The sequence below is a fragment of the Loxodonta africana genome, chromosome 21 (genome assembly GCF_030014295.1).
Source record: "Loxodonta africana isolate mLoxAfr1 chromosome 21, mLoxAfr1.hap2, whole genome shotgun sequence".
Classification (NCBI taxonomy): Eukaryota; Metazoa; Chordata; class Mammalia; order Proboscidea; family Elephantidae; genus Loxodonta; species Loxodonta africana.
In genome coordinates this window covers 66,729,620-66,861,700 of record NC_087362.1, presented here as the reverse complement: position 1 = coordinate 66,861,700, position 132,081 = coordinate 66,729,620, and the positions used below count along the sequence as shown (strand labels likewise).

The window sequence follows — 132,081 nt, the reverse complement described above, 5'->3', positions numbered from 1 at the left end:
TTCAGCAAGCAAGGTTGTGTCATCTGCATAACACAGGTTGTTAATGAGTCTTCCTCCAATCCTGATGCCCCATCCTTCTTCATATAGTCCAGCTTCTTGGATTATTTGCTCAGCATACCCATTGAATAGGTATGGTGAAAGAATACAACCCTGACGCACACCAGTCAGTATCCCCTTCTGTCCAAACAACTGCTTCTTGATCTATGTAAAGGTTCCTCATGAGCACAATTAAGTGTTCTGGAATTCCCATTCTTCGAAATGTTATCCATAGTTTGTTATGATCCACACAGTCAAATAGCTATGTGTAGTCAGTAAAACACAGGTAAACATCCTTCTGGTATTCTCTGCTTTCAGCCAGGATCCATCTGACATCAGCAATGACATCCCTGGTTCCACGTCTTCTTCTAAAACTGGCCTGAATTTCTGGCAGTTCGCTGTGGATATACTGCTGCAGCCACTTTTGAATGATCTTCAGCAAAATTTTGCTTGCGTGTGATATTAATGATATTGTTCTATAATTTCTGTATTCGGTTGGATCACCTTTCTTGGGAATAGGCATAAATATGGATGTCTTACAGTCAGTTGGCCAGGAAGCTGTCTTCCATATTTCTTGGCATAGACGAGTGAGCACCTACAGTGCTGCATCCGTTTGTTGAAACATCATTTCAACAAAATGATTCCTCATTTAAATTGTATTAATTTTTGAAATATTTCAAACGGGAAGTTTAAAACAGAAAGTTGGGTAACAGAAACTGGACTCACCACCCAGATTGTACAAATGCTGACATTTTGCAATATTTATTTCAGATCTATTTTTAAGAAAGAAAACTCTGCAGTTCCTGCTTAATCCCCTTCCCTCCCTGCCCTTTTATTTTTACAGGAGGAGTAGCGTAGCCTACATACCCGCACCCTCTTTCTCTCCGACCTCATGTGTTTGAAGAGCTTCCCCTCTAGGTCTTGCAGTTCTGCACCTTCCTGGCAGCTGCTCAGCCCTCTACGGCAAGGAGGCCCTGCCCTCTACTTGTCCCATCTGCTCTGCTGGGCATGTAGAGCCTCATCCTGGGCTGATACAGACCTGCTGCATTGAGGGTCCTACTTGGCTTGCCTTGGTGCCCACTGGTGGGAACACTGGTGACAGAGTCCTGGACGTGGACTTAGTGAGTCAGAGGACATGTGTGATTTCAATTTTGTTGCCATCGTAAATGGCCTCTAAAAGGAGGCCTACCAAATGGTTACAAATGGAAGAAGAGAAAGAGGGAGGGGAGAGGGAAGAAGGAAGGAAAAAAGGAAGGGAGGGAGAGAGGGAGGAAGGAAGGAAGTTAGAAAGGGCTGACCCACTTCCTTGGTGAGGCATTGGGCACGTTTCCCTGCAGGCTGGCATGGGCGAGAGGTTTTGTCTTGTTTGCACACCTTCCAGCGCCCATCCCGGAAGAGCTGTTGTTGCCTCCCCAGCGCCCTGAGCTTTTGAGCACCGAGCCCTTGAGCACCAGATGCTGTGAGTCAGCTTCAATTCTTGGCGACCCCGTGAGTGTCAGAGTAGAACTGTACTCAACAGGGTTTTCAGTGGCTGATTTTGGGGCAGTGGGTTGCCAGGGCTTTCTTCTGAGGCACCTCTAGGCAGACTCAACCACCAACCTTTGGGTAAACTGCACTAACCAGGGACTCTGGGGCCCCTTTCAAGCCCGGAAAAGTTGTAGAGGAGACTGAAGACATGCGCGCGCGTGCGCGCATACACACACACACACACAGAGGCAATCCAGTCTGTGAGGGCATGCCCCATTTCTCCAGGGCCCAGGAGCCTGCGGATGTGTCGCTGGGCACTGAGGACATCTGGCATCTCCCGGAAGTGCTGCAGGTGGGGAGCCTGGGGGGCTTGTTCACTTCCAGCCCAGCCATGCCAATTACACCTTTTGGCAAAGGAGATAGCCCGGAGCAGTTTCTTTTGCATTTCCTTTTTTTTCTCGGCATTTAGATCTCAAATCATTACTGGGCCAGAGGGAAGGCAGGCTCGGAGGTGGCGGGAGGAGGGAAGGCTGCTGGCACCTCAAGCTGCGGTTCTGTCAGACGCCAGCACTAATGACCTGGCTTCTGGGAGGCCTGTCAGCATCTGAGCGAATAAAAGGAGACCCCCAAAATGTGCTCAGTGTGACATGGCCATGAACACCCCCCACCCACCGCCCTCACCTCCTTATTGTAGGCTGGGCTTCCTGCCACAGGCAGCCACCTGGGGCACAGCATGCCCCCTAGAGAGTCCCAGCAGCCAGCAACTGCTCTCCAGCCCCTTTTGCTTTCCAAGGCCAGCTGGGCCCCTTGCCCTGCGTGAGCATGGCTGTATTGTGCAGAGCAAATGCCCACGGCTTGGCCAAACACTTCGTGAGTCCTGAAGCTGTGCCAGGGAGCCAACCTTTTGGTTTTCGGCTGTTCACCAAAAAAGTTGGCTGTTTGAACCCACCCAGCGGCCATGCAGGAGAAACCTGGTGATCTGCTTCAAGGATTACAGCCAAGAAACCCCTATAGGGCAGTTCTACTCTATCACACAGGGTCACCTTGAGTCAGAATCGACTGGACAGCATCTTACAACAATGACAAAGCTGTGCCAAGGGCACCCTTCTGCCATCACTTCCCTTGGTCGTGCCCCTTGTTTAGGACTCTGATCTGGCTTTTTGTCTCATCACCTTTCCCAAACCAGCAGACCTCTGGACCTGACCCCTTTTCTCAGGTGTTCACACTCTTGAATGGTTTTACTAATTAATGTACTTCCCTGCAAAGGGCTTTCTACGTCTTCCTTTAGCATAAGAAGAAATCCTGGTGGCGTAGTGGTTAAGTGCTACAGCTGCTAACCAAGAGGTTGGCAACTTGAATCCTCCAGGCGCTCCTTGGAAACTCTATGGGGCAGTTCTACTCTGTCCTGTAGGGTCACTATGAGTCGGAATCAACTCAATGGCAATGGGTTTGGTTTTATTTTTCTAGCATAAGAAGGGGAATGGGTGGGAGAACCATATTCCATTAGCAGGTGATCCTCAGGAGAACATGGCAGAGCCTGGCCTACATGCCCCATCACCGCTTACTTTCTCCCCACAGGTGGAAGGACCTGGTACCTTTTAGTCTATGAGCTAGACAAGAGGGTCCCTACCTAGACATGGGCCATGGAAGCGGCAGTCAAGATATCAAACAGTGTATTGCATTGGGCAAAACTGCTGCAAAAGACCTTTTTAAAGTGTTAAAAAGCAAAAATGTCACCTTTAGGACTAAGGTGCACCTGACTGAAGCCATGGTGTTTACAATTGCTTCATACGCGTTTGAAAGCTGGACAATGAATAAGGAAGACCAAAGAATTGATGCCTTTGAATTGTGGTGTTGATCAAAAATATTGAATATACCACGGACTGCCAAAGAACGAACAAAGCTCCTTGGAAGAAGTATAGCCAGAATGCTCATTAGAAATGAGGATGGCAAGACTTTGTCTCATGTACTTTGGACATGCTATCAGGAAGGACCAGTCCCTGGAGAAGGATATCATGCTTGGTAAAGTAGGAAGTCAGTGTAAAAGAAGACCCTCAATGAGATGGATTGACTCAGTGACTGCAACCATGGGCTCAAGCATAACGACCATGGTGAGGATGGCGCAGGACTGGGCAGTGTTTCATTGTGTTGTACACAGGGTTGCTATGAGTCGGCACCTAACAACAACAAACCTAGACGTGACCTTAGCATAGACCGGTGGAGGCCCACTGTCCTGGTGGGAAGGGGCAGAGAGGGGTGCTCACAAGGAGTAATTCTCATTCTTTGAGTACTTTGAAATCACCTTGGGGAAAATTTTAAAAATACCAGTGCCTGGGCCCCACCTCTGATGATGCTGACTCGCTGGTCTGGGTGGGGCCCAGGCATCAAGGTGTTCTGAGCTCCCTAGGTAAGTCTCCTGTGCAGCCAGGCTTGAGAACCCGGAGCTCACATTTCCCCCAGGTGACCTCAGAGGGCCCCTTCACTGGAAATACCTGTCTTCAGGGGGCATAAGAATCTGCCTTGCACCTCACACGCAGTCACCACCCGTCTGTCAGTGGAGGTTTGCCTGTTGCTGTGATGCTGAACAGGTTTCAGCAGTTTTTTTCCAGACTAAGGAGAACTAGGAAGAAAGGCCTGGGGATCTACTTCCTAAAATCAGCCAAAGAAAACCCTAAGGGTCACAACAGTCTGATCCGCATCTGATCATGGGGATGGTGTAGGACCAGGCAGCATTTCCTTCCTTTGTGCTTGGGGTCGCCATGAGTCGGGAGCTGACTTGGTGGCGGCTACCAACATTTTTTTTTAACAACAAGAGCTCCCAGGGAGCACACTAAATGCTGATACCCAGGCCCCCCTCCAGAGAGTGGAATTAGGTGGATCTGGGGGCAGGCACAGGGGCAGTGTTTTTAACAAGCTCTCCACCCTAGGGAATGGCGTTTCAGCAGGTTGGTAGAACACAGTTTGCGTAGGCCAGCGGCCTGTGCCTCGGCACAAGTAAGATAGATTCCCAGTGGCTCTACTCTTAAGGAGTGTGTGTATCGAGGTGACAGCGAAGGCAGAGAACCCTCCCCCCACCATGGACCTCCAAAAAGCTTCACAGATGTCGGAGCTAGTAGCCGTGACCAAGCCAGAGGACAGGACTAGAGGATCCAGCTGCAGTCCCAGGCACGGGCTGAGTTCTTTTCCTAGCTGCCTTATGGTTCTGGCCCCAAATGACTCACCCTCCCCTCCTTCTTGTAAAACTGTTGTGAATTGGTGACGGGTAGATTCTGACTCATAGCGACCCTATAGGACAGAGTGGAACTGTCCCTACAGGGTTTCCTAGGCTGTACTCTTTATGGGACCAGATCACCAGGTCTTTTCTCCCATAGAGCTGCTGGGTGGGTTTGAACGACCACCATTTCAGTTAGTAGCTGAGCACTTAACTGTTGTGCCACCAGGGCTTCTTTATCGTACAACTACAGGCACCGAAGAGAGCCAAATTTAGTGAGACTCTAGCAGTGTCGTCAGCCCAGGCGGGCCCATGACCCTGGTAGGTGGGCCACGATCCCTTCCTTCTCTTGGGACTGTTGTGCACCATCGAGTCAATTCTGACTCACAGCGACCCCATGACACAGAGTAGAACTGCCCCATAGACGTTTCTAGGCTGTAAGGGGAGCCCTGGTGGCACAGTGGTTAAGAGCTCAGCTGCTAACCAAAAGGTCAGCAGTTCGAATCCGCCAGCCACTCCTTGGAAACCCTATGGGGCAGTTCTACTCTGTCCTTTAGGGTCGCTATGAGTCGGAATTGACTCCAAGGCAATGGGTTTTAATCTTTGAAGCGGATCTGACAGCTCTTCTGAGGGGCCACCGGGTGGGTTCAAACCACCAACCTTTTGGTTAGCAGCCAAAGATTAACCGTTGCACCACCAGAGCTCATGTGGCTCAGGACTGGGATCTGGAATTAGGGAGATGTAAGCAGCCTCTTGAAAACGTCCCTTCCCACTTTTCCCACTTGGCTGCTCCTCTGATTTGGGCCCCTGACCCCTGGAGGAGGCAATGGTGTCCTTGGGCAAGACCAGCCTTGGAGAATAGGGATTTCAAACCCATGCGAAATTGGTCACTACCGATTAGTAACCAAGCACAAATAAGACCATGCTTACCTTGCTCACTGGGTGTTCTGCCCCTGTCAAGGGTTGTAAATGGAAAACAGACTCTGATCCTGTAGGAAGGTGCTGTGGGGTTGGGAGAGAGATAGATACCCCTGTACTTAGAAGCAGAATCTTTGATGTGGTGAAAAAATGTGAAATTGTTCACTACAGATGATCTGGTAAGCAAGGTAAGCACCGTGCTTACCTTGCCTATTGGATAACTCACCCCTACCTGTCACAGCCAGTCCATGGGTGGCCCTGACCTTCGTCCTGCTGTGTGGGATGGAGGGCGCCGTGGTGAATGTGGGGGCCACTTGCTCAGAGCCCCAGTCCCTGGGAAGTGTGGGGTCTGGAATTTGGACCCTCCTCCCACTTTCTGCTCTCTGCCCACTCAGGCTCCAGCAGTCCACCATCTGACCCCTGGACCACACACTGCATGGTCCACCAACGTGGTATCTCTGACCCATCCAGGGTTTCAGCAAGTTTGACTTAATTTCCAAAATCTGAAGGTTTCACCTAAACATTTTGGATTTTTGGCTTTTCTTGTACAAATCAGAAAATCTGACCATAGGGGGCCCACACTCCCACATGGCTACTATCAGCCAGTGCTGAGGGGCATCCACCCCCTTCAGACAGGGTGTGTTCTTTCCAGTTCCCTGGCACCCCTCTCGACTGGGCTCTCTCTGGTACCTTCCCGGGCCTGTCTCTGAAGGCATTTCAGCCCCTGAGCTGTGTGTATTCTCAAGTAGCTAGCCTTTGAGGGACGACTTAAGCTGACTAAAAACTGAGCCTGTTCATGGCAGAGTCTTATATAGATGAATGTCTAATGGGACATTTCAGGCGTGGGAGGACTTTCATGAGGTCTCTGGGGGGTGTCCTGGAAACCCTCACTCACGGCCTGGCCCCATTCCTTTTTTAGCAGGGTGGGGTTGGCTGGAGGCCCTGGCAAAGGGTCCTAGCCTCTGTGAGACCCTGTCAAATGCTACTTAAAGAGGCAAAGCAGGTGGAAAGGACCTCCAGTTCAAAAGACTAGGCTGGATTCCACCTGGCTGTGCTACTTGTTAGCTGTTGACTGTGGGCCAGTAACTTCATCTCTGAGACTCGGTTTGCTTTTCTGTAAAGTGGGTCTAATGAGACCTACCGTGCTTCAGCTCCAGGGTCTTTGGAGATTTAAACGAGAAGAGACACATGGAGCTCCTTGAACAAGTGCCCCCCACAGGTGCCTTGTGGTGGGGGTGCTGCAGATATGGAGGGGTTTATCAGGGTAGGTCCGTGGGGAATCCCAGCAGCTGCCCTGACTGGGCCTGGCACTGGCTGTGACTCCTTCCTCTCTGGGCTGTGTCTTGCTGCTCAGGGGAGAGTTTGGCCCTTTTCCATCTGCAGACGTGGGAGGACGTGGCTCTGATTCTCTGGCCCTGACATCCGGAATCCTGAAAATCCGGCATGGTAGATGGAGCCTAAGAAGGTGACAGCATCCAGTAGCAGGACCACAAAATGTAGGCATATGGGGGGCGCTTGGCAAAGATGGGCAGAACAGCCCATGGTTGAATGGACTTTAGAGTCAGGGAGAGCCCAGTTGAGTCATGGCTCTGCTACTTCCCAGCTGTGTGGCCTTGAACAAGTGGCCCAACCTCTCTGTGCCTCAGTTCCGTTCTCTGTAACACAGGGCTAATCACTGGGCTGTTGTGAGGATCAGGGTAAATGATCTGATGGGCATGAAGCACAGAGCCTGGCACATGGGCCAGCAAAAAAAAAAACAGCTGCCACTGAGTCAATTCTAACTCATGGCGACCCCATGTGTGTCAGAGTAGAACTGCGCTCTACAGGGTTTTCAATGGCTGATTTTTGGGAAGCAGATGAACAGATATTTCTTCCAAGGCGCCTCTGGGTGGACTTGAACATCCAACCTTTCAGTTAGCAGCTGAGCCATGCAAATGGTTAATGCACTTGACTGTTAACTGAAAGGTTGGCAGGTTGAGTCCACCCAGAGATGCCTTGTAGAAAGGCCTGGCGATCTGCTTCTGAAAAATCATCCATCGAAAATCCTGTGGAGCCCAGTTCTACTCTGACACACGTGGAGTCACCATGAGTTGGAGTCGACTCAGTGGTAACTGGCGTGGCACGTGGTAGACCCTCCACAGATGGCAGTAGCTGTTATGAGAATCTGACCTCACAGGGTTTAGGAGGAAGTAGGTGCAGTCCTGACCGATGAAGGGTGCCCTGCCCCGACCTGGGTGTGGAGTGCCAGTTCACCTGCCTCTAGCTCTGACAAGCTAGGCCTTGAGTGGCAGCTCTGCACCCCAAAAGGATGGCATAGAGGTGGGACTGGTAGCCTGGAACCATTCCCAAAAGTGCCTTCCTCAGGCGGGGGCCTCTGGAACAGCTCATGGCTGCCTTGCACCTGGTCTATCCTTGCCCAGCTCTAGGACCAGGCCCTGAGCCCCAGGGTGGCCAAGGAGTCCAAATTGCCATATCTGCCATTTTTTGAGCATCTACTGTATGCTCCACCTACATTCACTGACATGCTTAGAACGACCCTGTGTAGAAGCCATTACTGTTCAATTTAGTGACTAACCTAGGTCATGGTGAATGCAGAGTGGGGCCAAACGCGAGTGTGCCACCTGTCTGTGGAGACAAGTTGTGGCCTTGACCACCCTTCCCAGGATCCTGTGGGCACTGACAAACTCTGGTCCTACCCTGTCTCTGCTGTCACCCCAGGCACATCCAGGAAATGTGAGCAATGAGAGGCTATGGGAGATGTGGCTGTGGCCTGGCCAAGGTCCCAGCCACAGCAAGATGGTGCCCCACGACTTCACGGGGCCCTGCCAGTCTTCCTCATTCAGAATGCTGACCAAATTTGTAACTATATACTTGTTTATGCCTCTGATGATTTGATTAACATCTGTTTCTGCTAAAGCACTGTCTTGTTCACTGGAGATTATCTTGTCATCCGAAAGGCCCAGCAAAGCTACCTGGTAGGTGCTGCTACATTGCTGAAGGACTGAGTGATGGCGCATTCCTGGCCTCCCACTGCCTGCCCCCAGCTAGACCAAGCATGTGGCCTGCTGTCGGCTCTCAGTTCTTCTTTGTTGATTGGCTTCATAAACACAAATGGGCAGTGGGACCTCTCCTCCCCCAGGATCCCCATCCTCAGGCTCAATAGCGTGTCAATTCTGCTGCCAGAGAGGGGTAGCTGCCCTCATACAGACTGAAAACTGGGAATCTACTGGGGATATTCTGGGTCACACGGAGGAAAGGGGCAGTGCCACTGGACTCGGCTTATGGCACCCAGCAGGGGACCCGGTGGCGTTCAGGGCTCAGGTCCCCTGTCCAGATCCTCTCCAGATGGAAGATGTGCCCCTGGCCTTATGAGCCGAGGTCGCCTGATTCCATTTCCTCTGACTCTGTCCTCAAAAACAGCATCTGATTGTGATTTGGCTTAGAAATTCCTGGCCAGAATATTCCAGCCATGTGGAATATTCCATGTGACCTTCCTTCCCTTCATTTTTTCCCTCTCTTCCTTTCTTCCATCGCTGGAGAGAGAGAATTTGGCATGCGAGTAACTCACTCAGTCTTGCTGTACAGTTTAGTTCCTGCAAGCTGAGCTCTGAGGTCTGACCGCCTGCCAGTGGCAAGGGATACCAGCATGGAGTTGGAGTGGTGGGGAGTGCCTCTTTAGGAAGCCACACACAGGCTGAGACCTCAAGGATGAGGAGGAGTTAGCCAGGTGAAAAGCTAGAGGGAACAGCCTGTGCAAAGGCCCTGAGGTGGGAGAGTGGGGGAAGGCACTGAATAAACTGATGGCAGCCAGGGTGACTGAGTAGAGACGGCAAGGCCAGTGCACAGGACCCAGCCTGGCAGGGCCTGGTGGGCACGGTGGTTGATTTCTCTTCCCCCTGAGAGACACACTGAGCAGTTCGAAGAAGGGATTGAAAACAGTAGCCCAGAGGGGGCCTATCCTGGTAGGACCCAGGGGTGGCCCGCAGCAGGTCACAGTAGACATGGATAGAAGTTGTATATGACTTTCTCAGAGTCCCTGGGTGGTGCAAATGGTTAGCATGCTTAGCTGCTAAGTGAAGGGCTGGAGGTTTAGGTCTACCTAGAGGTGCCTTGTTAGAAAGCCCTGGCGATCTGCTTCCAAATGATCAGCCATTGGAAACCCTACAGAGCACAGTTCTGCTCTGCACACATGGGGTCACCATGAGTGGGACTCAAACGTTCCTCCTCGTAAAAGGGCCAAGGATCCGCTTGTTTGTATTCACCTGGGATCAGCAAGAGCTTCCCTGCTGCCGGACAACGTCTTCTTAAGCTGGAGAGAGAACAAAAAGTAAAGTTGGAAAGAAAGAAAGGGAAAAGACAGAGAGAGAAAGAGGTCTTGCCCTCCTCTCTGTAATTGCTGAATTGACGCTAGCAGAGGCAGAAAAGCAATGGCTGACTTCTGTCCCTCTGCGGGGAGAGGGGAAGGAAGGGAAGGAGGATATTGACTTAAACGTGGGGGATTTAAAAGGCCCCTATGTTCCCACTTTGTGCTTTGCTGCTAAGAGACAGCCTGGGACCTTTGAAGTCGGCCTGGCCCAGTGGGGAGTGGGCTGCTGGGGAGACAAGATGCCAACGGGGGCGGGGGACGGGGGACGGGGGCCAGGGGGCGGCCGAAACTCTATCAGGGACGCTGTAGCAGAGAGGAAGGCAAATCCAATGATAATGTACATCTGTTTCAGGGAATTTATAAGCTTTGAACATTTTTTATGGGCAGATAAGTGGGTCCTTTTCTTACCATAACTTAGAACTTCAAAGCTGAGTGTGTGGATAATGCAAATTGCTGAAATATGAGATTTTCCCTACAAAGAGGTTTCCGAAAAACATGAGGAAGAAAAAGAGCGAGAGGGAGAGAGAGAATGGAGGCTAATTGATGCCACAGACTTTTATGTACGCAGCAAAAACAGGACAGAAATTGATTTTTATGAAATAAGAAATTGATGGGAGAGGCCTGAGGAGAAGGAGGCAGTGAGGTGGGTTTTGGGCTGGGGCTGGGGCTGGCGGGTCACCCAGGCTGGGGGACAGGCCCTGGGGACACAGGCCTCTCACCCTCTAGAAGGCATCACCCTTCATGGGGAAGACAAGGCAAATGGGCAGGAGGACATTTCAGTGCCAGCCAGGGCAGGGTCTTGTCCACTCAAGGGGCACAGAGCCAGGAGGGAGCTGGAGGCCTGGGGAAACCAGGAGAGGCTTCCTGCAGGAGGCTAGCTCTGTGGGGCAGGCGTGATCCAGGCAGCCAAGGCGAGAAGGGTGGGGCATTCTAGATGGTGAAACAGTTGGACCGGAGGATCCTTGGACTGTGCCCCTTCCACCTTATCCTCCCAGACACTCAACCCCTGTGCTTCTCTTGTCTCCCCATCCCTACCCCAAGCAACTAGCCTGTGAGCTCCTGGAGGGCAGGGCCATAGTAAACTCTGATATGTGCTTGTTGAATGAATGAATGAATGAGTGAATGTGAGATAGGAAAAAGACAGAGCTGGTTGGCATGGAGAGTCCATAGATGGTAGACGGAAGTTTCAGATTGGACGAGATGATAGGGGTGTGTTTTGATGGTCATGGTTGACTCTCAGCATCTTTTCTACCTCTAGGTGACTAGTCTAGGTCAGTTGTGGCAAAACCAAAATAACTGACCAGTCGCCATTGAGTTGATGCTGATTCATGGCAACCCAATGTATTAGAGAGTAGAACTGCTTGATAGGGTTCTTGGCTGTAATCTTTATGGAAGCAAATCACCAAACCTTTCATCCTTGGTGCAGCTAGGTGGGTTCAAACCACCAACCTTTAGGTTAATAGTGAGCACAACACACACATACAAAAACCAGACTTACTGGTCTGACAGAGACTGGAGAAACCCCAAGAGCATGGCTCCTGGACACCCTTTTAACTCAGTGTAAAGTCACTCCTAAGGTTCACCCTTCAGCCAAAGGTTAGGCAGGCCTAGAAAACAAACAATAATACATGTAGCTCAACCATGTATATGAGACTAAGTGGGCACACCAGCCCAGGGACAAGGACCAGAAGGCAGGAGGGGACAGGAAAGCGGGATGAATGGAAATGAGGAGCTCAAGGTCAAGAAAGGGAGAGAGTTGACACTTCGTGGGATTGGCAACCAATGTCACAAAACAATTTGTGTTTTAATCGTTTGATGAAAAACTAATTTGCTCTGTAAGCCTTCATCTAAAGCACAATTAAAAAAAAAAAGTTAAGTGCAAACCTTTTGCGCCACCCAGACACATGTAATTGTGGCAAAGCCATCACCTTTGCCAGTGGTTAGTTCAGGAAAGGGCATGTGACCCTATTCTGGCCAATGAGACCTGAAGGGAAGCCTGTTGGGGAGCTTCTTGGAAAAATTCCTTTGCAAGATGCTGTCATGATTCAGTGTGATGCCTGGCATGGTGGCAGCCATCTTGCTACCAACCTGAGGTCGAAGCCAACACTGAGGATCACAAAGAACAGGCACAGAGAAAAACTGGGTTCTGGAAGATGTCATCAAACTACTGCTCGTATAGCTCCTAACGATTGCCCCGTGTTTGTGCTTTTCTCAGGAGAAGGTCCTGAAATGATGATTTGGGTACAAGTTATTTATTTTGAGTGATTCTGGAACACTGGTAGATGAGTGAGGGAGTGAGACAGAGAAGGAAAGCAACTGTGGGCAACTCCAGCATATTCCTGTTGAGGAAATCTAGAGCCAATGTGGAACAGTCTCTCAGAGTTAGCCCACCCATAGGGAGAGGGAGCTGGGGTATTTATCCTCCCATTCCCGCCAGTCATTGGCAAAGGGCTGCTCCCACACAGAGGCGGAGTGCTCTCTGGTGGCTGAAGAGAGCCTGCAGTGAAGAATCACAGGTGCTGGCAGACACAGAAATGATTCGACGGGGAAACAGGGCGGGACACTGGCAGCATCGACTACTTGGGGTTTCTGTTGCTTGCACCTGAAACCATCCTAATTCATGCCAGGTGGTCAGGGGGACTCTGAAGGAAAAGGTGAGGGGTTTGGATGTTTTCTTGGGAACCAACAGGAAACCATTCAAAGTTTTGAACAGGTATCCTAATGCACAGGTATTCTAATGAACACGAGAACATTAAAGAGGCACTTTGGGCAACAGGGGAAGGGGCCTTGAGGGCACCTGGGAGAACGCTAAGGAGGTTGAGGGTCTGCCTCTACCTGACTTCCTGCCAGCGTCCTGGGGGGTTTCAGCACCCAGCTGGACCCCAGCCTTTCAATTTTGTGATACCCCTTCCAAGGACCTCCTTTTTCTCTCTTCTATAGACACTCACTCCTGGGCCCCGCTGTGGACCCAGACATGACCTACCTCAGACATCACAAACACTGTCATCACCCTCTGCCCTCACTGCTGTCCTCCTCACAGCCCCTTTCAGGTCTTCCCTACAGGCCAGCTCTCTGGCTTCATCTGGCGTCCTCTCTCTCCCTTCCTCACCCCCACTTCCTGCTTGCTCCTGTGGTCTGCTTCCCCAACACTCACTACCGGATACCTCATCTCCATCACTCTGTCTTTCTGCTCCACCCACCTGACAAAAGCCAACTCTGAAAAAAGTAGAGAGCTAGGGATCCAGGGCTTTGGGGTCAGACAGGTAATTGACACTGTCCCCAGAAAGTCACCGTTGACTTTCGTGTCCCTAGATCCAGTGGGCAGTCTGATAACCACCTTTCTAGACTTCTAGGCTCTTTTTCCTGCTGCTGACCACATCCTCCCTTTCAGAAATGCTCCACCCTTGGATTCTGTGCACAGGCTGCCAATTGCTCCCCTATATCCATTCTGCTTTTCTTCCTTGGAAATAGAATCTCTGGTTTTTGAGTTCAAGAATAAAGACTATAGTTCCCAGCTTCCTTTGCAACTAGGAACGATCATGTGATTCAATTCTGGTCAAAGGAAGTACCATTTGACAACATCTGGAAATCTTTAAATATATAAACAAAATACCCATGGTCTCTTTATCCCTTCTTCCATTCTGCTGCCTGGAAAGCAGATGTGATGGCTGGAATTCTAGTGACGATTTTGGACCATGAGGTCAGGACAACGCCCTAGAGATGGCTGGGACCAGCCTGTGTCCCTGAGGACTTAGAGGAATGGGGCTTCTATTCCAGGCCTGGGCACCTACCTTTGGACTATTTTATGAGGAAGAAGTCAACTCCACACTTGTTTAAATCAGTCTCACTGCAGCCAAACCTAATCCTACATGAAATAGTTTTCCTGACATCAGAACCTGTTGGATTTTCTCCAGCCTCCCGGGACCATTTTTAGCAATCTGCTTTGCCTAATCCACCTTTAAAAATGCTGGCGTTGAAACTGGGTACATGGGAAGTCTCTGTACTATTTTTGCAACGTCCTGTGAATCTATAATTATCTCAAAATGAAAAGTTTTTAAGATGGTGGCATTGCTTTGATTTTAGTCTGGCCCTCTTGTCTTCTTCATGGACTTACTTCCTGGGGTCTCATCTACTCCTACAGCCTCGGTGGCCATCTGTAGGCTGCTGACAAGGAGTTCCAACTTTCTACTAGACATCTCCAGTTGGATGTCCCTTCAAAGGTAACAAGCCTCTAAATAAACTTGTTGTCTTACCCTAGAACTTGTTACCAGCTCAGTAAATGGCAAGGCAACCCACCAAATGGACCAAGCCAGGGGTCTGGGTGTCATCCTTCACTTCTTTTTCTCCCTCATCCCTAATCCAATCACCAGACCTTTTGGTTCTACAAGATCCCCAAGCCAAAGCCTGTTGCTGTTGAGTCAATTCCAACTCATAGTGACCCTATGGGACAGAGTAGAACTGCCCCGTAGAGTTTCCAAGGAGGGCCTGGTGGATTCGAACTGCCGAACTTTTGGTTAGCAGCTACAGGACTTAACCACTACACCACCAGGGTTTCCACAAGGTCCCTGGGTGGTGTAAACAGTTTGTACTTGGCTACTAACCTAAAGGCTGGTGGATCAAGCCCACCCAACAGCACCGTGGAAGAAAGGCCTGGTGATCTGCTTCCGTAAAGATTACAGCCAAGAAAACCCTACAGAACACAGTTCTACTCTGTAACACATGGGGTTGCCATGAGTCGGAATCAACTTGACAGCACCTGGGTTAGTGAGCTGGGAGGTGATCTCCAAGGCCTTTGGCTGTCCACAATGAGGACGAGCAAGGGCTGGACATGATCAAAAGTGATGTGGAAGGTGATGATCTCATTGTCTCCGCAAATCATGCCCACCCCACCCCCCACCCCACCATGATCTAAATCTAGTTTTATCTGATCTAGAGTCCAGTTTGACCAGGCACAATGGATGGCAGCTCCCCAGTCCCACTTCCACCCTCGTCCCCGGAACCCACACCTAGGTCCACAGTGGTCTCCTGTCTGACTGTGGAGGTGGAACGTGGCGGGGGGAGTGTGTAGGGGATGGCGGAAGGACAGGCAGGCCTTCCCATCCACAGGCTGCCAAGCACCACATGCCACCCGCCAACAGGCGGCTTCTGACGCAGGGATTATGAAAAGAGAGAATGCAACTTCCGGTAAAACAGAAGAGGATATTAAGCTAATGAACGATCATTTTGCTGCTTTGAAAACTATAATTAATAGGCATTAATTGTATATTTAGAAGTTTAGCAAGTCGTGGGCTCAGGAGCCATCGTCAAAGCTCTGCATAATAAAGACAGGGCCCAGATGTTCCTCAAAGCCCCTAACGAGGGCTTCAGGAGGGGCTGAGCAGAGCGGCTGTAATGATAAAAGTTGCCACTTGCTGTTCTGCTCTTCCTTTAACGACATCCTTTCTGAGATGATGCTTATCATTTGTACTTTCATCTCCAGTTAAATGGCACATGGCCCTGGCTGATTAAAACCCCTCCTGGTTTTAATCAGCGATTCGGAATCTGGTTTCTAACGGTGGTGGTTGTGGTGGCCTTGCTGCTTCCATGGTAAGCTTTTCAACCACATCTAAGTCTGGAGAAAGGACAGTGAGGGGGAGGGGGCATGGAGCTTGGAGCTGGCCTTGTCTGGGTTCCAGGTGGCAGGACAGCTGCTGTGGTCCTGGGGCAACCTGGGCCAGGAGCCAGGTCCAGAGATGCACTGGATGTCAGGCTGGGCTGGCTTAAATGGCCTTCAAGGGACCAGGTTGCTCCAGGCCAGGTCCAGCTATCCTTGGCTGTGGTGGGAGGCTGGGCTCTCTGATCTCTTCCTTCTTATAGAAAGTTTCTGCAGGTCTCACTCACTCTGGGAGGAGGGGGGCCACTGAAGAGACTTGAGCAATGGAATCAGACCAGCAGAGTGTGAACCCTGGCTCCACTGCCCATTGGCTATGTGGCTTGTCCCCATCCCCAATCTGAGACTCACTTTGATGCCTGCTATCAGATGACTTTTGTTAGTCTATTATTATCCCCATTGTACAGATGAGAAAACCGAGGTTCAGAAACAAGTCTACATGAGTCAGAACTTCATCTATCCTGAGACCAAAAGAACTAGATAGTGCCAGGCTACCACCACTAACAGTTTTGACCAGTCACAATAGATGGTCCCAGATACAATGGGAGAAAAATGTGGAGCAGAACTTAAATTCTTATTTAAAAAAACAAAAGCCAGACAAACTGGAACATAAGAGAACAGAGGACTCCCTGAGACTATCGCCCTGAGACACTCTAAACCTAGAGCCGAGCCTGTCGCAAGATCACGTTTTAGTGAAATAGCAGAGTGGCACACAAAATAAAGGATATTACCCATAACATTGGTGCTCTACTTAAAACCATGAGTATGAGACCAAAAGGTCAACAATTACCCCAAAGCAAACATGAGGAGATAAGGGGACAGGGAAGTTAGAGTACTGCAAATAGAACAAACAATGCAATTAGAGACAATGTTGATACATTGTGATAAATATAGCTAATGTCACTGGACAATTTGTGCGAAAATTGTGAAATGGGAACCTAACTTGCTATGTAAATTTTCACCAAAAACTCATAAAAAAAAAAAAAAAAACCAGAACAATTGAGGCTCACCCAAAGGCTGAGAGCTGACTAAACTCAGCCTATAAAACAGGAAGGATGGTTCGTGGTGTCGTTAACAAAAGGGGGCACAGAAGTGGAGGCCTGGGGGCTTTGGTGAGGGTCTGCTGGATCTACACCTCTCTCTTTCTAACCTGTGAGCTCCTTAAGGGCTGGGACCATGACTGTCCTGTTCATGCTGGTGGATCCAATGCCAGGCACAATGCTCAGCTCTCGGTCCTCAGCAGCCTTTTGATGAGAGAATGAGTGATCCATGGGAGGTGGCAGAGTGGACTGCAGCCGGGTGCCCGACAGGTAAATAGCAGAGATTCCTACTGTTACCAACTGCTCCTCACATGTTCTAGCCCCGCCACAGCTACATGGGGCCGCGCTGCTAGTTCTGGCCAATGGGCAGCAAGTAGAAGTGACACAGGTGAAGCAGCGGTGGATGTCCCCGCAGGTCCCTGGGTGGCACAAGGGGTCTGTGCTCCAGTACTAACCTAAGGGTTGTCAGTTTGAACCCAGCTATCGGCACCACGGAAGAAAGGCCAGGTGATCTTCTTCTGTAAAGATTACAGCCAAGAAAGCCCTGTGGAGCACTTCTACACTGTAACACATAGGGTTGCCATGAGAGGGAATCAACTCCATGGCAAGGAGTTTGGTTTTTTGTTTCTTTGTTTGCACATTCTTCAAGTTCTTTCTGCACCTGAGATGGCAGAGCTGCAAGAGAGAAGCAGCCTGGTTTGCTGAGGCTTGGAAGACAAATGTGATGGGCAGCTGCCCAACTTGCTTTGGACTTTTCAAGAGCAAGAAGGTAATTTGGGTTGTGTTAAACTGCTGAGATTTTAGCTTAGTGTGTTACGGCCTCATAACCAAGCCTATGGGAATATAAAGTGGAGTTGCTACTGAACTGGAGTTAGGGAGAACAGGTGGGGCTGGGATCAGGGATTTATCTGGCTGCCGTATAATCCTAGCTTGTGAGGCTAAAGGTCACCTGTCAATACTTGCCCAGTGCTCACATCCTCTGGGCCATCCCCTCCTCTTTGTATGCCAGGCCTGGCTGGCTGCCACATGGGGTCTCCTCAGCGCAGAGGACAGGAGGAGGAGGCTGAGGCAAAAGGGCTTAGCAGGACTTGGAGGTGGTGGCCATCGTGTGCTTTGCCACCTTGCCTGGTGTGGGTCCATTGGGAGACACGTGGGGGCCACTCTATCAGCCTCTGTAGCCTCTGAGGGACGTGGGACCCCTGTGAGCAGAAAATCTCAATAGTTGTGCTCTGGGTTTTCCAAATCTGTTCTCCTGTAACCTGTTGCTGTTGAGTCGATTCCGACTCATAGCGACCCTGTAGGACAGAGTAGGAATACGCCATAGAGTTTCCAAGGAGCACCTGGTGGATTCGAACTGCCGACTTTTGGTTAGTAGCCGTAGTGCTTAACCACTATGCCACCAGGGTTTCCAATCTGTTCTCAGTAGTAAATAATTTGCTGTCTTCCCTGAGAATATTTAATTTATTTAAATGTCTAAATCCGCGGTGCTCAAGCTTTACCCAGCATCAGACCCAGTTGCTGTCGAGTCGACCCCAATTCATGGCAATCCCATATGTGTCAGAGTAGAACTGTGCTCCACAGGGTTTTCAATGGCTGATTTGTTGGGAGTAGGTCTCGAGGCCTTTCTTCCCGGGAGCCTCTGGGTAGACTGGAACCTCTGACCTTTCAGTTAGCAGCCAAACAGATTCACAGTTTGCACCACCCAGGGACTCTAGAATCACCAGGAGGGTTTGTTAAAACACACACGGCTGGCTCCACACCCAGAGTTTCTGATTCAGCAGGTCTAAGGCAGGGCCTGAGAATTTGCATTTCTAACAAGTTCCCAGGTGATGCTGATGCTGCTGGTCTGGAGAGCCACACTCTGAGGAACACTGGTCTGAGGCATCTATGGCTCCAGTTCTGGAAGACCAGCCCCTCTCACAGGGACACCTTGCCCTCCTCTCCACTGTGTCCCCACACTGTCTGCCTTCACTCCCACTGCTCCCAGGGGCCTAACCCACCTGGATAACTGGGGATGTCATGAAATGCCTGAGCTCCTGGCCTCTGGGGCAGCCTGGACATAGCTGTTCTCTTTGTCCCATGGCATGCAGCCCCTTAGAGATTTGAAGGCAGCTACATAATCAGGACTCTTTTGATTGCAAGTGACAGAATCTCAACTCAATCTAGCTTAACAGAGGATTTACTGGTTCTTGAAAAATCCAAGCGATAGATCTAGGGCCTTCAGGCACGGTTGGATCTAGGAGCACAATCAATGCCATCAGCAATCAGCCTCCCCACTCTCCTAAGCTGCAAGGTAGACACTTAAGTGCTGAGTGCATGTCAAGATAAGGGGATGGCAGTAGGAGTGTCAGATGTCCCTTGTCCCTGCTTCCTCATCCCAGGGCTTGAGTATAAAATGGGACTGGCACATTCATGGACAGCAACATGGGTTACAGGAGTCACAGGGCTTTGAAGGCTTTTGATCTAGCCCACTGCCTTAAAGCTGGGCTGTTTCACGGGTGGGAGGACTGACCCACCCCAGGAACTCTCCATGGGCGAGATGGAGGAAGTTGTATTCCGTCGGTCCTTGGGAGGGGCAGGAAGGGGAGACACTGTAGGGGGTGAGTTTCCTGAAAACACTTTCGCAAGTAATCAAAGACGGTTGTGAAATGACCTTCTTTTGTCAAAAATGAGAGAAAAACCTCAACTCAAACAGGTTAAGCCAATAAATAAATAAATAAACAAAAACCCCAGTTTCTGTGGAGTCGGTTCTGACTCACGGAGACCTCGTGTGTGTCAGAGTAGAACTGTGCTCCATAGGGTTTACGATGGCCGATTTTTTTTCAGAAGTAGATTGCCAGGTCTTTCTTCTGAGATGCCTCTGGCTGGGCTCAAGCCTCCAGCTTTTGGGTTAGCAGCCTAGCACATTAACCTTTTGCGAGTTTCTTATGTCCATGTTCAGGTACAGCTTGATCTAGGAGCTAAAGATCACCAGTACCCATTTTCCATCCATTTTTCTCTCAATTTTTTGACTCTATTTTTTTCAATCCTTCCTGGACAACTGTCTTAGGCTGGGTTCTTTAGAGAGGCAAAACCAGTACAGAGTATAAATATATATAGACAGAGCTATATAAAGGAAATGGCTAGAAAGTTCCAAGTTTGTGGGTCAGCACGGAGGCTTCCCCTGACTCCTGCAGCCACACACGCTGACGAATCCAAGATCAGAAGATCAGGTAGCAGGTAAGCTGGTAGCTCAAGTCCCAAGAACCGGAGGTCAGATGAACAGGAGCCAGCTGCAGGAGCCAGAGTGAGCAAAAGACAGCATGGTTTGCCAGCAAGACCACCTATATTGGATGCAAACCACACCCCCCAGGAAACTCCCTTTCACCCGATTGGCTGCTCACAACAGATCTCATCATGGAGGTGATTACATCGTTAAAAAGCTGCCAGACTACATCATAACTGCCAAACCACTGAGGGTCATGGCCCAGCCAGGTTGTCACACAACCTTAATCTCACAGTAACTAACTCCCTGGCAGCTCCAGGCTCGCATCTCCCAAACACCAAGGCCAGCTGGAAGAGGTGTCCTCCCTCTCAGCAATGGGTCCAGTCAGAGTCCCAGGATTGTTTCTCATTTTCTCTGATTGGCTGACATGCCCATCTCTGCACCAGTTGCTATGGCCAGGAGTGTACAAGATTCCCAGTGGCCTGCTCTGAGTCTTACACACACAGCTCCATAGCTGGGAATGAACTGTAGGGACACATGAAGGTAAAGGAAAATTGGGAAGCTCTGCCCAGGAGAAGAGGAAATGCATGCTGGGAGGCCCACCCAACCAATGTCAACTGCTGGCGCCTGGGGTCCCCTCCTCCGCTCCTGCCTGTAGCCTTCAGCACCCAACCTCCCAAATCCTAAAGGCTACCCAGCCCAACAGGCCCTGGACGAAAGGAAGAGGGCGGTGAACACATTCTCTCCTTAGTCTCTCTGGGTCTTCCATCACTTATCAGGCCAACAAGCAATTCCTTTGATCACAGCAAAAGGAGAAAAAGTATTTAAATCACGGCCTGTAAAGATTTGCTAAGCAGAAGGCGGGGAAGGCTGTGGGTGGCAGTTTTCAAAGCAGAAACCTGATTTCAGTCTCCAGACTTTCTTGTCTGTCTGAGCATGGTGAAGGAGGATACACTTTTACACACTGGCCTGCGGCTTGGGCTTTCAGCCCTGAGGCTGGTGGGGGCGGCTCCCCATAAGACTTGGTGGGAGGGACATTCTGCAAGGAAAACCTGTTGCCGTCAAGTCAATTCTGACTCATAGCAACCCTACAGGACAGAGTAGAACTGCCTCATAGGGTTTCCAAGGAGTACCTGGTGGATTCAAACTGCTGACTTCTTGGTTAGCAGCCTTGCTCTTAACCATTACGCCACCAGGGTTTCCTCTGCAAGGAGAGCAGCAGCCAAGCCTTTGATTATCGTGAATCGCACACCGTTGAGGCAGAACGGTCGGCCAGAAGAGAGCACTGAGCTAGGTGTCCAGATGACTGTGTTACCACTGACCCTCTGTGTGACTTCAGACTTCCCCCTCCCCTCTCTGAGCCTCAAGATCCCTTCCGTATAAGGGCCTGGGCTAAAATTCAGAATCCCGCACCTTCCTCCATCAGGACTACTTCGTTTACACGAGCACCTGACTGTCATGTACAGGGATTCCCTTTTCCTAACTTTAATGCACTGAATTTAATAGGCAACATTTATGTCAGCACCAGAAACGGACAAAGAAACCCCACAGTATCACAGCCATAATAAAAAATTTTTAAAAAGCTATAAAAATAAATAGCAACAGGTCATTAAATTCTAAATAGATTCTGTTGCCCGTCGAAAGCAGCAAGACCAACCAGCTCTCTCTTTGTTAAAAACCAGAGCTGAGTGATCGTGAGGGAGGTCAAGGGAAACTTTCTTCTTGTCTTAATCAGAAGAACGAAAAAGAAGGAAATCAGGGATTGAGGTCTTCCGCTGAGTTCAGAGTCTAAGGACAGCGGTCACTGGCCGGGCCGCGCCCCCATTCTGGGACAGACTACACCAGATGAGCTGGAGGCCCCTCCCTGGGCTGGCCATCCAGGTGTTCACCTGGCTGTCCAGGTATGCCCTGCACAGTAAGTGAGCTCACCATGTCTGTTGTGAGAGCAGGTGTGGAGTGGGGAGGGCAGCTAAGTGTGGGGACCTGTGCACTGAAGAGATCACACGCCCACGGAGCCGGCCCTGCTGGACACTTTCCTGGGCACCAAGGACAAGTGCGCGGTGAGCCATGCTTCAAAGGTGTCGCACTGGAGGGGGAGTCACTGAACAGACCCCGAGGCGATTTCTCACGGTGATGGGTGATGTTGTTAGTTGACATCTAGTAGGTGCTGACTCACTTCGAAAGCCACCTACAACAGAAGGAAACGTTGCCCAGCTTTATTCTGTCTTCATGGTTGTTGGTGTGCTGCAGTCCGTTGTTGTGGCTGCTGCTGGTACTTTGAATGCCTTCCAGCCTAGGGGGTTCATCTTCTAGTACTACATCAGATAATACTCTGTTATGACCCTTAGAGTATTCTTTTCTTTCTTTTTTTAAACATTTTATTGTGGTTTGGCTGAAAGCTTACAGAGCTAATTAGTTTCCTATTCAACAGTTGGTCCACAGGGTTGTCACTGACTAATTTTTGGAAGTAGATCTCCAGGCCTCTCTTCCTAGTCTGTCTTGGTCTGGAAGCTCTGCCGAAACCTGTCCACCATGGGTGACCCTACTGGTATTTGAAATACCACTGTCGTAGCTTCCAGCATCACAGCAACACACAAGCCACCACAGCACAGCATATCTCCTGGTGATAAAAGCCAAAAAAAAAAAAAGCAAAACCCACTGCAGTCGAGTTGATTCCGACTCATAGCGACCCTATACGATAGAGCAGAACTGCCCCATAGAGTTTCCAAGGAGCACCTGGTAGATTCAAACTGCTGACTTTTTGGTTAGCAGCCATAGCACTTAATCACTACCTACGGCTATTAAAGAAACAGAGGGAGGAGAAAGATGGGCAGCTCTCTGTAGATAAAGAGGTGTCACCGGGAGCAGCTTTGAGTCCAGAAGAGCCACCGTCACGGGAAGAACGCTCTAAGGAGACAGATCAGCACAAGGACTTGCCTGTCCCCCTCCTGGAAACAGCACCTCATTACTCTCTCTCCTTTGGGAAACCAGCCCTCCCTTTCTCTCAGTCCTTGCAGTACGAGTGGGGCTGGAGCACTAGCTGCTCTTGGGCCAGCGCTTCCACTTACTGGGCCTCAGTTTCTCCGCTTGTAAATGAAAGGGTTCCACTAGGTAGTGTGCAGAGGTGCTTGCCAACCTGACACTTTGGGATTTGTGAGACAACTGTTGTTTCGAGGGCTCAACCAAATAATCCCTTATCCAGCTTCCTCTGCAGTGGTTGAGTTTCTGCCCTATCTCAATGGGCCTTACAACACCTGTCTGAGCTACCCTTAAAGTGCAAGCCCCTTTCTACTTTCTCTTCCCTATTAGGTGGTCAGGAAGGGTCTGTTTCCTCCTATCTTGCCCTTGGCACCTGGATCTCACCTAGGCAATCAGTGAGTGGGCTCCACGGCTTGAATTCTTTTGTGAATCTTTAGTTCCACCCTGGTCCAAATCAACTCCTCTCCCCTTGCCGGCTGTAACATCTTCCTCACTGGTCTTCTTGCTTCCAGACTTGTCTCCTCCAGTTCATTCTCCACACGGCAGCCAGGGAGACCTTTCAAAATGACAAATCAGACCATATCAGCCCCCAACTCAAAGCTCTCACAGATTTTCCACTCACTCTTAGCATAAAATCCAAACTCCTCACCCCAGCCTACCTGGCCCAGCTTGATCTGGCCTCAGCCCACCTCCCGCCTCATTTCATCCTCCCTCCCTTCCTGCCATCCAGCCCCTCCGATCCTCAGACACATGGAGATCTTTCCTGCATCTTTCCTCCCAGCCCAGTGCTCATTCCCTGGCACCGCTTTGCCTCTGGCTCTGCAGTACCTTATCAGCTGCACACTGAGATGACCCCAGGGGAAAGAGTCTAGGGTCCCAGTGGACCCCTGGCTGAACATGATAAGGCAATAAATGGGACCCAGAAATTTGATGACTGGGCAATTCTATCCTAGGGGGTAGGTAAGAAGCCAAATGCACCATTTTGAAAAATGGATATTAAAAAACAGAACAGATTTATGCCTTCTTTTTTTGGAATGAGTTTTTTTTTTTTTTGCTCCTGAACACGGAGAATGGAAGAAAGAGCCTGGAAATGGGAGGCAAGAGATCTCAGTTCAGTTCTTGGCTGTTCCACTCATATACTCTTTCTCCATCAACAAAATAACAGAGCTGGACCACAGTGGTGGTTCTCAGAAAGTGTTCCATGGAGCCCCAGGGGGTACCCCAGAGAGGCCTCAGGTAGAGCTCCCTGGCCTCCCAGCCAGAATGGCTTGACTGTGGTCTCTCTTATGTGTTGGATTTCTGTATCAAATTTCATGTGAAGAAAAGACTCTGTGGCTTAAAAAAAAAAAAAAGAGCCTGAAACTTTGACTGGATTAGCACTGTCGTCCTCTCCAGCCCAACTATTCCAAGACGCCCCATTAGAATGATGAACTCTGTTTCAACACATTTCATCCCATTTAGAAGCTCTGCAAAGCATTCTCTGCACTGATTGTTTCCTGCAAACTGGCCTATTAACCCAGAGGAGCCACCCGTACCCTGGGACATGACTGCTGCTGAACGTGACCTTCACGCTGGGGGACTGGGCTGTCTCTGATTGTTGAGATGTCTTGAGAGCCCATAGACGTGGTGCCCTGAGGTTGAGGAAGGTACTCTGAAAGGAGCTGACCAGGGTGGGCAGGCAGGATGGTGGAGTGGGTAGAGCACAGCCTTTGAAGTCAGACCCCAGCTCCACCCTTCTTTTAAGCCATGTGACCTTGGGCCGGTGGTCTGGTCATCTAACCTCTTGTCCTCAGTCTCCTCATCTGTAAAATGGGAATGGTAATAGTGCTTACCTCATAGGGCTTTGTAAAGGCTAAGGAGGATAGGTTTGAAAATGGCTGAGTCCAGTGCCTGGTGTGAATGCTCTCTCCCATGCCAGGTGTCAGTAGCCTTGGTATTAATGTTGAAGCTGCTTGGGGCCTCAAAGAGAATCCAGAGTGGACCATCACTGATCCCATTTCTCAGCCTGGGCAGCTCCTTTCAGGCACCCCTTCCGACAAGCCTTCAAACCCCACAGCTGTCTATGGACAATGTATCAGTAAGCCATTCTACATAACAGCCCCCAAAATTCAGCACCTTAAAACAACGTTAATTTTAGGGTTCACATGATTGAGAGTTGGCTGATTTCAGCCAAGCTTGTCCACATGTCTGGGGGTCACCTGGCTATCCACTGATCTTAATTACCCTTGGCTCTATTCCAGGTGCCTCTCATCCTCCAACAGGGTAGCTCAGGCAGGGTCTTCTTCTGACAGCGGCAGAAGCTCAAGAGTGCTAGTGACAACGGGCAAGGTCACTTGAGGCCTGGGCTTGGGACTGGCACGCCATCCTTTCTGCCGTCGCATCATGCTCCCTAAAACAAACGTCGAGGACAGCTCGGACTCATGGCCACCCCGTGTGTTACAGAGGACAGCTGAGTTCCACAGGGCTTTCTTGACTGTAATCTTTATACAAGCAGATCACCAGGCCGTTCTTCTGTGGCACTGTTGGGTGGGTTTGAACCACCAACCTGTTAGTTAGTAGACGAGCACAAGCCGTTTGCACCAATTAGGGACCTTTCTCAGACTCAAGGGGTGGGGAAGCTGACTGCGCCTCTTTAGGAAGAGGGACTGCAAAGTCACATGGCAACCAGGAGGGAAGGATAACTGGGGCCATTCTCGAAATTTACCACAGAAGGTTATTTTAAGGAGACGCCTGTAGGAAACTCCCTCGCAGAGCTGCTCCTGAGCGTTCACCTTTTATGGTCTGTTCCTGCAGGTTAGGGGAAGTGTGGGCGTTGGGTCAGACACCACACTAGCTGCGTAGGTGTGAAATGACTTGGTCTGGATTGTGAGCTAGTCCGAGGCCCCACGTTAACCTAATCACACATGCCCTCCCAGCCCCTCCCACTGGGTCAGCACCAGGAGGCAGTGCAGGCCAGGGCAGAGTCTCAGGTTCAAGTTGCAGCTCTGAGTAGCCTCCATATTTAGTGCATAATGAGTCTTGAATTCCTATTTGCTGCATCCACTCATTCTTTTATTAAAAGGCTTTGTTGTGAAATATAACACACCAAGAGAAGTACCTTAAGTAGAAATGTACAGCTTACCAAAGCAAATATCTTTGTAACCATCACTCAAGATTGAGGAGTAGAAACCATCTGTATCCTGAGACGCCTTACTGTGCGCCTCCATCTGAAGTCCCCCACCCCCAGAAGAATAACCACAGTCTGAACTTTTTATATTACCTCTTTCTCCTTTTTTTTTTTTTTTTTTTAAGGAGTTTTACCACTGTCTTAGTCATCTAGTGCTGCCATAACAGAAATACTACAAGTGGGTGGCTTTAACAAAGAGAAATTTACTTTCTTACGGTCTAGTAGGTTACAAGTCCAAATTTAGGGTGTGAGCTCCAGGGGAAGGCTTTCTCTCTCTATCACCTCGGGAGGAAGGTCCTTGTCCTCAATCTTCCCCTGGTTGAGGAGCTTCTCAGGCGCAGGGACTCCATGTCCAAAGGACGTGCTCTGCTCCTGGTACTGCTTTCCTGGTGGTATGAGGTCCCCCACTCTCTGCTTGCTTCCCTTTCCTTTTATCTCTTGAGAGATAAAAGGTGGTACAGGCCACACCCCAAAGAAACTCCCTTTACCTCAAATCAGGGAGGTGACCTGACTAAGGGTGGTGTTATAATCCCACCCTAATCCTCTCAACATAAAATTACAATCACAAAATGGAGGGCAACCACACAATACTGGGAATCATGGCCTAACCAAGTTGATACACACATTTTTGGGGGGACATAATTCAATCCATGATAACCATCTATGTGTTGATATTGTTAGCCGTTGTCCAGTCAGCCTCTAATGAAGGGCAACCCCATGACAAGATGATAAGACCAAAGTCGATTGATAGGACTTCCTTCCCAGTCCGTCGTGGGCTAGAAGGGCTGCTGAACCTGTTCACCATCGTAGTTGACACACAAGCCTCCACTCACAGACGCATGGTGGCTACGCATGAGATCCATTAGTTGGGAATCGAACCCTGGTCTCCCACATGGAAGGTGAGAATTCTATCACTGAACCACCACTGCCGCCACCATCTAAGTAAGCATCCTTAAAGTCTATGGTGTAGCTTCATCTCTTCTTGGGCTTCATTCATTGGAGTCATACAGGACGTACTCTTGCGTGTCTGGCTTCTTTCACTCAAGGTTCTTTCAGCTTGTGAGATTCATCCACTGCATTGTAGTTTGTATATCCCAATTTACCCACCCATTTTACTGTTGATGGACATTTGGGCTGTTTCCAGTTGGAGGATCTGATAGGAATCAACCTGCCCCAAAATCCTACTGCATGTCTTTTGGTGAACATGCTTAAATATCTGTCTAGAGGGTATATTCCTAGGAGGAGTCCCTGGGTAGTACAAGTGGTAAATGTGCTCAGTTACCAACCAGAAGGTTGGTGGTTTGCATCTACCCAGAGGTGCCTCAGAAGAAAGGCCTGGCAATCTATGTCTGAAAATCAGCCATTGAAGACTCTATGGAGCATAGTTCTACTATGACACACATGGGACTGCCATGAGTCAGAATTGACTGGATGGCAACTGGTTTTTGGATATTCCTACAAGACGAATTGTCGAGAATTGTATGGCTTTAGGAGATGGTGCCGAATAATTTTCCTAAGTGGTTGTACCAATTTACACTCTAATCAGCAAGCTTTGTTGTTATTGTGTGCCATCAAGTTGTTTCTGACTCATAGTGATCCTATATGACAGGGCAGAACTGCCCTATAGGGTTTCCTAGGCTATAATCTTGAAAGGAGCAGATCACCAGGTCTTTAATTCCATGGAATGGCTGGAGGGTTCAAATCACCAACCCTTCAGTTAGCAGCCAAGCGCCTACCCATTGAGCCACTAGGGCTCCTTTAGCAGGGTTATGGTATTTCTCTTTTCTTTTTTCCTACCACCGCCCCTCCCCCTTTTCCTCCTTCCATTTTATTTTTTCTTTCAACCCATGTTTACTGATGAAGTTGACGGGCTGGGCTCTAGGTGTCTAATAGGGAATTAAAAAGAAGTCAAGATGTGTGTCCCTGGGCGTCCTCTTCTGCCTCCTCTGGTGGGCAGATGGGTGGGAAGCCCCAGCACCACCTGGGTTCTCAAAAGGTCGGAGGTTCCAAAAAATAAATCAAGAGAACTATACCATTTACACTAGCCCCCAAGCTGATAAAATACCTAGGAATTAACCTAACCAGGGACATAAAAGACTATAGGGTTGCTATGAGTTGGAATCGACTCGATAGCACCTAACACAACAACAATGAAAATTATAAAACGCTACTGCAAGAGACTAAAAGAGACCTACAAAAATGGAAGGACATTCAGTGCTCATGGATTGGAAGATTTAATATAGAGAAAATATCAATTCTGCCTAAAGCAATCTACAGATACAATGTAAAAAAAAAAAACCCCATACAAATCCCAACAACTTTCTTTACTGAAATAGAAAAACTAATGACCAACTTTATATGGAAAGGAAAGAAGCCTTGAATAGCCAAAGGAATACTGAAGAAAAACAACAAAGCAGAAGGCCTCACACTCCCTGATATCAAAACATACTATACAGTTGCCGTAGGGTCAAAACAGCCTGGTATTGGTTCAATGATAGACACATAGGCCAATGGAATAGACTTGAGAACCCAGAATTAAACCTAGCCATCTGTGGCCAACTGATTTTCAACAAGGGTAAAAGTTCATTCAGTGGGGGCAGAAACAGTCTCTTCAATACATAGTGCTGGCAAAACTGGATATCCACCTGCAGAAAGACGAAACAGGACCCATACCTCACACCATACACAAAAAACAACTCAAAATGGATCAAAGACCTAAATGTTAAACCTAAAATTATAAAATTCCTCGGAGAAAACTATGGGACCTAATCTTTTGTAAAACTAGAATAACAAACATAACAACATATAACAACAACATAACATAACAACAAACGTATGAATAGAAGAAGATAATATAGATAAAATTAAAAATTTATGCTCATTGGAAGACTTTATTAAAAGGGTAAATAGACAACCTATAGACTGGGGGAAAAAATTCAGAACTGACTTACTGATAAGGGTCTGAAATCTATAGAAAACTGCAGCAACTCAATAACAAAAAGACAAACAACCCAATCACAAAACGGGCAAATGACATGAACAGAACCGTCACCAAAGGGGACACCCAAGCAGCCAGCAAACATAGAGAGATGCAAATCAAAACTACGATGAGATGTCATCTCACCCAACGTAAAATGGCGTTGATTAAAAAAGATAACAGCAAATGTTGGCCAGGATGTGGGAAGACTGGAACCCTTACCCACTGCTGGTAGAACTGACTGTGAAGTGGTACAACCACTCTGGAAAACAGGTATGGTGCTTTCTCAAACAAGTAGAAATAGAGCTACCCTATGACCCAGAAAGCCCACTCCTATGTATATAACCTGTTGTTGTTGTTGTTAGGTGCCATTGAGTCAGTACTGACTCATAGTGACCCGCTGGAGACCTAAAAATAATGATAAGAACAGACATATGCACACCTATGTTCATCGCTGGTTTATTCACAATAGCACATAAATGAAAACAACTGAAGTGTGCATCAATGGATGAATGGATAAGCAAATTGTGGTACATACAACAGAATACTACGCAACCATAAAGAACAACAATGAGTCCATGAAACATAACATGGATGGACTTGGAGGGCATACTGCTAAGTGGAAAATAAATCAAGCATACAGCAGTGGTTTATAAGGACAAATATTTCATGATCCTTCTTTTATAAGAAGACAAGAGCAGATAAACATAGAGACCAATGTTCATAAGTGGTTACCAGGGAGGGGAGGGGGGAAGGAAAAGTACACTGCAGATCGTAGAGACTTGTTATTTTTGGTGATGGGAAAAGTGACACCGAATTTGGATGTAGTGAGCACAGCTCAACCAAAGTAAAACTGAGTGTGTGAGCACATATAGATGGGTATAGGCATATTGGTATACAGATAGGCACAAATGTATACACGGGTGAGAACAGACAGAAGTATCTGTTATTGTTGCTATTAGGTGCCGTTGAGTTGATTCCGACTCATAGTGACGCTATAAAAGTATTTATAAAACCAAAAAAATCTGTTGCTGTCAAGTTGATTCTGACTTATAGTGACCCCATAGGACAGAGTAGAACTGCCCCGTAGGGTTTCCAAGAGGCACTTGGTGGATTCGAACTGCTCACCTTTTGATTAGCAGCCATAACTCTTAACCACTGCGCCACTAGGGTTTCCAGAAAAAAAAAAAAGGTATGTGTAAATACAAATATGTGAGGGCGGACACATACATTCATTGCACACACAAATACGGAAACTCCTTAGATATAACCAAACACTTTCCAAGATTGGTTTTCTGGGTTTGAAAATTTAGGGCCGTATTTTCACGGGACAGCTCAATCAATTGGCATAACAGTTCACTAAAATCATGATCTGCCTCCTAGTGAAGTGAGTAGCGTCTGGAGTCTTAAAACTTGTGAGTGGTCATCTGAGGTAAAACTACTGGTCTCTACTTACCAGGTGCAAAAACAGAAAGTAACCAAAAGCTTAGAAAGAAGTCTGTACAAGCCACAACCTCATCTACCCTGAGACCAGGAAGAACTAGATGGCATTGACCGTTCTGACCGAGGTCACAGTAGGCAGTCTCAAACAGAATGGGAGAAAAATGTGGACAAGGCTCAAATTCTTTAAAAAAAAAAAAAAAAGCCAGACAAACTGGAACAGCAGAGAACAGAGGACTCCCTGAGACTATCACCCTGAGACACTCCTTAAACCTAGAACCGAGCCTACCCCTAAGATCACACTTTAGCGAAACAGCAGCTTGGCACACAAAATGAAGGATATTACCTGTGAGATCAGTGCCCTACTTAAAAACCACCTGTATGAGACCAAAAGGTCAACAATTACTCAAAAGCAAAAATGAGAAGATGAGGGGGCAGGGAAACTAGAGCACTGGGAAGGGAGCAAACAGAACACAAGAGAATGTGACACCTTGTGATAAATTTAACTAATGTCACTGAACAGTTGGTGAGGAAATTGTCAAATGGGAACCTAACTTGCCGCGTAAACTTTCACCAAATACTCAATAAAATATTATTAAAAAAATTTTTTTTAAAGGTCGGCGGTGGGTCTGGAGAGGAGCCTGGCGCCCACACCGTCCCTCCTGGAAAGCTAAGTGGCAGGGCCTCTGAGGGTGCCCAAGCCCGGTATTAGGGCTACGGCCTCTGCCCCACAGGGAGGGAGCCCATATCAAGTCCCCTCCCCCAGCAGGCAGCCCGTTAAACCTCTGGCCACTACGGGGGCGGGGGCGGGGGCGGCTCCTGGGCCCCTCTGTTCCTGGAGTCTCAGGGCGCCGTTTATTTTTAGGCTCCCTTTTTTCTTTTTTTTTTTTTAAGAGTCGTGTCACACTGGCCTCCTTCTGATCAGCCAAGAAGGTGCAGGCGGTGACTGGCAGGGGGCGCGGCGGAGAGACAGGGAGGCCTCCCTCCGCCTTCTTGAAGCTTCTGGGCTTCGGGAAGTGGATGCCAGAGCAGGAAGCCAGAGAGCAGGGTCCTGAACCCCAAGAACTAGGGGTCGCGCGGGGACCCCCAACCATTGGGGACGGGACGGTTAAAAAATTAGCTAAGCATCAACGCTTTCCCAGCAAAGCTCTTTCCCACCAGAATGATTTCTAGCCTTTTCCAACAGTTTTTGAAAGCCTTCCCCCCCCCCACCTTCTTTTTAGAGAAATGCTCAATTTCCCTTGTTTCCTTCCTGTTCTGCGGCAAAGCCAGCCGAGCTTCCAGAGCCGCCAATACGGCGGCGCCACCTGGTGGCCGCTTTTTAAATTGAGGGGTTGGAGGCTCTCTAGGTCCCTCTTCCCTCCCGACGTCCCGGCGAAAGGGGCAAAAAGAAACGTTTTTATGACATTAAGTACAACAAAAATGGCCAGTAAGCCTATGAAAAGAATGTTCATCCTCAATAATAATAAATAAGTGCACATTAAGCCAGGGGTCACACTTTTTTGCCTATCCCATTGGAGAATGGTTTTAAAATGGAAATAGAAGTGTTGTGGAGGATTTAAGGAAATTAGCTTCTCTCCTACTAGCTGGTGGGAGAAACGGTTAAGGGCTCATCTACTAACCGAAAGGTTAGCGGTTCGAACCCACCCAGCCACTTCACGCGAGGAGGACTGGGCGATCTGTCTCCGTAAATATTACCACCAAGAAACCCCTACGGTACAATTCTACTCTGTCACGTGGACTCTCTCTGAGTGGGAATCGACTTGATGGGACTCAACGACAACGTATTAGCTGGAGAGAGAGAAGTTACGTAACATATTAATTAAAGTGTTCCTACCTTTTCATTCGGGAGCCCTGGTGGTTAGTGGTTAAGAGCTCGGCTGCTAGCCAAAAGCAGTTCGAATCCACCAACTGCTCCTTGGAAACCCTGTGGGGCAGCTCTACCTTGTCCTACAGGGTCGCGATGAATCAGAATCAACTGACGGCAACAGGTTTGGTTTTTTTTCGTACCCTTTAATTCAGAAATGACACTGTTAGATATTGTCTTAAGAGCACAAATACACAAAAAGACATAGATCAAGATGTCTGCTGCAGTGTTGCCCTATAATAAGAAAACTTGGAACATTTTAGGACTATTAAAATAACTATGGTATGTACATTAAAATTCAATGAAACCCTTAAAAGTAATGTGGTAGAAGGATGTCTTGTAGGGAAATGCAGATTACCAAACAGTGTGTTAAAGAACTACTTCTGTCCAAGGCTGCCCAGATGACAAGGTTTAAGTCTTTGGGTCCAACTCTGCTTGAAGCTACTCTATTCCTGGACCTTTAGATAATAAATTCCTCCCTTGCCGGGTTAACTTTGGGTTTCTGTCACTTGTAACCTAAAGGTCTCCAAGCCTTAAATGCAAGCTTCCGGCTCCTTCACTTCAAACAAGCCGGTCACTGGATATAGCAACAATGTAGACACAGTTTGCAAGGTGTCTTCTCAAAAGGCAGAGCTGGAGGGCACATCAGGGAGGGGGCACCTGGGGTTGGGTCCCTTCTGGGCCCAGACCTGGACCGAGGGTCCCCTGGGGCCGAGGACCAGGAATTCCTGAGGAGGGAGCTGCTGCTCTAGGACAAAGGTGCCTCAGGATTGCTCTCCGCTTTCCCTCTGTGGAAATGCTCCCGTGACTGGCTCCTTCACAACCTCTGTGACCCCCTCAAACGGCTCCTCCTCTGAGAAGCCCTCCTAACCGACTGGCTGAGGGAGAGCCTTTGTCCCAGCTTCCATTTACTCTGTGAGTGGCTCCCGTCTCTACAAGGGCAGGGACTGAGCTGGTTCTGTCTCTGTGTGTCCCCAGCTGTTGGGTCTGGGACATGGTAGGAATGCCATCTACTCTTTGTTTACTGAGAAAGTGAGTGTGTGCTCAGAGAGAGGGGTAAGGCTATTCTGGGTGCTGACCGGGAGGGTGGGGCTGGTCCAAGGCCCCTTTGGGGGAAGGACATTTTTGTGCTGTTATCAGGAGGACAGAGCTGATGGGCCATGACGCCCCCCAGGTGACATGCTGCAGGTTCCGGCCTGATCAATCCAGAACACTCCCTCCGTTTGGAGATCTTAACCTGGTATCAGGGTATGAAGTCAGGAGCTGGAGCCTGGGTACCACCTCACGAATGGTGTGCTGAAAGTCAAAGACGGTCAAACAAAGCCGAACCAGGCCAAGAACTAAGGAGCTAGAGAGCGAGCGGGCTGAGGTGCAGGTCTGGGAGTCCGGGAGCCCTGGGCCATGGGGACAAGCATCAAAGGGCAGAATTTTCAGTGTGCTTGGGCGAGACACCAGGTGGCTGGAGCAGTGCAAAGACAGCATTGGATGACCCAAGCCACATGACCAGACAATTCCTTTTACAAACTTTCCAGTACTTCTGAGCCCTGGTAGCCCAATGGTTAAGAGCTCAGCTGCTAAGCAAAAGGTTGGCAGTTCGAATCCACCAGGTGCTCCTTGGAAACCCCATGGAGCAGTTCTACTGGGTCCTATAGGGTCGCCATGAGTCAGAAAGGACTTGGTGGCAACGGGTCCTGCATAAATCCAAGTGAGGCCTCAGCTTGGTGATAACGAGTCTCTAATTCTTCTCTCTGTCTCTCTCCCCTCTCTCTTAGCAAAGGATGAGCAGGTCTCAGACTCAGACCCTCACTCAGGCAATGGTCTAGCTGGGGTGTAATTACAGCAATATTTTCTGGTTGTGTTTATAACTACCTTCTAATTACAGCTAGTGATTCTGATTTTCCCCTTTGGGTAGCAATATGAAGTTTCTTTTTCAATAAATTTGCAGAAATAAAAGGAGACTACTTGAAAGAAGATGGTGAGTAGCTGGGAAGACAAGTGGTGGCATTGTTGGGCCCCAAAAGGGCTGGGGTGTGTGAGCAAGTGAGAGGATTGTGAGGTGGCAGCTTATGTGTGGCTGCTGCCTGCCAGCATGGCTCAGCACGTCCTGGTTCCTGAGGCCAGGAGAGGCCTGCTTGGGGATGTGTTGAGTCCGCCCCCTTCCACTAGCAGGTGGAGTTGGAACTGGTTTTGTTGCTCCAAGGCAGGGTCACAGCTAGGTAAAGTCAGCTTGTGAGCAGAGCTAAGGGCATGCTAGGCCTTGGGGTCTGGAGCCCACCCTGAACTAAGCCTCTCACCCTGGAGCTGGGAAGCCCTGCCAGGCTGGCTGGCCCCTTCCCTGGCCTTGATGCTGATCCAGCACCCCCAGGTCCAGCTGGATGACCCTGAGGGCCTCCTAGAATTGGAAACCGGGATTGTTCTGTCTGGCCTGCCTGCCAGAGCATATCACTTTGATGTGGACACTCCAGGTCCCTGTCTTACTGTGTGGCCTTGAGGGAATCACCTCCCCAGGTATCAGTTTCCCCACTCTCTCTTTTAGCAAAGGATGAGCAGGTCTCAGACTTAGGCCCTGACTCAGGGAATGGTCTAGCTGGGGTGTAATTACAGCGAGAGTTTCCACTGTATTTATACTTTATAGCTACCTTCTAATTATAGCAGGGATGAGAGAGATGACCTTTAAAGGCCCTGTGGGTGAGAGGACCAGGGACATATGCCCTCCCCTCTCTGCCTGCCCCAATGTGGGACTAAGTGAAATGTATAAGTTTGGAGTCAAACAGGCCTGGGCTTAATTTCCTGTTCTACCACTTGTTAACTGTGACCTTGGGCAAGTCACTTAAACTGTCAGGGTCTCTGTGTGCTTGTCTGTAAAATGGGATAGTAGCATCTCAAGTAGAGCTGGGCTAGGGGTAATAGGAGTACAGCCCCAGACATACAGTAAGGCTCTGAAAGTCCTGGGCTCCTTCTTGAAGTATCCTTCTCCTTGAGTAAACAGAGAGGCTTGAGGGCTTTCTCTGTCCAAAGGTGTCCCTCCTACTTCTAAATTTCGGGGTGGAGCCTGAGTGAGCCGCTACAATTGTTGCCACATGGTGTCGCTGTTGAACACATCCTGGTGCAGTTTAGTGAACGCTTGTTCACTGCTATGGCGATCTCTTTGCTGGGTCAGATCCTTGCTCAGTCAAACTGGTGCCCCATATTAAGCTTCCCAAGTTACAACCTGTCATTTCACACTTATAAGCTCAGACAGATGGCTTGGTCTGCAGGGGCTTCCAGCCTCAGACACATATTGGGCCCAAACCAGCCTAAACCACCAGCTCCAGGCCCTGTGTTGAATTAAGGTCATTGGTCCAGACTCCCCTTCACACTGGGACCCTTGATATCCTTTCCTGACAGCAGACTTCAGATCCTAACCCACGAGAGAGCTTCCTAAGAACACTGCCATTCAAAAGAGAAAGTGTTGAGGATTCCACCTCTCCTCTCTCTAGAGGCTCCGCTGAGTATCCCGCTCCACCTCCCTCCAGGGCTGTGTCTCCGTGACCTAGGGCTGTGTCTCCGTGACCTAGGGCTGTGTCTCCGTGACCTAGGGCTGTGTCTCCGTGACCTAGCGCTGTGTCTCCGTGACCTAGCGCTGCGTCTCCGTGACCTAGGGCTGCGTCTCCGTGACCTAGCGCTGCGTCTCCGTGACCTAGGGCTGTGTCTCCGTGACCTAGGGCTGTGTCTCCGTGACCTAGCGCTGCGTCTCCGTGACCTAGCGCTGTGTCTCCGTGACCTAGGGCTGCGTCTCCGTGACCTAGCGCTGCGTCTCCGTGACCTAGGGCTGCGTCTCCGTGACCTAGGGCTGCGTCTCCGTGACCTAGGGCTGTGTCTCCGTGACCTAGGGCTGTGTCTCCGTGACCTAGGGCTGTGTCTCCGTGACCTAGGGCTGTGTCTCCGTGACCTAGGGCTGTGTCTCCGTGACCTAGGGAGGCCATCTAAGGGACTAGTTAAAAACCAGTTGCTGTTGAGTCACTGTTGACTCATGGCAACCCCATGTGTGTCAGAGTAGGCTTATGCTTAATAGGGTTTTCAACAGCTGATTTTTCGGAAAGATAGTGCCAGGCCTTTCTTCTGAGGTGTCTCTGAGTGGACTTAAACCCCTAACCTTTCAGTTAGCAGCCAAGCATGTTAACCATTTGCATCACCCAATGACTCCATTTCAGGGACTATTTCCGTTATAAATGAAAATCCACTCCTAGGCAGCATATTAATTTGTCTTAACTAGAGAAATCGTTGATAGCTTCTCTTGTTGACAACCTTGTATTATACAAACTCATGACACCATTGCTTTCCAGCCCAATATTGCCCCACCCTTCCAAGGCTGGCATACAACCCCCATCTCAGGGGATGCTGTCCTGGGGAGCAATAGGTGAGCTTTAGTTTTACTGAGTTGGGTGTACACGATAGGAGGGAAGAGCTAGAATGCTTCCGGTAATGGGTGTGGATATTTGCAAGCAGTGCTGACAGGGAGGCGTAGATGGAAGACACTCAGGACAGCGGTGGAGAGCTGGCTGAGAGGAAATTAAGTTTTGTCAACCATGTGCAATGTAAACCTGACCCCTAGCACCCATGAAAGCCTCCATAAGATCAATATTACTCTCCAATGCTTCGGGAGCCTGGTTTGTGGTTTTGAGATGAAGCCATGGATCTGGTCTCAAGGGGACACAGGACGCAAACAGAGACTTCCAAGAAGGTTCAACCTTTGTCGGGATGAGGAAACAGAGGACCAGAGAGGGGTAGGGGCTTGCCCAAAGTCGACCCTTAAGTTAGAACCAAAAATGACTCTTCCCACTAAAAATGAAGCCCAAAGAGCCCACCAAACAGGTGACCCCCAAGTCTCCCGCTCCTCCGGGCTGGCTAGCTCAGTACAGATACTCTCGGACTGTGAGTTCCTTCAGGGTGAGCCCCCGGGTGGTGGGCTTCCGGAGCTGGCGCTCCTCCAGTTTCTCTTGCAGGGACACAAAGTCCTTGCCCAGCACGTAGGCCAGGCGGGCCATGGCGTCCAGCAGGGGCGCGTAGTACCGGTGGCTCTCCCGGGCCTCCAGGTACTGCAGGGCCCTCTCGCCCACGGCGAAGGCCTCCAGGGGGTGCTCGAGGTCACGGTGACACAGCAGCATGGCGCAGAGGGCCGGGACCACCAGGACGGGGCAGTGGCGGGTCAGCTTCTCCTGCAGGGGCACCACGTGCACCAGTATGTCCAGGGCCTTGGTGTACTGGCCGGCGCGCAGGCATCCGAAGGCCTCGCGCAGCTCGGGCCGCGTCAGGAAGTCGATGAACTCGCGGGAGCGGCGCACGCAGCGGATAGTGTAGAGCAGGCTCAGGTACTCTTTGAAGGCCAGCTTGCGCTCACAGATCATCTCCTCCGTGAAGTTCCCCATGAGGTGCTTCTTGGGGAAGGCGACATCTTCGATCTCTTCCCTGAAAATCTTCAGGAGGTTTTTCTGGAGCTTCTCAAAGTCTGAGTAGCGCCGTTCCAGGATGGCTTTGTTGCTGTCAAAACTCCCTGTCTGGATGACAACGATTTGGTACATCTACAAGACAAAGAGAGAAAGGCTCTGACGACAGCCTGGCGGAGGTTGGAACTGACAGAGAGAGCCCAGACAAGTGAAAATAATGACGCTGACGAGTTAAAACATACCCTGAAAGTGGGTGGCCCTTATCTGCAATTCCGCTTTAAATTGCCTTTGGAATCAGCCAAACTACAAACACTAATCATGACAGGAGGCAACCCAAGAATAACAGACACAGCACCGTGGGGGTGTGCCTAGAGAGAAAGCTCGGGAACATGAGGTGCAGGGGGCCTGGGGACTGTCTTAGCTTTGTGTTATCAAAACTGGGCCTCAGTTTTCTGAAATGGGAAGCTTGAATTTGATCTGTGTTCTCCCAGTTTGAACACTTGGGAGATGGTTTTAGGTCGTATACTGGTAATGATGCAATATAGTAAGAAAGTGATTCCTTTTCGATTCTCTTCCCATGGGCATAGAGAATATCGACTGAGGCCACAGATTCTGGAACTGTATGCCAGGGTTATGATCTCAGGTCCAGCGTGGACTAGCTAGTCTCTGGTCATAGGTAATTTAACCTCTCTGAACCTGTAAAATGAGAATAGTAATAGTATCCTCACTGGGTGAGGGCTAAATGAGTTAATACACAGTAACTGCTTTGGAACCATGCCAGACACACAGTAAGCCTTCCGCGTTAGCTATTGTTATTATTCTGGTCCCCGTTAAGGGAGGGAGAAAGGTTGAGTGTGGCCCATATATAGTCTTGTGTTGTTAATCACTGTCAAGTGGGTTCCAACTCATGGCAACCCTGTGTATAAGAGAAGGAAACGTTGCCTGGTCCTCTGCCATCTTCACCATCATTGGTATGCTTAGTCCATTACTGCAACCACTGTATATTTTGAGTTCTTTCCAACCTAAGGAGCTCATCTTCTAGCACTATAATGGACAATATTCTGTTGGGATACATAGGGTTTTCATTGGCAAGATTTCAGAAGTAGATTTCCAGGCCTTTCTTCCTAGTCTGTCTTAGTCTGGAAGCTCCACTGAAACCTGCCTACCATGGGTGACCCCTCTGCTATTTGAAATACTGGTGGCATAGCTTCCAGCATCACAGTGACATACAAACCACCACAGTACAACAAACTGACAGACGAGTGGTAGATATAGTCTTTCACATTCCGTAATACAAGCTAGGAGCCCTGGTGGTTAGTGGTTAAAGTACTCAGCTACTAACTGAAAGGTCAGCGGTTTGAAACCACCAGCGGCTCTGTGGGAGAAAGATGTGGAAGTCTGCTTCTGTAAAAGTTTACAGCCTTGGAAATCCTATGAGCCAGTTCAACTCGTCTTATATTGTCATTATGAGTCAGAATTGAGTTGACGGTAATGGGTTTGGTTTTTTGGAGAGAACAGTCCCCAAGCACAGGGCTTTCTACCAGGCAGAGTAACCAGCTAGAATCTATTTTATTTATATTTATTTTTGTGGTTACCTTTTTTATGCCATAGGATACTGGTTTTTCATTTAAGTGATTTCTTTTTGAAATACATGTATTTAGTGTTTTTTTTGTTTGTTTGGTTTAGTGTTTTTTTTTTAAAGTGATTTAAAGAAAAAGTAATAATAATGTAAATGCTACAGGGAGGTGGCAAAACCTATGAAGAAGGGACACAGATAACAGACATCATACGATTAAATTGTATGTTGTTTCTTGGAGGTAGACTTTGTTGTCCCAGCTGGGCTATCTCCTCCTCAGGATCAGGGGCTGTGACTTAGGTTCTCTAATCCCCATAGTATCTAGCTCAGTGCTGAGCATATAGTAGGTGCTCATGAAATCTTGATTTATGACTATCTTCTCCAGAAGAAATCTGTGAGTTAGAGTGTGCCAACCCATTTCATGTCTGGGAACACTGAGACCCCACAGGAATTGCCCAGGGTCAAAAAGGAGGTGGCATAAGGGCGTGAAAGATCGTTTTTTTTTTACTTGGCGTACCACGAACTTGGAGGCCTTTCTCTCCTCAATGCGGGCCGACGCGATCTCAAAGAGCAGTTTGACATGCTTCCAGTGGCATTTCTCGTTCCTCCAATACTCCTGCAGCTCTCGCGTGGTCATGCTGGAGTTGGGGCTCAGGCTGCTGGGCATATCTGGAAGGGTGGCACGCTTTAAGATTTGTACCAGCCAGTGCACTTCAGAGGCTAAGGCTTGGGGAGAGGGCTGGGTCTGCCTGGCATGGGACCTCAGAGTTCCTGAAAAAGGGTGAATGTTCCCTCCCCCCAACCCTTCTATGTATAGGCCATCAAGCAGACATCTGTTCCCAACCTGGCTGAGTCCACCCACCACCGACAAGCCCAAATGGCCCATCATCCCAAGGTGCTTTCTTGGCTCTGAGAGGCCGCATTGTGGTTGCGCTGCACTGCCTGCTTCTGGCCTGTGGGTTGACATTGTGAAAACCTGTGCTTCTGTGGAGGGGACTGTGGCTTGCTCATCTCTGCATTCCCTACAACGCTGGCCCCATGGCTGGCACCAGGCCTCTTTGAGCATATCCCAGCAAATGGTGGAGGGATGCTGGGTTCCAGGCTCAGCCTGGCCAGCCCCGACCTCACTCATTTCCCACCTGCCATGCTTCCTGACCGTCTCGTGCTCATACCACTCCTGCCTTGAAAGCAGCCTACCTCTTTCCCTGCCTGGACAACTTATCACGGTGTTTCTTAAAACTTTTGTGAGACCTGAGCCCGTCTAAGAATCTTGGGAACACTGGATCCCTCACCAGCAAAATGCACATGCGAGTTCGCATTTTATTTTATGGGATCATGGGTCCCAGAAGCCTTTCTCCAATATGTCCTTCAAGGGCCAGCCGACATTTGACTTCTACTGTCCCTTGGCATTTGAGTGAGAGCCTCTCAGCTTATTCTTTTGGCCTTTTTCATGACATTTCAAATGTCTTTTTACGATCAGTTTCTTCATTAAATTTGAGAGCCAGCCTAATGTTTGACCTGTGCCTATTTTCCAGTGCCCTGCAGAGGGCCTGGAACACAGCACGTTTTCAATTGGCATGTCTCGAATGATTGCATGAATGAATGAATGGGTGGCAGTTTGTTCCAAGAGATGGCACTGTAGCAGATGCCGTCAGTGCCTGGCTATGCCAGTCAGCATTTCCTCCTGGAAGCACCTGCCACTCTTGGCCTGAGGGCTTTCTTGGGACATAAGAGCTTGCTCAAAAGCATCCTTCAGCTGGTGAAGATGGGATTTAGTGAGTAAATAGCCTGCCTGCCTCATCCCCCAGGTGCACCATCTCTGAGATATTATCCAAACAGCCTCCCAAAGATCCTCACCAGGCTTGGGTCCAGTTGCCCACAGCAGTAATCTGCTCATTGACACTATACTGGCTTCTTGCCCTTCCCTTCCTCACCTTCCCACCCTCCTACCATGCCTTCTACAATCATCTCCCAGATAAACAACTTGTACCCAAATCCTTGTCTCAGTCTCTACATTGGGGTAACCCAAGTTAAGAGAGCTGCCCAGCTAGAAGACACCATTGCATACATTGAGGGGACCCACGTGCTTACTTCAAATGTCTTCAGACCTCTACACCCTGACCAAGCCCCAAGCTTCAAGCCCACCTAAGTGTCCTTCAGGTCCTGGATGTGGGAGGTCTGGACCAGTGGCTGATGCTTCTTGCTTGGTCCTTGCCACACACTGGGCTGCAGGGTACCCTGTCCAACCAGGACCCCCAGGGTGCTCAGGACTTGCCATGCTCCAAGGCTGCCAAGGACACAAGAGAGATCAGTGAGTGCCCACTCATGTTGGGGTTCCTGGTAGTTTCTGGGGAGCCTATGATCTGTGTCATATTCCCTGCTGGCAGGCAGAAGGGAATGACAACATCCTTGCTGCTGAGTCCTCTGCCATCCACCCAGCTGCCCATCCAGTTGCCAGATGCTAAACGTGGGGCTTCCCCTTTGCACCCAGCGCAGTGTGGAGAGCGGCACAGGTCACTCCCAGGGTGAGCAGGTCCTTATTGTATTGTTAGGATCCTTGTATTATTGAGTCGAGTTTTAAATGAGGTGATCCCAAGTGTGGTACAATGGATCGCTTTTGTGAGGCCTTTCTTGCCATGTTCTTATAACTCCCACCCAGGTGATTGGCCGGGACTGTGCAGATAGGGTAAATGTAGCCCACCAAAGGGGTTTGTCAATATTGCCAACCCACTGGAATTGAAATAAGCTACCCCAGAGGCAGGAAAGAGGAGAATCCCACCACCACTAAGGAAGAATACCCAGAAGCGGAAAGCACATCATTTGGACCCAGGATGCCTGCACTGAGAAGCTCCTGGAACCAGGAGACTGAGAGAGAGAGAAAGACAGAGAGAGAGAGAGAGCGCTGTAGACCCGAAGACAGCGAGAAGCAGTGGCAGGAGAGACTGGCAGGAGACCAAGCAGCAGGCTTCCTGGTCCACAGAGTGACAAAGCTGAGTGCCTAGGTTGCCTCTGGGGATTTATTGCCAGGGGCTGAAAAAGCTTTGTAACACTTGCCTGAGCAGGGCAGACCAGGGCAGAGGCCTAGGACCAGAGAGAGGTATACCTGCGAGCACAGCTGAAAATAGGCTGTCCTGATGGAAGAACTGTATCTTGAGCATTCCTGATCCTGAATTGTAACCTGTTACTTCCCTAATAAACCCCATAATCGTAAGTATTATCTGTGAGTTCTGTGTGGCCACTGAAATGAATTATTGAACTCAGCAGGGTGTAGAGAGTGCCATGGAAGGGAGAGTTGGTGTCAGAATTGGCAAAGATGGCAGAGAGAGGAGGCATATCTGACCTCTGTCTCATAAGAATCAGCCTTGGGCGATCGATCTTGATTCTCCTTTCCCCTTATGAAGAGAGGAAGTTTGACGCCATCTCCACGCCATTTTTACACCAAGCAAAGGTAATGGCTTCAGTAATTACTTGGGAGAAAGGTGCTGTCTTGTCTAGATGAATGTTCCAATTCTCCATTGTATATTACACATGCAATGAAATCCCAGTTTTCAGAGCAGGTTGACACTGGTATGGATTTTTTTCACAATTCTCTCTTTCTTTCTATCTAAGCAAACATTTACAGAGAGTTTACTATACCCACTTCATATCCATCTAGGTTGTTCACACCCACTGTCTTATTTAACATCCACAAAAAAAAAATCTATCATTACACCCAATTAACAGATGAGGAAACTGAGGCTTAGCCCCCGGTTCTGCAGCTGGTGAGTGTGCCCAATAAGCAATGCCCAGTTGGTCTCAGATGCTTGTTACATGCCAGCCTGAGTTCTATGCTCTTGACGTGGTCTCTCTCAGTCTAACCACCCTGGGTGACCGAGACTATTGTTATGTCTATTTCACAATGAAGGAACTGAGACTTAGAGTTGCCCAAGATCAACAGCTAGTAAATGATGGACAGGCCACAAACCCAGGCTGGGCTGACTACAGAATCCTCTCCACCCTCGTCAGAGGTGGAGGGCAGGCAGGCCAAATCCTGGGGTCCAACTTATGCAGTAGCTCTGCTTGTGACCCAGGTAAGGGAACCAGTTGACATCACATCTGGTAAGCTACTTAACTTCTCTGTGCCTCAGTTTCCTACAAAATGGGCATGATAATAGAACTCACCTTCATGAGGCTGGTAGAGGATTAGGTCAGACAGACCATGTAAAACATCGCTTCAGGGCCCCACACATAATATAATATTATTATATTAGGGTGTCTTAGTTATCTAGTGCTGCCACAACAGAAGTACCACAAATGGATGGCTTTAACAAAGAGAAATGTATTCTTTCACAGCCTAGTAGGTTAAAAGTCTGAATTCAGGGCACCAACTCTAGGGGAAGGCTTTCTCTGTTGACTCTGGAGGAAAGTCCTTGTCATCAGTCTTCCCCTGATCTAGGAGAGTCTCAGTGCAGGGACCCTGGGCCCAAAGGACGTGCTTTGCTCCTGGCACCATTTTCCTGGTGGTATGGGGTCCCCCATCTCTCTGTTTGCTTCTTTTGTTTATATCTCAAAAATAATTGACTTGTGGCAGGTCCAAGATGGGGAGTAGCCAGACGCTTCCTGTGGTCCTTCTTACAACAAAGACCCCCCCCAAAAAACAAGTGAATCAAATATATATGACAAACTAGGAGCCCCAAACATCATAGGCAAAGTTTGGGAATGGGACTGAGCGACAAGGGGAGGGAGAAATGGTTCAGAAGCAGTGAGGAGTTGCCGGACCTGACCCAGGAAAACCTACCCACCTAAGTGCTCTAGGAAACAGGGACATGCTTTCCTCACAGACACTCAGGGGTGGTTTTCGCCCTCTGCTTTGCTCGGAGTGTGACCGCCTATTGTACCCAGATATCTGTGCCTACACCAATCACCCCTGCTCATCTAGGACTGTAGGTAAGAGCCCGCACCACACACTTGGTGACTATCTGGACACCTGAGCTGAATCCATACAAGAGAAGTGAATGGACTCCTGGGCTCACATACCTAGTAACAGCTCTAACCACTTGGTGACAGGATATTAGAGCTTCAATGGCATCAATAATCAAACTAGCTCACATGAACAGCCTATCTGGGCATATCAAAACAAGAAGCTAGGACACAGTAAGCAAACATAAAATAAATGCAATAACATCAATGGCTTGGAAACAACAGTCAATATCAAATCACATAAGGAGGCAGACCACGATGGCTTCAGCAAGCTCCCAAAACAAAGAATCAAGAAATCTTCCAGATGAAGAAAATTTCCTGGAATTACCAGAGGTAGAATACAAAAGATTAAGATACAGAACTCTTCAGGAGATCAGGAAGATCAGGAAAAACACAGAACAAGCCAAGGAATGCACAGACAAAGCATTAGAGGAACTTAAGCAGATTAGATTAGAGCACAATGACAAATTTAGTAGGATGCAAGAATCCATAGAGAGAGAGCAAACAGAAATTCAGAAGGTTAACAATAAAATTTCAGAATTAGACGATTCAGTAGAAAGTCATAAGAGCAGAACTGAGACAATGGAAGTCAGAATTAGTGAGACTGAAGACAAGGCACTTGGCACCAACATATTTGAGGAAAAATCAGATAAAATAATTAAAAAAAAATTAAGAAACCCTGAGAATTATGTGGGACTCTATCGAGAGGACTAACCGATGAGCGTTTGGAGTACCAGAGCGGGGGGATAACAGAAAATACGGAGAGACTTATTGAAGATTTGTTGACAGAAAGCTTCCTGATATCATGAAAGATGAGAAGATACCTACCCAAGATGCTCATTGAACCCACACTAGGTATATCCCAAAAGAAAGTCACCAAGATATATTGTAATCAAACTTGCTGAAACCAAAGATAAAGAGAGAATTTTAAGAGCAGATAGGGATAAACGAAAAGTCACCTACAAAGGAGAGTCAATAAGAATAATCTCGGACTACTCAGCAGAAACCATGCAGGCAAGAAGACAATGGGAGCACATATATAAAGCCTTGAGGGAAAAAAATTGCCAGGCTAGAATTATATATCCAGCAAAACTGTCTCTCAAATATAATGGCCAAATTAGGACATTTCAAGACAAACAGAAGTTTAGGGAATTTGCAAAAACCAAACCAAAATTATGAGAAATGCTAAAGGGAGTCTTCCAGTTAGAAAGTCAATAACAATAATAACCCCAAGCAAGAACATAGGACACAGCAACCAGATATCAACCCAGATAGGGAAATCACAAAAATAAATCAAAGCTAAAATGCTCAAAACAGGGAAATAGAGATGTCAATATGTAAAAGATGACAACATTAAATCAAAAAAGAGGGACTAAAAAAATGTAGTCATAGGTCTTTCATATGGAGAGGAAGTCAGAGCAATACAAAATGAATACAATGAAAAAGAGGAAAAGAAAATATGTAAAGAAAAACAACTCAGCACAGGAAAGTAAGTGGAACAAAGACACTGTCAATGACACACAAAGACATCAAAATGACAGCACTAAACTCACTGAGTGTAAATGGACTAAATGCAGTAATAAAGAGACAGAGTGTGGCAGAATGAATTAAAAAACATGATCCATCTATATGCTGCCTACAAGAGACACGCGTTAGACTTAGAGACACAAAGAAACTAAAACTCAAAGGATGGAAAAAAAATATATCAAGCAGGCAACAACAAAAAAAAAAGAGCAGGAGGTTTCAGGGGACATCTAGGCCAACCAGCATAATAAAACCTATTAAGAAAACATTCTGCATCCCAGTTTGGAGAGTGGTGTCTGGGGCCATAAACACTAGTGAGTGGCCATATAAGATGCATCAATTGGTCTCAACCCACCTGGAGCAAAGGAGAATGAAGAACACCAAGGACACAAGGTAATTATGAGCCCAAGAGACAGAAAGGGTCACATAAATCAGAGACTACATCAGCCTGAGACCAGAACTAGATGGTGTCCGGCAATAACTGATGACTGCCCTGACAGGAGAGCAGTGGGATGCAGACCTCAAATCCTCATAAAAAGACCAGACTTAATGGTCTGACTGAGACTAGAAGGACCCTGGAGGTCATGGTCCCCAGACCTTCTGTTAGCCCAAGACAGGAAACATTCCCAAAGCCAACACTTCAGACAGGGATTGGACTGGATTATAAGATAGAAAATGATGCTGGCGAGGAGTGGGCTTCTTGGATCAAGTAGATACATGAGACTGTGGGCAGCTCCTGTCTGGAGAGATGAGAAGGCAAAGGGGGACAGAAGCTGGCTGAATGGACACAGAAATAGAGGATGAAGAGAAGGAATGTGCCGTCTCATTGGGGGAGAGCAACTAGGAGTATGTAGCAAGGTATATATAAATTTTTGTATAAGAGGATGACTTGACTTGTAAACTTTCACTTAAAGCACAATAAAAATTAAAAAAAAAAAAAGAGCAGGAGTGGCAATATTAATTTCTGACAAAATAAACTTTAAGTAAAATCCACCACAAAAGATAAGGAAGGACACTATATAATGATTAAAGGGTCCATACACCAGGAGGACATAACCATAATAAATATTTACGTACCCAACGACAGAGCTCCAGAATACATAAAATGAACTAACGGCATTGAAAAGAGAGATAGACAGCTCCACAGTAATAATAGGAGACTTCAACACACTACTGTCAGTGAAGGACAGAACATCTAGAAAGAAGCTCAATAAAGACACAGAAGATCTAAATGCCACAATCAACCAACTTGACCTCATAGGTATATATAGAACACTTCACCCAACAGCAGCCAAGTATAGTTCCTTTTCCAACCCACATGGAACATTCTCCAGAATAGACCACATATTAGGCCATAAAGCAAGCCTTAACAGAATCCAAAACATCGAAATATTACAAAGCATCTTTTCTGACAATAAAGCCATAAAAGTAGAAATCAATAACAGAAAAAGAAAGAGAAAAATATCAAACACATGGAAACCAAAAAACACCTTGCTCAAAAACTTTTGGGTTGTGGAAAAATTAAGGACAGAATAAAGAAATTCATAGAATCAAATGAGAATGAGAACACATCCTACCAGAACCTTTGGGACACAGAAAAGCAGTGCTCAGAGGTCAATTTATAGCAATAAATGCACATATCCAAAAAGAAGAAAGGGCCAAAATCAAAGAATTAACCCTACAACTTGAACAAATGGAAAGATAACAGCAAAAGAAACCCTTGAGCACTAGAAGAAAACATAGTAAAAATTAGAGCAGAATTAAATAAAATAGAGACTAGAAAAACAATTGAAAGAGTTAACAAGACCAAAAGTTGATTCTTTGAAAAGATCAACGAAATTGATCTTTTCACTGGCCAAAGTGACAAAACAAAAACAGGAGAGGAAGCAAATAACCCAAATAAGAAATGAGATGGGCGATATCGCAACAGACCCAACTGAAATTAAAAGAATCATAACAGAATACTATGAAAAATTGTACTCTAACAAATTTGAAAACCTAGAGGAAAAGAACAAATTTTTAGAAACACACTGCCTACCTAAACTAACACAAACAGAGGTAGAACAACTAAATACACCTATAACAAAAGAAGAGATTGAAAAGGTAATTTAAAGGGTCACAACAACAAAAAAAAGCCATGGCCCTAACGGCTTCACTGGAGAATTCTACCAAACTTCCAGAGAAGTGTTAACACCACTACTACTAAAGGTATTTCAGAGCACAGGAAAAGATGGAATACTCCCAAACTCATTCTATGAAGCCAGCATAACCCTGATACCAAAACCAAGTAAAGACACCACAAAAAAAGGAAATTACAGACCAATATCCCTCATGAACTTAGACACAAAAATCTTCAACAAAATTCTAGCCAAGAGAATTCAACATTTCAAAAAAATAATTCACCATGGCCAAGTAGGATTCATATCAAGTATGCAGGGATGGTTCAACATTAGAAAAACAATCAACGTAATCCACCACATAAATAAAAGACAAGAACCACATGATCCTATCAATAGACGCAGAAAAGGCAGTTGACAAAGTCCAACACAGATTCATGACAAAAACTCTCAGCAAAATAGAAATAGAAGGGAAATTCCTCAACATAATAAGGGGTGTTTTTACAAACCCAGCAGCGACATCTTACTAAATGGAGAGAGTCTGAAAGCATTCCCTTGAGAACGGGAACCAGACAAAGATGCCCTTTATCACTACTCTTATTCAACATTGTGCTGGAGGTCCTATCCAGAGCAATTATGCTAGAAAAAGAAATAAAGAGCTTCTGAATTGGTAAGGAAGAAATAAAAGTATCTCTATTTGCAGATGATATGATCTTATACACAGAAAATCCCAAAGAATCCACAAGACAACTACTGGAACAAATAGATTTCAGCAAAGTATCACGATACAGGATAAACATAAAAAATCAGTTGGATTCCTCTATACCAGCAAAAAGAACATTGAAGAAGAAATCAGTAAATCAATACCATTTACAGTAGCCCCCAAGAAGATAAAATACTTAGGAATAAATCTAACCAGAGATGTAAAAGACCTATACAAAGAAAACTACAAGATGTTACGGCAAGAAACCAAAAGAGACCTACATAAGTGGAAAAACATACCCTTGCTCTATTCTACACCAAGGAATCTGCAAATACAATGCAATCTCAAGCCAAATTCCAATGGCATTTTTTAATGAGATGGAGTAACAAATCACCAACTTCATATGGAAAGGGAAGAGGCCACTGATATGTAAAGTATTACTGAAAAAGAAGACCAAAGTGGGTGACCTCACGCTACCTGATTTTAGAGCCTATTATACCACCACAGTAGTCAAAACAGCCTGGTACTGGTACAACAACAGATACACAGGCCAGTGGAACAGAGTTAAGAATCCAGACATAAATTCATCCACCTGTGAGCAGCTGGTATTTGACAAAGGTCCAAAGTCCTTTAAATGGGGGAGGCAGTCTCTTTAACAAATGGTGCTGGCATAACTGGATATCCATCTGCAAAAAAATGAAACAAGACCCATACCTCACACCATGAATAAAAAATAACTCAAAATGGATCAAAGACCTAACTATAAAATCTAAAACGAAAAAGATAATGGAAGAAAAAATAGGGACAACACTAGAAGCCCTAATACGTGGCGTAAACATTATACAAAACATTACTAACAATGTACAAACACCAGAAGAGAAACTAGATAACTGGGAGCTCCTCAAAATCAAACACTTGTGCTCATTCAAAGACTTCACCAAAAGAGTAAAAAGACAACTTACACACTGCGAAAAATTTTTGAGCTATGACAAATCCAATCAGTGTCTAATCTCTAAAATCTACAAGATACTGCAAAACCTTACCAACAAAAAGACGAATAACCCAACTAAAAAATGGGCAAAGAAGACATTCAGGTGGCTAACAGGTACATGAAGAAATGCTCACGATCATTAGTCATTAGAGAAATGCAAATCAAAACTAAAATGAGATACCTTCTTATCCCAACAAGGCTGGCATTAATCCAAAAAACACAAAATAATGAATGTTGGAGAGAATGTGGAGAGACTGGAACACTTATACACTGCTGGTGGGAATGTAAAATGGTACAACCACTTTGGAAATCGATTGGGCACTTCCTTTAAAATCTAGAAATAGAACTACCCATACAATCCAGCAATCCCATTCCTTGGAATATATCCTAGAGCAGTAAGAGCCTTCACACCCATGTTCGTTGCAGCACTGTTTACAATAGCAAAAAGATGGAAGTGACCAAGGTGCCCATCGACGTATGAATAGATAAACAAATTATGGCATGTTGACACAATGAAATACTACGCAATGATAAAGAACAAAGATGAATTCGTGGAACATGTCATAACATGGAGAAATCTGAGAGACATTATGCTGAGTGAAATTAGTCAGTTGCAAAAGGACAAATATTGTATGAGACCACTGTTAAAAGAACTCAAGAAAAGGTTTAAACACAGAAGAAAACATTCTTTGATGGTTATGAGGGTGGGGAGGGAGGGAGGGAGGGAGTGGGGTATTCACTAATTAGATAGTAGACTAGAATTATTTCAGGTGAAGGGAAGGACAGCACACAATACAGGGGAAGTCAGTACAACTGGACTAATCCAAAAGCTAAGAAGTTTCCTGAATACAACCAAACACTTTGAGGGACAGAGTAGCAGGGGTGGCAGTCTGAGGAGCATGGTTTTAGGGGACATCTACGTCAACTGGTGTAAAAAAGTATATTTAGAAAACATTCTGCATCCCACTTTGGTGAGCAGCATCTGGGGTCTTAAAAGCTAGCAAGCAGCCATCTAAGATATATCAATTGGTCTCAACCCACCTGGAGCAAAGGAGAATGAAAAATACCAAATATACAAGGAAAATATGAGCCCAAGTGAAAGAAAGGGCCACATAAATCAGAGTCTCCATCAGCTTGAGGCCAGAAGAACTAGATGGTGCCCAGCTACCACCAATGACTATCCTGACAGTGAACACAACAGAGAATCCCTGATGGAGCAGGAGAAAAATAGAATGCAGACCTCAAATTTCTAGTAAAAAGACCAGACTTAGTGGTCTTACTGAGACTGGAGGGACCCCAGAGGTCATGGCTCCTGGACTCTCTGTTAGCCCAAAACTAAAACCATTCTGGAAGCTAACTCTTCAGACTGGACTATAAGACATAAAATGGCACTGGCGAGGAGTATGTTTCTTAGCTCAAGAGGACACATGAGACTATGTGGGCAGCTCCTGTCTAGAGGCGAGATGAGAAGGCAGAGGCAGACAGGAGGAGTTGGTTGAATGGACATGGGAAATACAGGGTGGAGAGGAGGAGTGTGCTGTCACACTGTAGGGAGAACAACTAGGGCCACATAAAAACATGTATATAACTTTTTATATGAGAAACTGACTTGAATTGTAGATTTTCATTTAAAGCACAATAAAAAAAAAAAGAGATTGACTCAATATACAACCTAATCGTGTAGACTGAGGCCTGCCTCATTAACATAACTGCCTCTAACCTTGCCTCATTAACATCATAGAGGTTAAGATTTACAACACATAGGAAAATCACATGCAATCACAAAATGGTGAAGAATCACACAATACTGGGAATCGTGGCTTAGCCAAGTTGACGTTCATTTATGGGGGACACAATTCAATTCATAACTTAGGGAATAAAAAAAAGAATACCAGATAAGATTTCCTATTATTATGATCCAACCCATATGTTGAGAAATACTTGTGAAATAAATACTCTAATAAAGTATAAGTTGGAATAGAATCAAACATGTCTGAGACAAATTAGAGAACGGGACAATTTTTGAAAATTGGGTGTAGCTCAGATGGAGTGAGTACCTAGGATACTGCTTCAGCACGGAAATTTTAAATAAGGAGGATCAAGTTACCTCACACCCTTCCTGAGAGGATCCAAGGAGGCCACAAGTGGGCACCTGGTGCACAGCTGGGCCTGAACTCCAGTCTGTTGGGTTCCAGGCCCTGATGCTGAACCCCTATGCTGACTCTTGTCTAGAGAGAGGCAAAACACCTGCTGCCCACACAGCCCTGTCTAGTCCCTGGGTGTGGCCAGAGCCTGTGCCTCGATCCAGGGTGTGGGCCTCCTGGAGTTGGCCTGGCCTGGGGAGAGGTGAGGTCAACTGGGGTCAGGATCTCTTGCTTGCGTGTGGTGACAGGAACCCTGGGGCATTCTCTAGGTGGCTCTGTGCAGCTGCCCAATGAGAATGGTGGCCCTCCATCCAACCTCACCTTTGACAGATGGGAAAACCGGGTAAGAAGCGGGGGTATGGCCTGGAGCTGGGCGTGATTCAGAGGGTGATTATTTCCCTGACTGTAGAAGATACTTCATTTATCTCTCATCTCCCCCGAAGAAGTTGGATACCTAGCCTTCCATCCTGATGACCACTGGCCCTCAGGCAAGCTATTTAATATCTCTAGGTATTAGTTTTCTTACCCGCAAAGTGTGGCCACAAGCCTGGTCCTGCTGGTGATGGAAGGCTAGGGACAGATTCCCTATGTTCTGGTAGGTGCCCAGGCAAGATGCTGTGTGGACCACGTGCTCTCTTGTCTAATGAATTCTTGGTGGCCCAACGTTTCCTGGGGGCACTCCTACGCACTTGCTTCAGTCAACTTATCTGTAAAATGGGTGATGGTGGGTGGCATTGGACTCAATAATACCAGCCCTTCCAGCTCTGCTTCCATGATCAGGCAGCTGGCGCCAGGTCAGAAGCAGGACACTGTTTGCCCAGAGAGCCTGCCCTGTAAGACCCCAGAAATGATGGCCTTGGCTGGACACTCTAGCAGAGATGTGGGAAGGCCGATCATGAACCCAAGGCTTAGAATATACAAATTCAGCAGCCAAGGCCAGCTCTCTTACATGTCCATTTAACAAGGAGCAGGAGGGAAACCGTCGTGTATTGGTGCCCCTCACAGGGTCTTGGGAACTTCCTATCCCTCCCCAGGCCTTGGTTTTCTCATCTGTGAAATGGGGAAAACAATTCTGTACCTCTAAAAGCTCTTTGGGACAGGCACACATGGGCCCTTCTCTCCTTCCTCTATACCCTTTTTAGCAAAGATTTCTAGATGTCCCAACAAAATACTGCACATGTTGGTGCTGTTGGCTTGGGGGTCTGCACTTGATCCAGGAGACAGAGCAGCTTCCTAGCCCCTCTACCACTCAGCACAGTGATTCCCCTCCTGCTTCACCTTGCCTAACCCCCGGGAGCCCTGCCCCATCCCAGTCCTGATGGGCAGACAGGGTGGCCTCCAAAGCCCATGCTTCCCTTCTGAGGGCTACAGAGGCTTTTCGTCTACTCAGAGGGGTGGACCGAGAGGAGGCCCCAGGATACCGGATGTGCCAGCTGCCCCAGTGGGGAAAGGATGGCACCAAGGACACCTTGACGCTCAACTGAGAAGCCCTTGCCAAGGTCAGGGGCTAGAAAATGGGAGAGTGCATCAGAACCCCCTAGTAGGGGGCAGATACAGGGGCGTTAGCAGGTTGGGGGTGGGCCCTGGATTCTGCATTTTTTACTAGTGTCCCAGGGCTAGGCTGATAGATACAGGGGTTCCCTGGCACCACTTTTTGAGAAACATAGGTGTTGTGACTTGTTTCCCAGGCCTAAGAGGGATTGCGGAATTTTCTGACATTTTCAATGGGATTGAAGCGTTGGAGGGACAGTACCCCACTCTCTAACTTGAGTCCCACACATAGCTGTGCCCCGCTGTCTAACGAGAGTCCCACACATAGAGGCCGTGACCCGCCCTGCCCCCACCAGGTACTGAGGAGGCACACGGTAGGAGAGGACTCAGGCCACAGGGGGCAGAGGCCGACCCAGCTTGGAATCAAACACTGACCTGAGGCCTGTGGCCCTGCGTGTGTCCAGGGGTCCGGGAGGGGTATCACATTGTCCCTTTCTGTGAGTCGTGCCAAGCCCCTAGGAGCAGACGAGTGGCTGCAGCTTCACTAAGTTTCCTGTTTGAAAACAGGAAATGGGGTATGTGACCTGCTCCTGGTCGCCCTAGCCCATTGGCTGGTGAGAGGTGGTGGGTGAACTTAACAGAGAGCTTGCTGCACCCTTTCCTCCTACAGCTGCTGCAGGGCGGTGCGGCAGGGGTGTCCCGGGGGTCTTGCCCTGCCTCACTTCTGGGGGTCTTGTAGCAGCCTGGTTGTCCTTCAGAGTCCTAGACAATCTTTGGCATTTGGGCAGCAGCTCCCAAGGCCCTTCAGCATTCAATGTCCCACCCTGTGAGATAGGCATGCTGGGGCCATCATCCTCTATTAACAGATAGGGAAACTGAGGGTTGAAGAACAGACCTGATGGGATGCAAAGCCAGCACCTTAAGTGGAAGGGTAGAGGGTGGGATCACAGCTCCCTGTTTGTTGCCCATTCTCTGGGCAAGACTGCATCCAACACTACCAACAGGAAGTACCCAGGGAGCTAAACCCCTGAGCAGTGATGCAATTCCCAGCCACCAGAACTTATGGCCTGTTGATTGAGGACAAGAAGCTGGGACAGGAAAGAAAGAGAGCCTCGTCAGTCTACCATGTGTGTCTTAGCGATCTAGTGCTGCTGTAACAGGAATACCACAAGTGGGTGGCTTTAACAAACAGAAATTTATTCTCTCACTGTTTCAGAGGCTAGAAGTCCAAGTTCAGGATGCCTGTTCTAGGGGAAGGCTTTCTCTCTGTCGGCTCTGGGGGGAGGTCCTTGTCAGTGCAGGGACCCCAGGTCCAAAGGACACACTCCACTCCCTGTGCTTCTTTCTTGGTGGTATGAGGTCCCTCTCCTCTCTGCTCGATTGTCTCTTTTATTTCTCAAAAGAGATTGACTCAAGACACAACTTAATCCTGTAGATTGATTCCTGCCTCGTTAACGACATTGCCTCTAATTCTGCTTCATTAACATCTTATTGTTGTTGTTAGGTGCCGTCTAGTCGGTTCGGTTCTGACTCATAGCGACCCTATGCACGACGGAACAAAACAGTGCCCAGTCTTGTGCCATCCTCATAATCGTTGTTATGCTTGAGCCCATTGTTGCAGCCACTGTGTCAGTCCATCTTGTTGAGGGTCTTCATCTTTTTCGCTGACCCTCTCTACTTTACCAAGCATGATGTCCTTCTCTAGGGGCTGGTTCCTCCTGATAACATATCCAAACTATGTGAGAAGTCTTGCCATCCTTGCTTCTAATAAGCATTCCGGCTGTACTTCTTCCAAGACAGATTTGTTCGTTCTATTATAGAAGTTAGGATTTACAACACGTAAGATAATCACATCACATCACAAAATGGCAGACAATCACACAACACTGGGAATCATGGCTTAGCCAAGTTGATACACATTTTGGGGGGCACAATTCAATCCATAACATACCACCCTTTGGTCCCCCAAAATTCATGTCCTTGCCACGTGTAAAACATATTAACCCCATTATATCATCCCAAAAGTGAAATATCAACTCAAGTGTAAAATCTTCTGCAAAATTCCTCTTCATCTGTGAAATCTAGAATACAAGTTAACTGCTTCAAAGATAAAATGGTGGAACGGGCACAAAGTAGACATTTCTATTACAAATGGGAGAAATTGAAGAGAAAGAAGGGGTAATAGTAGCCAAGCAAGTCAACAGAACACATTACATTAGCCCTCAAGGTCTGAAAATAATCCTCTGTTTCTGAGACCATTTAGGCAATGGCCTTGCCCTCCATACTCGTGAGTGTTGGCCACACTCTCAGGACACTGGGTGGAAGCCCCTCGGACCTGGGCTTCAGCTCAGCCTTAAAGGCCCAGTGGAATGGCATTCTGCTCCCTCAGCTTTGGGTGGCCCAATTCTCCTAGTCCATCTGAGTGGTAATCTTACCTTCTTGGCCCCAGCAGGCCCCATTCTTTGGCCCCTTGTGCATGGCAGCCCTGCCTCTTCAGCTTTGGGCAGTGCATCTGGCCCCATCCCACCGGCACTTGTAAAAGGCAGCCCCATACTCCGGAACTGAGTTGGTGAAGATCTGACTCTTTGAAACCTAGGAGGCCGTGGCTCCACCTGTGAGTCTCAGCAAGCTGTGGTTTTACCCTTTGATATTCCAAAGGTTGTGGCCCTACATTTTGAGACAGAAGCAGCTCTGCTTCCTGTGCCCTTTGACTCTTCAGCTTCTGCTTCCTGGTTCTTTGGCCCCTTGGCCCCTCAGCCTCTCAGGTGCTCCTGGCTCTTGGGCTAGCCAAACATCTGCCCTGCTCCGAAAGTGTTACAAAGCTCTTTAGCCCCACCAGTAAGTACCAGGAAGCACCCGCTCCGCCAGTAAACCTGAGCTGAGAGGCACTCAGTTCTCTTGCCCTGTGGGTCGGCAAGCCTAGCTTTGCTGATAAGTGCCTGGAGGCATGCTGTCTTAGTCATCTAGTGCTGCTATAACACAAATACCATAAGTGGATGGCTTTAACAAAGAAATTTATTTCCTTGTGGTAAAGTAGGCTAGAAGTCTAAATTTAGGAGGTCAGCTCCAGGGGAAAACTTTGTCACCTTCTCTTGGACCAGGAGCAGGACGCTCTGTGCTCCTGGCACTGCTTTCTTGGTGGTATGAGGTCCCTACTCTCTGCTCACTTCCCTTTCTTTCTATCTCTTATAAGATAAAAGGTGGTGCAGGCCACGCCCTAGGGAAACTCCCTTTACATTGGTTCAGGGATGTGACCTTCGTAAGGGTGTTATAAAATCCCACCCTAATCCTCTTTAATATAAAATTACAATCACAAAATGGAGGACAACCACACAATACTGGAAATCATGGCCTAACCAAGTTGACACATATTTTGGGGGGACACAATTCAATCCATGACACTCCACACTTTGGCCCCCCAAATTCATGTCCTTACCACATGTAAAACACATTCACCCCATTGTACCATAGCAAAAGTCTTAAATCAGCTGCAAGTCCAAAATTCAAAAATTCCTCTTCATCTGTGAAATCTAGATTACAAGTTAAGTGCTTCCAAAGTACAATGGTAGAACAGGAAGGAAGGCACAAACTAGACATTTCCATTAGAAGTGGGAAAAATTGGAGGGAAAGAAGGCGTAACAGGCACCAAGCAAGTCAGCAGAACATATTACATTAGCCCTCAAGGCTTGAAAATAATCCTCTGTTCTCTGAGACCATTCACACAGTAGTCCTGCCCTCCAGACTCTAGGTGTTGGCCATACTTTCCAGATTCTGAGTGCAGGCTCTTCGGCCCTGGGCTTCAGCTCTGCCTTTCAAGCTCACTGGGACGGCTACTCTGCTCCCTTGGCTTTAGGTGTACTATTCTCCTAGTCCACCTGAGTGTCGACTCCCCCCCTTAGAAACATCAGAGGCCGTGGTTCCACCCTTTGAAAGCCCAGAGGTCGTGGCCATACCTTTTGAGATTGAGGCAGCTCATCTTTCCGTGTTCCTGGTCTCTTGGCCCTTGGGCCTCATGCCTGCATCTGGCCTGCTGGGGCAAGCATTCCAAAGCTCTGCAGCTCCACCGATAAGTGCCCGGAGGCACCCCACTCCTCCAATAAGCTTCAACTGGAAGGCACTTAACTCTCTTGCTCTGTGGGTCGGCTCTAGTGCTATCTGGTGCAGGTCTCCTGGTTCTGCTGCAGGTCCTCTGTTGCTGTTTCTCACCAACTGTGCCTTCTCTGGTGTTAAAAGCTCTCCTCACTTCCTTGTGAGTCTTCTATCCATTCACAGTTTCAAAATTCCTTCCACATTTTAGGTATCTGTTAGAGCAGTACCCCACTCTCTAGATATCGAATTCTGTCTCAGTCTTCTTGTGCTGCTGTAACAGAAATACTACAAGTGGATGGCTTTAACAAAGAGAAACTTATTTCCTCACAGTGAAGTAGGCTAGAAGTCTAAATTCAGGGCATAAACTCCAGGGGGAGGCTTTCTCTATCTGTGGGCTCTGGAGGAAGGCCCTTGTCCTCAATCTTCCCCTAAATTAGGAGCTTCTCCACACAGGAAACCTGGGTCCAAAGGACGTACTCTGCTCCTGGCACTGCTTTCTCGGTGGTATGAGGTCCCCGCTCCCTGCTTGCTTCCCTTTCCTTTTATCTCTTGTAGGATAAAAAGTGGTGCAGGCCACACCCCAGAGAAACTCCCTTTACATTGGATCAGGGATATGACCTTAGTAAGGCTGTTATAATCCCACCCAACATAGAATTACAATCACAAAATGGAGGACAACCACAGAATACTGGGAATCATGGCTTAACCAAGTTGACACATATTCTTGGGGGACACAATTCAATCCACGACACACCCTATTCTGCCAGAAAGCCTCCAGCCTGAAAGCCCTCACCTCTCTTGCTCCCTAGGTTGGTTCCCACACCATCTCTTGCCAGTTTCCTCATTCTGCTGCTGCCATTTCTCTGCCGTTTCTCTGCCGTTTCTCATCGTCTGTGCCATCTCTGGGGTTACAGCTCTCTTTGCTTCCTTCTGAGCCCTCAGCAGAATTGTCTTTGATGTCCATAATTCCACCCACAGTCTCTTCAGGGCAATCTAGGCTTTTACTATTAGACGCTTTAAAACTCTTCCAGGCCCTACCCAGTCACAGTTTCCAATCCACCTCCACATTTTAGGTACCTGTTAGAGCAGTGCCCCATTCTCCTGGTACCAAATTCTGTCTTAGTTATCTAGTGCTGTTAAAACAGGAATACCACAAGTGGATGGCTTTAACAAACACGAATTTATTCGCTCACAGTTTCAGAGGCTGAAAGTCCAAATTCAGGGTGCCAGCTTTAGGGGAAGGCTTCCTCTCTGTGTTGGCTTTAGGGGAAGGCTTCCTCTCTGTGTAGGCTCTGGGGGAAGGTCCTTGTCATCAATCTTACCCTGGTCTAGGAGCTTCTTGGCATAGGGACTTTGATGCGCTTTGCTTCCGGTGCTCTTTCTTGGTGGTATGAAGTCCCTCTCCTCTCTGCTTGATTCTCTCTTTTATATCTCAAAAGAGATTAACTCAGGATACAACCTCATCCTGTAGATTGTGTCCTGCCTCGTTGACATAACTGCCTCTAATCCTACCTCATTAACATCATAGGGGTTAGAATTTACAACACATAGGATGATCACATCAGATCACAAAATGGTGGACAACCACACAATATTGGGAATCATGTCCTAGCCAAGTTGATACACATTTTGGAGGGACCAATTCAATCCATAACAATGTGTCTCTTCCCAAGCATGATCGATCCCTCCCCATTAGAGGTAATCACACTCCCGATTTTTGTGGGAGTCACCTCCTTGCTTTTCTTTATAAATTTACCACCTATGAATATATTCCACAACAGTAGAGTTTACCTTTTCTTGTTTTTAAATTTTATATTCCCTGAGTCATGCATGCTGTTGGTGCTCTTTGGTGTCTTGCTTCTTTCATTCAACACTATGCTTATAAGATTCGTTAATACTATTTGTGTAGCTGGAGTTTGTTCATTTTTACTGTTAGGTTGTTACATTATCTGAAGATATCACTACTTAATCTTTTTTTTTTTTTTTTTTTTGATGCACGTTTGGGTGACAGCCCGGTTTTGGCCATCATGATTAATGCTGCTGGAAATATCTTTACATATCTCCCAAGGCAAAATGGATGGATCTTGGACCATGAATGGCTTCGGCTGTACTAGATTATGCCACACTGTTTTCCAGACTGGCTGTATTACTTTGCCTTCCTACCAGCAGTGAGAGGCCCAGTTACTCTGCATCTTTACCGACACGTGGTATTACCAGTATTTTTTTGTTGCAGCCATTCTCTTTGGATGTGCAATGGTATCTCATTGTCTTAGTCATCTAGTGCTGCTATAACAGAAATACCACAAGTGGATGGCTTTAACAAAGAGAAATTTATTTCCTCACAGTAAAGTAGGCTAAAAGTCCAAATTCAGGGCGTCAGCTCCAGGGCAAGGCTTTCTCTCTCTGTTGGCCTTCTCATCAATCTTCCCCTAGACTAGGAGTTTCTCTGAGCAGGGACCCCTGGTACAACAGACACGCTCTGCTCCCAGCATTGCTTTCTTGGTGGTATGAGGTCCCCCCATCTCTCTGCTCGCTTCTTTTTTTTTTTTTTAAATCTCAAGAGATTGCCTCAAGACACAATCCAATCTTGTAGGTCGAGTCCTGCCTCACTAACACAACTGCCACCCATCCTCCCTCATTAACACCATAGAGGCAGGATTTACAACACATAGGAAAATCATATAATACTGGGAATCATGGCCCAGCCAAATTGACGTGCACATTTTTGGGGGGACATAATTCAATTCATGACACAAATCATGGTTTGAAGTTGCATTTCTCTAATGAGTGATGATCTTGGGTGTCTTTTCAGGTGCTTGTTTGCCACCCTTATATCCACTCTCTTGGGTGAAATGTCTTGAACAAGTCCATTGCTCATTGGATTCTTTTCTTGATGGTTTGTAGATTTTTTTGTGTATTCATTTGGGTATTTGCACTTCTCAATATTCTTTTCCATCTTGAGGTTTATGTGCACTCTCTTAATGGGGTCTTTTGATGAAAAGGAATTGTAACTTTAAAGTATTCAAACATATCAATCTTTTCCTTTATGGCCAGGACCATACCTCAAAGTCATGGCAATTTCTCCTTTATTTGCCCCTCCTCAACCTCATAGGAGCTTGTGAGGCTTTAGATGAGTCAAGATGTGCAAAGCACTTAGAGCGTTGCTGGTATACATGACCAAAAAACCAAACCAAACCCATTGCCATCGGGTTGATTTCGACTCATAGTGACTCTATGGGTATATATTAAGTGCTGTAAAAATACTGGCTATCACTGCTATGCAAAAAGCTTTATAGTTTTGCCTTTCTCATTTTGGGCTCTATAATAATGCACTTAGAGTAGATTTTTGTGTATGGTGTGAGGTAGGAGTTCCAATCCTACCCCGTGCTTACCTAGTGACCTTTTCTATTGAAATGACCATCCAATCCCATTGCTCTGCAGTGCCATCGCTGTCGTAAGGAGTATCCACATACTTAAGAGTTTGTTTCTGGGCAGTGCTCAGGGCGAATACCATGAATAGTGTGCCTCTGGCCTGCTAGCGGTGAGCCACTTGTGTGCAGCGGGAGTGTCTTACTTGCCTTTTCGTCACAGACGGCCTAGCATTGTGTACAACGAGGCTGGAATGCCCTGTCTCTCTTCTCTCTGGGTAGCGTTCTGCAGCTTTCCTACTTTCTCTCCCACTCTCTGCCCTGCCCTGTGCAGACCTGGAATCTGTGAGACACCAGGAGAGACTTGTAGCCCTTCTCTGTAGCCCTATGCCTGGTGTGACCCCTTCACCCGGCAGCCAGCAAGCATAGGGGAAGAACATGTGGTAGGCTCTGCTTCCTCTTCTGGGGGCAGGAGATCCTCTGTGGAAACCCCCTGACATGGAGGGGGTGTCTAGCTTGTGGAGAAAGGACGTGGTAGGACCAGAGTGACCAGATGCCATGCTTAGCCACCCTCTGGGCATCTAAGGGCATGTGTTTTCTCTGAGGTTGAAGTTGATGGATCTTAGAGCATGAATAGCTTCGACTGTGCTAGATCACACCACATTGTTCCAGAGTGGTGGACAACTTGTGCAGCTTGTAACTTCTTGTGCCCTCTACAGCACACAGGTCCACACGGTGGAGGAAAGCAGGCAAGGGCTGCTGCCATCGAGAGAGGGCACAGGAGTGGGCATCCCCCAGTGCAGCACTGAACCCAGGTGGTGAGCAGGGCCACTGGGGAGTCAGGAAGGGGAATGCTGGTATCTGAGAGTTCAGGTGCCTCTTCTAGAATCAAGGTCAGAGCACGTCTCTCCCATGCTTGGACCATTCAGTAGCTTCCCGTGACCTTCAGAGGAAACCCCAACACCTCACTGGGGCCTAAAGGCCTCCTTGATTTGCCACTCACCTCCCTTGCTGACCTTATTTTCACCGCTCCCAGCATCACTGCTACAACCAGCCCTCCTAAACCACTTTCTCCCCCTCGAGCACACCTCTGGGCTCTGTCCTTGCGATTCCTTCCGTTCTTTCCAGGGCTGTCGCTTTCTCACTCTTTCGGGTCAGCTTCAATGTCTCTCCTCCCTGCGGCCTTCTCCCTGACCCCTCTTCGGAGAGTTATCATTGTTTTGTTTACTTGTTTGTTGCCTGTATCAAACACCACGATGGCAGGGACATTGGCACACCACCCCCATCCCCTAGCACAGTGCCTGCACGCAGCAGGTGCTCAGTAAGCAAGTGTTGAGCGAATGAGTGAGTGGATGCAGAGAAGAGGCCATTTGGGCGACAAGTGGCCACTGTGTGATCCTGGGCAGATCACTACCACACTCTCAATTTCAGTTTCCCTAATTGCAACATGAGGTTAAATTAAAGGCCCTCCTGCACCTAAGCATTCCGTAAAGGTGTTGTGAGGAGTATGTGAGGAATGGATGTACAGTGCCTGGAATACAGTAGATGATCAATAAATGCTAATTTATTCATATTATTGAGTGGGATCGCTATGAGTCAGAATCGACTTGACGGCAACTAATAACAACAACAGTCCCTGGGTGGTGCGCATGATTAACACACTCAACTGCTAACCAAAAGGTTGGAGGTTCGAGTCCACCCAGAGGTAGCTCAGAAGAGAGGCCTGGTGATCTCCTTCCAGAAAATCAGCCATTGAAAACCTTAACCCACTACCCAGTGCCGTCGAGTCGGTTCCGACTCATAGCGACCGTATAGGACAGAGTAGAGCTGCCCCACAGAGTTTCCATGAGTGCCTGGCGGATGTGAACTGCACTCTCTTGGTTAGCAGTCGCAGCCCTTCACCACTAGGCCGCAATTTTGCTCTGACACAGATGGGGTCTCCGTGATTCAGAATTGACTGAATAGCAACTGGTTTTTGCCTTTTGACTTCCTAGTGCTCACTTCGTGAACCCACCCACTGGCACTGTGGAAGAAAGGCCTGGTGATCTGCTTCCAGAAAAGATTAAAAAAACAGCCAAGAAAACCTTACGGAGCAGTTCTACTCTGTAACACACTGGGGCACCACGAGTTGGCTTGACAACAGCAGGTTTGGTTTTGGTGTATGTGCCAGGAAATATGGCAGGTTCTAAAATATATATATATATATATATATACTCCTCATAAATAACAATATCTAAGATGTTGAATTTTTATTCCCTCCTAACCGTATGGAAACTGAGGCCAAGAGAGCTTAAATAATGTGCCCAAGGGCAAACAGCTAAGTGGCAGAACTGAGATTTAAATCCAGGTTTGCTTGAGTCCCAAATCCATTCTGTTTCCAACTGTTGCCTCCCATTGGGGCACAGAGCAAGTAGAAGCACGGAGGTAGGGATACCAAGAGCCGTAAGGAAGCTGGTGTGGCTGAGAGTGGGTAGTGGGAAGATCATCCCCAAATTCACTCATTTGGGCCTGGTTGTACAGGAGTTTGGACTCTGGTGGGTGGGGAGGGGCCTGTTCTGGGCTGCCTGGAACAGGAGACCGGCAGAGAGACAGTCACCTAGTGCAAGCCTGGGGTCACCTTCTGGGTTGGCAGCAGCTGGCTCTGGGCCTGGGTCTGCTGGAAACAGTCCTGGCTCCTGGGGGCAGCTCTCGTGCACAGGTAGCCGGCAAACCTGCTCCTCTGCCAACCCTCCCCCCACCCCGCCCCGGAGAGTTTTAAATGTCACAACCTAGAAGATTTCCCTAGAAGAGGAAAGGCCCAGGCCCGGAGGCTTTGTCCCCCCGGTACCCAGGGCAGAGAACCTGTGGGCAGAAAAGTCACTAGGATCCCAATTGCCATCTCTAGGATAGGGCTCTGCAGCCAGGGAGATGCTCCTTAGCTCATTGAAGAGAAAGCTTTCTGAAGATTATTATTTTGCAAGTAACACATGCTTGGAGGCGCTGGGTGGCACGAACAGTTAAGTGCTCAACTAGCAGAAATGTTGGCAGTTTGAACCCACCCAGAGTTGCCTTGGAAGACAGGCCAGGTGAACTGCTTCCAAAAGGTCACAGCCTTGAAAACCCTATGGAGCAGTTCTACTCTGCACAAATGGGGTCGCTGTGAGCCAGCATTGACTCAATAGCAACTAACAACAACAACAATAACGGTGTATGCCTATACACAGGTTAAGCATAAAATACAGGTTAACAACAACAATAAAAAGCTAAAAAATCCACTTACAACCCAACCATGAATTTGAAAGGATAATCTTTTGGATTTTTCAATGCATATATTAATAGGTTTATGTTACAGATAACATAATAGGAGCATACTACACGAAACACTTTACAATCCACTTTTTTTTTTTTAATAATTTTTATTGAGCTTTAAGTGAACGTTTACAAACCAAGTCAGTCTGTCACATATAAGCTTATATACACCTTACTCCATACTCCCACTTACGAGATCTCCCCCTAATGAGTCAGCCCTTCCAGTCTCTCCTTTCGTGACAATTTTGCCAGTTTCTAACCCTCTCTACCCTCCTATCTCCCCTCCAGACAGGAGATGCCAACACAGTCTCAAGTGTCCACCTGATACAAGTAGCTCACTCTTCATCAGCATCTCTCTCCCACCCGCTGACCAGTCCCTTCCATGTCTGATGAGTTGTCTTCGGGAATGGTTCCTGTCCTGTGCCAACAGAAGGTCTGGGGACCTTGGCTGCCGGGATTCCTCCAGTCTCAGTCAGACCATTAAGTCTGGTCTTTTTATGAGAATTTGGGGTCTGCATCCCACTGATCTCCTGCTCCCTCAGGGGTTCTCTGTTGTGCTCCCTGTCAGGGCAGTCATTGGTTGTGGCCGGGCACCATCTAGTTCTTCTGGTCTCAGGATGATGTAAGTCTCTGGTTCATGTGGCCGTTTCTGTCTCTTGGGCTCATGGTTATCGTGTGACCTTGGTGTTTTTCATTCTCCTTTGATCCTGGTGGACAACCCACTTTTTTTATGGAGCTAGAATTCATATGCCATAAAGTTCACCTTTTCAAAGCGTACGATTCAGTGGTTTTTAGTGGATCCACAAGGTTGTGAAACCATCACCATTAACTACCTGCAGAATATTTTCATCACATGAAAAAGAAGCCCTGTACCCATTAGCTGTCACCCCCTACTCCCACTACCCTCATCTTCTGGCAACCACTAATCTATTTTCTGTCTCTATGGGTTTGCCTAACCTGGACATTTAATATAAGTGGAAACATAGAATATGTGGCCTTATGTGTCTGGTATCTTTTACTCAGTGTAAGAAAAAAAAAATTTTTTTTTCTTTTAATGTTTTCAAGGTTCATCCATGTTGTAGTGTGTATCAGTACTTCATTCCTTTTTTATGGCTGAATAGTATTCCACTGTATGGATATACCACCTTTTGTTTATCCATTCATCAGTTGATGGAGATTTGAGTTGCTTCCAACTTTCTGATATTAAGTATAATTCTGCTATGAACATTCCTGTACAAGTTTTTGAGTGAACATGTATTTAATTCCCTTGAGTATACACTTAGGAGTGAATCTCTCAGTTGTACGGGAACTCTGTATTCGACTTTTTGAGGAATTGCTAAACTGTTTTGTACAGCAACTGTACCATTTTACATTCCCACCAGCAACACAGAAGGGTTTCAATTTCTCCACATCCTCGCCAACACTTGCTATTACCTGCCTTTTTGATTATAGTCATCTTAGTGGGGCAAGTAGTATTTCGTTGTGGTTTTGATTTACTTTTCCCTAATGGTTGTCTTGGAAGAAGTACAGCCAGAATGCTCCTCAGAAGCAAGGGTGGAGAGACTTCATCTCACATACTTTGGACGTGTTATCAGTACGGACCATCCCCTGGAGAAGGACATCATGCTTGGTAAAGTAGAGGGTCAGCGAAAAAGAGGAAGGCCCTCAACCAGATGGATTGACACAGTGGCTGCAACAATGGGCTCAAGCATAACAACGATTGTGAGGATGGCACAGGACCGGGCAGTGCTTCGTTTGGTTGTATGTAGGGTCGCTATGAGTTGGAACCGACTAGACAGTACCTAAAACAACAACTATGTATTCATATAATACATAAATACTTGTACTAAAGCCTGGCACCTAGTAAACACTCTGTAAAATTAGTTGTCTCCATTATATTTCTTTAAATCGACTTCACATTTTTTACAAATCCAAATGCATGTTTTTTTTAATTGTGCTTTAAATGAAAGTTTACAGTTCAAGTTAGTTTCTCATACAAAATTTATACATACATTGTTATGTGACCCTAGTTGCTCTCCCTGTAATGTGCCACCATACTCCTCTTTCCCACCCTGTATTTCCCGTGTCCATTCAGTCAGCTCCTGTCCATTCAGTCAGCTCCTGTCCATTTCTGCTTTCTCATCTCGCCTCCAGACAGGAACTGCCCACTTAGTCTCATGTAAGTATTTGAGCTAAGAAGCATGCACTTCACAGATATCATTTTATGTCTTATAGTCCAGTCTAATCTTTGTCTGAAGAGTTGGCTTCTGGAGTGATTTTAGTTTGGGGCTATCAGAAAGTCCTGGGGCCATGTCTTCTGGGGTCCCTCCAGTCTCAATCAGACCATTAAGTCTGTTCTTTTTACTAGAACTTGAGTTCTGCATCCACTTTTCTCTTGCTCCGTCAGGGACTCTCTGTTGTGTTCCCTGTCAGGATGGTCATGGGTGGTAGCCGGGCAAATGCACGTGTTTTTAAAGGAACTTTTATATTAATACCTTAAGTGGAAAACCAGGTCACTTGCTCTGAGAAACAGTTAATGAAAACAAATCCGCGGTATCAAATTCTAGTCAGATATTGCGGCCAGTGGAGGAGACTAGACAGTGTTAGACAAGGAGCACTAAACGGAGATGTCTCTCCTGGACTTAAACAGAAAGATGGAAAGAAAAATGAAAAAAGAGGAACTTCACCGTCACATGACTCCTTTCTATGTCATGCCTGGCTCAGGGTCACCTAACATGTAACCCATCACACTCCGGAAACGCTGTTCAGGGAACTGAGCTTTGCAATTTTAAGGCTTTAGATGGCTGTGGACTTACTGACTCTTCTTTCCTTTGGACTTACTGACCGCCTGAAGGTGCACTGATTAATACTGACACCAACAGCTTTTCATTTCACAGGATACCACTGTGTGTGTGTGTGTGTGTGTGTGTGTGTGTGTGTGTGTGTGAGAGAGAGAGAGGCAGTGTGTGTGGGCGAGTGTGTGTGACTATGTGTTTGTAAGAGTGTGTAAGCGAGTGTGTGGGACAGTGTGTTTCTGTGTGGGGGGAGAGTGTGTGTGTGACTGCATTTGTGAGACTGTGTATGTGTGTGGGTGCGCGCGCGTTGGAGGGGTGTTCCAAGACTCCCTCGTCCGTCTCCTAGTTCAAATGTGACGGAAGAGAGATACACGCTGGCCGGCTCTCCCAGCCGGTGTCAGTCACCCAGCCTAGGTGAGCTCCTGCCGGCGGGGAGGCGGGCACTCCCAGGGGGTGCGGCCCGCTCGGGCCGAGGAGGGCGGAGTGGGGAGCGCAGGGGCGGAGCCGGGCGCCCGCGCAGCCTGAGCCCGAACCGAAGCCGGAATCGTGGCCCAGGCCGGGGTCGAGGAACCGGGCACCGGCGGCTTTGCGGTGAGTGCTGGCTCAGGGCGCGCTACCTGCGCACCTGCGCCCAACACCTGGGCGGCGGGGAGGCGGTGGGCGCCGAGGATCCCGCCTCCCGAGTCTGACACCTGGCTCCAGAGCCGTCCCAGCCTTTGGGTTTGTAGAGGGGCTGCCTCGGTTTCCCCTTGGTGAGCTCTGAGGAGTAGATGGAGGGCGGAAGGAAAGGAGGCGTCTCCAGGGCGGGGAGCCCCCAGGCGGTCTGCGGCTACAGAGGACGTCCGAGAGCCCCCAGGAACCTTTGAGATTAGGGGAGCAGCTGACTTGGGGAGTCGCGTGGTTGGTGGGCGGGAGGATGTGAAGGCCACAGGCACAGGGCCCCGCTTGGGTATGGGAATCAGAAACAGCTTCAGGTCTCAGTGGGGGCCACTCTTTGCCCAGTCCTTTCCTCTTTCTGGGCCTCAGTTTCCCCAACTTTACCAAGCCTGTGAGTGTTTGTGAGTCTGCCTAGCTGCTCCCTAACACCTCCTTGGGCTCTTTAGTTCTCGTAAGAGTCCCTGCGTCCTCTGCCCCACCCTCTTCCGTGGGTGTGAGACCCCAGTTCATCCCCCACCCCTGCCCAGACAGGCCCACTCCAGGCTTGTCCAGAGCCCTCCCCTCTGCCATATGCCCTCCCCTCTGCCGCTGTGTTGGTGGAGCAGCCATCCGGTCCTACCAGCTTTCCCACAAACTAAAAAAGCCTCCCCAGCTCCCCTGGGGAGGGTCTCCCTTAGCTGGAGGAGGGCTGGCAGCTGGACCCCTGGCTCTGAGTCTGCCCTTGCCTCTCTTGCTGTCTCCCAGCCCTGTGACATCTCCCTGCCCAAAGCTTCTGTCTCCCCATGGGCTGTGGCCTAGCCTCCTCCAAGGTCCTTGTTGCACAGAGGGCAAAAGCCTTCCCCAGCACTGCTACTGTACCCCTAACTTGGCCCTTGGTGAAAGAGACTGGAGAGGCACTCCCACGACCCTTCTCCTATCACTCTGCTGGTTTGCTGGTCACTCAAGGCCCCTTTGCCTCTTGGTGTATTGGGATCTGAGGCAGAAAGGACCTTAGCTCACTGTGGCCTCCAGCCCCGCCCACCAAGTGCAGAATCCCAGCTGAGTGCTGGCCCAGCCTCTGTGGCACATGCCGGTGGCGGGGAGCTCCCTACTTACAAGGTGCCTTTTCTGAGTCCTGCGGCTCTCCTGACATTTAGCCAAAATCTGCAGGGTGCGGCTTCCACCTGGGTCCCACCTCTGCCTCCTGGAACCTTGCAAAGTAAAGTCACCCATTCATTCAAAAAATCCTTATTGATGCACTGAATGAGACATGGGGGATATAGCAATGAAGCACACAGACAAAACTCCCCGTTCCTCGCGGAGTTCACATTCCAGGAGTGTGTCAGGCAACGATCAAATAAGTCCATACATAGTGTGTCAGGTGGTGAGAAGTCCTACGGAGAAAACAAAGCAGGAAAGAGGGTCAGGAGGTGCTGGGCTTGGATATTGCAGTTTTAGATAGCGTAGTTGGGGAAGGCCTCTTCAAGACAGTGGCCACTGAGCAAAGCCTTGGAGAAGGTGAGGGGTGAGCTCTGTGGATCTCTGGGGGGAGGGAGGGCATGTGCAAAGGCCCTGAGGCAGAAGCATGATGGGAGGGAGCAAGCCTGGCTTGTTCTAGAAATAAGGAGGCCAGTGTGTGTGGCTGGCTGGAGCAGAGTGGGGGAGGGGGATTAGTAGGAAATAAGTTCAAGAGGGTTGGGAGAGGGGGCGTCCAATGTGTAAGGCTGGAAGGTCACTGTAAGGGTGTTGCTTTGTACCCTGAATATGACGGAGGCCACTGGAGCAGGGAGGCAGCTGCTCTAACTTAGGGTTTAGCTGGTTTACCTGGCTGTGGGGGGGAGGATAGACCAGGGCGGTGAGGGCAGAGGGGAAGACCAGCGAGGCGACCCCAGCTGCTATTCAGAGGCGAGGCCATGGAGCTTAGGGTGCAGCATAGCAGTGGTGAGAAATTACCAGATTTTCAGATTTGGGATCTCTTTTGACATTAGGGTTAATAGGATATGAGGTGTGAGAGAAAGGGTGCAGTCAAGGAAGATGCCGAGGTTTTTGGCTTGAAGTACCTGGAAGTTTGGAGCTGCCATCAACAGATGGGGAAGCTGGTGGCAGGAGCTCTTTAGAGGGAGATCAGGAATCTGGTTTGTATTTTTAGAATTTGAGATACTGATTAGACATCTATCTGAAGATGTCTAGTAGGCAGTCGGGAAATAAAATTCGGGGCATCATTACTATATAAACCCCAACCAGTTGCTGTTGAGTAGACTGACTCATGGTGACCCTGTGTGTGTCCGAGTAGAACTGTGCTCCACAGGGTTTTCAGTGACTGTTTGGAAGGCCACCAGGCCTTTCTTCTGAGGCACATCTCAGTTGACTCAAACCACCAATCTTCCTGTTTACAGACAAGCACTTAATTGTTTGCACTACCCAGGAACTCATATCACCATATAAACCAAACCTGTTGCCGTCAAGTTGATTCCGACTCACAGCGACTCTATACGAATGAGCAGAACTGCCCCATAGGGTTTCCAAAGCTGGCTGGTGGATTCGAACTGCAGCCGAGTGCTTACCCACTGCACCACCAGGCCCATCATCATGAAAACCCAACCAAACCCATTGCCATCGAGTGAATTCCAACTCATAGTGATCCTATAGGACAGAGTAGAACTGCCCCATAGGGTTCCCAAGGAGGAGCTGGTGGATTCAAACTGTTGACCTTTTGGTTAGCAGCCAAGCTCTTAACCACTGCACCATCAGGGCTCCCATCACCATGTAGCTGATATTTAAAGCTATAAGATCAGGTGAGCTCACTTAGAGAGACAGTGATACCTGGAGAAGAGATTACAAATTCACAACTCTCCCGGACTTTAGCATCCAGCTAAGGAGACTGAGAAAAAGCAGCTAGTGAAGTGCGAGGAAAACCCAGAGGGTGGAGTGTCCTGGATGCTAGTGAGGATACAATTGGGCAAATACCCTGGGCAGAGCGAGCAAGAAAAGAGGGCTGAGACATGAGCAGGGTGGCATCACTGGTGACCTTGGCAACAGCAGCCTGGGGAAGGGGTGGGGCGAAAGATCTATCGGAATGCATGGGAGGTGAGGACTTGGAAAAGTCATACAAACTACTACCTAGGAGTCCTGCTGCACAGGGGACAGAGAGGTGGGACTGTGGCTGAAAGGACGAGGGGCTTTACTTTTAAGATGGGAGAAATTATAGTCTGTCTAGGACCACTCAGAAATGGTGTTCTAGAGAGAGAAGCTGGGTGAAGAGGACAGAGAATGGAGGGTGTCTGGAGGAGGTAAGGAGGTGGGCCCAGTACCCCAGCGGAGATGTGGACCCCGCTGAGAGCCAGCCTAGCTCAGAAGTGGGCTTCCCGGGCCCTCCCTTCCTCTCCCATCTGCAGTGGGCTAGGATTTCAGTGCTGTAACTGGCACATGGCCCCAGAGAAACCCAGGCCTGCATTGCGGTCTCAGGAAGGATGGCAGTGCCAGGGCCGAGGACTGGGCATGGGGACAAGGACGGGGCCCCAAGGGCCACTCCCTTGGCTTGACCCTGTGTTCCAGCAAGAAAGTGCCCCTCTGCCCTTTCTTTGCACAAGCCTCACTTTCCCTGGGTGGCACAAATGGTTACGTGCTCGACTGTTAACTGAAGGCCGGCAGTTCAAACCCACCCAGAGGTGCCTCGGAAGACAGGCTTGGCAATCTGCTTCCAAAAGATCACAGTCTTGAAAACCCCATGGAGCGTTTCTACTGCACACACATGGGCTCACCATGAGTCGGAATCAACTGAAGGGCAAGTGATCACTTTCCTTGAGGAAGGGCAGTAATGACTCCAAAGTTGTGAATGAAGCAAATAAGAAGACAGTGGACATAGACTGATTTGTTTAATCTGAAGAGAGGAAGGGAAGGGACAGGATTTTAGGGACAGCCTTTATGAAATAAGTGGTGGGTGAACATCTTTTTTCCTTTTCCCAATTTAAAGGGAAGCAGGAAAAACTTAAGCTAGACATTATGAAGAACTTCCTGATTTAGTGAGGATTGCAACAATGTCAGGTCCTCCTCCCCGGATGTTTACCATGAGACAAGACAATGCCTGTTTGGGGTCAGGGGGCTGGCTGAGTTGATCCTCGGGGATTCTTCCTACTCTGAGGTTTCTGGAAGAAGGCTGGGACAGAGATGGGACTTTCCATCTGCTGATGGGAGGACAGAATGTCAGGCCTCATGTCTAGGACCTATCCCTCCCTTCTAGTCTCTGATGACTGTGACAACAGAGCCCTGACATCACTACCCTGAGTGGGTTGTGGCTAGAGCCTCTGTAAGCTGCCCCCAAATTGGTGTGTTTGGGAAGAGGCCCAGTGACTCTCAGCATGTCCCCCTGTGGGTGTGTGGGGCGGGGGACATCTGTGGGTGTGTCTCACATCGCTGGTGAGGTTTCTCAGCGAGGGTGATGGTGGATGCACAAGCCTCTGTGTCAGAACTGCTGAGAATAACCTCATTCTGGATGGTTGCCCAGCCAACCCTGACTTCTGGTCCATCTGTTCGGGGTCTCCCCAGTGGTGGGTCTGTGGACAGATCCAGGCCTGTCAGTCCAGCTCAAGACCTGCCCACGGGCAGCTTGGCCCTGATGTTCCCCTAAGCTTAATGGGTGATCGTGGAGAGAGGGTGCCCAGGAAAGAAAAGGAGTCGTCTGGGTAAGAGATATGGACATTCTGCACGCGTATACTCCAGGCCACGGGTATTGTCCCTAGGTCCTGAGCAGGGCTGGCAGTGGGGGCTGTGCATGTTCCTGGCTGAGAACCACTGCAGGCCAAGCCCAGAGCTCTTCCTGCCCTGCCCACCTCTCCCTCCCCTACCCCCACTTGTGGCTCCTCTGCTGCGCAGTGGGCACAGGGAGGCAGCCTGCTTGGACAGGGAGCCCGACTTTAGTTTCTGGTTTGCAGTGGCCCCCGCAGTGAGGAAACCATCCCTCCCACTCTGCCAGACACGCAGGTAGCCTCGCTGCCTCAGTTTTCCCATCAGGCCCACACCAGCCCTCCAGCCTATGTGTTGGCAGCATTCTGAGTTGGAGATGTCTCCTTCTGTTTACCTTGGCCAGCATATGAGGAAGCGCACAGTGTTCCAGCCCCTCACCTCCTCTGTGGATTTTGGATTTGTGAACATTCCCAGAGGCCTGGGCTGGGCCCAGCCCTATGCTGGGCTCAGGGATGTCAGGATGAGTAAGATCTAGGCTCCGTCTTGGGCCAAGCATGGGGAGACACATAAACAACCAACAAGAAGAGGCGAAATCCCCAAGCCACTTGGCGTCTGCTGCACGCTTCGTAGAGGGTTTGAGTGTCTCAGAATGTCCCTGATTTATAAAATAAGCAGACCTCCCTTGAGTTTTCCATCCTGTGTGCTTTCACTTTCATCTTCTCTGGGCACAGCACCAACTCTTTGTCCCTGTACCCTGTGACAGTGGCAGAAAGGTCCAGGTGCTGAGATTTTCTCTGCTCCTAGAAGTCACTTCCCCCTCAGAGTCCCAGAATCCAGGATCTGAGGGCCGAGCAATGTTCTGGGTCTGCCCCTCAGGGTAGCAGAGTGCAGGAGTGGGCTGGGGGGACCCTGTGGGGAGCTCAAATATAACGTAGTTAAAGGCATGTGTTTGGAGTCATGCTGCTTAAGTTCAAATCCTAGCTCCACCTTGTCTGAGCCCTTGAACGAGTCAACTTAGCCTCTCTGTGCCTCAGTTTCCTCATCTGTAAAACAGGACTGATCATAGCACCTAAAGTTCCCTGAGTCCTGCAAACTGTTTGTGCTCGACTACAGGTTGGTGATTCGAACCCACCCAGTGGCCCCTCAGAAAGGCCTGGTGACCTGCTTCCATAAAGATTACAGAAATTGAAAACTCTATGGAGCACAGTTTTATTGTGTAAGATATGGGGTCACCATGAATTAGAATTGACTCCGCAGCAATGGGTTTGGGTTTTTTTTCTTGTAGCACCTACCTCAGAGTGGTTAAAAAACAAAAACAAACCAAACCAAACCCACTGCCGTCGAGTCGATTCTGACTCATAGTGACCCTATAGGACAGAATAGAACTGCCCTATGGGATTTCCAAGGAGCAACTGGTGGATTTGAACTGCCGACCTTTTGGTTAGCAGCCAAACACTTAACTGCTGCACCACCAGGGCCCCTTCAGAGTGGTTGGGAGGGTTGAATGAATTCTCACAGCCATGCGTGTGCCTGATGAATCTCAGCCTTAGTGGAGAGAGAGCTGCTGTGGCCCGAATCAGACCAGCATGGCAGAGCCTCTTCCCCTGCATCAAAGAGCATGAATTCTGCAATCCCTTTGGAAACACCATTCCATTAACTCAAAAGTGTCTTTTTAAACTTAAGCTAGGGATCAAGCATGAATAGGGAGATAGGCCATCTCGATTTAATTCCTGATAGCTTCAAACTCCCTACAGGGCCTTGAGCCAATTTCTTGCCCTCTCTGGACCTCAGTTCGCACATCCGTATAATGGAGGCTGGATTGGGTGATGTCTGAGGGGAGAACCATGGCTGGCTCAGACTCAGGCTGGGGCTGGCTTGCCACCTGCCTGGCTTCTGGATAAGTCCTGTGCTGACCTTGCTTTCCTCCTCAGGTTGTGAAATGTGCACGCAGGAGGGTTTCCAGGCCAAGAGGAGCCAGCTGGTGGGGCTGCTGGTCTCGGGGTCCCTGGAGGGCTTTGAGGGTGTCCTGGACTGGCTGCTGTCCTGGGAAGTCCTTTCCTGGGAAGATTATGAGAGCCTTAGTGTCCTGGGCCAGCCCCTCTCTCACCTGGCCAGGCGACTCCTGGACACGGTGTGGAATAAGGGGGCTTGGGGCTGTGAACAGCTCATGGCAGCTGTTCAGGAGGCCCAGGCCGACAGCCGGCCCCTCGAGCTGCGTGGACTCTGGGACCCACACTCACGCTGCCCAGCTCGTGACCTGCAGAGTCACCGGCCAGCCATTGTCAGGAGACTCTACAGTCACGTGGAGGGTGTGCTGGACCTGGTGCAGGAGCGGGGCTTCGTCAGCCAGTACGAATGTGATGGAATCAGGCTGCCCATCTTCACGTCATCCCAGCGGGTAAGGCACGTTCATGCTCGGTACACAGAATTCACAGGGAAAGGGTGGTTAGTCCCCAAGACTAATTGGTCTTGGGACATCAGCCCTGTGCGGTACCATGGGCCATGGAATTCCCCCGGAAAAGGTAGGCAGGCAGGTAGAAGTCACTCTTGCTTATGGGCAGCAGGCCCCTTCTGTTGAGAGGGGCTGTTGAGTAGTGGCTCAGGGCTTGGATCCAGGAGCCAGAGTGACATGCTCTCTCAGCCCACTCTGACTTCAGGTCTCTATGGAACCTCTCCATCCTTATTCTCTCTTGTCTCTCAGTTTCCTCGTCTGTAAGACACCAGTTAGAGTCATATGGTACCTAGCCTCTAAGATTCTTGTGAGAACTCAGTGAGTCAATCCTGTAGTGGTTAGGACAGGGTCTGGCTCGTAGTTGTCGTTAGCTGCCGTAGAGTTGACTCCAGCTCATGGTGACCCCATGTACAACAGAATGAAGTGTTGTCTGGTCCTGCACCATCCTCACATCACTGGCATGGTGGAGTCCATGGCGGTGGCTTTTGTGCCAATCCATCTCACTGAGGATCTCCCAGGCCCTCGTAGACTCTCTGCTTCACCAAACATGATGGCCTCCTCCTCCAGTGATTGATCCCTCCTGATGACGAGTCCAGAGCAAGCAAGTCAGCGGGACAGTGTTCTGCCGTGATCCATAAGGTTTTCACTGGTTGATTTTTTTGTTGTAGATTGCCAGGTCTTTCTTCCTAATGCCATTGAAACCTGTTCACCATGGGGACCCTTATAGTATTTCAGATTTTGCTGGCATAGCTTCCAGCATCACAGAAGCATGCAAGCCACCACTGTACAACAACCAGACAGAGGGATGGTGGGATACATAGTTGTTACGTGCAGTTGAGTCAGTTCTGACTCATTGTGACCCCATGTGAAAGAATAGAATCTCCTCGTAGGGTTTTCTTGACTGCAATCTTTGTGAAAGGAGATTGCCAGTTCTTTCCCCTGCAGAGCTGCTGGGTGGCTTTGAACTGTCAGCTTTTTGGTTAGTAGCCAAGCGCTTAGCCACTGTGCTGCCAGGGTTTGGAGCACACAGTAAATATTCATTCGGATTGGCTGCTATTATTTCTGTTATGAGTGACAGCCTGTACTTGCACACTTTATTGCCGCCTGTTTTAAATTAACCTCTCGGCAGATTATACCGCTTCATTATGTTAAATCCATTTTTAATAATTAATATGGCCCACTGTGTGCTAATATAGTTTAAATGTCCACATAGGACTTCTGATACGAGATTGCATTAGACCATAGGCATTCAGCAGACGATGCAGCAGAGACCACAAGAGCAGAAAAAGTGTCTGTTGGTGTTTTTAAAACTCTTTGTTTTATTTTTGCCTGAACACCCTTTACATCAGTGATCTCCAGGCCTCCTGGGATGCTAATGGAGTAAGAATTAACATCCCACTTTACAGACTGGGACACAGGCCCAGAGAAGTGCTTTGGGCAAGCTCACAGTAGTGAATGGGAGGGCCGCTGCTGCACCTGCTGGCACGACTCATTCATTTCTCATTAGTTATTCATTCATTCAGGAAGAATCTATTAAGTGCCTCCTATGTGCCAGAATCTGTCTTTAAGATTTTTTTTTTTTTTTGCTTTCAGCGTACCTTACACAAAGCAAGTCCATGATAAATATTTGTTGATTAAATAAATGAATTCTTGAATAAATAAATGAATGAGTTGGAATGACATGGCTGTGTTAGAATGGGCTTTCTAGTTTTTTTTTTTTTAATATACTTGGTGTTCAAGTGAGTCTAGGTAATCCTAGATCAGGCTGATGGAATAAGTCAATCTACCTGCAAGATTGTCTTAAAACTTGCTCAAGGTGGCTGAGTATTTGTAGAGTAGACATGGTATGGTCCCTGTTAATTGTTATTGTTGTTGTTAGGTGTGGTCAAGTCTGTTTTAACTCATAGCCACCCCATGTGACAGAGCTGAGCTATCCCACAGGGTTTCCTAGGCTACAATCCTTATGGAAGCAGATCTCCAGGCTCTTATGCAGAGCCTCTGGGTAGGTTCAAACCACCAACCTTTCAGTTAGCAGCCGAGTGCTTAACCAATGCACTGCTGGGGCTCCATAGTGCACTTGAAACCTGCCGTTATAGCCTCAGCACCATCTCCTTGAGCCTGGCCCCGAGGGGATTACAGAAGACATGTTAGTTAGTGTACCTACCTTGATGTCTCTTGATCTATTGGAGGGGTCGAATCAGCCCACATGGGAGAAGTTAGGAGATTGTGTCTAGTCGTCTTAGATCAAATGTTCAGCAGTGTGATCTGGTCTGGATGCTCAGAAGGGATTTAGAGAAGGTAGCTAGATCTCTGGGGCTTGGAGGAGACAGGGCATGAATAGAGCAAGCATTTGGATCGATGAGAAAAAAAAAATGAGATAAACAGAGAAAATTTTGACGTGGACAAGAATTTTGTTTTACTTGAATTCATAATCAGTGCCCATAGAAGCAACAGTCAAAAAATCAAATGACATATTGCATTGGGCAGATCTGCTGCAAACGACCTCTTTAAAACGTTAATAAGCAAAGATGTCAGTTTGAGAACTAAGGCGTGCCTGTTCCACGCCATGGTATTTTCAGTCACCTCACATGCATATGAAAGCTAGACAATGAATAAGGAAGACAGAAGAATTGATGCCTTTGAATTATGGTGCTGGCGAAAAATATTGAATATACCACGACTGACAGAAGAATGACCAAATCTGCCTCGGAACAAGTAAAGCCAGAATGCTCCTTAGAAGCTAGTATGGTGAGACTTTGTCTCATGTACTTTGGACATATTATCATGAGGGACCAGTCCCTGGAGAAGGACATCATACTTAGTAAGGTAGAGGGTAAGTGAAAAAAAGGAAGACCCTCAACGAGATGGATTGACACAGTGGCTGCAACAATGGGATCAAACATAGCAACAATCGTGAACATGGCACAGGGTCAGGCAGTGTTTTGTTCTGTTGTACATAGGATCGGTAAGAGTTGGAACCGACTTGATAGTACCTAACAATAACAAAGAAGAAATGATTATAGTAATCAGTAAATATTCAGAATTAAACAATAATGAGGAGCCCTGGTGCCACAGTGATTAGGCACTTGGCTGCTAACTGAAAGGTCAGCAGTTCAAACCCACCAGCTGCTCTGTGGGAGAAAGATGTGGCAGTCTGCTTTTGTAAAGATTACGGCCTTAGAAACCCTATGGGGCAGTTCTGCAATGTCTTGTAGGGTTACTGTGAGTCAGAATTAACTTGACAGCAATGGGTAAACAGTAGTGATGATATAATTTATCAAAATTTATGGGATGCAGCTAGTTGGTGCCCGGCCACAACTGATGACTGCCCTGACAAGGAGCACAACAGAGAACCCCGGAGGGAGCAGGAGATCAGTGGGTTGCAGACTCCAAATTCTCACAAAAAGAGCATACTTGATGGTCTGACTGAGACTAGAGGAATCCCGGCAGTCATGGTCCCCAAACCTTCTGTTGGCCCAAGACAGGAACCATTCCCGAAGACAACTCATCAGACGTGAAAGGGACTGGACAGTGGGTAGGAGAGAGATGCTGATGAAGAGTGAGCTATTTGTATCAGGTGGACACTTGAGACTGTGTTGGCATCTCCTGTCTGGAGGGGGGTTGGGAGGATAGAGAGAGTTGGAAGCTGGCAAAATTGTCATGAAAGGAGAGACTGGAAGGGCTGACTCATTGGGGGAGAGCAAGTGGGAGTACGGAGTAAGGTGTATATAAACTTATATGTGACAGTTTGACTTGATTTGTAAACGTTCACTTGAAGCTCAATAAAAGTTAATAAAAAAAAATTTTATGGGATGCAGCTAAAGCAGTTTATAGAGGGAAATTTATAAACTTAAATGCTTATATTAGAAAGAAGAAAGGCTGAATTTTAGCTAGCTTAGAATCTACCTTAAGAAAGGGCTAGGCAGACAGCAAAAGCAGAGATTGAGAGCTGGGACTGAGCTAAGTAGGTATAAACGATGGTGTTCAAGGGATTTGAGGATTGTAGGAGATTACTGAGGTACTGGACTTGCCAAGAATTAAGATTTTAGAATCTAGCTCTCTGAATTTTCTTTGAGCTTTGGCACTCTGTGATTTTCTGCTTCGATGACCTTCCCTGGGTGGCTGAATTTATGGTTCAGTGGCTCTGCGGGCAGCCTTGTGGTATGTCCAACTAATACACCCCCAATCCAGGATGGCCTTGTATGCTGTCATATACTGGCCTTTTAAAATTGCCTGTAAGGAGATGGTTGTCATGAATTGCACATTAACTCCAAAACCAAATCCATTGCCATCAAGTTGATTCTGACACACTGGGGCTAAAAATGCTGTGGAATGAAATAAAATGCAGAATAAAGCACTGAATCCTAAAATATCCATTGCCATCATTTATTGAATGAGTGCCTGCTGTGTGCCAGGTACTGTGCTCAGTCCTTTACATGTGTTTTCTCATTTAAGTCACACCTTCCAAGGTATTATCGTCTCCACTTAACAATGGAGAAATTGCCCAGATCACCCATCTGGGATTGCAGGAGAATACTAAGGGACTGGACTTAGTAATTACTAACAGACCAGAGTTTGTAAGAGAAGTGTTCCAGCTAGAATTTGAATCCAGGCCTCTTTGATTCCAAAGCTTGTGTTTGTCCCTCTCTGACATAAAGTGGTAAACCTGCTGAGTTGGGCATAACAGTAGTTAAGAAACCTCAGGCTGGTAACATCAGCTGGTATACCAGCTGTCCATCTGACTCATGCAACTGCTGAAGTTGATAGGACTGAAGTGTCAGACTGAGTTCTGAGTTGCTTGGCTCAGTCACAATTAGCTTAAACTTTTTTTTTTTTTTTTAATCAGGAAGTGCACCACGCCTATGGAAGAGTATATAATTCATATGTGTATGGTTTAAACATGTTCCCATCACCCAGGTTCAGAAATAGCATGTTCCCAGTACCAGTTGTTGTCCCATCGAATCAATTTTGACTCATAGTGATCCTATGTGACACAGTAGAACTGCCCCATAGGGTGTCTTAGGCTGTAATCTCTACGGGAGAGATTGCCAGGTCTTTTCTCCTAAGGAGCTGCTGATGAGTTCAAACCGACAACCTTTGGTTAGCAGCTGAGCGCTTAACAGTTGCACCACAGTACCAGTGCTCTCCCTCAGCTGCATCTGCCCGAGGTAACCACTAACCTGACTTCTGTGTTAATTATTCCTTTGATTTTCTTTATAGTTTTAGCATGTTTTAGAGCAAATTCCTAAACAATGTATTACTGACTTTTGAAAAACAGTAGTATTCACAAACAAGGAGCCCTGGTGGCCCATTGGCTTGGCTGCTAAACATAAGGTTGGCATTTTGAACCCACCCAGGGACCCTACAGGAGAAAGACCTGGTGATCTGCTCCTGTAAAGATTACCAAACCAAAACCCAGTGCCGTCGAGTCGATTCCGACTCATAGCAACCCTATAGGACAGAGTAGAGCAGCCCCACAGAGTTTCCAAGGAGCGCCTGGTGGATTCGAACTGCCGACCCTTTGGATAGCAGCCTTAGCACTTAACCACTACGCCACCAGGGTTTCCCCTGTAATTACAGCCTAGGAAATCCTAGGGGGCAGTTTTACTCTGTCACATGGGGTTGCTATGAGTCGAAATTGACTGACTGGCACACAACAACAAATACACTAACATGGCTGAGTAAGGAATGGACTATGTTCCTTTTTTTTAGATGAAGGCTCCCTGGAGCAGGGAAGCTGAACAGGGTCTCAGGGGCATGGTCTGGCTTCGCCTTCCCTGGGAGTGTGTAAGGGCCTCTTCTGGGAAGTCAGAGCCCTGGTGGTGCAGTGGTTAAAGCACTCGGCTGCTAACTGAAAGGTCAGTGGTTTGAACCCACCAGATGCTCTGCAGGAGAAAGACGTGGCAGGCAGTCTGCTTCTGTAAAGATTACAGCCTTGGCAGTTCTGTGGGGCAGTTCTATTCTGTCCTGTAGGGTCAGTATGAGTCAGAATCAACTCAATGGCAGTGAATTTGGTTTCAGTTTTCTAGGAAGTCAGTGACAAGGCCATGAATGAGTCCTGGGAAATACAGGGCTCGCTATAGTTGGAGGCTGTTGTAGGGCTGGTGTGAGTCAGATACTGAATGTGCAGTGGCAGTATGAGGAGAGGAAGTGAGCTGCCCATTATGTTTATTTCTCAGCTTGCCTAAGGCTATTCCAGCTCTTAGGAGTAGGTCAAAACTAACACTTCTCGGGGATAAAAAGGATGCCCTCAGCTGAACCAGGCAGCGAAAGTTGAGAGAAGGGATGATATCAGTCTGTGGTGGAAACAAACCAAACCCAGATGGAAATCAGACCAGGCTTGCCCGGGTGTCTTGGAGATAACTACTCTCAGTATGTCTGAGTTTTGAGTCACACTGCTCCAATCTGGACTGGTGGCCCACTACTTGTGGTGCACAGCTGGCTTCCTGAGATTTCCTTTCATAGTCCTCTGTGTTGGGTCTCTTCTGTTCTGAATGCTATGTCTTCCTTGTTCCTCTTTTTTTCCCACTTCGGTAGAGCATATTCTTCAATAAATTCTTTACAATGAGCGTATGGGACTTAACATTTCTGAGCTCTTGGGTGTCTGAAAGTTTCCTCTCACTTGATTGATACTATGGCTGGGTATAGAATTCTGGGTTGAACTTCCTTTACCTTCAGAATGATGGCATTACTTCATTATCTTCTTTCCCCCAATGTTCCTGCTAAGAATTGCAAAGCTACTTAATAGCTGTCTCTGGAAGCTTGTAAAATTTTCTTTTGGTTCCCGACATTCTGAAATTCCACAATTATGTGCCTTAGTTCTTCTTCCTTTGTACTGGATGCCATGTCTTTGTGCTTGAGAAATTTTCTTGATGAGTTTATTGATGATTTCTTCCTCTCCACTGTCTTCTCTCTTTATGGAACTCCTATTACTTGGATATTAAAATTTCTAATCTGACCTTCTAATTTCCTTTTATTTCTCTCCTGTTTTCTATCCCTGTATCTTTTTCCTTTACTTTCTGTATGGTATTCTCAACTTTGTCTTTAAATCCTTCTGTTGAGTTTTTCATTTTTGCTTGTCATGGCTTTAATTTCCAGGAGGTATTTTTGAATGTTACTTTATTGTAGTATCTTGTTCTTGTTTTATGGGTGCAATATTCTCTTTATTAAGGATTGTAATGATAGGTTTGTTTGTTTGTTTTTGGTAACTTTTATCACCTTGCATAAGCTTTTTGTCTCTTTCCCCCACTTGTTTGGTCTCTCTTTCCCATATAAGATGCTTTCTTTGGATATAGGGTAATCTTTTGTTGTCTGCTTATGACTAAAATAGAGAGCTTTAAAACTGATTGGAAACTCTGAGCATGCAGGTGAAACTGGCCTACTGTGAGTTTCACTGTGGAATTTTTGAGAAATAGAAGTGTGTGCATCTTTAGATCTTTTCTTCATAAACCTCCTGCCTCAGTGTAAAGGTTTGACTGCCAGAGTTCTGGAGTCCAGTGGGTGAGAGGGCTGGGTGTTGGCGATGGTGGTGGTGGGAATCTCAGAATTTGGCACTCATTTTGCTGAGTGATTACTCAGCAGTGATCTTTCAGCTGTATGACCATCCACCTGCAAACCTGTTGCCATTGAGTCAATTTCGACTCATAGTTACCCTATAGGACAGAGTAGAACTGCCCCATGGGGTTCCCAAAGGAGCGGGTGGTAGATTCAGACTGTCGACCTTTTGGTTAGCAGCCATAGCTCTTAACCACTGCACCACCATAGTCATTTAAACCCTCTCTTTGGGTACGACACCCACCTCGTTAATTGTGTCCGGCGACTCACGGTCTGGGAAGCCTCTGTTTTACCCTTTCTAGAACATCAGTCTCCAGACTTTTGCCATGACGGGCCAGAGGTGGTTGCCAGTGGCTTGGAGTGGGGGAGGGAAACTAGAGATCTTTTTTTCATAAATCACTTTGACCCAGTCCTCCTTATTTTAGTCATTTTCTTCCATTCCAGGGGTACCAGATGCTGGCGGTTCTAGTCTTTTACAGATTCTGGGATGTACATCATGTGGTTTTCAGTTTCTCCACTGCTGGCTTAGGACTTGGCTTTCTGGTGTCTTCTATGTCTGTTACCATTCACTTATTCATTCAGCAAGCCCCTAGCGCTTTCCCTGTGCCAGGCTCTCTTCCAGGTGCTGGGGACACAGCAGGGAACAAAATAGGCCGATGTCCCTGTTTTGGAGATGCTAACCTTCCAGTGGGGGAGGTAGACAATAAGCAAGAGGAAGCAAATTACAGAGTATGTCAGAAGGCATTAAGTGCTGCAGAAAATAGAGTGGCGTTTGGGGGTTGAGAGTTGGCCAGGGGGATTGCAAGTGATTGCAGTTTTAAATAGAGTGATCAGGGAGTCCTCACTGAGAAGGTGACATTTGAGCAAAGACATGGAGACAGTGAAGGGAGAGAATTCCTGGCAGAGGGGACAGCCAGGGCAAAGGCCCAGAAGTGCCTGGTATATTCTAGAAACAAGGAGACCAGTGTGCTTGGTGGATGAGCTGGGGAAGAGGAGCAAGAGGTGAGATTAGAGAAGTAACTGGGGTCTGGATGGTTACAGACAGGGGCTTCAGCCTGCTTTGGTTCTTGTAGGTTACTATTGGACTTGACTTTTTACTCTGAGAAAGTAGAGGAGCTGTTGAGACGTTTGTAAAAGAGGAGTGATGTGATCTGACTTTTATTTTTAAAGGCTTAGCTCTGACTGTGGTGTTGAGAGTAGACGGTGGGGGGTCAGGTACAGAGGCAAGGAGACCAGTTCAGTGGCCTTTGTTTGCAGTTTTCCAGCTGAGCCATGATGGTGGCCTAGACCAGGGTAGGAGTAGAGGGAGGGATGAGAAGTGGTAGGGTTCTCTAGCTGTGCATCCAGCATAGACGCCACCAGCCATGTGTGTCTACTGAGTGTGTTAAACATGGCTGGTCTACAATGAGATGCTGTAGGTGCAAAACACGTACCAGATGTCGAAGGCTTAGTATGAAAGAAAAAAAGAAATGTGAAATATCTCGTTAATTTTTTTATATTGGTTACAAAGTGAAATGATAATATTTTTGATATATTAAGTTAAAGAAAATGTATAGTTAAATGTAATTGCATTTGTTTAAAAAAAATTTTTTTTAAAGGCAGTTTTATTAGAAGAATTGGAGTCCCTGGGTGGTAATCAGTGTGCCTGGCTGATAACCTAAAGGTTGGAGGTTCAAGTCTACCAAGAGGTGCCTCGGAACAAAATCAGCCATTGAAAACCCTATGGAGCAAAGTTCTACTTGGACACACATGGGGTCACCATGAGTCAGGGTCGACTCCACAGCAGCTGGTTATTGGAAAATTTAAAACTACACGTGTTTTGCATTTGTGTCTTGTGTTGCATTTCTATGGGACAGTGCTGGATACACCTTGAAGGCAGAGACAACAGAATTTGCTGATGGATTGCAGAGGAGAGACCTCAAGGGCCACACCAAAATCTTGAGGCTGAGTAAAGGGAAGACCAACGTTGACATTAGCCGAGATGAGGAAGGCTGTAGGTTTGATGCGTGTGTATGGGGGGCGGCTAGGAGTTCAGGTTTGGATACATGAAGTTCAAGATGTCTGTGAGGCACAGAGGTAGCAAGTGCAGGGTGGAGGGGAGCAGTCCAGGCTGGAGATCCAAGTTCGAGAGTCATAGCAGAGGTGACGTTTCAAGCCATGAGACTGAATGGAACATCCTTCTTCCAAATGATTTCCAGCTTCCAGGATCTATCGCTGTTACCACTTCTCTTGTTCTCTCTATCCGTGTAGCTTTCTGTCTTTTCAAAAAAAAAATTCACCGTTTTAATGGATTTCACCAGGGCATCAGATTGAACGTATGTATTCAAGTCATCTCCAATATCGTATTGATTTCTTTAAGTTCATATTATTGTTTGGTTGTTTTTCTGTCATTTTATTGTGGTAGAAGAACAATGTCTATGACATTGAAGTTGTCAGTAGAAACCTTCCCACACCTCTCCATTAGCCTTTCTGAAAAAATAATGGCATTCAATTTTCCCATAGGCAAGAAGGCTGCTGGATCTTGCCACGGTGAAGACCAATGGATTGGCTGCCTTCCTTCTACAGCATGTTCAGGAATTACCAGTCCCATCGGCCCTGCCTTTTGAAGGTATATGTGCGTTCGTCTCAGTTTATCAGAAAGGAGAAGGAAGGCCATACAGACTCATGGTTAAGGGGAAAAACTCCACAGTGAGGCGTAAGTCTGTTAGAATCCCTCTCGCTGCCTATGCCAGCCCCCCGAGACCCAGCTTCCTCATACTAAGGATAATACCACATGTCCCACTGAGCTCTTGGGAGGATTAAGAGGATGAAAGCATTTAAAGTCAGCTGTCGCTGTGAGTTGGAATCAACTCGACAGCAACCGTTTATGGGGTTATCAGCTCTTATTATAGGTCCCTGGGTAACACAGACGGTTTGCTCTTAACCAAAGGTTCAAACCCACCAACCCGCACCAGAGAAGAAAGGCCTGGTGATCTGCTTCTGTAATGATTATAGCCAAGAAAACCCTATGGAGCAGCTCTACTCTGTGTCATATGGGTCACCATGAGTTGGAATCAACTCAACAGCAATGGGTTGGGTTGGGTTTTATTTTTTATCAGCTTTTATTACTTTCCACACTATGTAATGATAATTGGAGCCACCATGTATTATTAAAAGGCCATCTACTCGTTTCCCTTGCTATCTAAATTCTCATTATCCATACTAAAAAGATGTAGATAAAACATTTTTTAAAAAATAATAATATTTTATTGTGTTTTCAGTGAAGGTTTACCCAGCAGTTTAGGTTCCCATTCAGCAATTTCTACACAAATTGTTCAGTGACATTGGTTACATTCTTTACAATATATGAACATTTCTCATTATTTCCATTCTGGTTGTTTTATTTTCGTTAAACTAGTTTCCCTGCCCCTTTACATTCTCGTCTATGTTTTAAAGTAATGGTTGATAGTTCGGTCTTATATAGGTGATTGTCTAAAGGTGCACAGTACTGATGAGTGATATTCATTATTTTTTGAGCCAATTTATCGTTTAGCTATAAGATGACTTCATGAGTTAGTTTCAGTTCAAGGTTTGAATTGTATCTCAGGGCAATAGTCTTGAGGAGTCTTCCAGTCTCAACTAGTCCAGTAAGACTGTTGTTTTTTTTTTTTTTAGGAATTCGAAGTTCTGTTTCACATTTTTTTCGTATTTTATCAGTGTCCAGATATTGTGACCCTGATCATAATGGGCAGTAGTTGTAGCCAGGCACCATCTAGTTCTTCTGGTTTCAGGGTAGATGAGGCCATGGTTCATTTAGACTATTTGTCCTATAGACTAGTTTCTTCTTTGAGCCTTTGGTTTCCTTCTTTCTTTTTTGCTCTGGATGAGTAGAGACCAGTAAATACACCTTTTGAGACAGGGCTGGTGTTTCTTGATCTCTGAAATTAGCTACTCACAGGAACTCCAGAACCAAATGAATTTAGATAGCATGGTATCCCTCCATGCCCACGATCACCGTCCAGACTCAGCAATAGGAGAGGCTTGGAGAGCATAGCCACTGTACATAGCAGACATTCCTGCCCTTTGCAATAACCCCAAGAAGTAAGTGCTGTTATCTCCACTTTACAGATGTGGAAATTGAGGCTGGGAGGTTAAGTGATGAGGGAGGGGCAGATGGGTCTGATTTTAGACAGGACGCATTTCTCTTATGTTGGGAGAAGGAACCTTCAGTTATAAATACAGGGTAACAGCCTGTCACTCTGAGCCTTGCATCCGCACTATTGTAAGGCAGGCCTATCAGCACGGAGTGCCGCTGAGCTGTGCATGATCCTGGCACATGGGTTTATCACCCTGATCCCTGCGGCTCTCGACAGTGAGCAGCCCAGAGCAGGGTGAGGGGACAGATGGCAGGAAGCCTGTGCTTGGCAGTGTAGCGTGCACTGTCTCATGTAAGAATGGAATGTACACATCAGTGTGTGGCAGGGATGTACAGCCCCAAGTCCAGGGCCCAGGCTAATAGGCTTGCTAATATCTGTGGTTGGTATCAACAAGTAGAGCTGGCCATCTGGGCACTGTAACTGTGCCATGCTGTAAGATCCCCCACACTTTTAAAGGTGATGATTGACATGTGTTTATTGTTTTTAAAATGAGAGAGAAATTTTCTGGAAAGTTTTGATATTATTGGTGATGGTTGGGAAACCTGCATTGGAAATCGGGGCACTGGAGGGGAAGTTATATATTTTATGGTCTCTATTCAGTACTCCTGGTATATCCGGAGAGCAGTAAAAGCAGCAGTGATCATCAGCTCTGGGAACAAAAGAGGAAGTGCAAACACAGGGCAGCTCTTCTTTATACGTACAACTTTGATATGCTAAGAGCCATCTGTGAAAACTATTTGGTAGCCTTTAAGTTGGGAGACCCTGGATGGTGCGAACAGCTAATGTGCTTGGCTGCTAACCGAAAGGTTGGCCGTTCCAGTCCACCCAGAGCCTCCTTGGAAGAAAGGCCTGGCAATCTTATTCTGAAATATCAGCCATCGAAAACTCTGTGGAGCACAGTTTTACTCTAACACACATGGGGTCACCATGAGTCAGAGTCAACTCAAAGGCAACTGGCCGCCTTTGAATTGAGGACAAATGAGCCAAGTGGGCCCAGCTCAGCACTTGGTTGGGGCACTGAGACCTGTGATGGGGTGAACCACGCCCTGAGGTCCCACCACCGTGGGTCTCTGGACTAATGCTTCCCCATTTCCTGAAAGAGGAACTGAATCCCGTCACAGGAAGTGGTTTGCTCATGTTGGTATCAAGATAATAAGAAAAGCAGCAGGCGTCCTGTTCGCAAGAACTCTTGCTGGAGAGAAATGCATGAGGAGGATGAGAGAGTGGAGACAGGATCAGGGAATCGTGTCTGAGTACTCAGCCTGGGTTACCCGGGTGACCCCTCAGTTCCAGTTCCTTTGGGACTCCTTCTTGCTTCATGGGTGTTTGGCCAGGGGCTTCCATGGGCAGTTCTTTGCTGGGGGTGGCATCTAGAACTACAGAAAGCCAACCCCTTAGCAGGACTCAGAAGAGGCTGTCTGGGGAGAGGAGCCCTGGTATGACGGCCTAGGCTCTGCTGGCTGCCCGCCTACCCACCACTCCATGTGACTTTGGCAAGTCCCTTCCCCTCTCTGGGCTTGAGTCTTTGGGTCAATTCCTGAGAAGTAAAGACTCAGATGATCTTTGAGGTCCCATCCGGACGCCAGCAGGAAGTGTAAACAGTTGGGGCCGTGACAAACTGGAGAGCAATGATGCCATCTGGGTGTGTGGTTCCTGTATTGCTAGATCTTACCTTATTTTTTCCAAGAGAAGCTTAATTAAGATGTGTATGGGAAATCCACGTGTCTTAGTTTCTCAGGGCTGGGAAGCAAACTGGGTGGCACAATAAAGTTTTTAGAGAAACTATCTCTCAGTTCTGGAGGCCAAGGGTCCAAGATCAGGGTGTCGGCCATGCTGATTCCTTCTGAGAGCCCTGAGGGAGGATCTGTTCTGTACCTATCTCCCAGCTTCCGGTAGCTCCAGGAGTTCCTTGGCTTGCAGCTTTACTGTCACATGGCCTCCTTCCTCTGTCTCTCTGTCTATTCTCCCCTTTAAAAAGGACATCACTCAGATAGGATTAGGGCCCACCCTACGCTGGTATAATCTCATGTTACCTTAATTAATAACATATTCAAAGACCCTGTTTCCAAGCAAAGTCATGATATTTAGAACTTCGAAATATCTTTCTTGGGGGTGAGCATAATTCAACCCATAACACCATGGTTTTGAAAAGTTAGCAAGTAAGTGAGATTTTGAAAAAGTGCTGTGTGTACCATATACAAGATGCCTCGGGATCGGAGTGGTCCGTGGGCTGCCAGTTTGAGGCTTGCACCATTCACTTTCGCTCTGCACATTCTGCAGTTTGAGCTTGTGTTAGGTGTTGTTGAACCTGTTGGAGACCTAGGATCCCTAGTCATCCACTCTCATCACTTCTTAACCTATTTGAGATTCTTATCCCTACTCTTATTATGAGCCTGGTAATAATGTTTTATTATTCCAGTTATTCTTACAGTGAAGTTGCAATTAACTTTCATGTAAATCCATTCGCATTTTATATGATTCATTCTCTCAATGAATCCCCCACCATATTAGTTCTGTATTGCTGCTGTAACAAACTACCACAAACTTAGGGGCTTAATGCAAATTTGTTCTTATAGTTCTGTAGGTTAGAAATCCGACATGGGTCTCACTGGGCTAAAATCAGGTGTAGGTGGGAATATGCACCTTTCTGGAGGGTCTAGGGAAGGATTTGTTTCCTTGCCCTTTCCAGCTTCTAGAGGCCACCCACATTTCTTGGCTCCTGGCCCCTTTCCTCTGTCTTTGGAGCCAACGAAGTTGCATCTCTGAGCCGTTCTTCCTTAATCACCGCTGACTCTCCTCTCCTGCCTCCCTCTTCCACTTTTGAGGACCCTTGTGATTACAATGGGCTCACACAGAGAATCCAAGGTAATTTCTCCGTCTCATTGAACTTTATCACATTTGCAAAGTCCCTTTTGCCATGTAAGGTGACATAGTCATAGGCCCCAGGACATCTTTGGGGGTCCATTATTTTACCTATCATACCCATTGATAATAATGATCATAAAACACTATATATTGAGAGCTTAGGGAGCCCTGGTGGTGCCTTGGTTAAAGCACTAGGCTGCTAACTGAAAGGTTGGTGCTTCAAACCCACCAGCCAGTCCTTGGGAGAAAGATGTGGCAGTTGGCTTCCCTAAAGATTTACAGCCTTGGAAACCCTAGGGGGCAGTTCTGCTTTGTCCTATAGGGTCTCTATGAGTCAGAATTGACTACAGCAGTGGGTTTGAGTGAGTATCAAGAGCTTGCTCTGTGTCAGGCATTCTTTTCTAGTCTACGTTATTTCCTCCTGAAGCAATCCTACAAGGTGGATACTGTCGTCGTCCCCATTTTTACAGATAAGAAGGCTGAAGCTCAGAAAGGTTAAGTGGCTTGTCCAAGTTAATGGTGGACCAGGTTTCAAACTCAGATGTGTTTAAGTTCAGAAGCTGGGCTCCTAAGCCCTTAAACCTTCTCCTTATTTTTAGAAAGAGGCAGCTGAGGCTGAGTGGTGAAGGGACTTATCAATTAATGTGACAGGACCAACCTCAGACACAGGTCTTCTCACTCCCAGCCCAGTGCTCCCTCAAATCTTCTACAGCTGCTCCTGGTGTCAGTAATAATAATGACAGTAGCTAATTTCTTTCCAGCATTTACTTTGTGTTGGATACTGTGCTAAGCACAGGTCATAACCAGAAACCACTAACCAGTTGCCGTCTAGTTGACTTTGACTCATGGTGACCCCATGTGTGTCAGAGCAGAGCTGTGTTCCATAGGGTTTTCAATGGCTGATTTTTCAGAAGTAGATTGCCAGGCCTTTCTTCCGAGGTACTTCTGGGTGGGCTTAAATCTCCAAACTTTCAGTTAGCAGCCGGGCATGCTAACCATTTATACCACCAAGAGATTCAGTGTTTGACACAGATTATCTTAGTTGATCCATGTAAGAACCTTATAAAGTAGGGACCATTATTTCTTCCACTCTATAGGTGAGCAAACTGAGGCTTAGAGAGATTACGTGACAGGCCTCAAAGTCCCCCAGCTTGTGAGTTCCCCTACGCAGCCCACTCTCTATTCAGGTCCCATGTTTGACATGGACCCCCTCATTTATCTTTTGCTGTCTCCCAGATGCCGCATGTAAGAAGTACATGTCCAAGCTGAAGAGCATGGTATCTGCTCAGTCTCGCTTCCTGAGTACCTATGATGGGGCGGAGAACCTTTGCCTAGAAGACATATACACGGAGAATGTCCTGGAGGTGCGGACGAATATCGGCATGGCTGGACCCCCTCAGCAGAGCCCGGCCACCCTGGGCCTGGAGGAGCTCTTCAGCTCCCAGGGCTGTCTCAATGAAGATGCAGACACGGTGCTGGTGGTGGGCGAGGCGGGCAGTGGCAAGAGCACACTCCTGCAGCAGCTGCACTTCCTGTGGGCTGCAGGCCGGGACTTCCAGGAGTTTCTCTTCGTCTTCCCGTTCAGCTGCCGGCAGCTGCAGTGTGTGGCAAAACCCCTGTCGGTACGGACGCTGCTCTTTGAACACTGCTGCTGGCCCGACGTTGGCCAGCAGGATGTCTTCCAGTTCCTCCTTGACCACCCTGACCGCGTGCTGCTCACCTTTGATGGCTTCGACGAGTTCAGGTTCAGGTTCACCGATCGTGAGCGCCACTGCTCTCCGACCGACCCCACATCCGTCCAGAATCTGCTCTTCAACCTTCTGCAGGGCAACCTGCTGAAGAACGCCCGCAAGGTGCTGACCAGCCGTCCGGATGCGGTGACGGCCTTTCTCCGGAAGTACGTCTGCAGGGAGCTCCACCTCAGGGGCTTCTCGGAGGAGGGCATCGAGCTGTACATGCGGAGGCACCATCGGGAGCCGGGGGTGGCAGACCGTCTCATCTGCCTGCTCAAAGCCACCTCAGCCTTGCATGGTTTGTGCTACCTCCCTGTCTTCTCGTGGATCGTGTCCAGATGCCACCAGGAGCTGTTATTGCAGGGCGGGGGCTCCCTGAAGACCACCACGGACATGTACCTGCTGATCCTGCAGCACTTTCTGCTTCATACCTCCCCACCAGACACAGACCCCCGTGGCCCGGGTCCCAGCCTCCTTCGAGGCAGGCTCCCCACACTCCTGCGCCTGGGCCACCTGGCTCTCTGGGGCCTGGGCACGTGCTGCTATGTGTTCTCAGCCAAGCAGCTCCAGGCTGCACAGGTGGACACTGACGACATTGCCCTGGGCTTCCTGGTACGTGCCAAAAGCGTTGTACTGGGCAGCTCGGCGCCCCTGGAGTTCTTGCACATCACTTTCCAGTGCTTTTTTGCCGCGTTCTACCTCGTGTTAAGTTCTGACCTGCCGCCCACCACGCTCAGACACCTCTTCAATTGCTGCAGGACAGGTGGCTCCCTGCTGGCCAGGCTGCTGCCCGCATTATGCATCCAGCGCTCTGAGAGCAAGGAGAGCAGTGTGGTGGCTTGGCTGCAGAAGGCCGAGCCGCACAACCTCCAGATTACGGCGGCCTTCCTGGCAGGGCTGTTGTCCCGGGAGCACCGGGGCCTGCTGGCCGAGTGTCAGGCGTCCGAGAAGGCCCTGCTCCAGCGCCACACCTGCGCCCGGTGGTGTCTGGCCCGCAGCCTCCGCAAGTACTTCCACTCCATCCCGCCCGGCGTGCCGGGTGAGGCCAAGAGCATGCACGCCATGCCCGGCTTCCTCTGGCTCATCCGGAGCCTGTACGAGATGCAGGAGGAGCGGCTGGCCCGGGAGGCCGTGCGTGGGCTGGACGTTGAGCACCTGAAGCTGACGTTTTGTGGCGTGGGCCCCGCCGAGTGTGCGGCCCTGGCCTTTGCACTGCAGCACCTCCGGCAGCCCGTGGCCCTGCAGCTGGACTACAACTCTGTGGGTGACATCGGCGTGGAGCAGCTGCTGCCTTGCCTCGGTGTCTGCAAAGCTCTCTAGTGAGTGTTGCTGGGTGATGCCAGCGGAGTGTGGCAGGAATGCCACCATGGAGGCGCAGGGGCTGGAGCACTGAGCTGGGGTCCAGGAGACCAGTCCAGCCCCAGCCAGTTCTGCTACCCCTCCTCTGGGCCAGACCGGGCCTTCCCCAGTCTGGGCCTTAGTTTTCCCCCCTCTACAATGTTTTTGTTAGCTGCCCTGGAGTTGATTATGTGATAACAGTGTTGTTGATGTTTACTGCCAGTGAGTCACTTCCAACTCCTGGTGAGCTTATGTACAAAAGAAGGAAGTGCTGCCTGCTCCTTTGTCATCCTCGTGTCATTATGGCTTTTGTGTTAATCCATCTCACCAAGAGGGCCATCTCCCTCACCCTCGCTGGCCCTCTGTTTTACCAAACACTATGTCTTTCTCTAGCAATTGATCCCTCTTGATGACATGTCCAAAGCAAGCCAGTCAGACAGTATTCTGTTGTGGTCCATAAGTTTTCGTTGGCTAATTTTTTGAAGTAGATTGCCAGCCCTTTCTTCCTAGTCTGTCCTGGTCTGGAGGCACCACTGAAACCCATCCACCATGGGTCACCCTGCCGGTATTTGAAATATTTGAAATACTGGTGAAGCAGCTTCCAGCATCATAGCAATATGCAAGACACCATAGTATGACAAACTGACAGTGGGTGGTGGGTGATAACAGTATCTGTAACTTATTGAATGCATCCTGTGGGCCAGGCATGGTGCTGTGCACTTCCCAGAATTACCTCCTTCAATCTCTTCCACCACCCCGGACTGTAGGCAGGGGCATTATTATCCCTGTTATCCTCAGTGTAGGTCCCTGGGTAGTGCAAACAGTTTTCACTTGACTATTAACCTAAAGGCTGGCTGTTCAAACACACCTAGTGGCACTGTGGAAGAAAGACCTGGTGACCTGCTTATGTAAGAATTTTCCAAGAAAACCTTATGGAGCAGTTCTACTCTGTTGTCATGAGGGGTTGTCGTGAGTCGGAATTGATTTGACAGCAACAGGTATCCTCAGTGGTAAGGCTCAGAGAAGCAAAGTAACTTGTTCAGGGTTGCACAGGAAACGGCAGAGCCAGAATTCAAAAATCACATCTTTATGGTCACAGGCTCCCTGCTCCCCCTGAGTCAGCTGTGATCTGTGGATGGGCTTCAGGGGCTCTGTGTAAACCCTGAAGTCATGGGCACAGTTTTGTGTAATATGTGACTGTCTTAGGATCTACCCCAGGTCAGAGGTGACTTGTGCCCTATCCAAGACTTTAAAATTCCATCGTGGTGGGAATTTCAGGATGCTGAGAGAGAAGGAGCCCCAGCAACACAGTGGTTAAGAGCTTGGCTGCTAACCAAAGGTCACCAGTTTGAAGCCATCACCTGCTCCTTGGAAACCCTAAGGGACAATCCTAGTCTGTCATATAGGTTGCTATGAGTCAGAATTGACTCAACGGCAGCGGGTTTGGTTTGGTTTTAGTGTGAGAGAGAGAAAGCAGCTGCAGAGTTGAAACTGACCTTCGGTTCGGTTCCTTGCATAGGGCAGTGTTAAACACTATGGCATTATCCATGCTGCTTTCAGCTTCCTGTCTGAAGGGGTTTCCCCTTTGGAAGGCCTGTGCCTCAGCATGTCTTGGGACAGGCAGGGCAGAGAGCACGCCCAGCTCCCCAACTTCCCTGGCAGCCTTGAAAGGGAATGTCCTGATCCTTGTCTGTAACCTCTGAGAAAGCAGAAATTGTAGCTAAGAGTTGAAATCTACTCATAGCCTCCCAGGGTTTTTGGTCTACCCCAGATAACCTTATTTGATCCTAAACAAGGGACAGACTTCTTGATTATATTAAAACCAAAAACCAAACCCATTGCTGTCAAGTCGACTCTGACTCATAGTGACCCTATAGGACAGAGTAGAACTACCCCATAGGGTTTCCAAGGAGCGCCTGGTGGATTTGAACTGCTGACGTTTTGGCTAGCAGCTGAACTCTTAGCCACTAGGCCACCAGGGTTTCCCGTGATTATATTAGGATGGCATGTAGTCTGGTGCAAAGCAGCAAGATCCTTTTCCTCTGGGGAGCAAACACATGGATCTCTACTAGAAACTGTTGTCGGCTAAATAGGAACCACGACCATAACTTTATAAATATAATGCAATAATAACGTTGTTGTTGCTAGGTGTCATGAGTTGGTTCTGACTCAGAGCAACCCTAGCTACGTACAACAGAAAGAAACACTGCCCGATTCTGAGCCATCACAGTTGTTGCTATGTTTGAGCCCATTGTTGCAGCCACCATGTCATTCCATCTTGTTTAGGGTCATCCTCTTTTTTGCTGACCCTCTACTTTACTAAGCAAATGATAACATAATATATATAACCTAGTTGCCGTGGAGTCAGTTCCAACTCACAGCGACCCCACCTGTGTCAGAGTAGAACTGTGCTCCATAGGATTTGCAATGGCTGGTTTTTCAAAGCAGATTGCCAAGCCTTTCTTCCGAGGTGCCTCTAGGTGGACTTGAACCATCAGCCCTTTTGGGTAGCAGCAGAATGCATTAACCTTTTGCACCACCGGGGAACTCCATATTATAAATTATTAATATAAATATTATACGTAATTAAGTTACTATATAATATGATACATATGAATAGTCCAGTCAGGGGCTTGGAGGAAACATGACACACTGAGAAATTGGATAATTTGAGGAGAGTTGACAAAGGGACTGCCAGCAAAGGTGTGGACAAGAGTCGGGAGAGCACAGAGGGACAGCGCAGGCCCTGGGGTGGTCATGGCACCAGGGGGAGGATGGGAGTGGTGGTTAGAACCCTGAGACGAAGGCATGGAGGATACTACCTGATAGGAACTGTGGCTGCGGCAACCTGGAAGGGCAGATCTGAGGGAATAAATCCCTCACTCGGCCCTCGCTCCTGCCTTCTGCCAGTGCTGAAGCCCAATAGGGGGCCAGAAACGTGGTCCATGTGGCTCAGCCTCCAGGACAGAAAGCAGGGGAGGTAAGGGGGAGAGTAGACCTGGCAGGGCCAACGGAGGATGACAAGCACAATACCCCCATTTTCCTAAGAGGGAAGAATCATGGTATTTTGACTTGGGAATTTTGGGACCTCTCTGTAGGGGCCCTTTTCCTGATAAAAATATGAATGTCCATTTTGTTGGGTAGTGGATTCATAGTTTTCACCAGGTTCTCAAAGGGGTCCCTGAAACCCAAGAGGCCAGGAGCCCCTGTGCTGGGTGACCCTCAGTGGCCAGTCCACCCCTGGAATTCTCAAAGGGATCATCTCTCCTGGGTTAGGAATGCCCACGTGACCCCCACAGCCTACAGGAGGCCTGGGCAGAGGCTGGGGGTTAGTCTCTGTTTCAGGGAAGGGTGAGGGTGATCCGGTCCCAGTTCATGGGTCTCAGGCTGTAGTGTGCAAAGGTGCTGGTTGAGACACAGATTCCTGGGCCTGCTCCCAGTGATTCCCATTCAGGAGGTCTGTTGTGCGGGCCTGGGAATCTGTATTTTTAACAAACATCCCTGGTGATTCTGATACTGGTGGTCCAGAGGACACACAGAAAATACTAGTGTGCCTGAACCAGCTTAGCTTTTCATCAGCAACTGAAGTCCTTGACCAGGTTCTACACGTGTACACACGGCAGAATTGCTGACACTGTAGCAGGGGGCTGGTGGAAACAGCCATGAGGTTGCTGTGTGGGCATTTCCTGTGTGTGTGTGTGAAAGAGAGAGAGAGAGGGAGAGGGAGGGAGTGAGACTCCTCTCCCACAGCACTAAGCTGCTTCTCTCCCACTTGAGCTGTTGCCATGCCAACCGAAATCCTCAGCCTCCGGGAAACCCTGTACACACGTCTATAGATCTCTTTAGACTCTGCGTCTGACTCTAGGGTGGTGGCCTTCAAAGTTTTTTGACTGCAGCCCACAGGGAGAGAGAGAGAGAGGATGCATGTAAAACTATAAACCGAAACTTCATGAAATGATGTTACCTTATTACCTCTGACATGCTCTGCTCTTGGCTTCTGTTCTATTTCATTTAAAAGCAATGCTGCTCCGGACCGTCAAAATTGATTTCATGGCCCACTCCAAAAAAACAAAACAAAACAAATCCACTGCTGGCGAGTCGATTCCGACTCATAGCAACCCCGTTGGGGTTTCCAAGGCCGTAAATCTACGGAAGCAGACCGCCACATCTTTCTCCTGTGGAGCCCCTTGTGGTTTTGAACCGCCGGCCTTTCAGTTGGCAGTTGAACACTTTAACCACTGCATCACCAGGGCAGAGTGGGATCTGGAGCCAGGCTGCCTGGGCTCAAACCCTTCACTTGCTGTGAACCTTTCCCAAGTTACTTCACTTGTCTGGGCCTCAGTTTCCTTCTCTGTAAGGGATGTGAAAATAGTACCTACTACAAGAGGTTGTTGTGAGGATTAAATAAATTTACTGTTTGTGAAGTGCCAGGAGCCCTGGTGGAGCAGTGCTTAAGGCCTTGGATGTTAACGGAAAGATCAGTGGTTCGAAACCACCAGCCACTCCTTGGGAGAAAAATGTGGCAATCTGCTTCTGTAAAGATTTACAGCCTGGGAAACCCTATGGGGCAGTTCTACTCCATTAGACAGGGTCTGTATGAGTCAGAATCGACCCGATGGCAATGGGTAATTTGCGACATACTTAGAACAGCACCCGGAACATAGATGCCAGCAATCCTGATTACAGGTAGCTCGTACCAGGCACCAGGTGTTCATAATGCTGCCAGTTTCTCTTTTACAGAGATGGAAACAGCACTTCAAATGAGATCAGTGACTTCTCCAAGGATTCTAGGGTTTTTTAGTGGGGTTTTGGGTCTCCATTTCCTGGACTGTTCCCCACCATGCTACACTGGTCAGTCACCTGGCCAAGGATGAGGGAGTCTCCACTTTTCCTGGGTGCTCAGTCCTTGCAGACATTTCTTTGGGGAGGTTGTTCATTTTTTTCTACCTTTCTTACCAGCTCCACTTTCAAATGTGTTTCTTTTGTCTTTTTTAGCTTGCGGGACAACAATATCTCAGACCGAGGCATCTGCAAGCTCATTGAGCATGCTCTTCACTTCGAGCAGCTGCAGAAATTAGCGTAAGTCAGGCTAGACGTGGACACTGGGCCCCGCGCACCCAGCCTCACTCCAGGCCGGGGCAGGTGTGCAGGAGTAATGGGCTGGGCATGGGTGTTTGCGTGGCTGGAGGGTGCAGGGGGACTCCTGTTCTGAGGGAAGAGGCTGCCCTGCTTGGGTGGTCACTGTCCTTTGTTCCTTATCTCAATGTCTCCTCCCTCCCGGAACTTCCCAGCCTGTTCAACAACAAATTGACTGACGGCTGTGCACGCTCCATGGCCGAGCTACTTGCGCGCAAGCAGAACTTCTTGGCATTGAGGTAAGCCTTGGGCTTCCCTGTTCCCCAGAAATGGTTTTTCCCCAACAGCTGAGTCAGTCTGCGCCAGCTTCAGCCCTGGCTCGGTCCACACAGGGATCATGGCCTTCAGGCTGAATTCAGGTGCAGTGTGTCCTTTTGGGAGTCTGGTGGTGCGAAGGGTTAATGTGTTCGGCTGCTAACCAAAAGGTTGGAGGTTTGAGTCCTCCCAGAGGTGCCTCGGAGGAAAGGCCTGGTGATCTGTTTCTGAAAAATCACCCATTGAAAATCCTATGGGGCACAGTTCTACCCTGACACGCATGGGGTCGCCATGAGTCAGAGTCGACTTGATGGCAACTGTTTTTTGTTTTAAACTGGTCTCCTTTTGAGCAGGGTTTCTCTAATACCGTGACTTCCCCAGCAAACTTTGGACTGGTGCTCTGCCCTTTGACCTTTAGCCCTCATAGCTGAAGAAGTGTTCATGGGGATGACACCAGACTGGACAACATTTTGTTCTGTTGTGCGTGGAGTCACCAGAAGTTGCCTTCCCACTAACAACAACAGCTGCCTCCCTTGCTGAGATTCCCCTGGCCTGGCTGCTTTCCTGAGGCCCTCCCTCTCCAACTGCCCCTCCTGGGGCTGGCACGGAGCCCACCGGGAAGGCTCAGAGGATCCCTCCTTTCTGGCAGGCAAGCTCCCTCCCAGCTGCCTGGGCCTGCCCTGACTCCCTTCTAATAGGTTGATGCTGCCTGCAGCAACAGCAGCTCTGGGAAGCTGTAGGAGGCTCGCTGGGGTCTAGTGTCAGCAGGTGCTGAGACAGGAGATAAAGGTGGAGCAGCAAATCACCCTCCACAACCTGGCCTCGCCCTTTGGGAAAGCCACCTCCCAGGACAGCTGCCTACGGTGGCTCCTGCCTGTACCTGTCATGTTGCTGTGCACAGCAGCCCCTGCCCCTTTGCCTTTGCTGGTGGAAAATGACGGCGAGTTAGCAGTTACATAAGGTTGAGTAAGCTTGCCCAGCGTGTACAGCATGCACTACGCTGCCCCTGAGTGTGAGCACAGGTCCCACATCTGCAAGGAGAGGCCCCCACAGCTTTCTTCCCACGTGTCTCTGTCCAGGATGCCCTTTCCCACCGCACCCCGGGGTACTTCAGGGCATGAAGGTCCCTCAGCCTCCCCTGTCTTCCTTCCAGGCTGGGAAATAACCACATCACTGCTGTGGGGGCTGAGGTGCTGGCCCAGGGGCTCCGAGACAACTGCTCCCTCCAGTTTCTGGGGTAGGTTGGGCAGTGGGGTCGAGGGGCTGCATGGAGGGGCTTGGGCATTGGAGGACTTAGGGGCAGGTAAAGCTCTTCAGCCAGCAGCCCCTAGAGGTGCCCAGGCTACAGTGGGGAGGGTGAGCCAGGGAGAGAGTGGGTGGGCCTTGGCTGCTTCAGTGCTTTTTCTCCTGATAAACAGGAAGTTGAGGATGTCAGGGCTGGGGCAGGCAGGGCCCATGAGCTGGTGACAGGAAGCCCTCTGGTCCTTGGGCACTTAGGGCTGTGCGTCTCCGCTTTGGAATCACCTGGAAGCTTCTAAAGTACACCATTGCCTGAGTCCCACCTATGACTAAAACCCATTCAATGGAAATACCTGGGTGTAAGGCCCAAATCAAAAAAACCAAACCCATTGCCATTGAGTCAATTCTGACACATAGCGACCCTATAGGACAGATTAGAACTGCCCCATAGGGTTTCCAAGGTGTGGCTGGAGGATTTGAACTGCCAACCTTTTGGTTAGCAGCCAAGCTCTTAACCATGCACCAGCAAGGCTCCTCGACTCGACTGCAGTCGGTGCGGGGCCCAGGCATCAGTGGTTTCGGAAAGCTCCCAGGGGAGGTGATGCCCAGGGTGAGAACCACGGACCTGGGGAAGAGAAGGAGGTGGGGAGGGTGGAGATGGACCCAGGGTGGCAGGAGCCTGTCCTGGGTCCTTCAGAGCCCTTGGTTGTGTGGGGCCCTATTAGGCTTATCAGGGAGGGGAGGGAGTCAGACTCAGGCTGAAAGGTTGGTCCTGTAGACTGCAGGGACCCAGATGGGCTTCCTCTATTTGCTGGCAGAGTGATTGCCCCCAGGGCTGCACCCAGGCAGTCCCTGAGACTCCCTCTCCTGTCCTGTCACACCCTGGACCGGGATCCATTTGATAAGAACTGAGGGGTTTAGAATCTGAGACTGTTGGAAGCGAGAATAATCTTAGGGCCCAGGTGCTGTGACCCATTTTACAGGTAGGCAAGTTGCTGCCCACAAAGCACACTTTGATCCAGGAGCAGGATTCTTGCTAGAGAAATCAGCACCTTTTTCGAGCTTAGCGAGTAGCAGCACTGTGTCTACAACAAAGGTGGCCACAGCCCTACTATGCTATTTCCTGCTTCAGGTCGTGTCTAGGGTGTTCGTTTGTCTCTGAACACATATTTATTAAGGCACCTTCTCTGGACCAGGCACTGTGCTGAAAACGCCAAGCAGGGTCACTTGCATTTTTTTTTTTTTTATTTGTTTAACAATACATAATAAGCATCTTCATATTATTATGACCTTATTCCACTGGGTGGATGTCCGTGATCTATGTAAACGTCCCCTGTTGATTCTGTTCCTTGGAAACCCTATGGGGCAGTTCTACTCTGTCTTTTAGGGTCGCTACGCGTCAGAATTGACTGTACAGCAATGGGTTTTCTGTTGATCCACACTTAGGCTGTTTCCAGGTTGTTTTGCTATTTCAGCGTTGTATCCCTGGAGCCTGAAGCAGTGTTGGCACACAGCAAAAGCTCGATAAGCATTTACCGAGTGAGGGAAAGTGCAGGAAACGCCTTAGTTCAGCCATCTTTCTCACTGGTGCACATTTATATCTAGAGTAAATTTGCACATGTAAAATAGCTGGGTCAGAAGATTGGAGCTGGGTTCCACCTTTTTACCAAGTATACTTTCAAACTATCGTGGGTCAGAGGGGGTGACCCAGAAGGTGAAGGAAGCGGACATCGTGAAGGAATTAGGTATGTGAAGAAGGAGCAAGAGATAAAGAACTGGCTTGTAGAAGACGAGTTAGACTTGTCTGGGTGGCCCCAGAGGATAATTAAGGACCACAGGGTGGCAATTACCAGGATGCAGATCTGAAGAAATGTCAGGAAAAATGTTACAATCACGTGAGTTCCCTGTCTCTGGGGTTATGGGCTGGATGGGCCTCTGATATTCTCCAAGTTTGTGATCTAAAGCTATAGAAAAATTAGAGTGAAGTTTGGCCATCCAGCCAAAAAGATGAAGGCAGGTACACTGTGCTGGTGGGAGACCCAGTGAGGCCTCTTTGGGACTGGGTGGTCCTGCTTCCCTGGCTGTGGCTGCAGACAGCAGGGCACACTGTTAGTGTATGCTTAGAATAGTGTTAGTGCATAGCAGGAGCTCGCTAACTATCTGTTGACTTTGTTGGTCTTTTCAGGTTCTGGGGCAACAGGGTGGGTGACAAGGGTGCCCAGGCCTTGGCTGAAGCCTTGAGTGACCATCAGAGCTTGAAGTGGCTCAGGTAAGCTAAGAGTGAGTCAGGGTGAGGAGGGAGGAGCTTGGGCCAGTTTTGAAGGTCTTTGAACTTCATTTTTACACTCCTGTGTTAGTCAGGGAAACCCTGGTGGCGTAGTGGTTAAGAACTATGGCTGCTAACCAAAAAGTTGGCAGTTTGAATCTACCAGGTGCTCCTTGGAAATTCTCTAGGGGTAGTTCTAGTCTGTCCTATAGGGTTGCTGTGAGTTGGAATCGATTCAATGGCAATGGGTTTTTATGTTAGTCAGGGAGCCCTGGTGACGCAGTATTTAAGAGCTCGGCTGCTATCCAAAGGTTGGCAGTTTGAATCCACCAGCCGCTCCTTGGAAACTCGATAGTGAAGTTCTGTTCTGTCTCATAGAGTCACTACGAGTTGGAATTGACTCAGCAGCAAGGGGTTTGGATGTTAGGCAGTGGGGTGAAGAATTTGAAGTTGAGGCTCTTGAATGTTTCTAAGTGACTTTGGAGATGTCCCTTCCCCTCTCAGAGATGAACCATGAAAGATGAATCATAAAATCATGCTTATGCTTGATTCCCTACTTGTGAATTGAAGACCTTGGGTTGAGCCAGATACATTGTACTTCAAGGGCCAACTCCAGTCCATTAATTTGGGAAGGATTCCAAGGCTGCATCTGGACGTAATGAGAAAGAGCCCTGTAATCAATTAGTGATGCCTAGAATGGAGCAGACGAGGAGAATGGGTTATGTGTGCTGTGCATTTTGCTCTCTGTGCATTTGTGCTTATCTTTGAGGTTCCTGCCTTCTCTGATGTGTTTTTGTTTCATGATCTTGCCCAGCCTGGTGGGGAACAGCATTGGCAGTGTGGGTGCCCAAGCTTTAGCACGGATGTTAGAAAAGAACATGGTACTGGAAGAGCTCTGGTGAGTTTGGGGAGTCCCTGGTCTGGGGAGGCAGGTAACTGCCTCATTTATGGAAGTGGTTGTATGAATAAAGCAGAGGTGGAGGATTGATTGATTGATTGTGTTTGCCTTTGTACATACTGAGTGGCATGCTGCTTACAGAGCCTGGCATATAGGTGGTAATTCTTTTTACTTAATTACTTAATTTGTTTGTTTTCTGCCTACGCATGGCATAATGGCTAAAAGCACAGATGCTGGTATCAAGCAGACTGAGATTCAAGTCCTGGCTGTCGTTTGAGGCGGTTCTATAAAATCTCTGGGTCTCTGTTTTCTCACCTGTGAAATGAGGGTAAGAATGCTTCCGACCATTAAACATTGTTGTCAGAATTAAATGAGGTAATGTTTGTAAAGAGCTGGATATAGTTCCTGGCATTGGTGTAAGTGCTCCATAAATGTTAAATTATAATTGTAGCAGGACTACTGTGACGACTACTGCTATTACTACTAGTAATAATAGTAGTAGTTTTGTAATTTTAAAGTGCATTTGAGTTCTAGATGTTAGAGTCAGTGGTCGTCTTGGAAGGTAGAATAACATTTTGGGGAAGTTGAAAAGATGAACCATGAATCATGCTTATGCTATGGATCTGAAGCTGATTCCAAGTTTTCCATCCTTCAGACTCCACTAGGATAGTTCCTCTGACATGTTCTGGAAAGTTCCAGACTATGTCAGGGACATAAAATGACGAATGTTTAATTTTTTTCCAGGAAGCAGAAAGGCAGTGAAACATGAGCATTGTCGTAGAAAGGAGATTGTGGGTGGGCCTTGGCTGTTGGTGGGGCTTCAGGGTGAGTCAGGGTAAGGAGGGAGGAGCTTGGGCCAGTTCTGAAGGTCTTCGTTTATAGCCTGATTGGATTTTGCCACGGGAATTTCTTGGCAGAGGGGTACCTCACTGTGCATGTATCAGATATGGTTGCTTTAGGCTGAAAGCGATAGAAAACCTCTATCCGTAGAGGTTGAACTGCCACCTGTCGGCCAGCATGTCATTCTTGGTAGATTATGTGTTGCCGTGATGCTGGAAGCTATGCCGTTGATTTTTTAGATACCAGCAGGGTCACCCATGGTGGACAGGTTTCAGTGGAACTTCCAGACTAAGACGGTCTAGGAAGAAAGGCCTGGCAACCCACTTCTGAAAATGAGTCAATGAAAATCCTCTGGATCGCAATAGAATATTGTCTGATATACTATTGGAAGATGAGCAACCTAGGTTGGAAGGCACTCAGAATACACAGTGGCTACAACAATGGACTCAAGCGTACCAAGGATCTTGAAGGTGGTGCAGAAGCAGACAATGTTTCGTTCTGTTGTACATGGGGTGCCATGAGTCGGAGCTGACTCAATGACAACTGAGAACACCACCACAGTGGCTTAAACCAGTGAAGTGTTTATTTTGTCATGCCTGGAGGTAGGCAGCATAGGGCTGGCATGGGGGCTACATAAGGCCAGCAGGGGCCTGGACTCTCTGTCTTTTTCTCCGTTCCATCATCCTTAGCCTGTGGGTTCGTCCTCATGGTCATGGTTGATTGCCTCATGATCACAAAATCCCCACCTGCAGCACTACTCCCGTAATCCAGGGTTCAGTCTGTATGCTGGGAAGGGTAAAAGGTACAGAGCAGGTGGGTGTCTCCTCATTAAAAGCCATTCCCAGAAGCCCATCTGTCAAATTCCACTGTACCAAAGGCCTGGCTGCAATGGAGGCTGGGAAATGTAGTTTTCTCACCAGGTACATGGCTGCCCTAAATAAAATTACCAGTACCAGTTGCCGTCAAGTCAGTTCTGACTCGTGGTGACCCCACGTGTGTCAGAGTAGAATTGTGCTGCATAGGGTTTTCAATGGCTGGTTTTTCGGAGGTAAATCACCAGGTTTTTCTTCCGAGATAGGTGGGCTCTGGGTGGATTCAAACTGCCAACCTTTTGGTTAGCAGCAGAGCATGTAAACTCTTTGTACCACCCAGGGACTTCCAAACAAAATTTGTTGTTAGGTGTCATTGAGTCGGTTCCAATTCATAGCAACCCTGTGTACAACAGAACAAAGTGCCGCCTGGTCCTGTGCCATCCTCACGGTCCTTGTTATGCTTGAGCCCATTGTTGTAGCCACTGTGTCAGTCCATCTCCTTGAGGGTCTTCCTCTTTTTCACTGATCCTCCACCAAGCATGATGTCCTGCTCCAGGGACTGATTCCTCCTGATAACATGTCCAAAGTACGTGAGACAAAGCCTCGCCATCCTTGCTTCCAGGGAGCACTCTGGCTGTACTTCTTCCAAGACAGATTTGTTCATTCTTCCAACAGTCCATGGTATATTCAGTATTCTTTGCCAACACCATAATTCAAAGGCGTCAATTTTCCTTTGGTCTTCCTCAAACAAAATGAGGCTCCCATAATAAGGAAGAAAGGCAAAATGTATTGGGTAGCTGGGCATGAGGGAATCTATTACGTAGAGGGGCCTTGGGGCGAATTCTCTTGCAACTGTGCCCCTGGAATTGAGAACACCCTGCTTTATCTGTTCCATAAGTTTGAATTCTCCGCTGCTGGATTTTCTAAATCTGGCCATATGGGTTAATCTTTATCGACATCATCCTCTGTAATAAGTGTTATCATATCAGTTGGATTTTTCTCTCTTGTTCTTGCCAGCCTGGAGGAGAACCATCTCCATGATGAAGGTGTGTGTTTTCTCGCTGAAGGACTTAAGAGAAACTCAAGTTTGAAAGTCCTGAAGTAAGGAACTCTTAAGCAGGAGCTGGAGTAATAATGACCGGCTTGGTTGGGAGGGGGTGCTTCTGATTCAGAGATCTGGGTGGCTTCTCAGCCCGGGTAGCTCACATGAGGTGGCCTGGTAGAAAACAGCTTCTGTTGGTCAAGCACAAGCAGGTTATTCAGAGGTGGTCCCAGAAAACAGATGGGAGATAGTGAAGTGGGGCAGAAAAGGAAGGCAGCCAAGAAAGAATGTGTTATCACTATGGCAGGCAACTTGGGCTCACTTGGAGGTCCCTGCTGGGGAAATTGGGGAGCCAGTATAGAACATGCCTGGTTACCTGCCCACCTGAGGGGTGAGAAGGATGGGGTATTTATCCATCAACTGCCTGTGCGTGCTACGCTGAAGTGTGCTTGTGGAACGTGAACTACTTGGCACTTGCGGCTTGCCCTGTACCTGGGTGAGCTTGCCCCTGGGGTCAGAAGAAAGGCCTAAGGCAGAGAGTGGCAGGTGTTCCTGGCAAGCAGCCCTCAGAGTTAGTGGTGAAACCGGAGGGAATATGGGTGGGTTTGCTGACAGCGTCTGCTACGTGGCTCCTGGGAAATGCCCTTCTGCCTCTCCAGGGACCAGCTCTGGCTCAGGCAGGACTCTTCAGATGATCGTCTTGTTGCATTGTGCATGCATGAATGCACACGTGTGTTTATTTATGCGTACACGGCTTTCCTTATTCATCACGCATGCATACATTCATTTATGCATAGGTGCGTGCACTTGTATATTCGTACAAGCAATGTTTCTTAAGCACCCATTCTGTGCCAGGTGTTGCGTGAGGCACGGGAGATAACAGGGATAAAAGGACAGAGCAGGCCCCTGCTCACCTGGCTCTTAAATTCTAATGATGGATGCAGGTAATGAGCAAGTAACCAAGCAAACAAGAGCATTTCTGATGGTAATAAGGGTTAAAGAGAGACTTCCAAGGGGGAGATGTGACTGTGTGGCTGGAGAGGGCGGGGTCGCTACTGCTCAGGCGGGGTCTGTCTGCAAAAGTGGCATTTGAGTTCAGGCCTGAATAACTCAAGGTGCCCACCGTGCTGAGGTCTCAAGAAAAGGCATTCCAGGTGGCGGGAACAGCATGTGCAAAGGCCCTGGGGCAGAAATAAACTTGGTGGTTTTGAGAACAGAAAGAAAGCTTGTGTGGTTGGAATAGAGTGGTCGGGGAGTGGAAGCGAGAGGGAAGAGGCAAGCAGAGTGGGCCTCATAGGCCTCAGAGCAGTGGAAGGATGTTGGGTTTTATTCCAAGGACATCGGGAAGCCTTTGGAGGGCTTTTTTTTTTTTTTTTTTACATTTTATTTTCATTGCGGTGAAATACATATAGGAAAATGTTTGCCATTCTGGCCATTTTAAGTGCACGATTCAGTGACATTCATTCATTCACCATGTTGTACAACCATGACCACTATCCATTTTCAAATGTTTCTCATCCCCCTAAATAAAAACTCAGACCCCTTAAGTAACCAACTCCCCATCTCCCTCTCCCCAAGCCCCTGGTAACGACTAAGAAACTTTCATCTCTGCATTTGCCTGTTCTCAGTATTTCATATAAGTGGGGTCATACGATATTTGTTCTTTTCTGTCTGACTTATTTCTCTCAACCTAATGTTTCCAAGGTTCATCCATGTTGCACCACGTATCAGTACTCCCGTTTTCTTTACGGCTGAGTAATATTCCATTTTATGCATGTACCACGTATTGTTTATCTGTGCATCTGTTTTGATGGACACTTGGGTTGTTTTTACCTCTTGGCTATGGTGAAGGATGCTGCAGTGAACATTAGTGGATGCCCTTTGGACGGTTTTAATCAGGGGAGTAACACGATCTGATTTATATCAGAAACCAGTCATTTCTGCCTCTTGGAGCAGAGTGGATTGAGAAGGGTTCAGATGGGGGCATGGAGACCAGTCAGGAGGCTCCTGCAGTCTTCCGGGTGAATGAGGGAGGAGGCTTGAATCCAGCCAAGGGCAGCGGAGAAACCTGGTTAGATAGCAGGAGCTTATGGAAGGCTTGCTGGGTTAGGAGTAGTGTTGATGGGGGAGTGATTGGGGGTCCTGTGGTGGTGGACTCGGTGGACAGGGGCCCAGCAACGTATATAGTGCCTATGACAAGCACTAGGACAGCACCCTTGTCCAAACATTCTGTCACAGAAATTTAGGTACCAAATTCGGTTGTCAGACTGCTGTGTTGGCTTTTGTATGCACTGATGACCAGCACACTTGAGGAAGGCCATTGGGTCGCACCAGGTTAACAGGAACTACTCGGTAGTCTTCCCTTCTTTAAGTGGCGTCCAGGGCACATGGCCTTCCTGCCATACCCTAGATACACCTCTGCAGGGACCTTTGCCATGAGGACAGGGACAGGGGCTGTGAGCAGGGCACCACCAAGTGAGCACCCTGGACTTGGGCTGGCGCTGTCCAAGACAGACTGCATGCCGGTCGCAGCGCCCAAGGTCTCATTTTCCTGGGACATCAGGGCCCCATCAGATGACTGCATTTCCCAGAGGCAGGTGGCATCTGCTCTGGCAAATGTGGCCCGAGAAAACACCCAGCTCCAGGGACAGGCAGACAGCTGCCTCAGGGAGAGTGTCGGCTTTGCTGCCAGACCACCAGCCACCCTGGTGGCACTTGTTTGTGTTGCTTTGCAGGGCCTAGAAAGTTGCCAAACGTTTGGGGGAAAACACTTCCACATGTCACTTGGGTGGAAGCAGACTTGGGAGGCTGGATTTGTCCAAGCCAGCACATGTGGGTATGACAAATTTGCCCACCCTTGTTGTCACAGATTGACCCAGCTTGACCCCAATGGCAATGGTGGTTGGAGGCATCCCACATTACCTTGCTGCCAGCCTTACAATTCAGCATTACTGAACTATTTATCCTCCCCCGCTCATTGTTTTCCCATAAAAATTAAGCTTCTGATAGATCTCTAAAAAAAAAAAAAATGCCTGCATTTTTCTCCCAGGCTTAGCCTCTACCAAGCGTTGATTCAGAGAGCAGGCTCTGGACCTGGATGGCCTGGGTGTGTACTCCAGCTCTGCCATTAACAGCTGTTTCTCCTTGGACCAGTGCCTCAGTTTCCCTGAGCATCAATGGGAATAATAATTGGAACTTCCTCATCGGGTTGTGGGAGCCTTGGTTGCACAGTGGTTAAGAGCTCGGCTGCTAACCAAAAGATTGGCACTTCGAATCCACTAGCCACTCCTTGGAAACCCAATGGGGCAGTTCTACTCTGTCCTCTAGGGTCGCTATGAGTTGGAATCAACTCGACATGGGGTTGTGAACATTCCCTGAGATAACGTAGGTAACGAGCGGGCGTATAGGAAGAGCTCAGCAGATATTGGCTATTATTATCATTAGCATTACCTTAGTGTCAGCTTCTAAGAAATTCCTAAAGTTGTGGAGGAGGGAAAGATAGGTCATGGAAACCATCTAGAAGGCAAAGCTCTGAGCCAAACAGCAGCAGAGGAACACGTGGGTCTTTCCCCGCTTTCCTGGACAGTTCCCCATTGCCCCTCCCCTTTCCCAGCCTCATATTTTCTCTAATCTCTGTCCCTATGACCCCCAAAACCAAATCCATTACCTTCAAGTCAATTCCAGCTCATATGCCCCTTGGCCCCCCAAATGAGCACATTACTCTTCATTGATTATTTTCTCCCAGTGAAATACTGGGCCAAGTGCTTTGTATTTGCCATTCTTTAATTGCTATACTCTCTGAGATAGGTGGAGCCCTGGCAGTGCAGTGGTTAAAGAACTTGGCTGCTAATCAAAAGATTGGCAGTTCAAATCCACCAGCTGCCCCTTGAAAACCCTCTGGGGCAGTTCTGCTCTGTCCTCTAGGATCGCTATGTGTTGCAATCGGCTCAATGGCAATGGGTTTGGTTATTTTTATTTTTATTATTTTGATGAGGTAGGCACTCTTAGACCCATTTTACAGATGAGAAAACTGCACCCAATTAGCTGGAGATCAAAAAGGAAGTGATGTAGGTTGCTTTTGAATCCAGGATGTCTGCCACTAAACCACGGGTACTTAACCACTATGCTGTAGCGCGTTCCTAAGGGGAGGCTAGTTAATTAGATAAACAGATTTTAATACTTCAATCACCAAGTTTAGGATGAACAGGAGGGAACGGGTGCATTTCACTTAAGGCACTGAGCCTTTGTTGATGAGATTCTGGGGAATCTCAGAAAGGAAAGGGCCATGACCAGGGTGCGGGAGGGCTCCAGTGGCTGGACTAGACCAGCCAGTTCCCTACACTTCCTTTAACTGGGCAAGCTTATAAGAACCAAGCATCTCAGAAGCTCACCATTCCATCTTCCTCTCCAGGCTATCCAACAACAGCATCACCTATGCTGGGGCAGAAGCCCTCCTGCAGACCCTTGAGAGGAATAACACCATCCTGGAAGTCTGGTAAGGCCCCTGGGCAAGCTTCTTTATCTCTCTGAGCCTCAGTTTTCTGATTTGTAAAATGGGGTGAGGGGAGAGAGGAACTTTGGAATTTCTAAGATGCCTCCTGACTCTGACATTCGATGCCATTTCACTTGATGGATCTATTTCTCTGTCTGGGAAAGAAGTCTTCACATCTCAGGTAGGGACCAAGTCTTTCATTTGTCAATCATGAGTATTCAGAAACTTCTCTGTTCTAGGCAATAGAATGGGAACGGGGGCGTGGTTGAAGAATGAAAATAATAAAATAAGAGCTCAGCTCCTGCCCCTACTGGGATTTATATCAGCCTTCCTAGACCAAGAATGTTGTCTCAGACCCTCTGCAGCTCTGAATGGAGCCAGCACAGGGTGTGGGCTGTGGTACACTGGATCCGAGTCTATGTAATTAAAAGCCATGTTCCTTCGTGTATTTGAAAAGAGCTTTGAGTCACACCTTCAGAGATTTCTCCCCCTTCTTTGGGGGATCTGTTTCTAACTCACAGAGGCAGTGGTGGTTTAGCAGTAGAATTCTCACTTTCCACGCAGTAGCCCTGGGTTTGATTCCCAGCCGGTGCACCTCAGCCATAGACACCACCCGTCTGTCAGTGGGGGCTTGTATGTTGCTGTGATGCTGAACAGGTTCAGTGGAACTTTAGACTAAGACAGACTAGGAAGAAAGGCCTGGCAATCTACTTCTGAAAATTAGCCAGTGGAAACCCTGTGGATCACAACGTTCCGATCAGCTACCGATCACAGGAATGGCACAGGACCTGGCAGCACTTCATTCTATTTTACGTGGGGTCACCGTAAGTGGGGGGCCTGACTAGACAGCAGCTAGTAACAACAAAGACATTTTTAACTAAGATAAAAACTAGAAAGATCTCCCCTGGTTTAAGATGTCATGAGTGATGGTTAGTGTATATCTAGCACTGGGCTGAGGAGTCCTGTTGACGCAACCTATTCGGTTGCTAACAGAAAGATTGGCAGTTTGAACCCACCCAGCGTCTCCATAGAAGAAAAACCTGGCAATTTGCTTCCATAAAGATTACAACCTAGGAAACCCTTATGGGGCAATTCTACTCTGTCATATGGAGTTGACATGAATCGAAATTGACTCAATGGCGTCCAACTACAGCAATAGCACTGGCCTAGACACCAATCTTTAAAAACCAGGAGGTTTCATGTAAAATCTGTATTTCCTGGCTTTCTCAAAAGACCTGGCAATGCTAGTAATTAACCAGAGTAGAGGAAGGACCTACGCCACTTAGGTGCATGACCCCACTCTACTTGACCCACCAAACTGGTCGTCTCAGACCAGGTCCCTCTGGCTCCTGTATCTGGCCCACCTCGTTTCTGTAAGCCTGTGGCCCCGCTTTACATATGCAGACACAGGTCTTATTCCTTCACTGAAAAATCACATCAAGACAGCAGCAAACGTCAACGTGAAAAACAAAACTAACTAGAATTTCAGAATATCTGTGCTGAGAAGGCGAACTTTTCCCTTCTGTAGCCTCTGAGATCATCAGATCCAGGGCAGTGTGTGTGGTTTTATTTTTTAAGCCATTGCACAGCCCCAAGAAATGTCACGTTCTGTGTCCCGGGGGAGTGAGCCAGCATGAGGTTGATATTTTAAGGGTTCTGATGTGATTTGCTGCCGTGTTTACAGAGCTTGGGAGGGTATCAGGACTCACTCATTGCATTCTTGATGGATTCTACTGTTGCCTTAAAAAGAATCCAGCCAGCCTCCGGGAGCCTGTGGCCTGCTGGATCCAGGGTGGGGTCTCTTCCTGCAGCGTCATGGAGTCGTGCTAATCATGCAAAATGATCCACGAGCTCTCACGGCTGGTGCAGGGTCCAAACATTACAGACTGACCTCCCAGGAGAGCTGCAGCTGGGCCTGAGGCTCAGACCATCCCAGGTGTGCGTTGAAAAAGCAGCAGCTTCGCTGCAAGGTACTGCTCTGGTTTGTTCCTCACTCAAACCTTTTATCACTTTGTCCCCCTTTAGGCTCCGAGGGAACACTTTCTCTCCAGAGGAGATCGAGACACTCAGCCACAAGGACACCAGACTCTTGCTTTGATGTCTCTGGTCTGACGCTTATCTCAGTTTGTTTGGACCCAGAAGCTGGATTACATATGGTGGCAGCAGCCCATTCAGACTGAGCTCTGTCCTGCTCAGGGCTGACATAGTTTTCTGGAAATATAATTGGTCAGTTTTCTTCTGGTGGAGGAAGGAGCATCAATGCTTTCCAGAATAGACTTCTCCCAAGCCTACTTTTGCCATAAGGAGCCCTGACGATGCAACAGTTAAGTGCTTAGCTGTTAACCGAAAGGTTGGTGGTTCAAACCCACCCAGTGACTCTGTGGGAGAAAGGCCTGGTGATCCGCTTCAAAGATTACAGCCAAGAAAACCCTATGGAGCAGTTCTGCTCTGTCACATAGGGTCGCTATGAGTCAAAATTGACTTGACGGCATGTGACAACACTTCTGCCATCAAATTCTTCCCGAGAGTTGATCCATGGATGTAGAAGAGGGGCAGCCCCCCTTCACAGCATGGGGCCAACCTCCAGCTGATCCTTCAGGGGTCAATGGGGCTCATGTATGTTAACCGAGTGCCTACTGTATAGAGACCCAGACCTACACGAAAGCCCCCCTCACTACTCCTCCCACAATGAGGAGGGGGTGTTCCGGAAGCAGCCATCTGGCCTCTCGAGTCTCATGGGTCATTCCCCATATCTGGCACCTCCAACTCGTCCTGGATTCCTGTACATGGAACGCCATCTGTGGCTGAGGATTCAGAGTATTGGTGTATTCAGCTTTGATAGTTTGCGTATAGCACCCCCAGCACCCCGCTGCCCTCCCTGCAGGAGCAGGGCTTACAGTTTACCCTGCTCTCCTTTCTGGTGCCTAAGACATTATTGGAAGGGAATACAGGACAGGCAGTCTGTGCTTGTTCCCCAAGACCTTCTAGATTTGCAACAAAATAGTATCACACTACAGCTGGGATCACATGTGGACTTTTATTTTCAGTGAAATCCATTACTCTCCAGCCCCCCATCAAAGTGCAGCTTTTAAAAATGAATCTGGGCCAGAAGTTTGTATGGCCTGACTAGGGCTCTGGCTGATGCCTGTGAAGTGAACTCTGGACAGACTTCTGAAATATATTCCTAAGAAGGGCTTGGTTTTTTATTTGTTCCAGAATACTTTAGGACATAAAGTCAGGGATTGAAAGTTTACAGGGGCAAACTCAGGCCCCACCTTACAAACACATGTCTTTCTGGATTTTTCAGATGTAGAAGCCTTTGAAAGCTGCCAGGTGCTATGCACGTGTTACTGTTTTAAGCATTATTATTTGTGAAAACTGGTTAATATTTCTAAACCACTTTGTGTTATTCTTCAAAGTTTGTATTTTTTGATATAATTTTATTTGTTTGGTTGTTGCCGTTGAAAATATACACAGAAAACATACACCAATTGAACTGTTTCCACATGTACCATTTAGTGACGTTGTCTCGAGATGTGTGACCATTCTCACCCTCCTTTTCTGAGTTGTTCCTCTGCCATTAACGTAAGCTCACTGCCCCCTTAAATTCCTATCTAATCTTTCGAGTTGCAATTGTCAATTCAATCTCGTATAGGTGGTTCTTAAAAGAGCATTATGCTTAAGGCAGACTTTTTTTTTTACTAGTGAAGCTAAACTATTGTTTGGTTTTAAGAAGACTTTAGGGGATATTTTTGGTTTCAGGTTTAAAGATTATCTCAGGACAATAGTTTCAGGGGTTCGTCTAATCTTCATGCCTCCCAGAAGTCTGGAGTCCATGAGAATTTGAAATTCTGTTTTACGTTTTCCTCCTTTTGATCAGTGTTGTCCTATAGAATCTTTGATCAAAATGCTCAGTAATGGTAGCTGGGCACTATCCAGTTCTTCTGGTCTCATGGCAAAGGAGGCAGTTGTTCATGGAGGCAATCAGCCACACATTCCATATCCTCCTCCGATTCCTGACTCTCCTTCTTCCTCTGTTATTTCAGGCAAATAGAGACCAATTGTTGTGCTTGGATGGCTGCTCGCAAGCGTTTAAGACCCCAGGCACTACCCATTGAACTAGGAGGTAGAACAGAAGCACTAAACGTGTTCTTAGGCCAGTTAACTGGGATGTCCCATGAAGCCATGACCCTAAACCTCTAAACCAAGAAACCAGATCTCATGAGGTATTTGGTTGTACATAATCAGCCTTGGCAGTACTCTTTTGTTGTTGTTGTTGTAAAAAAGTTTGTATTTTTTGTAGAAAACGTGACCATGAACGTTCTGCTGTAAATAATCACAGAGGACAAAACTATTGAGTCACCAACGCTAATCTTCATTGTGACCAAACATTTAAAAATATTCCTGAAATGTGTCAAATATTAAAGCACAATTTTCTGCTTGAAGGGGAAAGAAGAATGATGTTTTCAACTAGATAATTTATTGCTGAAGGCAAAAGCAATTCTTAGAAATAGCTTGGCAATCAAAATCCATTTGGCTTCAGCTTAGAAAGGCCCAACCCAGCATGAGGTTTTAAGCTGTGTGGGAGCCTCATGGTGTCCAGGCTGAAAGATTGCAGCAAACATGAAAGGGTCCCCAGGCCTCCCTCAATTCTCTCAAAGTGGCTCCGGGAGTCTTGAGCAGAAGAAAGATGGAGAAGGTTTGGGTACGGCCCTCCGTGGTGAGCAGCCCCCCGTGCAAGGCTTGTTGAAGTAATTCCCAGCTGAATTTAATGAGCAAGGGCTCAGGTGGCTCCTCACCAAAGTCGAGTCCTGCTCCTGAGAAGAAAGGTTTCTGCGTGCCTGGCTGACTAAGTGCTACAGCATCTCACCGGCCTCCGGTGTGCAAGCGTGTCTGTGTCTTTGCTGTTGATGTTATTTTCTGCTCAGACCATTGTTTCTGATATATAAAATCAGGAGGAAGGTGGAGATAGGCCTGCTTTCTCTGAGGAGTCAACACACCAGCCCGTTTGTTGCAAATTCATCTTTCTTAAATTCATTTAAAGGAACCCTGTGGCACAATGGTCAAGCAATCAACTGCTAACCAAAAGGCTGGCGGTTTGAACCAACAAATGGCTTTTTCCCAAGGGCTCTTTGGGACAAAGACCTGGTGATCTGCTTCCGTAAGGATCACAGCCAGAAAAGCCCTATGGGGCAGTTCTACTTCGCCACATGGGGTCGCTTTGAGTCGGAATCGACTCAACAGCACCTTACAACAAGGGTAACACGTTAATTTAGGAATTACTTATTAACTAGTTAATTTTGAGGAGTCCCTGGGTAGTGTGAACGGTTAATGTGTGCGGCTGCGAACCCAGAGGTTGGTGGTTCAAGCCCACTCATAGGTGCCTTGGAAAAAAGTCCTGGTGATCTACTTTTGAAAGATATTAGCCTTTGAAAACCCTGTGGAGCACAGTGTGTCTACTCTGACACACGTAAGTGGCCAGGAGCCAGAGTCAAGTGCACGGCAACCGGAGGTTATGTTTGACAATCAGTGGTGAATGGGGAGTGTAGAGGGAGAAAAAAAATACATGGGAATCAAAAAGTGCATAAAACAAGGTCCACCCTGTAAATGCTAGGAAAGAAATAAACACGGTCCGAGACAGAGGGAAACCTTTAGATGGGGGTTGGTCAAAGACAGGTACTCGGAGGAGGTGACATGGAAGCCATGACCTCCAGAAGACAAGGGGCTGGCCATGCAGCGTGAGGATGCTGGAGCAATGCAATCACAGGGAACACACTGTCCAGAGGCCCTGTCATGGGGAAGAGCTCGGCGTGTGACCAGCTGAATAATACCCCCCAAAGGTAGCCAAGTCCTAATCCTTGGAACCTGTGAATGTTACCTTATGTGGCAAAAGAGATTTAGCAGATGGTTTTAAATTCAGGCTCTTGATATGGGGAGATTTATTCTGGATTATCTAAGGGGGTTCTCAATGTAATCACAATTGTCCTTATTAGGAGGCAAAAGGTGATTTGACACAGAAGAAGAAGGCAATGTACCATGGAAACAGGATGCGACGCTGTTGGCTTTGAAGATGGAGGAAGGAGTGACGAGCCAAGGAATACAAGGAATACAGCTGTAGAGATGGAAAAGGCCAGGGAACTGGTTCTCCCCTGGGACCTTTGGAGGAAGAGCAGCCCTGCTAACATGTTGGTTTCAGCCCAGTGAAACCATTTTGGACTTCTGGCCTCCAGGACTGTAAACCCATTCCCCTTGCCACTGAGTTGATTCCAACTCATAGCGACCCTATAGGACAGAGCAGAGCTGTCCCCTAGGGATCCCAAGGCAGTAAATCTTTATGGAGATACTACTACATCTTCCACCCTCAGTGTGGCTGGCAGGTTTGAACCACTGGTCTTCCGGTTAGCAACTGAGCATTTAACCACTGCACCACCAGGACTCCGTGACTGTAGGAGAGTTAAATCTGTGTTGTACAGCCACCCAATTTGTGGTAATTTGTGGTGACATCACTAGGGTTGGTGTCACCCAGTGCAGTAATGCATGGTATCACCCTCCCATGGACCTTCTCCTGTACCAGACCATACAGAATCCTTAATAATGTTTTTTGTACTGATGTTACTCAGAAATCACCATTCCTGTGTATTGCTACTTCATTTCCTTCAATTACTACTTTATTCTCAAAAAAGTTATTGATAGAGGCTCATGAATACTAATTACCACAATATTGTAGCAAAACACCAGAAAATCTGACAAAATCATCAGCTGTAAAAACATTGGCAGCGATGAAAACAACAGGGTGTGCCTGTAGCATGTGCAGACAAAACCATGTGGCTCTAAACATCACTGTTATTCGGTAAGAATGATAGCTCTGACCTGCGCACATTAGAAGGTCCAAAAAGTAAATTAGCGTAGAGTTTTAGCCTTGTAGCTCTATTGAGGAAATACAGCCAGAATGCTCACATACTCTGGACATGTTATCAGGAGGGATTAGTCTCTGTAGAAGGACATCATGCTTGGTAAGGTCAAGGGTCAGTGGAAAAAAAGGAAGACCCTCAACAAAATGGATTGACACAGTGGCTACAACAATGGACTCAAACATAACAACAGTTGTGAGGATGGCACAGGATCAGGCAGTGTTTTGTTCTGTTGTACATAGTGTCGTTATGAGTTGGAACCAATTGGATGGCACCTAACAACGATGACATGTATATTGATAATGTAAGCTGGGCTTATGAAAAATGTTTTTGTGGTTATAACTAACTACAGGGATATTTTATAAAAAATAATAGATTTTTACTGAAACACTGCAAAAAATTTTATAGAGAGTCATTTTGGTGTCATCTCCTCTGACGGTGACACCCAGTGTGATCCATACCTCCTGCAGCTCCCTAGTAATTTGTTACAGCAGCTGTAGGGAACTAATACAATATACTTCAGGCGAGCTGGGGAAGAGCATCACCAGATAATTTGCAGAGGTAGGTAGGGCCAGTTCATGCAGGGTCTAGTTGGCCATGGTCAAGAGTTTGATCTTGATCTTAAGAATAATGGCAAGCCATTGGAGCGTTGTTAGCAGGGGAGCTGCGACCCAATTTATATCTGAAGAAGATCTCTTTTGCTGCTGGGTGGAGCTGGGACTAGAATGTATATGGGTGGGGTGGGAAGAAGAGGAAGTGGAGAAACCATATAGGAGCTATTACAGGTTCGAGGCAGGTGGGTGGCTGAGGTTGGTGGCAGTGGGGGTGGAGAGAAGGGGATGGATTTCAGATGATCTGGAGATAGACTCCCAAAAACATAGAGATGGATTAGAGGGGCGAGGGAAAGGGAAGAGTCAAGGATGACTCCCAGATTTCTGAGTTGTGTTTAACCTGGAAACTGGGTGGGGAGGGGGACGCATAGGAAACAAGTTTGGAAGTAGGAGGAGACTTCTGTTTTGGATCGCCATGTTTTAGACCCCTAAGTGGGAAAGTCAAGTGGAGCTATCAAATTATCGTGTGAGTCTGGAGCCCGGAAGAAAGGTCGTGGTCACTGGTATCAATGTGGGCATCCTCAGTATTAAAATGGGAATTGCATTCCTGGGCCTTGATGTCATCACCCAGGGAGAGATTATGGAGAAAGAGGTGCTCACGAGAACCTAGGTAAAGGTGTTACTGAGATCTTGATACGTGATTACTGTCAGAGTTCAGAGTAGGAGGAATTTCATAACTTTTTCAAAAATCCAGCAGATACCACCAAAAATATTCTTGGCCTTTGAGCTCTGGTGGCACATTGCTTAAGCAATTGGCTGCTAACTCACCCAGTGGGCTCCATGGGAGAAAGAGCTGGTGATCTGTTTCCATAAAGATTACAGCCAAGAAAACCCAGTTCTACTCTGTCACATGGGATCGCTATGAGTCAAAAGTCAACTCGATGGCATCCAAAGACAGCAACAGTGAACAAGGGACTTTGATCTTAAAGTTCTCTGGTATGGAGGTTACCTGAAAGGTGTGTGCTCATGCCAGTGGCTTATCTAGGAGCAGAGAGATTCCAGATTTGTGGCTAAGAATACATAACCCTTATGCAAAAAAAAAAAAAGGTACTAGAGCAGGAGAAATTTTGGAAGAGCTTCAGGCTTTCATATATTCACCATCAGCCTGAAAGGAAAAAAACAGTCAATCTGAGTTTTGTTTTTTTTTCTTTTCTTTTTTTTGCATAGCACCAAACAAAATGAATATAACTCACAGAAATGGGAGAAGTGGAATCATTTCCAAGCTGGCCAAGTAGAGACTAAAGTGCTATTGTCTTATTGTATTAACACATTGTCATGGATTGAATTGTCCCCCTAAAATATGTGTCAACTTGGGTAGGTCAAGATTCCCAGTGTTGTGGGGTTGTCCTCCATTTTGTGATCTACTTTTGGTGGCATAAATTAGATCTAACAATGCCTGAGCCAGCCGAGCCTGCGCCGGCCCCAAAGAAGGGCTCCAAGAAGGCAGTGACCGAGGTGCAGAAGAAGGATGCAAGAAGCGCAAGCACAGCTGCAAAGAAAGCTACTGTGTCTACGTGTCCATAGGCATCATGACAAGCAGAGAGGGGAGAGACCTCACTACACTACCACCAAGAAAGAAGAGCTGGAAGTGGAACACGTGCTTTGGACCCAGGGTCCCCATGCTAAGAACCTCCTACTCCTAGGGGAAGAGGGAAGATTGATGCCCAGACACATGGAGATCTCCAAGGAATGTTGGGCCCACAGATGTTGAGAGAACATGAGGACCTTCCCCTAGAACCGGCAGGGAGAGAAAGCCTTCTCCTAGAGCTGACGTCCTGAATTCAGACATTTAGCCTTGCCAATTGTGAGAGAATAAATTTCTGTTTGTTAAAGCCATCCACTTGTGGTGTTTCTGTTTTAGCAGCTAGATAGCCAAGACATACATCTTGGTGCCTCTGTACCCATGAGATTGGCCCAGCCCAGTGGGTGAAGCTCACAGTTGTTGGGGCACACACCCTGGCAATGCCCTCAAGGAGGGAATGCACAGCCTCCGGCCCTGGGCAGCGGGCTACAGGTGAACAGGGAGGTTCACGGTGAAGGATGGAAAACCAAGATCTTTCGCCTGGGCTTCTTTGAGACACCATTTTGTGCTCCAAATTTCATCTCGACCTATCATAACTTCCAGAACAATCCGCCAATCCAATCCTCTAAGAACCAGCCACCATTCCATCACCCACATTGAAAATCTTTTCTCTCAGGAGCATTGCATCCCTTTGTTAAATGGAACAGATCTTTATTTCCTTTTCTAAAAAAATTGTGGTGAAAGTATGCATAACAAAATATGGCATCTCAACAATTTCTACATCTACAATTTAGTGACATTGATTATATGCAAGTTGCGCAACATTCTCACTATCCTTCTCCAAATCATTCCATCACCATTAACATAAACTCAGTGTCCTTCAGCAACAACTTCCTCTTTCCTCCTCCCTTCCGCCCCTGCTAACTATTACTAATCTTTGGTTTCTGTATATTTGTCTATCTCATATAAGTGGGCACATACAGTATTTGTGCTTTTGCAACAGGCTTACTTTGTTCAGTGTGATACTTTCAAGGTCCACCCAGGTGGTGGCCTGCATCAGACCTTCATTCCTCTCTGTGCCTGGGTAGTATTGTATTGTGCATATGTACTGCCCTCTGTAGTGGCTTCGGTCATCTGTTGATGGGCATTTGGTTGTTTCCATCTTTAGCTATTGTGAAAAGTGTTGCCATGAACCTTGGTGGACAGTTACAACATCTTTCCTGACAGCTTCAGTTCCACATTGCCACCACACTCCCCTCCGCCTCTCCTTTCGCCCTCAGGTTAAAAGGGGCTTCTTTGGGACCCACCTTTGCCTGGATCACTGTATCAGTCCCCTGACTTGTCTTCCTGTTTCTGCCCTTGACCTGAAGAGTCTCTTTCCGCACAGTGGCCAGAGAGAGCCTATTAAAACATAAATCAGATCAGTCACTGCTCTTGGCTAAGCTCTCCAGGATTTCCCTTCTGGCGCAGGGTAAAAGCCAAGGTCCCACGCTGGCCTGGAGCACCCCCAAATCCTCCCTAGCCTCACCTCTGCCACCCTCACTCCAAGTCTTTGCCCTCCAGCCACACTGGCTTCTCTGCTGTTCCTTGTACACACCAAGCCCATTCCTGCTTCCAGACATTTGCACTTCCTTATTCCCTCTCCAGGAGCACTCTTTGGCCCCCTCGTTTCCCTCAGGTCTTTGATCAAATGTCACCTCCTCAAAGGAGTTCTTCTCTGGACAGTCTAACTCAAATAGCTGTTCCAGACACTCTTTTCTCCCCTACCCTGCTCAATACTGTCTTCTCAGCATGCACTACCTGGTATACCTTTGTTTCTTATTGCTTATCTCCTTCCACTAGAACGTCAACTCCGTGAGAGCAGGGGCCATGAGTGTCTTGCTCACTGCAGTGTCCTCAGAGCCTAGAATGGCACTTAGCACATGGGAGGGCAGTGATGGTTCAGTGGCAGAATTCTCACCTTTCATGTGGGAGACCCAGGTTTGATTCCCAGCCAACGCACCTCATGCGCAGCCACCACCCACCTGTCGGTGGAGGCTTGCTTGGTGCTGTGAAGCTGAAGATGTTTTAGTGGCACTTCAAGTCTAAGACAGACTAGGGAGGAAGTTTTGGTAATCTACTTCTGCAAATCAGCCAATGAAAACCCTGTGGATAGCAACAGTCAGATTCCCAGCAGATCGTGGAGATAGTGCAGGACTGGGCATACTTTTCTTCTGTTGCGTGTGGAGCCTCTGACAGCAGCTAAGAACAACAGGAGTTCAATAAATATTTGTTGAATGACTTATGAATCTACCCTACTTGAAAGGGGCAGGAAATGGAAGTTTGGACAGATTATAATAACGAATCAGGGTTTTCCTAACACTCTTAATGTCTCTTTCCTGAGGGAGGAAGATTTCCTGGGACCTGGGAGCACCCCTTACACATCAGCTGCTCAAAATGGAACTCTAGCCATGACACAAAGTCCCAACGAAGAGTATTAAACCCTTTTTCTCTATGTTCGTGATTTTTAAATCACACACAAAAATCATTTGTCATTGGTCACAGCAAATAGCTCCAACAGGAGAGCATGGATTTACATTTGAGCTGGATTAGTTTAAAGATGATTAAAATAATCCCTTTAATCTTATAAAAAAGAGCTTTTAGGTGACCAGAGTAAAAGGCCCCAGACAGAACGTTCAAGTTGTACCTAGAGTTTCTCCTCACTAAGAGATAAGCACACATCAGAGATAGAAGACTCTCAGCTCATCAGCCATTTATCCAAACACAGAATTGGGTACCAAGAAGTAGGGTGCTGCTCTAACAAATACCTAAATATGGAAGTGGGTTTGGAATTGGGTAAAGGGTGGAGGCTGGAGGGGTTTTAAGATGCCTAATAGCAAAAGCCTAGATTGCCTTGAAGAGACTGTTAGTAGAATTATGGACATCAAAGGCACTTTTGGTGAGTGATCAGAAGGAAGTGGAGAGAGCTATAGAGAAAGTCTCTATCATGTTAGAGAATACATATGGCATCAGCAACACAATGTTGCTGGAAATGTGGATGTTAAATGTGTTTCTGGTGAAGCTTTAAAGAAAATGATGAAATAACCAAATCAATACCATTCACAGTAGCCCCCAAGAAAATAAAATACTTAGGAATAAATCTTACCAAAGATGTAAAAGACCTATACAAAGAAAACTACAAAGCTCTACTACAAGAAATTAAAAAGGACATACTTAAGTGGAAAAACATACCTTGCTCATGGATAGGAAGACTTAACATAGTAAAAATGTCTATTCTACCAAAAGCCATCTATACATACAATGCACGTCTGATCCAAATTCCAATGTCATTTTTTAATGTGATAGAGAAACAAATCACCAACTTCATATGGAAGGGAAAGAAGCCTCGGATAAGCAAAGCATTACTGAAAAAGAAGAAGAAAGTGGGAGGCCTCAATCTACCTGATTTCAGAACCTATTATACAGCCACAGTAGTCAAAACAGCCTGGTACTGGTACAACAACAGGCACATAGACCAATGGAACAGAATTGAGAACCCAGATATAAGTCCACCCACGTATGAGCAGCTGATATTTGACAAAGGCCCAGTGTCAGTTAATTGGGGAAAAGATAGTCTTTTTAACAAATGGTGCTGGCATAATTGGATATCCATTTGCAAAAAAATGGAACAGGACCCATACCTCACACCATGCACAAAAACTAACTCCAAGTGCATCAAAGACCTAAACACAAAGACTAAAACAATAAAGATCATGGAAGAAAAAGTAGGGACAACCTTTTAGGAGCCCTAATACAAGGCATAAACAGAATACAAAACATCACCAAAAATGACGAAGAGAAACCAGATAACTGGGAGCTCCTAAAAATCAAACACTTATGCTCATCTAAAGACTTCACCAAAAGAGTAAAAAGACCACCTACAGACTGGGAAAGAATTTTCAGCTATGACATCTCCGACCAGCACCTGATCTCTAAAATCTACATGATTCTGTCAAAACTCAACCACGAAAAGACAAACAACCCAATCAAGAAGTGGGCAAAGGATATGAACACACACTTCACTAAAGAAATTATTCAGGCAGCTAACAGATACATGAGAAAATGCTCTGGATCATTAGCCATTAGAGAAATGCAAACTAAAACTACGATGAGATTCCATCTCACTCCAACAAGGCTGGCATTAATCCAAAAAACACAAAATAATAAGTGTTGGAGAGGCTGCGGAGAGATTGGAACTCTTATACACTGCTGGTGGGAATGTAAAATGGTACAACCACTTTGGAAATCTATCTGGCGTTATCTTAAACAGTTAGAAATAGAACTACCATACAACCCAGAAATCCCACTCCTCGGAATATACCCTAGAGAAATAAGAGCCTTCACACAAACAGATATATGCACGCCCATGTTTATTGCAGCTCTGTTTACAATAGCAAAAAGCTGGAAGCAACCAAGGTGTCCATCAACGGATGAATGGTTAAATAAATTGTGGTATATTCACACAATGGAGTACTACGCATCGGTAAAGAACAGTGATGAATCTGTGAAACATTTCATAACATGGAGGAACCTGGAAGGCATTATGCTGAGCGAAATCAGTCAGAGGCAAGAGGACAAATATTGTATAAGACCACTATTATAAGATCTTGAGAAATAGTATAAACTGAGAAGAACACATACTTTTGTGGTTACGAGGGGGGGAGGGAGGGAGGGTGGGAGAGGGTTTTTACTGATTAATTAATAGATAAGAACTGCTTTAGGTGAAGGGAAGGACAATACTCAATACATGGAAGGTCAGCTCAACTGGACTGGACCAAAAGCAAAGAAGTTTCCAGGATAAACTGAATGCTTCAAAGGTCATCGGAGCAAGGGCGGGGGCTTGGGGACCATGGTTTAAGGGGACCTCTAAGTCAATTGGTAAAATAATTCTATTATGAAAACATTCTGCATCCCACTTTGAAATGTGGCGTCTGGGGTCTTAAATGCTAACAAGCGGCCATCTAAGATGCATCAATTGGTCTCAACCCACCTGGATCAAAGGAGAATGAAGAACACCAAGGTCACACGATAACTAAGAGCCCAAGAGACAGAAAGGGCCACATGAACTAGAGACATCATCCTGAGACCAGAAGAACTAGATGGTGCCCAGCCACAACCAATGACTGCCCTGACAGGGAGCACAACAGAGAACCCCTGAGGGAGCAGGAGATCAGTGGGATGCAGACCCCAAATTCTCACAAAAAGACCATACTTAATGGTCTGACTGAGACTAGAGGACTCCCGGTGGTCATGGTCCCCAAGCCTTCTGTTGGCCCAGGACAGGAACCATTCCCGAAGACAACTCATCAGACATGAAAGGGACTGGACAGTGGGTAGGAGAGAGGTGCTGATGAAGAGTGAGCTAATTATATCAGGTGGACACTTGAGACTGTGTTGGCGTCTCCTGTCTGGAGGGGGCATGGGAGGATAGAGAGAGTTGGAAGCTGGCAAAATTGTCACGGAAGGAGAGACTGGAAGGGCTGACTCATTAGGGGGAGAGCAAGTGGGAGTACGGAGTAAGGTGTATATAAACTTATATGTGACAGTCTGACTTGATTTGTAAATGTTCACTTGAAGCTCAATAAAAGTTAATTAAAAAAAAAAAGAAAATGATGACCATGTGATTATACAATGGAGGAAGGGCAATGCTTTTTATGCAGTGGCAAAGAACTTGCCTGGATTATGTTCAAATGTTTGATGGAAGGAAGAACATGTAAGTGATAAACTTGGATGTCTGGCTGAGGCGATTTCTAAACAAGATCTTAAAGGGGCTGCGTGGTTTCTCCATGTTGCTTATAGTAAAATCTGAGAGGAAAGAGATGGACTTAAAAATGAACTGTGCAAAATGAGAACAGAACTTAAAGATCTGGAAAACTCTGTCCTACAAACCAAGGACATATGTCCTAGAATTTCACCGAGGACACGGCTACACAATCTTTTGTTGAAGAGATTAAGCCTGAGACTAATGGACCTAACCAGCTACCACAGCAGAAAATGTATCAGCTTAAACCGATGGGGACAGAGAAAGAGCAAAACGGAAGAATGCTGTCTCTGCCTCTTGGAATTCTACAGGCAGGAAAAGGCCAAAGAAGATACACCTTTACCCTTCAGAAGAAGAAAAGAATCATCCCTTGAGTGCTTGGAGATCAGCAGAACAGTTGGAAGGAGCACAGGAAGCAGAACTTTCTCGGTTTCAATGGGTGAGGCCACAGTCTCCTGGATCTCAAAGGGTGGGGCCACAGCCTCCTAGGTTTCGAAGAGTTGCATTGTCACCAACTTGGTTCCAGAGTGTGGGGCTGCTGTTGAAGACAGCCAGGGGCATGGGGCTGCCGCTCAAAGTTGGGGGGTGGGGCAGGGCTGCCATGCCCAGCGGGCAGACGAATGGGGCCTGCCATGGCCTAGGTGGTGGAGTTGCCACTCAGATGGACTAGGAGAATGGGCCAGCAAAGCTGAGGGAGCAGAGTTGCCATCTCAGAGGGCCTGGAAGGTGGAGTTGCAGCCCAGGTCCGAGGGACCTCCACCCAGAATACAGATGGCGTCAATGGGCACCCAGAGTCTGGAAGGCAGGACCATTGCCCAGATGGTCTCAGAGAAGAGAGGATTATTTGCAAGCCTTCAGAGCTAATGTAATTTGTTCTGCTGGGTTTTGGACTAGCTTGGTGCCTGTTAGAGGGGCCCTGGTTGTGCAGTGGTTAAATGTTCAGCTGCTAACCAAAAGCTTGGCAGAAACCTTATGGGGCAGTTTTACTCTGTCCTATAGAGTTACTATAGGTCAAAATTTGAGTTGGTGGTGATAGATTTGGTTTTCTGAGATTGCTGCCTGTTATCCCTTTTTTCCCTCCAATTTCTCCCATTTGTAATGGAAATGTCTTCCTTGTGCCTGTTCCGCCACTGTACTTTGGAAACAGATAACTTCTATTCTAGATTTCAGAGGTTCACAGATGAAGAGGAGTTTTGCCCCAGGATGGAATACACCTAGAGTCTCATCCATATTTATTTAGATAAGTCAGAAGATGAGATTTTGGACTTGGGGTTGATTTAAGACTTTTGGGATGATGTGATGGGGGTAAATGTGTTTTGCATATGGCAACAACATGAACTTTTGGGTGCCAAAGGGGGGAATATTATGGATTGAATTATGTCCCCCCAAAATATGTGTGGCAAATCCTAACTTCTATACCTGTGGTTATAATCCCATTTGGGAATAGGTTGTCTTTGTTATGTTAATGAGGCAGGACTAGTGTAGGGTGTCTCTTGAGGCAACTACTTTTGAGGTTTAAAAGAGATTAAACAAGCCAGCAGAAGAGAGATGGGGTAAGACAGCTGCCAAGACACATGGAGTTCTCCAGGAAAGCAGGAAGCAGAAGTTGAAAAGACAAGGACTTTCCTCCAGGGCCTCCAGAGAGAGAAAGCCTTCCTCAGAGCTGGTGCTTTGATTTCGAACTTGTAGCCTCCTAGCTGGTGGTTCAGTGGTAGAATTCTTGCCTGCCACATGGAAGGCCCAGGTTAGTTTCCTGACCGATGCCACCACCTGTCAGTTTGGTGGCTCATTTGTTGCTGTGATACTGGAAGCTTTGCTACCAGTATTTCAAATACCAGCAGGGTCACCCATGGTGGACAAGTTTAAGTGGAGCTTCCAGACTAAGACAGACTAGGAAGGAGGACCTGCAGCCTACTTTTAAAAAAATTGACCAGTGAAAACTTTATGAATAGCAGTGGAACATTGATATAGTGCCAGAAGATAAGCCCCTCAGGTTGGAAGTCACTCAAAGTACGGCTGGGGAAAAGCTGCCTTCTCAAAGTAGAGTCAACCTTAATGACATAGATGAAGTCGAGCTTTCAGGACCTTCATTTGATTACGTGGCATGACTCAAAATAAGAAGAAACAGCTGCAAACATCCATTAATAATCAGAATGTGGAATGTACAAAGTATGAATCTAGGAAAATAGGAAGTCATCAAAAGTGAAATGGAACAAATAAACATTAATATCCTAGGCACTTCTGAGCTGAAATGGATTAGTATTGCCCATTTTGAATCAGACAATCATATGATCTACTATGCCAGGAATGACAAATTGAATAGGAATGGCGTCACATTCATTGTCAAAAAGAACTTTTCAAGATCTATCCTGAGGTACAATGCTGTCAGTGATAGGATAATATCCATACACCTACAAGGAAGACCAGTTATTACAACTATTATTCAAATTTATGCACCAATCACTAAGGCCAAAGATGAAGAAATGGAGGATTGTTAGAAAGTTCTGCAGTCTGAAATTTACCAAACATGAAAACAAGACACATCGATAATTACTGGGGATTGCAGTGAGAAAGCTGGAAACAAAGAATAAGAATTGGTAGTTGGAAAATACAGCCTTGGTGCAAGGAAAAAAAAAAAAATCAAACACATGGAAACTGAACAACACTTTGTTCAAAAACTACTGGGTTATAGAAGAAATTAAGGATGGGATAAAGAAATTCACAGAATCAAATGAGAATGAAAATACGTCCTACCGGAAGCTTTGGGATGCAGCAAAAGCAGTGCTCAGAGGTCAATTTAGAGCAACAAACGCATACATCCAAAAAGAAGAAAGGGCCAAAATCAAAACATTAACTCTATAACTCGAACAAATATAAAGAGAGCAGCAAAAGAAGCCCTCAGGCACCAGAAGAAAGGAAATAATAAAAATTAGAGCAGAATTAAATGAAATAGAGAACAGAAAAATCATCGAAAGAGTTAGCAGGACCAAAAGCTGGTTCTTTGAGAAGGTCAAAAAAATTGATAAATCACAGGCCAAACTGACAAAAGGAAAACAGGAGAGGAAGCAAATAACCCAAATAAGAAATGAGATGGGCGATATCACAACAGACCCAACTGAAATTAAAAGAATCATAACAGAATACTGTGAAAATTGTACTCTAACAAATTTGAAAACCTAGAGGAAATGGACAGAATTCTAGAAATACACTACATACCTATAAAAAAAAAAAATACTAACACAAAAAGAGGTAAAAAAAAAAAAGAGGTAGAACAACTAAATAAGCCTATAACAAATGAAGAGATTGAAAACGGAATTAAAAAAACTTCCAACAAAGAAAAAGCCCTGGCCCTGACAGCTTCACTGGAGAATTCTACCAAACTTTCAGAGAAGAGTTAACACCACTACTACTAAATGTATTTCAGAGCATAGAAAAGGATGGAATAATCCCGAACTCATTCTATGAAGCCAGAATAACCCTGATACCAAAACCAGGTAAAGACACCACAAAAATAAAATTACAGACCAAGATCCCTCCTGAACTTAGATGCAAAAATCCTCAACAAAATTCTGGCCAATAGAATTCAACAACATATCAAAAAAATAATTCACCATGACCAAGTGGCATTCATACCAGGTATGCAGGGATGGTTCAACATTAGAAAAACAATCAATGTAATTTACCACAGAAATAAAACAAAAGACAAGAACCACATGAGCCTATGAATTGATGCAGAAAAGGCATTTGACAAAGTCCAATACCCATTCATAATAAACTCTAAGCAAAACAGAAAGAAGGGAAATTCCTCAACATAATAAAGGGCATTTATACAATGCCAACAGCCAACATCATCCTAAATGGAGAAGGCCTGAAAGCATTCACCTTGAGATCAGGAACCAGACAAGGATGCCCTTGTGTTTAAACCTCTTATTCAACATTGTGCTGGAGGTCCTCAGAGCAATTAGGCTAGAAAAAGAAATAAAGGGCATCTGCATTTGTAAGGAAGAAGTAAAAGTATCTGTATTTGCAGATGATATGATCTTATACACAGAAAACCCCAAAGAATCCACAAGAAAACTACTGGAACTAATAGAAGATTTCAGCAAAGTATCAGGATACAAGACAAACATACAAAAATCAGTTGGATTCCTCTATACCAACAAAGAGAACTTTGAAGAGGAAGTTGCCAAATCAATACCCTGTACAATAGCCCCCAAGAAGATAAAATACTTAGGAGTAAATCTAACCAGAGACGTAAAAGAACTGTACAAAGAAAATTGCAAGATGCTGCTGCAAGAAACCAAAAGAGACCTACATAAGTGGAAAAACATACCTTGCTCATGGATAGGAAGACTCAACGTTGTGAAAACGTCTATTCTACCCAAAGTGATCTACAGATATAATGCAATCTCAATCCAAATTCCAATGGCATTTTTTAATGACATTGAGAAACAAATCACCCACTTCATATGGAAAGGGAAGAGGCCACTGATAAGGAAAGCATTACTGAAGAAAAAGAACAAAGTGGAAGGCCTCACACTGCCTGATTTGAGAAACTATGATACCGCCACGGTAGTCTAAAACAGCCTGATACTGGTACAACAACAGATACATAGACCAATGGAATAGAATTGAGACATAAATTCATCCATCTATGAGCAGCTGATATTTGACAAAGGCCCAAAGTCCATTAATTGGGGGAAAGACAGTCTCTTTAACAAATGGTCCTAGCATAACTGGGTATCCATCTGCAAAAAAATGGAACAGGACCCATACCTCACACCATGCACAAAAACTAACTCAAAATGGATCAAAGACCCAACAGTAAAATCTAAAACAATAAAGATCATGGAAGAAAAAATAGGGACAATGCTAGGAGCCCTAATACATGGCATAAACAGTATACAAAACATTACTAACAGTACACAGACACCAGAAGAGAAGCTAGATAACTGGGAGCTCCTAAAAATCAAACACTTATGCTCAACCAAAAAGTTCACCAAAAGAGTAAAAAGACAACCTGCAGATTGGGAAAAAATTTTTGGCTATGACAAATCCGATCAGCATCTAATCTCTAAAATCTACAAGATACTGCAAAACCTCAACAACAAAAAGACAAATAACCCAATTATAAAATGGGCCGGGGATATGAACAGGCACTTCACCAAAGAAGACATTCAGGCGGCTGACAGATATATGAGGAAATGCTCACAATCATTAGCCATTAAAGAAATGCAAATCAAGATACCATCTCACCCCAACAAGGCTGGCATTAATCCGAAAAACACAAAATAATAAATGTTGGACAGGTTGTGGAGAGACTGGAACACTTACACGCTGCTGATGGGAATGTAAAATGGTACAACCACTTGGAAATCGATTTGGTACTTCCTTAAAAAGCTAGAAATAGAACTACCACACAATCCAGCAATCCCACTCCTAGGAATATAGCCTAGAGAAATAAGAGCCTTCACATTAATAGATATATGCACACCCATGTTTATTGCAGCACTGTTTACAATGGCAAAAATCTGGAAACAACCTAGGAGCCCATCAACGGATGAATGGGTAAATAAATTATGGTATATTCACACAGTGGAATACTACACAATGATAAAGAACAAAGATGAATACTTGAGATATGTCATAACGTGGAGGAATCTGTAAGGCACTATGCTGAGTGAAATTAGTCAGTTGCAAAAGGACAAATATTGTATGAGACCACTATTATAAGAACTCAAGAAAAGGTTTAAACACAGAAGAAAACATTCTTTGATGGTTTCAGGGTGGGGAGGGAGGGAGAGAAGTATTCACTAATCAGATAGTAGACAAGAATTATTTTAGGTGAAGGGAATGACTACACACAATAAGGGGGAAGTCGGCATAAGTGGACTAATCCAAAAGTTAAGAAGTTTCCTGAGCACAACCAAACACTTCTAGGGCCAGAGCAGCAGGGACAGGAGCCTGGAGACCATGATTTTGGGGGACGTCTAGGTCAGATGGCATAACAAAGGGTATTAAGAAAACATTCTGCATCCCACTTTGGTGAGTGGTGTCTGGGGTCCTAAAGGCTGGCAAGTGGCCATCTAGGATGCATCAATTGGTCTCAACCCACCAGAAGCAAAGGAGAATGAAAAACGCCAAATACAAGGGGAAAATACGTACCCAAGAGAGAGAAAGGGCCACATAAACCAGAGACTCCAACAGCTTGAGACCGGAAGAACTAGATGGTTCCTCGCTACCACCAGTGACTGCCATGACAGGGAATACAACAGAGAATCCCTGATGGAGCAGGAGAAAAGTGGGATGTAGACCTCAAATTCTAGTAGAAAGACCAGACTTAATGGTCTGCGACTGGAGGGAACCCAGAGTTCATGGCCCCCAGACTCTGTTAGCCCAAAACTAAAGCCATTTCTGAAGCCAACTCTTCAGACAAAGATTAGACTGGACTATAAGACATAAAATGATACTGGTGAGGAGTGTGTTTCTTAGCTCAAGTAGACACATGAGACTATGTGGGCAGCTCCTGTCTGTAGGTGAGATGAGAAGGCACAAAGGGACATGAGCTGATTGAATGGAAATGGGAAAAACAGGGTGGAGAGGAGGAGCGTGCTGTCACATTGTAGGGAGAGCAACTAGGGTCACATAACAATGTGTGTATAAAGTCTTTGTATGAGAAACCGACTTGAATTGCAAACTTTCGCTTAAAGCACAATTAAAAAAAAAAAATAGAAATATGCAAAGACCTGGAGATAGAAAACCAAAACGGAAGAACATGCTTGGCATTTCTCTAGCTAAAAAACTGAAGAAAAAATTCAAGTCTTGAGCTGTAATATTGAAGGATTCTACGAGGACAATATTAAACAACACAGGAAGCATTAAAAAAGAGGAGATTCACTGTACCAAAAAGAATTGTTTGACATTCAGCCATTTTAGAAGGTAGCATATGATCAAGAACCAACGGTACGGAAGGAAGAAGTCCAAGCTGCATCGAAGGCATTGAGAAAAACAAGCCTCCAGGAATTGACAGAACACCAATTGAGATATTTCAACAAACGGATGCAGCGCTGGAGTTGCTCACTTATCCATGCCAAGAAAATTTGGAAGACAGCTACCTGGCCAACTGCCCTTTTTAAAGAAAGGTGATCCAACTGAACTTGGAAATTATCCAACAATATCATTAATATCACACAGAAATAAAATTTTGCTGAAGATCATTCGAAAGCAGTTGTAGCAGTACCTTGACAGGGAACTACCAGAAATTCAAGCCAGATTCAGAAGACGTGGAACACGGGATACCATTATTAATGTCAGATGGATTATGGCTGAAAGCAGAGAGGTGTTTACCTGTGTTTTTTTTGTTTTTTTTTTTTTTTACTATGCCTAGGTATTTGACTATGTAGATCATAATAAATTATGAATAACGTTTTGAAGAATGGGAATCCCAGAACACTTAATTTAGCTCATGCAGAACCTGTACAGAGATTAAGAGGCAGTCGTCGTTTGAATAGGTGGTTTAAAGTCGATAAAGTTGTGCGTCAGGGTTGTATCCTTTCACCACACCTATTCAATCTGTATGCTGACCGAATACCCAGAGAAGCTGGACTATATGAAAAAGAACGTGACATCAAGACTGGAGGAAGACTCATTGACAACCTGCTTTATGCAGATGACACATTCTTACTTGCTAAAAGTGAAGAGGACTTGAAGCACTTACTGATGAAGGTCGAAGACCACAGCCTTCAGCATGGATTATACCTCAATATAAAGAAACTAAAAATCCTCACAACTGGACCAATGAGCAACATCATGATAAATGGAGAAAAGATTGAAGTTGACAAGGATTTCATTTTATTTGGATCTGCAATCAACATCCATGGGAGCAGCAGTCAAGAAATCAAAGGACACATTGCGTTGGACAAATCGGATGCAAACAACCTCCTTAAAGTATTAATAAGTAAAGATGTCACTTTAAAGACTAAGATGAGCCACGGTTTTTTCAATTGCCTCTTATGCATGTGAAAACTGGACAATGAATAAGGAAGACCGAAGAAGAATTGATGCTTT

At 47.2% G+C, this 132,081-nt stretch overlaps 2 protein-coding genes across 10 annotated transcripts; one reads left to right on the top strand and one right to left on the bottom strand.

Moving 5' to 3' along the window:
• Positions 1–37,035: 37,035 nt before the first annotated feature.
• On the bottom strand, positions 37,036–53,822 carry SNX20 (sorting nexin 20). 3 transcript variants are annotated; one of them, XM_023555613.2, is made up of 5 exons: positions 53,689–53,821; positions 52,289–52,469; positions 41,470–41,611; positions 39,842–39,993; positions 37,036–37,883 (listed from the first exon to the last, which is right to left on the bottom strand). In XM_023555613.2, exons 3-5 carry the CDS (start codon positions 41,600–41,602, stop codon positions 37,215–37,217), a joined length of 954 nt encoding a protein of 317 aa, XP_023411381.2. In that variant the 5' UTR covers positions 41,603–41,611; positions 52,289–52,469; positions 53,689–53,821; the 3' UTR covers positions 37,036–37,214. The 3 variants fall into 3 exon arrangements, with proteins under 3 accessions (XP_023411381.2, XP_003416364.2, XP_064130129.1); XM_003416316.3 differs by lacking the exon at positions 52,289–52,469 and having other exon boundaries at positions 53,689–53,822; XM_064274059.1 differs by lacking the exons at positions 52,289–52,469; positions 53,689–53,821 and having other exon boundaries at positions 41,416–41,530.
• Positions 53,823–66,250: 12,428 nt separating this feature from the next.
• NOD2 (nucleotide binding oligomerization domain containing 2) lies at positions 66,251–112,790 on the top strand. Of its 7 annotated transcripts, none has more exons than XM_023555606.2 (12): positions 66,251–67,207; positions 74,044–74,510; positions 84,621–84,726; positions 90,356–92,171; positions 97,186–97,269; positions 97,482–97,565; positions 98,735–98,818; positions 101,006–101,089; positions 101,901–101,984; positions 104,654–104,682; positions 109,090–109,173; positions 111,196–112,790. In XM_023555606.2, exons 2-12 carry the CDS (start codon positions 74,052–74,054, stop codon positions 111,348–111,350), a joined length of 3,069 nt encoding a protein of 1,022 aa, XP_023411374.1. In that variant the 5' UTR covers positions 66,251–67,207; positions 74,044–74,051; the 3' UTR covers positions 111,351–112,790. The 7 variants fall into 7 exon arrangements, 6 of the variants coding, with proteins under 6 accessions (XP_023411374.1, XP_023411378.1, XP_023411373.1 ...); XM_023555610.2 differs by having other exon boundaries at positions 67,074–67,207; positions 104,654–104,737; XM_023555605.2 differs by lacking the exon at positions 66,251–67,207 and adding an exon at positions 67,302–67,384.
• Positions 112,791–132,081: the final 19,291 nt, after the last annotated feature.

What these genes read in the sequence shown, in the direction of transcription:
- SNX20 (XM_003416316.3), bottom strand. Translation starts at nt 41,602, where the DNA reads ATGGCAAGTCCTGAGCACCCTGGGGGTCCTGGTTGGACAGGGTACCCT. An exon ending in AGGACCTGAAGGACACTTAG is followed by an intron (nt 39,994 to 41,469) that starts GTGGGCTTGAAG and finishes CCACCCTTCCAG; the next exon opens with ATATGCCCAGCAGCCTGAGC. An exon ending in GAAAGGCCTCCAAGTTCGTG is followed by an intron (nt 37,884 to 39,841) that starts GTACGCCAAGTA and finishes TTTGTCTTGTAG; the next exon opens with ATGTACCAAATCGTTGTCAT.
- NOD2 (XM_023555606.2), top strand. Translation starts at nt 74,052, where the DNA reads ATGTGCACGCAGGAGGGTTTCCAGGCCAAGAGGAGCCAGCTGGTGGGG. An exon ending in CAGAGCTTGAAGTGGCTCAG is followed by an intron (nt 101,090 to 101,900) that starts GTAAGCTAAGAG and finishes GATCTTGCCCAG; the next exon opens with CCTGGTGGGGAACAGCATTG. An exon ending in GAACCATCTCCATGATGAAG is followed by an intron (nt 104,683 to 109,089) that starts GTGTGTGTTTTC and finishes CTTCCTCTCCAG; the next exon opens with GCTATCCAACAACAGCATCA.